A 144,179-nucleotide genomic window follows, 5' to 3' on the forward strand; every position below is an offset into this window, starting at 1 on the left:
GCACATTTCTTGCCACATTTTTTGCAGTTTTACTTTAGTGCCTTGTTGCTAACAGGATGCATGTTTTTGAATTTTTTTATTCTGTACAGGTTTTCTTCTTTTCACGCTGTCAATTAGGTTAGTATTGTGGAGTAACTACAATGTTGTTGATCCATCCTCAGTTTTCTCCTATAACAGACATTTAACTCTGTAATTGTTTTAAAGTCACCTTTGGCCTCGTGAAATCCTTAAGCGTTTTCCTTCCTCTCCGGCAACTGAATTATGTAGGACGCCTGTATCTTTGCAGTGACTGGGTGTATTGATACACCATCAAAAGTGTAATTTAAATTCTTAGTGAGGCATTGGAAAACCTCCCATGTCAAATCAAATCAAATCAAATGTATTTGTCACATACACGTGTTTAGCAGATGTCATTGCAGGTGTAGCAACATTTTTGTGTTTCTAGCTCCAACAGTCCAATAATATCTAACAAGTAATATCTAACAATTTCACAACAATACACACAAATCTAAAGTAAAGAAATGGAATGAAGAATATATAAATAAATATTGTGGTTGAATCTGATAATTTTATGTGTGGGGTAGTCATTATAAATCATGTTAAACACTATTATTCCACACAGAGTGAGTCCATGCAACTTATTATGTGACTTGTTGAGCACATTTTTACTCCTGAACTTATTTAGGCTTACCATAACAGAGGGGTTGAATTGACTCAAGACATTTCAGCTTTTTATTTTTTATTAACTTGTAAAAAAATTATTATAAACAGAGTTCCACTTTGACATTATAGGGTATTGTATGTAGGCCAGTGACACAAAATCTACATTTAATCAATTTTAAATTCAGGCTTTAACACAGCAAAATGTGTAAAAAGTCAAGGGGTGTGAATACTGTATGTTATTTACTGCAGGGCTGTAGACTGCAGTTTTTAAATAATTAGTTGGTTATAATATAGAGAGAACTCTGAACCTTATAGGATAAACTTGTTGATGCTTTTAAACGGACCATACAGCGAGGGTTCAAAATAAATTGTCATACAGCTTATAAGGACACAAACAATCACAGGAAAGTCACTATAGATGATATTTACATTGATGTACAGTAATTTATGACATCACCCTTATGTCAATTTGTAGTTATGGGTTATTTTGTATTTGTTTTATGATTGTTTATTTTCATTGTTGTTGATATTGCCCCTTTTGTTTATTAACATTCTGAAACTCTTTAAAGTAAGCTATATTCCACCTTTGTTGAAGTGACTCACTATAGGGGAAGAAACACTTACATTCAGCATCACTCCGTCAAGGGAAATACAGTATTCTTTCTAACAAGATATCTACATATACTGTATTTCAGGATGCTGTGTATCCATGGAAATAATCACAATTGATTGAAACATTTGAGTTTGGAAAACATTGGGGTAAGTTGAGCTGCAGAACAGGACAGGGAAAGCCGGGAAACACAATTGAACACAATCACAATCGCTTTTTTGTCTTTTAATCATTTTAAGCATATTTTAACTCAGGCTTAACACCTAACAAACACTTTGCAGTTTTTTAAACACATTTAACATAGGCCAGGCATCATTACATCATGTCCTAGGGATAATACCTTGCATTACACCGTGGAAGAAAACGCTTCAATTTGCTCAACTTGCAATTGGCTCAACCATTGGCTCAACTTACCCCAAGGCGAACCTTTGTACTATATTAGCCCACACAGCTACAAGGATGCACTTTCATACTAGGTTTATGACCTCCTATTTAAGCTTATAGAGACCCCAACTCATGTACAGTATAGAAAAATCTTAAAATGATCTACTTTGGTTTAGATATAAGCATTACAAAACTAACGCAATAAATTCGACTTGCTTACCACTTTTTCTATGTGATTTCTTCCTTCAAAGACGCCATGAAAAGGCCTCTTCCTAAATATTTGGTCAAATGATACATTTTGTATATGGTTTCCTAGAAACAAGGTTGGCTCAACTTACCTTGGCCAACTTACCTTACCTACGCCATAATGGTAAATTAAACTATGTTTTTAGAAATGTTTGCTAATTAATTAAAAATGAAAAGCTGAAATGTCTTGAGTCAGTCTTTGTTATGGTAAGCCTAAATAAGTTCAGGAGTAAAGATTTGCTTAACAAGTCACATAATAAGTTGCATGATTACCAAATTTCAAGGCAACCAAAAAGAAGGCACTGGCTGTCATTGGCGACCCCTCCCACCCTCTACACCCTCAGTTTGAGAGGCTTCCCTCTGGCCGGTGTTTCAGAATGCCCATGGCCAAGAAGAACGTGTTCAAACATTAATTCGTTCCTTGTGCTGTTGGACTACTAAATGCAAAGTAAATTGTATATGTACTGATCTATCTAGCGCAGTTACGACAGTGGTCGTTTGTGAGTGAATGTATTAATGTCCTCTATGTTGTTAGTGTATGCAACATGATGGACTGACTGGTTTACATGTGTTTGATGTGAGAATGTATGTGTATGTGATTTGTTTAAGGAAGGTGATGCCAAAGAAAAATGTCTATCCTGGATGGACAATAAAGTTCTATTCTATTCTATTCTATTATATTCTATTCTATGGACTTACTCTGTGTGCAATAATAGTGTTTAAAACACTATATTTGAATGAATACCTCATCTCTGTACCCCACATATACAATGATCTGTAAGGTCCCTCAGTCGAGCAGGGAATTTCAAACAGATTCAACCACAAAGACCAGGGAGGTTTTCCAATCCCTCACAAAGAAGGGCACCTATTGGTAGATGGGTAAAATTTAAAAAGCAGACATTGAATATCCCTTTGAGGATGGTGAAGTTAATAATTACACTTTGGATGGTGTATCAATACACCCAGTCACTACAAAGATACCGTCGTTTTTCCTAACTAAGTTGCAAGAGAGGAAGGAAACCACTCAGGGATATAACCATGAGGCCAATTGTGACTAAAAACATGTAGAGGCTAGGGGGTGCTGTTGTCACTATTTATGTAAATCGTGTAATTTTTTTAACGGCTTCCTACTAAATTCTTGATCGTACAATATGCATATTATTACTATTATTGGATAGAAAACAGTCTATAGTTTCTATAGGCGTTGGAATTTTGTCTCTGAGTGGAACAGAACTCATTCTACAGCAATTTCCCTGACATGGAGTCAGATTTCACACATTTTGGCCCCTGATCTGGTGTCAGTTTAAAGGCCACTGTTATAGCTATGAGCATACAGACACTGCTTACGTCTTCCCCTGGATGCCTTTACGTGATGACGATTTGAATGGTGTCGATTACCCAATCACAGCCACTATAAATAAAAAAAACCTGTAGGTAGGAACTCTTTTCCAGCTGCGTCAGGCGCGCGGTGGCCACCGACCCGCACTTGTTCCAAGCATTAGTGTAGGGAGTAATATTTCTCCGGTCATGTTTCTACTCGTTATAGGAGTTAAAAACATCATAAGGTAGTTAATTTAAACCGTTTTATAGCAATTTATACCCGTTTAGTGCGATTTTGGGACATTTATTTCTGAGACACTTTGAAGCGCCGGGCAGGTTTCCAGTTCATGCCGAACGCAGTGGGCATTTCCACATGGCAAGAGGACAGCTTTCGACCAAAGGACGATTAGACCCAAGAAAGGATTCTTTGACCAAGATTCTGATGGAAGAACAGCTCAAAGTAGGAACAATTTATTATGATAAATCGTGTTTCTGTCGAAAAATGTTAATGGCTTAGGACGCCATCTTGTTTGACGTAGCTTCGCCTGGCGCAAACTGTATTGAAAAGTAAGGATAATTTAAAAAATTTAATTCCGCGATTGTATTAAGAATTAAATTGTCTATCAATCGCTGTCCACCCTGTATTTTTTAGTCAAGTTTATGAGTATTTATGTATAAGACTAGATCACTGTCTAATATGGTGCAGGACATTTTCTGACCAGCTGAGCTACTTTTGTCATTGTCTAACCATGATTTTGGTGGCTAAATATGCACATTTTCGAACAAACTGTATATGGATTGTGTAATATGATGTTACAGGAGTGTCATCGGAAGAATTCTGAGAAGGTTAGTGAAAAAATTAATATATTTTGGCGATGTTTACGTTATCGCTCTCTTTGGCTAGAATCAATGCTCTGGTAACGTTTGCATATGTGGTATGCTAATATAACGATTTATTGTGTTTTCGCTGTAAGACACTTAGAAAATCTGAAACATTGTCTGTATTCACAGGATCTGTGTCTTTCGATTAGTGTATGCTGTGTATTTTTACGAAATGTTTGATGATTAGTAATTAGGTAAACACGTTGCTCTATGTAATTATTCTAGTCCATTTGTGACGGTGGGTGCAATTGTAAACTATGACATCTACCTGAAATATGCACATTTTTCTAACAAAACCTATCCTATACCATAAATATGTTATCAGACTGTCATCTGATGAGTTTTTTTCTTGGTTAGTGACTATCAATATCTTAGTTTAGCCGAATTGGTGATAGCTACTGGTGTTGGTGGACAAAGAAAAGATGGTGGATTATGCTAATGTGTTTAGCTAATAGATTTACATCTTTACATATTGTGTCTTCCCTGTAAAACATTTTAAAAATCGGACATGTTGGCTGGATTCACAAGATCTGTGTCTTTCATTAGCTGTATTGGACTTTAATGTGTGAAAGTTAAATATTTAAAAAATATTTTTTTTTTCAATTTCGCGGCTCTGCCTTTTCAGTGGGGGTGGGGGGGGGGGGGGTGCCGCTAGCGGCACCCCAGTCCTAGACAGCTGTGAGAGCAGAACATTTTGGTTGGATCACCAACATCATAGTTACTCCACAATACTAACTTAAATTACAGAGTAAAAGAAGGAAGCCTGTACAGAATAATAATATTCCAAAACATGCATCCTGTTTGCAATAGGGCACTAAAGTAATACTGATAACAAATGTGGCAAAATAAATACTTTATGTCTTGAGTACAAAGTGTAACGTTTTGGGCAAATCCAACACAACACAACACTCAGTACCACTCTTCATAATTTCAAGCATGGTGGTGGCTGCATCATCTTATAGGTATGCTTGTCATCGGCAAGGACTAGGGAGTTGTTTTAGAAAAAAGAAAAATGGAATAGAGCGGAAAACTGGGTTCAGTTTGCTTTCTAACAGACACCGGGACACAAATTCACCTTTTTAGCAGGACAACCTAAATACACTGGAGTGTGACATTGAATGTTCCTGAGTGGTCTAGTTACAGTTTTGACTTAAATCGGTTTGATAATCTATGGCAAGACTTGAAAATGGCTGTGTAGAAATGATCAACAACCAACTTGACAGAGCTTGAAGAATTTTAAGAAGAATAATGTGTAAATATTGTACAATCCAGGTGTGCAAAGCTCTTAGAGACTTACCCAGAAAGACTCACAGCTGTAGTCGCTGCAAAAGGTGATTTTAACATGTATTGACTCAGGGGTGTGAATACTTACCGTATGTAAATTAGATATTTTTGCATTTCCTTTTAAAGAAATGGGCAAGAATGTCTAAAACATGTTTTCATTATGTCATTATGCGGTATAGATGGATGCGGAAAAAAATCGATTCAATCCATTTTGAATTCCGGCTGTAAAACAACAAAATGTTGAATAAGTCAAGGGGTATGAATACTTTCTGAAGGCACTGTACCGTATGTCTTCAACAGGCATAGCTAAATTGTGTTTCTCTAACAATTGCATTATGAAAGCTTAATAACATGTCACCTCCAGAAGACGCCAAAGACACTAAATATTCCTAGTCAACCCTGTCAATGAACTGAAAGGTACAAATATAAACAGTTGCTAGGACTAAATTCTTAGAAGGGTCTCTTTCTCTCTCTGCAGTTCTCAGTCCTTCAACAAGGTACTTATCCAGGTAAATATCCAGCTGTGTCTAAGAAAACTAAGTCATATTAAAAATAATCAATGCAAGTTGCACAGGGCTCAGTTATTTTGAAATTGTGTTGCTCTGAGATGCCAGCTTGATATAAATAATTCCATTGAAACTCAACAGAAAGATACAAATGAACTGCTTTCAAGTTCTAAGAATTGTATCTGTAACCCAGAGTTAATCCCTGTTGATGCCTTAGCCAATCAGAGGGATAGTAGGGGAAGGGAAAGGAACAAATGACAATAGCCGGGGGCGGGAGTTTTTAAAATGTTATTTCTGGTTAATAGCGGACAGCTTTGGCCGTTTTCTGTAATGTATACTGAACAGAAATATAAACGCAACATGCAACAATGTCTAAAATTTTACTGTTACAGTTCATATAAGGAAATCAGTCAATTGAAATAAATAAATTAGGCCCTAATCTATTGATTTCCAACAATATCCAACAACATTGCACAGCCATTGAAGAGGAGTGAAGCATTCCACAGGCCACAATCAACAGCCTGATCAACTCTTTGTGAAGTAGATGTGTCGTGTTTCATGAGGCAAATGGTGGTCACACCAGATACTGACTGGTTTTCTGATCCACGCCCCAACCTTTTTTTAAGGTCAACCCAGAGAATCGCAAACTTGCTCAATGGGTGACATGTGTTGAGTATGCAGGATATGGAAGAACTGGGACATTTTTCAGCTTCCCGGAATTGTGTACAGATCCTTGCAACATGGTGCCGTGCATTATCATGCTGAAACATGAGGTGATGGCAACGGATTAATGGCACGACTATGGGTCTAAGGATCTCGTCACCGTATCTCTGTGTATTCAAATTGCCATTGATAAAATGCAATTGTGTTTGTTGTCCTAGCTTATCCCTGCCCATACCATAACCCCACCGCCACCATGGGGCACTCTGTTCACAACGTTGACATCAGCAAACCACAGCAAACTGCTAGCCCACATGACGCCATACACATGTTGTGCTGTTGTGTGGCCAGTTGGACATACTGCGAAATTCTTTAAAACAACGTTGGAGGCGGTTTATGGTAGAGAAATAAACATAAAATTCTGTGGAAACAGCTCTGGTGGTGTAACGGTTGCTCTCCTCCTCTTCGTCTGAAGAGGAGGAGTAGGGATCAGACCAAAACGCAGCGTTGTATGAAGACATAATGAAGATTTATTAAAGCAAAGACGAACACGAAAAACACTTGGAAAATTACAAAACAACAAAACGACGTAGACAGACCTGAACATGTGAACTTACAATATAACACGAAGAACGCACGAACAGGAACAGACTAACCAAAGGAACGAAAACGAAACAGTCCCGTGTGGTGCGACAGACAGACACAGGAACAATCACCCACAAACAAACAGTGAGAACAGCCTACCTTAATATGGTTCTCAATCAGAGGAAACGTAAAACACCTGTCCCTGATTGAGAACCATATCAGGCCAATAGACAATGAACCTAAACATAGAAACACATAACATAGAATGCCCACCCCAACTCACGCCCTGACCAACTAAACACATACAGAAACAAGGAAAACAGGTAAGGAACGTGACAGGTGGACATTCCTGGAGTCAGCATGCCAATTGCACGCTCCGTCAAAACTTGAGATCTGTGACATTGTGTTGTGTGACAAAACTGCACATTTTAGAGTGGCCTTTTATTGTCCCTAGCACAAGGTGCACCTGTGTAATGATAATGCTGTTTAATCAGCTTCTTGATATGCCACCCCTGTCAGGTGGATGGATTAATTTGGCAAAGGAGAAATGCTCAGTAACAGGGATGTAAACACATTTGTGGACAACATTTGAGAGAAATAAGCTTTTTGTGCATATGGAACATTTCTGGAATCTTTTATTTCAGTTCATGAAAAATGGGACCAACACTTGACATGTTGCGCTTATATTTTTGTTCAGTGTAAATATCTGTTGTGTATAGTATATGAATTGTATAAATTGCTAAAAAGAGTTGATGATCGAGTGACGAGACCAGGTAGCGACTCTAGATACCAGGACATTCTAGGATTTCCTCTGAGTCTCGTGAAGAAACTAAGTTTGCCCTCCGCTTCCCACCACTTCACTGAATATGACCACTTTCGCCTGCATTGAAACTCCCCCTCTAGAAGCCACACACACACACACTGCCCACCTAGCAAAATGTTGTTGAAAAGACATTGAGATGACTATACCAAACATCCAATCTACGCTCGGTTTTGGTTGAAAACGACTTGAAAAAAATGTAATTTCAACGTACTTGCATACACATGGACCAAGTATCAAAGAAAATTTGATGAACAATTTTATTAACAATCATACATCACTCCAGTATTTACAACATTCAAATGCTAATTGTCTTTATCCACTGAAGAAGCATGACTCAAATCACCTACTCATATTTCAAACATCCAGTGTGACAGTTTTAATTTTTATGCCTCACCATTAAGTGAATTATTGCCAATACATATTAACAAAGGGGTTTCCATTCCGTTTTTTATATTTAAAATGTATATTTCATGTAACATTTAGTCATCATAATTATTTATGCAACCAACTGAGAATGTGTTTGTACAATTATATTGTTTAGAAACAATGGAGTAAAACAAGCTTATATTTTGGGTTGGACATTGCATCCTATTCTTAGTCTTTTAAAAGTCTTTTTTTTCCCAATTTTTGCCTAAATGACATACCCAAATCTAACTACCTGTAGCTCAGTCCCTGAAGCAAGGATATGCATATTCTTGGTACCATTTGAAAGGAAACACTTTGAAGTTTGTGGAAATGTGAATTGAATGTAGGAGAATATAATACAATAGATCTGGTAGAAGAAAATACAAAGATAAAACAAACCGATCTTTTTCTACCACCATCTTTGAAATGCAAGAGAAAGGTCATAATTCTAGCCATCACTCTGGTTGTAATTCCGATAGTGTCCAGCAGTGTATGTGCAAAGTTTCAGATGGATAACTTGAAGTATGAGTGAACAACGAGACTTTTAGTGTGAAGTCCCCAGGTACATTTGGACAAATCGTGAAGGAGACATTCGCATTCATATTCCATTTTTATGCAAGAATATTGTCAAATCTGTATACTTGGACTTTGATTTAGCTTCCAAGTATTAGTAGCTATATTATAAGTTCAACATTTGCAAAACAAGCAGTTTTCATAACTTCATAACTCTGAATATCCTTATAATTATTGTCCAAAATGAAAAGGCATGCTGTCGTACAAGGTTAGTAGCTACATTTTACGACATATACATGGTCCCGTACTACCATAAAGAGTATGTAAAGCCCAGTATGGGACTCCCGTAAAGCCCAGCTCATTGGCTATCTAGCTAGCTTTGTTTGACCCCGATTGGTGCTTATTTGACAAAGATACAGTCGTTCAAGTGATGGCCGCCCGCGTCATCAGCGTTCCATGAAGGCGTCACTCTCTGACCAAACATGGTGTCCTATAGGATATACTACACCCCTAATGAAATAGTGAAGTGTTGTTACCTTCTAGGATCTCTGAGGAATAGATACGAACGTGATTTGACTTGTTGAAATAACGTTTAGGGTGCGATTCTCACAGATTCCTTCTTCTGCAAATTGAGTGGAAATACAAAATCGATCATGCATGCTATATGAACCTTTTTAGGATATGAAAAAGGATTTTATCTAACAAAACAACACTTCATGTTATCTCTGGGACCCTTTGCATGATAAATCATAGCAATATATCAGAATGTAAGTACTCATTTCACCTTCAGAGGTGAATTTATCAAACCTATCGCGGTGAAAAAAGTGTTTTGTTGTTAGGAGCTCTCCTCAAACAATAGCATGGATTTTTTCGCAGTAATAGCTACTGTAAATTGAACAGTGCACTTATATTAACAAGACTTTAAGCCTTCAGCCGATATAAGACACTTATATGTACCGGCATCTGTTGTTTCTCTAAAATCTGGGATCTTGACATAACGCGCTGTCCCGTTGACGGAACACTGATCCGTCAACACAATGGCAAACCAACGCACCAACCAATCAACCAACTCTTGCAAAATTGAGACTTGGATTGTGTATGAGTGCCATTCAGAGGGTGAATGGGCAAGACAAAATATTTAAGTGCCTTTGAACGGGGTATGGTAGTAGGTGCCAGGCGCAGCGGTTAGAGTGTGTCAAGAACTGCAACACTACTGGGTTTCTCACACTCAACAGTTTCCCGTGTGTATCAAACATGGTTCACCACCCAAAGGACATCCAGCCACTTGACACAACTGTGGGAAGCGTTGGAGTCAACATGGTTCAGCAGACCCAACAAATTGAGGCTGTTCTGAGGGCAAAAGGGGGGTGCAACTCGATATTAGGAAGGTGATATTAATCCTTTGAACACTCAGTGGTAAGTTTAGTATTTTCAACCAATCCAAATTGAAATCAACAATGCATCAAAGGATTTAACTAGTGAAAACTGAAACAAACAAATGGATCAAACAACGACTAACAGTTCAACCCCACTATTCAAGCCTGCTGAAGGTGTGGTGCTGTGGTAACCCCCCCTTCCCCCCATGGCAATAACCAGGGGCATGCTTGAAGTGGTCGCGCACAGCAATGCGTATGTCATGCTCTGTGGCCTTGCCGCTCCATTTCTTTTCTGCAACACAGAAACAAACATTTAGTTATATTATATAAAACACAAAGTAATGGATATGTAGAACCAATGGCCTCGGTAACATCAGGCACTTAAATGCGACTTTTATTATCCGTTCACTCCAAGCTGCTTTAGGTCTGAACACACAAAAGTCACATGGTGCTCACATTAGGTTTAGATCTGCCAGGATTGGCATTGTGTTTGGAATTTGACATACAGCACAAAAAACAAAGGCTTCCAAAAGGGTTTTGCGGCTGTCCCCATAGGAGAATGCTTTTTGGTTCCAGGTGGAACCATCTTTGGTTCCAGGTAGAGCTATTTTGGTTGCTCAAAGAGTTCTCCTATGAGGACAGCCGAATAACCTTTTTTGGTTGTTGATAGCACCTTTTCTCCAATCGTGTGGTCTGGACGCAATCAGGCCACCAAATATGCATAAGCAATGTAAAGAGATGCGGTGAATGAGTGGGGAATAGTATATTCCACACAAATAACTTTCATAATAACAAAGAACAAATGTGTATGCCTGAGGGGAAATAAACTTTCCCACAGCCAAAAGGGTTGGGAAATGACAAGAATAATCGACGGACAATTTGCACTAATGTAAATTAACATACTGTAGATGATGGAACATACTCCCTTTTGCTTTTGAAATGAACTGCAATGGTGACAAATGCTTAACATTTAAAAACCATGTGTGATCTCTCACCTCACTGGCTGTAGAAGGGTTCTTCCTAACCAGTCCCTCAACAGCTCTCTGACTGAACTCCACCCTCACAGGGTCCTCAGAGGAGAGGAAGGCTGGGGAAAGATAGAGGGATGGAAGGATGAATGGATCAATCATTCAACAAGTCAGTAAAATAAAAATAGCTTGGATAAGCTTAAATGTCCATCTCCCACCCATAGAGACCGATATAATGTATCTTACCCGCCAAACAGTCTCGTAGGTAGTGTGGCGGGGCGGCTTTGCTCATCTCCTGGTCACTAGGGGGTGAGTGAATCATCACTGGTTCATACACACACAGGACAGGGACATAGAGCCTAGTTAATACAACACTACTATAAAGAGAAATAGAAATGGCGTCTTTTTTGTAGGCACTAACTCCGCCTTGGTTCGTTGGACAAATCTTAGTGAAATGAATGGCGTTTTTGGAGGGTTTTTGGATAAACGCCGACAGTAAGGACTGTGGTAAACACAGGCTTAGGAGATCTTATACATTTTGTTCTATGAGATAATCTTCATCATCTTCAACATCACTTTTTGTGATTTTTGAAGCATTTATGTAATGATTAAAAGCACATAAATACGTCATAATTCATAATGGTCATGTTTACTGACTGATGTTATCTCACAGAGCAAAACGTATAAGATCTCCTAAGCCTGTGTTAATAGCAGACCTTATTTTCAGCGTTTATCCCAAAACCCTATTCTTTCACCATAGGAATGGCTGAACGAACCAGAGGTAACTCATTTATTGTTTTCCTTCTTAACTGCCCATGGGAAGATTAAGTTGTAATGATTTGAATTAAATATAAAACTCCTGATTTCTGGGCCCCTGAAGCAGCCTGGGATGGTACTGCCTGAGAGCGTACAGTCTGCCCTTTGACCTCTTGAGGAAGATCCAATCTGTCATCAAGCTGCTCCGTTTCTTCACCAGACAGTGGAGTCATCAGTGAGAGCAGCTCCTTGGTCTCCTCATCCTGAGGGAAAGAAACACAGAACACACACCCTTCCCTGCGTCCTAACACAGGACTCATAACAAGGCAGTCATAGCCTACTGTAGGGGTACACCTCAATAGTCTACATTGGCTTCCTCTATCTCCTTTCTTTCATTTGTACATTCAACAGCAGATAGGTGAAAGCATTATTTGTTTTCACCGATTCATTTAGATCAGTAGGAGCAGGGAACATAATATAGTGAGAGTGAGCCACTTCAGACTATTGACATGCACCCTAAACCTTCGTTTAAGGTGCTATACTGTACTGTACCTCCAATTTAAGCTTGGCTCAGTTGACAGGGGAAAGGACATGAGGGTTGTGATTATTAGACACCAAACAGAAGAAAACGGACTTCAACAAGGCAGGACTACATGGACACTTCCCATAACAAAACACTCATAGTTGTTTTCCATAGGAAAAATGTTTTACATTTCTCAAATGAATACCGGAGGCAGACAGGTCAGAAAGTAGTGTGAAGAGCTCTGATCGTGTGACAGTTCTGTGGCATAGTGTTGGGGGTGTACCTGAGCGTAGCTCCTGTTGCTCTGCATCACTCAGTAGTCTCACACAGCAGCAGAGCCTGGCTTACATAGAGCTGCTGCTCCACAGGGGGTTGGCCGAGGCCTGGCACAGCGACCGCAGCACTTGGACACACAAACAGTCACACACAATCAATAACACCGTCATAAATACACATACAGTATCAGTCAAAAGTTTGGACACACCTACTCATTCAAGGGTTTTTCTTTATTTTTACTATTTTCTACATTGCAAAATAATAGTGAAGACATCAAAACTATGACATAACACACATGGAATCATGTAGTAACCAAAAAAGTGTTCAACAAATCAAAATATATTTTATATTTGAGATTCTTCAAAGTAGCCACCCTTTGCCTTGATGACAGCTTTGCACACTCTTGGCATTCTCTCAACCAGCTTCATGAGGTAGTCACCTGGAATGCATTTCAATTAACAGGTGTGCCTTGTTAAAAGTTCATTTGTGGAATTTCTTTCCTTCTTAATGTGTTTGAGCCAATCAGTTGTGCTGTGACAAGGTAGGGTTGGTATACAGAAGATAGCCCTATTTGATAAAAGACCAAGTCCATATTATGGCAAGAACAGTTCAAATAAGCAAAGAGAAATGACAGTCCGTCATTACTTTAAGACATGAAGGTCAGTCAGCTATGCAAAATCCCAACTGTTACATGACATACCTTGTGTAAATGCTCACCAACATCATGTTGATCTGTGAAAAAAAGCAAAAAGCAAAAATGAGCCATGGAATGGCAACATATTGTAAAAACCATTCTGTTGATATTATCTTACAATGACAGTTAACAGTTATGCCACTGGTATGACAATAATATCACTAGCTACCAATAAAGTGAAGTGCATCACAGGCTAACAAAACTCTGGTAAGGAGAATGCACAACTCTCTTTTTTTGTCAGTGATTGTGTGCACAGACACACATAGAGAGGGGGTGAAAGTTTAAACAACATCTTGACCTGATTCATGATTTTGCACGCTTAAAACATGTTTGACTAACTAACTAATACAAATGGTTAAGTTAGGAAATGTATCATGGCAGAAAGGTTTTTGCTGGAGCATCAACAGTAGGTTGATTCAGCCAACCTCATTCCCCTTTCAGGGTTTGTGCAGACAGTAGCAAGACAAATTCAAGGACTTTCACGTACTATTTCAAGCACTAATATTAATTTCAAGGACCATCAATCTGTAATAGTTCCTATTATGTCATGCATACCAGTCGCCACCAGATGGCAGTATATCGCCACAACCTCATGAAAAAAAACTTCTAACTTACTATAAAAAAAATACAAAAATTAACCTTTATTTAACTAGGCAAGTCAGTTAAGAAAAATTCTTATTTTCAATGACGGCCTAGGAACAGAGGGTTAACTGCTTTGTTCAGGGGCAGAACGGCAGATTTTTACCTTGTCAGCTCAGGGATTCAATCTTGCAACCTTTCGGTTACTAGTCCAATGCTCTAACCACAAGGCTACCTGCCGGTCCCAACTTACTACTAACTTACTATTCATCATTATCTTACAAGTTCTACTCAATAACATGTATTTCACTACTTATTTACTACATACATATTTTCTAAATGTTAAGTCCCACAGGTTGTCCCAACACATAATGACTTGAAAGTGAATTCTGACAGTGTAAAAGGCCCTTAGTTGACTCTAAAATGTGTTCTGTACCCATTTGAAGAGAAACAAGCTATTAATGTGTTTGATAAGATTAAAGATTATCTCAGGGGACCCTATACATTTTTAAATTTGGTCCCACTGTATGTCTCATTACTCTCTGTAAAGAAAAGGTATTTCGTCATGAGAACTTCTATTTGCCCAGCTTCATTTCAGCCAACTGCTCCTGCTGCGGTCAGGCTCCGTTCAGCATTAGCTTCTATCGTCATCCTACTAGCCAGCTAGTTATAGCTAGCTACCTGGCTAAAAGCCAGAGCCCTTGAGCTACCTCGCTAGCAAGACATCTGACTGAAATATCAGCAACTATTTACCAGTTGTACACTCATTCTCCGAGAGTCAGGGGGTTTTTGTTTGGGGATGTCTATTGACACGGCAGGAGTCGAGGGATGAAAAAAAACACTGTCAGTGATGTCTCTCTGACACTTGCCGCTCTAGGTCTGGGCTGAGGTAGTTTGTTTCACATCTCGGTTTATGTCGTGGGTGGAGTTTCCCTAGGGAGCAGGAGAAAATAACGAGCATATATTAATCATTCATGATTCCACTCGTTCACAGAGGTAGGCATGATTAAAACTCAGATAAAGAAGACTTCTGTGCTATGATTGTCACGGCCATCGAATGAAGAGGACCAAAGCACAGTGTGGTGAGCGTACATATTCCTTTTTATTAGGATGACGCCGAAAAAAAACAATAAACAATACAAAAAACGACCGTGAAGCTTAAGACTATAGTGCCACAAACAAAGACAACTTCCCACAAAGAAAGGAGGGAAAAGGGCTACCTAAGTATGGTTCCCAATCAGAGACAACAATAGACAGCAGTCCCTGATTGAGAACCATACCCGGCCAAAACATAGAAATACAAAATCATAGAAAAACAAAACATAGAATGCCCACCCCAAATCACACCCTGACCAAGCCAAATAGAGACATAAAAAGGCTCTCTAAGGTCAGGGCGTGACAATGATTAATGCTGGGAATGTAATAATGATGTGGATAAATGATCATTAACAAAAAAGGTGAGTAAATGCTATTTCACAAATAAAAACGTGTATAAACAGTGTTTACCCTCCACTAGATCCCTGGTTGGGTCTAGCAAAACCAATTAATAAACATCAATATCCTGCCAGGCAGGTTTGAATCTACATTTGCCCGGAATTTTAGCTATCGATGTGACATTTGGCAGTGTCTAATCCTTCAGTTCTGTACCTGCCTTTCTGAATGGCAATGCGGGTGGAATGAGTGTGCGCTCCTGGAAACCAGAGGGCAAAACACATGAGGAAATCAAACTTTGTAGTCTGCCTGGAAATTAATTTGCAAGACCAATACATTCTTCTAATATTTTTCATATTAACATGTTTTATCATTTTCTTTTCAAGTACCAACTTGAGAACATTTCTGATTTACAAGATATTACAGTACTTGAATTTCAGAATGCCACATTAAGCCCACCTTACCAGCAAGCTACATTAGCTAACTATGACTAGCTGCTAGTTTTTTGGTGTGTGAATGACTATCGTTAGCTAATCACCAGAAGTAGCTAGCTAGCTAGGTAGCTACATTTGGTCAACTCATTGTCTTCATCTCCCCTTCATAGTGGCTAAACTACATCTATGCTCGCTTCGAGGCAAACAACACTGAAACATGCATGAGAGCACCAGCTGTACCGGAAGACTGTGTGATCACGCTCTCCGCAGCCAATGTGAGTAAGACCTTTAGACAGGTCAACATTCACAAGGCTGCAGGGCCAGACAGATTACCAGGACGTGTACTGCGAGCATGCGCTGACCAACTAGCAAGCGTCTTCACTGACATTTTCAACCTCTCCCTGTTCGAGTCTGTAATACCAACATGTTTTAACCTCTCTGGGGTAGGTGGGACGCAATCGTCCCACCTGGCCAATAGCCAGGGAAAATACAGAGCGCCATATTCAAAGAAAATGATATAAAAATCAAACTTTCATTACATCACACATGTAAGATACCAAATTAAAGCTACACTCGTTGTGAATCCAGCCAACATGTCAGATTTCAAAAAGGCTTTTCGGCGAAAGCATAAGATGCTATTATCTGATGATAGCACAACAGTAAACAAAGAGAGTAGCATATTTCAACACTGCAGGCACAACACAAAACGCAGAAATAAAAATATAATTCATGCCTTACCTTTGACGAAATTCTTTTGTTGGCACTCCAATATGTCCCATAAACATCACAAATGGTCCTTTTGTCCGATTAATTCCGTCGATATATATCCAAAATGTAAATTTATTTGGCGCGTTTCATCCAGAAAAACCCAGCTTCCAACTTGCGCAACGTCACTACAAAATGTATCAAAAGTTACATGTAAACTTTACCAAAACATTTCAAACTACTTTCGTAATACAACGTTAGGTTTTTTTAAACGTTAATAATTGTTCAATTTGAAGACGGGATGATCTGTGTTCAATATAAAAAGAAAACAAACTGACGCAACTTTTTTGGTAATGTGCCTCAGTCAAACAATTTACTTCAAGTGACCCTCCTTTACGATGGCCGTACTTCTTCATTACACAAAGGAATAATCTCAACCAATTTCCAAAGACTGGTGACATCCAGTGGAAGCGGTAGGAACTGCAAACAAGTCCCTTAGAAATCTGGTGTCCCAATGAAACCTCATTGAAAAGACAGTGACCTCAAAAAAATAAAAATTCGGAATGGTTTGTCCTCGGGGTTTTGCCTGCTACATGAGTTCTGTTATGCTCACAGACATGTTTCAAACAGTTTTAGAAACTTCAGAGTGTTTTCTATCCAAATCTACTAATAATATGCATATCTTATATTCTGGGGATGAGTAGAAGGAAGTTGAAATTGGGTACGCTATTTATCCAAAAGTGAAAATGCTGCCCCCTACCCCAAAGAAGTTACGCATGTGGTGAGGGTAGGCAACAACACCACGGTGATCCTTAACACAGGGGCTCCTCAGGGGTGCGTGCTCAGCCTCCTCCTCTACTCCCTGTTCACTCATGACAGCACGGCCAGGCACGACTCCAACACCATCATTAAACTTGCCGATGACACAACAGTGATCACTGATCACCGACAACAATGAGACAGCCTATAGGGAGGAGGTCAGAGACCTGGACGTGTGGTGCCAGGACAACAACCTCTCCCTCAACATGATCAAGACAAAGGAGATGATTGTGGACTACAGGAAAAAGAGGACCGAGCACGTCCCCATTCTCATCGACGGGGCTGCAGTGGAGCAGGTTGAGATCTTCAAGTTCCTCGGTGTCCACATCACCAACAAACTATCATGGTCCAAACACACCATGGCAGTTGTGAAGTGGGCACGACAAAACCTATTCCCCCTCAGGAGACTGAAAAGATTTGGCATGGCTCCTCAGATCCTCAAAAGGTTCTACAGCTGTACCATCGAGAGCATCCTGACTGGTTGCATCACTTCCTGGTATGGCAACTGCTCGGCCTCCGACCGCAAGGCACTACAGAGGGTAGTACATCACTGGGGCCAAGCTTCCTACCATCCAGGACCTCTATACCAGGCGGTGTCAGAGGAAGGCCCTAAAAATTGTAAAAGACTCCAGCCACCCTAGTCATAGACTGTTCTCTCTGCTACCACATGGAAAGCGGTACCGGAGCGCCAAGTTTAGGTCAAAGACTTTTCTCAACAGCTTCTACTCCCAAGCCATAAGACTCCTGAACATCTAGTCAAATGGCTACCCAGACTATTTGCATTGCACCCCCTCGCTCCCCTCTCCACACCACTGCTACTCTCTGTTGTTACCATCTATGCATTGTCACTTTAATAACTCTACCTACATCTGCATATTACCTCAACTAACCGGTGCCCCCGCACATTGACTCTGTACCAGTACCCCCCTGTATATAGTCTCGCTATTGTTTTTTTACTGCTGCTCTTACATTACTTGTTATTTTTATTTCAAATTCTTATGCATATTTTTTTAAACTGCATTGTTGGTCAGGAGCTTGTAAGTAGGGATTTCACTGTAAGGTCTACACCTGTTCAGCGCATGTGAATAATACAATTTGATTTGATTTTGATTTGACATACTGTACATCTCGTGTTTGAGCCATTGAACTTTGTCTCTATAATGACGCTTTGCCTGTTTGATTGCCTTACGGAGGGAATAACTACACTGTTTGTATTCGGTTTCCAAATGATGGTTTCCAGTCACCTTGACATGATTAAATGCGATGGTACGTGCTTTCAGTTTTGCGCGAATGCTGCCATCAATCCACCGTTTCTGGTTAGGGAAGGTTTTAGTATCTCCTATACACTTCCTTATAAACTCGCTCACCAAGTCAGCATATACGTCAATATTATTGTCTGAGGCTACCTGGAACATATCCTAGTCCACATGATCGAAGCAATCTTGAAGCGTGGAGTCCGATTGGTCAAACCAGCGTTGGAGAGACCTAAGCATGGGCGCTTCCTGTTTTAGTTTCTGCCTATAGGAGGGGAGCAACAAGATGGAGTCATGGTCAGATTTGCCAAAACGAGGGCGGAGAGGGCCTTGTATGCATCGCGGAAGTTAGAGTAGCAGTTGTCAAGTGTGTTACTTGCTTGTGTACTGCAATCGATATGCTGATAGAATTTAAGTAGCCTTGTTCTCAGATCAGCTTTGTTAAAATCCCCAGCTACAATAAATGCAGCCTCAGGATATATGGTTTCCAGTTTGCATAAAGTCCAGTGAAGTTCCTTGATGGCCATCTTGGTATCCACTTGTGGGGGGATATACAGGGCTGTGACGATAACCGAGGAGAGTTCTCTTGAGAGATAATACGGCATTTGATTTTGAGGAATTCTAGGACAGGTGAACAAAAGGACTTAAATTCTTGTATGTTGTTACAATTACACCATGAGTCGTTAATCATGAAATCCCCACCCTTCTTCTTACCAGAGAGATGTTTGTTCCTGTCTGCGCGATGCACTGAAAAACCCATTGGCTTTTCGGCCTCTGACAGCATGTCCCCAGCTTGCCATGTCTCCCGTGAAACAGAGTATGTAGTCCCGGATATCTCTTTGGAAAGCAACTCTTGCCCTAGTTTCGTCGACTTTGTTAACTAGGGAATGGACATTAGCGAGTATTATACTTGGAAGCGTTGGATGGTGTGCGCGCATCCGAAGCCTTTCTAAAAGACAGCTCCGGCACCCTCTCCTCCGACGCCGTTGTTTTGGGTCGGCCTCATGAATCAGTTCAAATGCCTTGGTAGGTGCAGACAAAGGATCCGCTTTGGGAAAGTCATATTCCTGGTCGTAGTGCTGGTTGTGCTGGTAAGTTGACGTCCCTCTGATATCCAATAGTATTTCCCAGCTGTATGTAATAACACTTAAGGTTTTCGGGGCTAACGATGAAAGAAATAATGCATAAAAAAAGAATACTGCAGTTTCCTAAGGAGTTTAAGCGAAGCTGCCATCTCTATCGGCGCTATCTTGTTAATATGTGGATTTTATTGGGTTAAAAAAAGTTACAGTGCCTTCGGAAAGTATTCAGACCCATTGACTTTTTCCACATTTTGTTAGGTTACATTTTTTTTCTTAAATTGATTAAAAAATATATATATTCTCAACAATCTACACACAATACCCCATAATGAAATATCACATTTACATAAGTATTCAGACCCTTTACTCAGTACTTTGTTGAAGCACCTTTGGCAGCGATTACAGCCTTGAGTCTTCTTGGGTATGAAGCTACAAGCTTGGCACACCTGTATTTGGGGAGTTTCTACCATTCTTCTCTGCAGATCCTCTCAAGCTCTGTCAGGTTGAATGGCAAGCCTTGCTGCACAGCTATTTTCATGTCTCTCCAGAGATGTTCGATCAAGTTCAAATCCAGGCTCTGGCTGGGCCACTCAAGGACATTCAGAGACTTGTCCCGAAACCACTCCTGCATTGTCTTGGCTGTGTGCTTAGGGTTGTTGTCCTGTTAGAAGGTGAATCTTCGTCTCAGTCTGAGGTCCTAACCTGCTCCAGAGCTTTTTTCATCAAGGATACTGTATCTCTGTACTTTGCTTCGTTCATCTTTCAATCTTGGTTTCATCAAACCAGAGAATCTTGTTTCTCATAGTCTGAGAGTCCATTAGGTGCCTTTTGGCAAACTCCAAGCGGACTGTCATGTGCCTTTTACTGAGGAGTGGCTTCCGTCTGGCCACTCTACCATAAAGGCCAAATTGGTGAAATGCTGCAGAGATGGTTGTCCTTCTTGAAGGTTCTCCCATCTCCACAGAGGGACTCCAGAGCTCTGTCAAAGTGAGCATCGGGTTCTTGGTCATTTTCCTGACCAAGGCCCTTCTCCCCTGATTGCTCAGTTTGGCCGGGCGGCCAGCTCTAGGAAGATTCTTGGTGGCTCCGAACTTCTTCCATTTAAGAATGATGGAGGCCACTGTGTTCTTGGAGGCTTTCAATTATGCAGACATTTTTTGGTACCCTTCCCCAGATCCGTGCCTCGACACAATCCTGTCTTGGAGCTCTACGGACAATTCCTTCGACCTCATGGCTTGGTTTCTGCTCTGACATGCACTGTCAACTGTGGGACCTTATATAGATAGGTGTGTGCCTTTCCAAATCATGTCCAATCAATAGAATTTACCACAGGTGGACTCCAATCAAGTTGTAGATACATCTTAAGGATGATCAAGGAATACTTATTTAAATAAGGTATTTCTGTTTTTGTTTTTAATACATTTGCTTTGTCATTATTGTGTGTAGATTGATGAGGATTTTTTTTATTTAATCCATTTTACTTTCCGAATGCACTGTATTGCAGCATTAAGTTTATTAATTTACTTGGTGCCATACTGATTGGTTTATGTTTACCTGCAATTAAATACCTTATGAATATGTTTATTTATTGAGACAGGTGTACCTATTACATTTCCTCAAACAATACATTTTGCTGTTTGCCTTTTTTTCTCTGATAGCGGGTCAGGTTATGTTAAGGGTATTTGAGTAGGGAATCCGAACACACCTGGGGTTATTTCATTTTAGTTACACCCCAGACCAGCTCTTTAAACCACTATCAACCAGCCAGCCACCCACCCACCCACCCACCCACCCACCCACCCACCCACCCACCTACTTATCTACCTACCTACTCACCCACCCACCCACCTACCCTCCTACCCTCCTACCTACCTACCTACCGACCTACCTACCTACCTACCACCCCCCCACCCTCCCATATAGTGTATTCTTAGCTATACATGGTTGTTCACCCTGAGGACTGAGACCTGTGTAAGACTAAAGGGGATTTCATGAATCACTTGCCACAAGGAAGTAATTTTATGCACTAGATATTTGTTTTGCCCAAGAGTGCTTTTAGAATAGGCTTTTATTTGATCAGTCCACGCAGGCTAAAGCTGACAACATGACTACACAGAAGTGAAAATAAAGACACAAGCCATTCACTCTGAAGATTAGGCCCAGCCTCCCATGCAGCTCCCTCTCTGGGATTCTGGAGTTGTAATCAAAATCCAGAATGGCAATTCTGAACATATCTGCTTTTAAGATATTCATCTCAGAAATGTTGCTTCTTGTTTGATCTAGGAATTTGTATTTTAGAATTCACAGTGAAATCATGAAAGTAGAAATAGTGTAATCTCAGAATATTTAGAATATAATTCATTTTCATTTAAGATCTTAATGTCTGTGTTCTAGTAATTGAAGCATCATCATTGTTAGGAGCATTATGTAACCGTTGCACACAACATCATTTGTGATGATATAAGACAAATCTACAGTACTGGCCTAATTTTAACCCTCTGACCCCAACATTCATGGATCTGTCTCCACTCTCTTGTTTGATATATTTCACATTTGATGCTAAACTCATATTAAACTATATGATAAAACATATGGTTTTGCAGGTAGAAGCCATCTATCGCTCTCTCTATCTATCTTCGCATGCCTATTTCAAATTACACAGCCAGGCACCTGTTGCCCTGAGCACACAAACACTTCATTAGAGCAACTGACAAGCCAACTGACAAGCCAACGAGCCACTCTTTTGTTTCTGAGAATTTTCTATATGCAAACTTGTAGTGTATTTGAGGTTTGAAAAGGCAACTAAAATGTGTAATTCCCACTTGAAATTTCAGACTTGATTTGTTATAACAAAAAAATGTATCAACCCCTACAAAAACATTTACATTAATTATAATATAATAATTCACATTTCCTGTTGCTGCAGGATTATTTTCCTGCTGTCGCAAATTAAGATCCTAGGTGTGTACAGCTCTGGTTGTGGTGTAGTAGTCTGACCACGGCTGAGCCTATAGCAGTCTGCATGGTCCTGAAGAGCTACTGCCCCCTAGAGTTAATTATGTCTCTGGTCAGTTATCATTTTGTTCTGATGGCCCACAAAGCAATTTTAGGTCCACTTTGATTTTACAAGACCCATTTTAAATACTAGGGGTACTCACTTTTATGGGGCATGGAAATAAGCTTTGAACAAAAGAAGGCTACGACTACAGAGTTTATGTTACTCTAGTTTCTATGGTAGGAAGGTCTTTCCTTCCTAATTAGAATCTTTACACGATCAACTACACACTATCCATACACAGTCCAAAATCAATGTATTGTTCATGGTTAAAAAATGTTGAAGTTGAAGTGATATCCTCCTCAAGAGAAATGTAGGAAGTCTAATCATGTTTGCTCAATGCACAATCTGATCTGATTTGTCTTGACATAACCATACTGAACGTGAACCTAAAATGCGTCACAATGGTCTTAAATATATTTCATGTTTCATGTGTAGACAACAACCAGTCTCAGTGGTTTGTATGTTGGAGCCCTGTGGCTGTGCTTTGCTGTCTATATCAAAGGAAAAAGGCCTTGGTGCAGATGCCAGAGGAGAGAGGTGTCAGGACATGAGCAGGAGGAGAGGAATGGAAGCAGCCGGTCCTTGTTTAATTAGTGGTGGCTCCTTTCAATTGACCAGCGGAGGATTTGCCTTGTTTATAACCCAGATCCTGTTTTTCTAATTCTCCCCCTTTTGTTTCTTGGACAGGCAGCGGATCTGGCTCTTTTTAGACATTAAATAGAGAGCTAATTCAATCGGAGGAGACGCTCTCTCGCTCCCTCTCTCTCTCTGTCTCTCTCCATCTCTCCATCTCTCTCTCTGGGCCACGTCTGCCTTGATGCATAGCCTCTGCCAGACTCACTGAGGCCTTTTGTATGCTAGCCCTCACTGCATGTGTCTTCACTCCCTGGGCTGGTCAGATTTTATTTGTCTTGTGGGGATAATCAGCTTGGAAGAGTGCAGTGTGATGTGGTGGGAACTGGAGCTGCTCGAGGGTCCTCTCTGAAGGTGTTTGTTGTTAAATAGAACAATTCAGCTAGCTCTTTAGAAAGCCTGACAAAAGCAAATACTCCCTGCTGAACATTTTCTTAGCCCGTCACACAAAGGCTCAAGTTTGTTTAAGAAATTGCTGCTAAAGAAAGCGTCAACCCATTAAGGTAATTATATGGAACCTGTGTCGTATAAAGGCTTAATTGATGTTAATGTTTGTCTAATTGGGGATTCAGGGAGAGCAAAGGACTAAAGGTCTTCATAGCACTTTCAGGCGAGCCTCTCACAAGGGTCCTTCTGGTTTTCACACTTTCCACAATGACTGCCCGTCTTTCTCACATTACGGCCTGTTTTCAGCTCCTTCCAGCATTCTGCAGTATTACTTAGAGCACAAAATAAGGGTGAAGAGCCATTGTCTAGTGCAAGCACTTCTCAAAGAGTGTTCCTGACAGGAATTGTTAAGGGACTCATGTAGGAGACAAGGGGGTGTGAGGGTGAAAGCCACAGTCATCCACTCCTGTCATGTCTCCACTGCTGCAGCAATAGGCTCCTAATTGCTGCATCAGTTTTTTTTTTCCATTCCTCTATTCTTTTAAACAAATACTTCACCCAGGCTAGGAACCTCATGTTCTTATACTCTTATTGTACAAGTTTTCTATTGTGACTGTCTATGTATTTGCATGTTTTTGTACAATGTGAATGTATAAGGGAACATTTGTTTAATTAAATGGTACATTTTCCCCCTTAGTTTTTTCTCTCCATATCTTCTAATGAGGAAAGATATTTCTGTAATCTAACACAGCAAGAAACAGAGAAGAACTCTCAAACTCTCTCACACAAAGCAATCATTTTCTCTGGTTCTTTTTATTCAGAGACATTACGTGACATTACGTTTATCTGCCTCTAGTTTGTTGCTGCTACATCATTGAAATACACAGTTATAGAGTGATTAGTGGGGGTCAGTTGTTATTCACAAATGACAATCATCATCAATGTGAAATATGTTCACCGAAAGGAGTAGTGTTAAAACCAAGAATTAGAACCCAGAGTAGTGTTAAAACCAAGAATTAGAACCCAGAGTGGAGTTGAACCCAGAGTTAGAACCCAGAGTATAGTTACAACCCAGAGTTGGAACCCAGAGTGGAGTTAGAACCCAGAGTTAGAACCTAGAGTATAGTTAGACCCCAGAATTAGCACCCAGAGTATAGTTAGAACCCAGAATTAGAACCCAGAGTGGATTTAGAACCTGGAGTTAGAACCCAGAGTATAGTTAGAATCCAGAATTAGAACCCAGAGTGGAGTTAGAACCCAGAGTTAGAACCCAGAGTATAGTTAGAACCCAGAAATAGAATCCAGAGTGGAGTTAGAACCCAGAGTTAGAATTCACAGTGGAGTTACAACCCAGAGTTAGAATTCACAGTGGAGTTTGAACCCAGAGTTAGAATTCACAGTGGAGTTAGAACCCAGAGTTAGAATTCCCTGTGGAGTTACAACCCAGAGTTAGAATTCACAGTGGAGTTAGAACCCAGAGTTAGAATTCCCAGTGGAGTTAGAACCCAGAGTTAGAATTCCCAGTGGAGTTAGAACCCAGAGTTATAATTCACAGTGGAGTTAGAACCCAGAGTTAGAATTCAGAGTGGAGTTAGAACCCAGAGTTAGAATTCAGAGTGGAGTTATAACCCAGAGTTAGAATTCAGAGTGGAATTAAAACCCAGAGTTAGAATTCAGAGTGGAGTTATAACCCAGAGTTAGAATTCAGAGTGGAGTTACAACCCAGAGTTAGAATTCAGAGTGGAGTTACAACCCGGAATTAGAACCCAAAGTGGGGGTAGAATCCAGATTACACCATACTCTTGTCTAATTCAACAGTTCTATAGTCTGTTTTGATCGACAGAGCAGGAAACAAAACAAATAAATGTTTCCCACATTTTACCCATCTGATTCTGAAACATCTGTAAGGCTAAATCCAAGACGCTAGCTTTGCCTCTTTCAAATATTTCCTGTCCGTCTAATTGCTATAACCATGTGTTAAAACCAACGCATGCTTTTCTATGTTAAGCTAAAATAGGAGCAGTGGTGAATGGAGAGGTGATTGTGCGGCTGTCAGACTCCCGCAGGAGTCTCTCTTTGCAGACAGGGAGGAAGTGTGTGTGGAGGAAAATGAAAGGCACTTCATTTAACTTCCACCAAGCTGATTGGAGTGGAGAAGGCAATTCAGATCTTAAGTGGAGTTCATATCACAAAACTGACCCCCTTACCTAACCCCACCCCCTCTCACCCATCCCACACTCACCCTGTCAGTCAAAGCTCACAAGGGAACCTTGGCCATATTCAACTGTCTCCACCACCACCAACAGTGAGTAATGAATGGCCACTGAAGAACACCCTGTGTTGATCCCAAATGGCACCCTATTCCCTGTATAGTGCACTACTTTTGACCAGGGCCCATATGTAGGGCCCATATGTAGGGAATAGGGTGCCATTTGGGACGTAGCACCTGCCATGGAGGTAACCCTGGGCCCAGGCATGATGTCGCTGTTCCCCTTCTTGATTAATTTCACCCATCAGATGGAGAGAAGGAGGTTGACAAGCAGTTTCCTCTACCCTCTCTTCTGCCGTCCTTTCTCCTTCATGACCTGGAAACCAATACGTTGTTGAGTGGTCAAGGGGATGTGAATTCATTAGTAGGCGAATAGAAGAGTCCCCTCCCTCCTCAATAGCCAGCTTACATCGAGGATAGCCGTGTATCCTACCTGAGTCCTTCGTGGAAGTTTGCCACCTCCCCTTTGAATCAGCTTTTGTTTTGTCAGAGTAGAAAAGCATGCACACATTTCAAAATGATATGCTACTTATTGTTTTTTCGATGTCTTGCACAACAAACTTAATTTGTTTTGTTAACTTCATACATTTATCTTGGGATCCACCCATGCAACCGTCATTTTCATGATGATGTGTGAGTGGAGTGAGTGTGTGATGTGTGAGTGGAGTCTCATTTTATACATTCACATTTTCGTCAACATTCCCTCTCTTCAATTACCTTTGAGCTTTTTCAAAAGGAGGCGAGAGAGGATGGAGGAGAGAGGACGGAGGAGAGAGGACGGAGGAAAGAGGACGCAAGAGTTGAGAAAATCCAATTGAGAAAAGGCCTGTGTGTCTGCTTGGGCCCTTCCACCTCCCTGGCTTGGCTGCTTGTCACAGCATGAAGCACAGACCTTACTGCTGCTGGGCTGGCTGGCAAACCTCCATCTCCAGGCGAGAAGGGATTTTGAGACTCTCTTTACATTGACTGGCTGCCACACCTGCGCCACCTACCCCTGTATTAGAAATATGTCAAATGCCTGTCACCAACACAATTACCAAATAACCAGGTACATTCACTATGCCTGGAAGAAAAATACACTCAACTAAAAATGATTTTTTTCCATCAATTTTTTTTATTTGGTTCTTGCAAGTTTAGGTTTATAATGACCTACTGACTAAGTGACTGTTATTCATGCCAAACTGTTAAATTTGTCAACAAGCCATGAGGCACTCCATGAAATGAATTAAAAACATGGAACGTTATTACAAGCAGTTTGCACAATTCTGTGACCACAATGAGCCTTCTGATAGATGCAGGCACTGGTTTTATACCCATGACATATCATTCATATTTCTTGATTGATTTGAAAAGCATATGGACTACTTAATACAAGTTGTTCACTTCCACACCGAAAGTGTTTCTATCAAAATGTAATCCCTGGCAACAAGGAGTAACATAATCACAGTATTTCGTTCGGAGCAATTATCTGCAAACCCTTACCTACAAAGTGTCATGTTACTCATCAAAGTACTCTGCGGGTGAATAATGACCACAGGTCGCAACCCTTGACCTGTCTGGATGACCTCTGAGAATCTGAGAGTCAATATGCCCTGTCCATGCTGCTGCCTCCTCTTCTCCCCGAGCCCTGCCTCACTCCAGCAGAAAGAAAGTTGACTCCACATCAGCCCTGTAATCACGTTAGTACTGTTTTTGTTCATTTGGATGATCTAAAACAACTAGCAGGTGTTTGGAATCTCCAGCTTGTCTCAACATAATGAAGCATTCTGTAAACAAGAGCAGAGTTGTTATGTTGCTTCCAGCATGCTGGGGATATGCTCAAATGAAACAACAAATTCTCTTGATAACATACTGTAATCATGCTGTTCCTCTACCATGCACTATGCTGCTCTGGCTGACTGGAGAAAAAGCGTATTAATTCATTCTCCAGCAGTTCTCATGTAAAGAAAAAGAGGGCCCTCCTTCCAGGGCTAAGCTGCTATTAATCATTATACACATAGAGGAAAGAAGTGAACAATCATCAGGCTCGCCTGGGAAGAATGAAATTATTGTGATTATTTATTTATTATGCTCACGCCTCTGCATGTTTTTGTGTGGGGGATGCAGTCCACTTTTGACTGGTGCAGTGCTCCCTGATCAAATTCTATTTAGTAATGATCAACGTTGCGGAGCAGTAAACACCATTTTACTTAATTCAAGGTTGGTCCAAAAATAATATTGTGGCTATTTATTTGCGATGTAATTACCATCCGTATAATAGCATTTATAAAACTAAGTGTGGGCTAGTACACACTCTTAGTTTCAGAACACTTAGAAATAATTTAATCAACATTTTTACGTTTAGCCTTTTTGTATTACTGCTTTTTAGCTAAGTGAAAATGTAATTATCTGAATAGGACAAATATAATGCACCATAACATCAATGATTTATTTAATTACTAAGAAAAAGTTTGATTTTCTATAATTATAAGTTACCAGCACTTTCCACTGATGTAAGCTATGCAACTGATAATCATCTTCAATAGATTGATGGAGTAGAGAGAGTTGGTTATCTCACCCTTCCATTTATCTCTCTGTCCCCTAGTCTGTCCCCCAGTCTGTCCCGCAGCCTGTCCCCCAGCCTGTCCCCCAGTCTGTACCCTAGTCCCTTTCATGCCCAGTCTTCTGTTCCCCAGTACTACTGATGTCCAAGGGAAGTTCACAGGGCATCAGCACAAACCATCCCAGTCTCAAGAGCTTCATGTCTGCCTCTTCACCTCATTTAGGGTGTAGTTTAGAGAGAGAACAATAAATCGGTGGCCACTTAGTATCTCCCTTGTCTTGCTCTTTGTCCTGCACCTGTGGAGAATGGCCCTTGTGAACCAGTGGTGGAACAAGAGTCAGGTCAAAGGTCATAGGTCAGGGCACAGTCAAGAGGACGTTGTCTCTCAGAATAGAGAGTCACATATCATTCATCTAAAGTGACAGCCATCTGTCAATCAAGGAATTAGTTGTCCACTTAATGCAGCTTTGTCACAGTAAGATACACTTCTACGTGCCTGAAATATGCAACATGAGCTCGACCATGGTTCATGTAACATGGAAAACAGCAATTGTCTTGTAACTGGATTTCATTATTTATTACAGTTTTTTACAATCACTTTGGCACTAATTTCAGAACCTTGTGGTCATTTTTCAAAACTCTGGACACAAAACTCAAAACGATCATCACTTGTAACACAGGCTGTCCAATGTTCAAAACATTGCATTGTGCATTCATATCTTTAAAGAAACCTTGCACTTGCAGAATCATTGTTTCAAATATCTAATTTATCATGAAATACCATAGGAACATTCATTTAGATCACCCACACACAAGATACCGATAGTTTCACTGTGTAGTTGTTTGTACAATCATTAAATATTGTAGTACAAAATATGTTATGCATGTTTCGTTATACTACTACACGTAAATACATCACTGTAAAAGGACTAGAAGAGAGAATACTACAGCCACAGTGAAATCATTGAACAAAATATGAAATTTATTGATGAAATACAATAAAATCACAACATAGGTTTCTTTGAATCAAAGCAAAAATAATTAGCTACAAAAAAAGAAAAAAACTACAGTAAAACGTCAGCTGCAGTGTTCCTCACCTGGCTTACTGTAAAAAGCAAAACAAAGGATTGATTACTGTACTTCTATATTTCCATCAAACCTGTCTTGTGGATTTGGCAATAGGTTCTCATCCACATCACAATGGATGTTTTCATTAGCCAAACATCTTGGGAAGAATCTTCGGGCAAGGCGAATCCAGGCCTGACACTGGTCTGCCGTGATGTCATTGCATGCGTCATCCATGGCCTGGAGAAGGGTGGCTTGTTCATGAGGACGCCTATCATATACCTTCCACCTCCAAGTGGAGAAAAATTTGTCAATCGGGTTAAGGAAAGGAGAGTATGGGGGTAAGTACAGGGTGGTAAATTGTGGTTGGGCCTGAAACCATGCTTGCACCATTTGAGCATGGTGGAACCTGACATTATCCCACACAATGACATAGGTCATGCCATCAGCTCTACAGACCTGATTTAGCTCATCAAGGAAGGTTATATTCGAACAGCGAATCATGTGGCTGCCTGCAACTCAATATATAGAGTATATAGAGTAGAGAGCTTTAGATGTTGTTCGACCGAACATTAGAACAGGCAAGAGGAGTAATCTAAGCAACTTTGACCGTGGTATGATTGTTGATGCCACACATGGTTATTTCAGCATCCCAGAAACAGCTGCCCTCCTGGGATTTTTACGCACTACAGTCGCTAGAGTTTACAGAGAATGGTGCGATAAACAAAACACATTCAGTGAGCGGCAGTTCTGTGGACAAAACACCTTGTTAATGAGAGAGGTCAGAAGAGAATGTCCAGACTCCTTCAAGCTAAGAGAAAGGCCACAGATGCTCAAATGATAGCTGTTTAAAACAGTGGTGTGCAGAATGACATCTCTTAACGTACAACACCATGAATAATTCAGGCTGTACTGGACGCAAAAGGGGGTCCTACCCAGTACTAGATAGGTGTACCTAATAAAGTGGCCGGTGAGTGTACAGTAATGTCAAATCTGAAAACATGGTCTGGAAAAGTGGAACATGGGACCATAGAAACAGTGTCTGATAAAGAATGATGATGAAATATTACATCCATAGATAATGTAGTCCAATTGGTTCATGTTCCAGGGTAATTGATGTCAATGGATCTTGTTATCCTGAAACTTTCATGATCTAAACATGGAATGTTGTTTGTCAGTTTCCATAAAACTATGCATTAAAACTATGCAACAGTTACTTATCATTTTGAGCAGTTGTATCAATTGACAGTTAGATCATTGTAATGAAATGAATAGACAGTCATTTCAGATGTAATGTTTGAATTGCGTTTTGAAATGGTAATACTTTGATGTTATGTTGTGTCATTTTGAACAGGTGATTTTAGTTCAATGAACAAATGATCTTAGCTTTATGTGTATTGTATCCAATCAATTGGAAAAAGTGTTAGAGTTTTGAAAAATTTGCATTTTGATCATTGGTTGTGAGTTTTGTGTCTAGAGTTTTGAAAAATGACATCAAGGTTCCGAAATTAGTGCCAAAGTGATTGTAGAAAACTGTATTCCCAGGACAGCATGCCCTCAGACCTCGGTTCAGACAGTATTGGACATCAGGCAAATGGAGGAGATTGAGGTTCAACCCGAGGTCCTGAATGACTCTGGGTAGTGGTCAATAAAGACTCCATGGAGATTGTCAGAAGAGTAAGGGTGCTAAAAGGGTGCTAACTCCGAAATTAGCCTGCCAGGTGCTGCTAACCTGAAGTGTCACACTATCATGGTAACCTAATCATCCCCCAGCTGGCTGGTTCAGCCCCCATCTCCCCACTGGCACATACACACCAGGTTGTTGTTTTAAAAGAGTATGTGTTACATTTTTTACATGTACATTTTAGTAATTTAGTAGACACTCTTATTCAGAGCCATTTACAGTTAGTGCATTCATCTTAAAACTTCTTAAGGCTAAGAACCCCTCGACAACATCCACTGAAATGGCAGAGCGCGAAATTCAATTTTTTTATTTTTTATATTTAACTTTCATACATTCACAAGTGCAATATACCAAATTAAAGCTTAACTTCTTGTTCATCTAGCCATCATGTCCGATTTCAAAAAGGCTTTACAGCAAAAGCACACCAAACGATTATGTTAGGTCAGCGCCTAGTCACAGAAAAACATTCAGCCATTTTTCCAGCCAAAGAGAGGAGTCACAAAAAGCAGAAATAGAGATAAAATTAACCACTAACCTTTGATGATCTTCATCAGATGGCACTCATAGGACTTCATGTTACACAATACATATATGTTTTGTTCGATAAAGTTCATATTTATATCCAAAAATCTCAGTTTACATTGGCGCGTTATGTTCAGTAATGTGTGCCTCGAAAACATCCGGCCATTTGCAGAGAGCCACATCACTTTACAGAAACTCTCATTAAACTTTGATAAAAGATATGTGTTATGCATAGAATTAAAGATATACTTCTCCTTAACTTCTCTGCGCTACGGATCCCTTTTACGGGATCACTTTCCTAAACAACCGCTAGAATTGCAGGGCGCCAAATGCATAAATATTACTAAAAATATTTATAATAATGCAATCACAAGTGAAATATACCAAAACACAGCTTAGCTTGTTGTTAATCCACCTATCGTGTCAGATTTTGAAAATATACTTTACAGCGAAAGAAATCCAAGCTTTTGTGAGTGTAGCAATCAATGCTACAACAGCTAGCCCCAAATTAGCATGGTCACGAAAGTCAGAAAAGCAATAAAATTAATCGCTTACCTTTGATAATCTTCGGATGTTTCCACTCACGAGACACCCAGTTACACAACAAATGTTATTTTTGTTCGATAAATATTACTTTTATCACAAAAAAAACGCCATTTGGGTTGCGCGTTATGCTGAGAAAACTACAGCCTCGTTCCGGTCCTGAAAGGAAGATGAAAATTCCCAAACGTATCAGATTAAAAAATATTACATAAAATATTTATAATCATGCAATCACAAGTGAAATATACCAAAACACAGCTTAGCTTGTTGTTAATCCAACTATCGTGTCAGATTTTGAAAATATACTTTACAGCGAAAGAAATCCAAGCTTTTGTGAGTGTATCAATCAAATGCTACAACAGCTAGCCTTATATTAGCTTGGTTAGCTTGGTCACGAAAGTCAGAAAAGCAATAAAAGGAATCGCTTACCTTTGATAATATTCGGATGTTTCCACTCACGAGACTCCCAGTTACACAACAAATGTTATTTTTGTTCGATAAATATTACTTTTATCACAAAAAAACGCCATTTGGGTTGCGCATTATGTTGAGAAAACCAAAGCCTTGTTCCGTTCGACAAACTCCAAAAAGTATCCGTAATGGTCGTAGAAACATGTCAAATGTTTCTTTATAATCAATCCTCAGGTTGCTTTTAACAAACATAATCGATAATATTTCAACCGTACCATACCCTATTCAATAAGAGAGAAAAGGAAAATGGGGAGCCCCTCTCTCGCGCGCAAGAACTATTCAGAGGACTCCTGACCTCTTTTGAAACATCTCGCTCATTTTTCAAAATAAAAGCCTGAAACTATGTCTAAAGCCTGGTCACAGCCTGAGAAAGCCATTGGAAAAGGAATCTGGTTGATACCCCTTTAAATAGAGGATAGACGGTCCAGGAAACGCAGATTTTCTTTTTTAAATATCACTTCCGGGTTAGATTTTCTCAGGTTTTCGCCTAAAGAATAAGTATTGTTATTCTTACAGACAATATTTTGACAGTTTTGGAAACTTTGGAGTGTTTTCTATCCTAATCTGTAAATGATATGCATATTCTACGATCTGGACCAGAGAAAATGTCCGTTTACGTTGGGAACGTTTTTTTTTTTTATAAAAAAATTCTGACCCCTAGCGCTAAGAGGTTTTAATGTAACCGCTGTGTCAGATTTCAAAAAAGCTTTACGGAAAAAGCACACCATGCAATCTGAGTACAGCGCTAAGCCACAAAAACAAGCTATACAGATACCCACAATGTTGTGGAGTCAGTAAAAGTCAGAAATAGCGTTATAAATATTCACTTACCTTTGATGATATTCATCAGAATGCACTCCCAGGAATCCCAGTTCCACAATAACTGTTCGTTTTGTTCGATAAAGTTAATCTTTATGTCCAAATACCTCCTTTTTGTTAGTGCGTTTAGTTCACCAATCGAAATTCACAAGGCGCGGGCAAGTCCAGACGAAAAGTCAAAAAAGTTATATTACAGTACGTAGAAACATGTCAAACGATGTAAAGAATCAATCTTTAGGATGTTTTTATCATAAATCTTCAATTATGTTTCAACCGGACAATTCCTTTGTCTTTAGAAATGAAAAGGAACGCAGCTCGCGCTCACGGCTGCGCACGAGACTTAGCTCATGGCATTCTGCTAGACCCCTTAGTCAAACAGCTCTTATTCGCTCCACCTTCATAGTAGAAGCCTGAAACAAGGCTCTAAAGACTGTTGACATCTAGTGGAAGCCATAGGAAGTGCAATATGACCCCATTTACACTGTATTTCGAAAGGCAATGACTTGAAAAACTACAAACCTCAGATTTCCCACTTCCTGGTTGGATTTTTCACAGGTTTTCGCCTGCCATGTGAGTTCTGTTATACTCACAGACATCATTCAAACAGTTTTAGACACTTCAGAGTGTTTTCTATCCAAATCTACTAATAATATGCATATATTAGCTTCTGGGCCTGAGTAGCAGGCCCAGAAAAGTCATATTGAATAAAATGTTATTCATCACATGCTTTGTAAACAACAAATGTAGACTAACAGTGAAATGCTTACTTACCAACAATGCAGAGGGAGAAAAAGAGAAAATATAAAAAAATAATAACAACTCATGGAATAAATGCACAATGAGTAACGATGACTTTATATACACGGGGTACCAGTACCAAGTTGATGTGCAGGGTACGAGGTAATTGAGGTAGACATGTACATAGGTAGGGATAAAGTGACTAGGCAACAGGATAGATAATAAACAGTAGCAGTATGCGATGAGTCAAAAGTGCAAAAACTATTTAGTAGTCTTATGGCTTGGGGGTAAAAGCTTTTCGGGGTCCTGTTGGTTCCACTTAGGCTACCTAGTGAGATAAAGGTCAAATAACCTACAGTTTGGGTATTTAGATGAGCACTGGGCCACATTGGTAATTTCCTTTCATTAAAACACCAAGAGAGGCCTTCCGTTGGACACCCATTCTAAATAAAAACCTTTGGATGAAAGACTGGTTATTCTTTATATATTGATGAAGATATATTATTTATTTTCAAATGTTTTATTTGACACCTCTAACTAAAATAATATATTAAAGGTATTTGAGAAGAGGATATTTAAAAAAATGTTACTACAGTTTTTTACAATCACTTTGGCACTAATTTCGGAACCTTGAAGTCATTTTTCAAAACTCTAGACACAAAACTCACAACCAATGATCAAAGTGCACATTTTTCAAAACTCTAACACTTTTTACACAACATAACATCAAAGTATTACCATTTCAAAATGCAATTCACACATTACATCTGAAATGACTGTCTATTAATTTCATTACAATGATCTAACTATCAATTGATACAACTGCTCAAAATGATAAGTAACTGTTGCATTACTCTTAATGCATAGTTTTACAATCATACCACGGTCAAAGTTGCTAGGATGACGCATCTTGCCTGTTCTAATGTTTGGTCGAACAACATCTAAAGCTCTCTACTCTATATACTCTATATATTGAGTTGCAGGCAGCCACATGATTCGCTGTTCGAATATAACCTTCCTTGATGAGCTAAATCAGGTCTGTAGAGCTGATGGCATGACCTATGTCATTGTGTGGGATAATGTCATGTTCCACCATGCTCAAATGGTGCAAGCATGGTTTCAGGCCCAACCACAATTTACCACCCTGTACTTACCCCCATACTCTCCTTTCCTTAACCTGATTGAGGAATATTTTTCTCCACATGGAGATGGAAGGTATATTGTAGGCGCCCTCATGAACAAGCCACCCTTCTCCAGGCCATGGATGACGCATGCAATGACATCACAGCAGACCAGTGTCAGGCCTGGATTCGCCATGCCCGAAGATTCTTCCCAAGATGTTTGGCTAATGAAAACATCCATTGTGATGTGGATGAGAACCTGTGGCCAAATCCACAAGACAGGTTTGATGGAAATATAGAAGTACAGTAATCAATCCTTTGTTTTGCGTTTTACAGTAAGCCAGGTGAGGAACACTGCAGCTGACGTTTTACTGTAGTTTTTTTCTTTTTTTTGTAGCTAATTATTTTTGCTTTGATTCAAAGAAACCTATGTTGTGATTTTATTGCATTTCATCAATAAATGTCATATTTTGTTCAATGATCCCACTGTGTCTGTAGTATTCTCCCTACTAGTCCTTTTACAGTGATGTATTTACGTGTAGCATAACGAAACATGTATCACATTTTGTACTACAATATTTAATGATTGTACGAACAGCTACACAGTGAAACTATCGGTATCTTGTGTGTGGGTGATCTAAATGAATGCTCCTATGGTATTTCATGATAAATTTGTTATTTGAACCAATGATTCTGCAAGTGCAAGGTTTCTTTAAAGATATGAATGCACAATGCAATGTTTTGAACATTGGACAGCCTGTGTTACAAGTGATGACCGTTTTGAGTTTTGTGTCCAGAGTTTTGAAAAATGACCACAAGGTTCTGAAATTAGTGCCAAAGTGATTGTAAAAAACGGTAAAATCCCATGTTGGATGGAGTGCAGGCCAGTGGCAGCACGGCAGAGCGTCAGGGGGACCGTGGGAAAGCATCTGACTTGTCCCCACCCATCAGGCAGGCAGTGTGACAGACAGAGGTTGAGGCTCACTGAGGGGTGTGTGTGTGTGTGTGTGTGTGTGTGTGTGTGTGTGTGTGTGTGTGTGTGTGTGTGTGTGTGTGTGTGTGTGTGTGTGTGTGTGTGTGTGTGTGTGTGTGTGTGTGTGTGTGTGTGTGTGTGTGTGTGTGTGTGCGAGCGAGTGAGACAAGTCAGGTAAACAGGAGAAGACAGATCAGCAGCTGGGCGGGCCTCCCTCCCTCTCCTCCTGTATTTGCTCAGGTGGCATACTGGTGTCAGGTATAACCTTCACAATGCACCATGTTTGGAAACAAACATGCCTCTCCAGCTTCTCAAATGAACGCTCATTCAAAACTACCTCTACCTTCAGAACTACCTCTGGCTGGGTGAGACATTACGTTGAAGTGAAATGAATGGGCTAACATAAGCATCTGGGCATGATTGTCTTGTGCTTGTGATGTAGATTATAATCAATAAGGTCTCAGAGCATTTTGTCTAATTCTGTAAGGGTAAGGGTTAGCTAAAATGCTAAGTAACGCAAAGTAGCAAGTAGTTGAAAAGTGGCTAATTAGCTAAAATGCTAAAGTTACACTCCCACCCCTCCTTAAGTAGCCACCTGTCTAATGTCACCATACCAAAAATAACATATCATACTCATTTGTATGTCCTGGACTTACAGTTGAAGTCGGAAGTTTACATACACCTAAGCCAAATACATTTAAACTCAGTTTTTCACTATTCCTGACATTTAATCCAAGTAAGATTCCCTGTCTTAGTTCAGTTAGGATCACCGCGTTATCTTAAGAATGTGAAATGTCAGAATAATAGTAGAGAGAATAATTTATTTCAGCTTTTTTTATTTCATCACATTCCCAGTGTGTCAGAAGTTTACATACACTCAATTAGTAATTGGTAGCATTGCCTTTAAATTGTTTAACTTGGGTCAAACGTTTCGGGTAGCCTTCCACAACAAGTTGGGTGAATTTTGGCCCATTCCTCCTGACAGAGCTGGTGTAACTGAGTCAGGTTTGTAGGCCTTCTTCCTCGCACATGCTTTTTCAGTTCTGCCCACAAATGTTCTATAGGATTAAGGGATTTGTGATGACCACTTGACTTGGTTGTCCTTAAGCCATTTTGCCACAACTTTGGAATTATGCTTGGGGTCATTGTCCATTTGGAAGACCCAAGACCCCTTTTTCCTCCAAACATAATAATGGTCATTATGGACAAACAGTTCTATTTTTGTTTCATCAGACCAGAGGACATTTCTCCAAAAAGTATGATCTTTGTCCCCATGTGCAGTTGCAAACCGTAGTCTGGTCTTTTTTATGGAGGTTTTGGAGCAGTGGCTTCTTCTTTGCTGAGCGGCCTTTCAGGTTATGTCAATATAGGACTCGTTTTACTGTGGATATAGATACTTTTGTACCGGTTTCTTCCAGCATCTTCACTGGGTTCTTTTCTGTTGTTCTGGGATTGATTTATACTTTTCGCACCAAAGTACGTTCATCTCTAGGAGACAGAACGCGTCTCCTTCCTGAGCGGTATGATGGCTGCATGGTCCCGTGTTGTTCAGAGTTGCGTACTATTGTTTGTACAGATGAACGTGGTACCTTCAGGCGCTTGGAAATTGCCTCCAAGGATGAACCAGACTTGTGGAGGTCTACAATTTTTTTCCTGAGGTCTTGGCTGATTTCTTTTGATTTTCCCTTGATGTCAAGCAAAGAGGCATTGAGTTTGAAGGTAGGCCTTGAAATACATCCACAGGTACACCTCCAATTGACTTAAATGATGTCAATTGGACTATCAGAAGCTTCTAAAGCCATGACATCATTTTCTGGAATATTCCAAGCTGTTAAAAGCACAGTCAACTTAGTGTATGTAAACTTCTGACCCACTGGAATTGTGATACAGTGAATGAGAAGTGAAACAATCTGTCTGTAAACAATTGTTGGTAAATGTACTTTTGTCATGCACAAAGTAGATGTCCTAACTGACTTGCCAAAACTATAGTTTGTTGACAAGAAATTTGTGGAGTGGTTGAAAAACGAGTTTTAATGACTCCAATCTAAGTGTATGTAAACTTCCGACTTCAACTGCACGTTTACTATGTTACGTCTTGTCTTTGAGACCAGGCTGATATAATACATAACTAGGAATGATAGAATAGTGACTGTTTAGTATTTTCCAGACTTTCCATCTTACATTGGATTGAGAATCTAAATAATTAAATGATTCATCTTCCTTTGCTGACGTGTGTGTGTTTTTTCAATTGCTCCTCAATTAAGAACTATTTCTGATCTCATCTCAATACGAATAGGTGATCAAAACAGGCACCTGTGTAATTATTATTGACGGCACCCATCGGCTGAATTAACATTTGCTGTGTCTGGAAATCAGAGAGGGAATTACTGTGATGTGTGATAATAACATGCAGATGTGTTTTCCTTCCATGTAGTCAGTAATCAGAGCATAGAGAACACGGCTCGATGGTGCACACACACACGTACACACACATATACATACACATACATTCACACACACAATCAAAACAAGCAAATAAAAAACTAAAAGGAAACAGGTAATACTGAACGTTCATGACTGAAACCATCAATATATGAGGAGAGTGATGATGTGTTCCATCATGTCACACTGAAACCGTCAACACACGAGGAGAGTGGTAAAGTATTCCATCATACGAGGAGAGTGATCATGTATTCCATTATACGAGGAGATTGATGATGTGTTCCATCATGTCACACTGAAACCGTCAACATATGAGGAGAGTGATAATGTATTCCATCATTCGAGAAGAGTGATACTGTGTTCCATCAGGTCACACTGAAACCGTCAACATACGAGGAGAGAGATAATGTATTCCATCATACGAGGAGAGTGATAATGTGTTCCATCATACGATGAGAGTGATAATGTGTTCCATCATATGAGGAGAGTGATAATGTGTTCCATCATATGAGGAGAGTGATAATGTGTTCCATCATACGAGGAGAGTGATAATGTGTTCCATCATACGAGGAGAGAGATAATGTGTTTCATCATACGAGGAGAGTGATAATGTGTTCCATCATACGAGGAGAGTGATGATGTGTTCCATCATATGAGGAGAGGGATAATGTGTCCATCATATGAGTAGAGTGATAATGTGTTCCATCATATGAGGAGAGTGATAATGTGTTTCATCATACGAGGAGAGAGATAATGGGGATCATCATACAATGAGAGTGATAATGTGTTCCAGCATATGAGGAGAGTGATAATGTGTTCCATCATACAATGAGAGTGATGATGTGTTCCATCATACGAGGAGAGTGATGATGTGTTCCATCAGGTCACACTGAAACCGTCAACATACGAGGAGAGAGATAATGTGTTTCATCATATGAGGAGAGTGATAATGTGTTCCATCATACGAGGAGAGTGATAATGTGCTCCATCATACGATGAGAGTGATAACGTGTTCCATCATATGAGGAGAGTGATAATGTGTTTCATCATACGAGGAGAGTGATAATGTGTTCCAACATACAAGGAGAGAGATAATGTGTTCCATCATATGAGGAGAGAGATAATGTGTTCCATCATACGAGGAGAGTGATGATGTGTTCCATCATACGAGGAGAGTGATAATGTGTTCCATCATACGAGGAGAGAGATAATGTGTTTCATCATACGAGGAGAGTGATAATGTGTTCCATCATACGAGGAGAGTGATGATGTGTTCCATCATATGAGGAGAGTGATAATGTGTTCCATCATACGAGGAGAGAGATAATGTGTTTCATCATACGAGGAGAGTGATAATGTGTTTCATCATACGAGGAGAGTGAGTATGTGTTCCATCATACAATGAGAGTGATAATGTGTTCCATCATATGAGGAGAGTGATAGTGTTTCATCATACGAAGAGAGTGATAATGTGTTTCATCATACGAGGAGAGAGATAATGTGTTCCATCATACGAGGAGAGTGATAATGTGTTCCATCATATGAGGAGAGTGATGATGTGTTCCATCATACGAGGAGAGTGATAATGTGTTCCATCATATGAGGAGAGTGATAATGTGTTCAATCATACAATGAGAGTGATCATGTGTTCCATCATATGAGGAGAGTGATAATGTGTTCCATCATTTGAGGAGAGTGATAATGTGTTTCATCATACGAGGAGAGTGATAATGTGTTCCATCATACGAGGAGAGTGATAATGTGTTCCATCATACGAGGAGAGAGATAATGTGTTTCATCATACGAGGAGAGTGATAATGTGTTCCATCATACGAGGAGAGTGATGATGTGTTCCATCATATGAGGAGAGGGATAATGTGTCCATCATATGAGTAGAGTGATAATGTGTTCCATCATATGAGGAGAGTGATAATGTGTTCCATCATAGGAGGAGAGTGATAATGTGTTCCATCATATGAGGAGAGTGATAATGTATTCCATCATTCGAGAAGAGTGATACTGTGTTCCATCAGGTCACACTGAAACCGTCAACATACGAGGAGAGTGATAATGTGTCCATCATTCGAGGAGAGTGATGATGTGTTCCATCATATGAGGAGAGTGATAATGTGTTCCATCATATGAGGAGAGAGATAATGTGTTTCATCATACGAGGAGAGAGATAATGGGGATCATCATACAATGAGAGTGATAATGTGTTCCAGCATATGAGGAGAGTGATAATGTGTTCCATCATACAATGAGAGTGATGATGTGTTCCATCATACGAGGAGAGTGATGATGTGTTCCATCAGGTCACACTGAAACCGTCAACATACGAGGAGAGAGATAATGTGTTTCATCATATGAGGAGAGTGATAATGTGTTCCATCATACGAGGAGAGTGATAATGTGCTCCATCATACGATGAGAGTGATAACGTGTTCCATCATATGAGGAGAGTGATAATGTGTTTCATCATACGAGGAGAGTGATAATGTGTTCCAACATACAAGGAGAGAGATAATGTGTTCCATCATATGAGGAGAGAGATAATGTGTTCCATCATACGAGGAGAGTGATAGTGTTCAATCATACGAGGAGAGTGATGATGTGTTCCATCATACGAGGAGAGTGATAATGTGTTCCATCATACGAGGAGAGAGATAATGTGTTTCATCATACGAGGAGAGTGATAATGTGTTCCATCATACGAGGAGAGTGATGATGTGTTCCATCATATGAGGAGAGTGATAATGTGTTCCATCATACGAGGAGAGAGATAATGTGTTTCATCATACGAGGAGAGTGATAATGTGTTTCATCATACGAGGAGAGTGAGTATGTGTTCCATCATACAATGAGAGTGATAATGTGTTCCATCATATGAGGAGAGTGATAATGTGTTCCATCATATGAGGAGAGTGATGATGTGTTCCATCATACGAGGAGAGTGATAATGTGTTCCATCATATGAGGAGAGTGATAATGTGTTCAATCATACAATGAGATTGATAATGTGTTCCATCATATGAGGAGAGTGATAATGTGTTCCATCATTTGAGGAGAGTGATAATGTGTTTCATCATACGAGGAGAGTGATAATGTGTTCCATCATACGAGGAGAGTGATAATGTGTTCCATCATACGAGGAGAGAGATAATGTGTTTCATCATACGAGGAGAGTGATAATGTGTTCCATCATACGAGGAGAGTGATGATGTGTTCCATCATATGAGGAGAGGGATAATGTGTCCATCATATGAGTAGAGTGATAATGTGTTCCATCATAGGAGGAGAGTGATAATGTGTTCCATCATATGAGGAGAGTGATAATGTATTCCATCATTCGAGAAGAGTGATACTGTGTTCCATCAGGTCACACTGAAACCGTCAACATACGAGGAGAGAGATAATGTATTCCATCATACGAGGAGAGTGATGATGTGTTCCATCATACGAGGAGAGTGATGAAGTGTTCCATCATATGAGGAGAGTGATAATGTGTTCCATCATATGAGGAGAGTGATAATGTGTTCCATCATACGAGGAGAGTGACGATGTGTTCCATCATACAATGAGAGTGATAATGTGTTCCATCATATGAGGAGAGTGATAGTGTTTCATCATACGAAGAGAGTGATAATGTGTTTCATCATACGAGGAGAGAGATAATGTGTTCCATCATACGAGGAGAGTGATGATGTGTTCCATCATATGAGGAGAGTGATGATGTGTTCCATCATACGAGGAGAGTGATAATGTGTTCCATCATATGAGGAGAGTGATAATGTGTTCAATCATACAATGAGTGATAATGTGTTCCATCATATGAGGAGAGTGATCATGTGTTCCATCATATGAGGAGAGTGATAATGTGTTCCATCATATGAGGAGAGTGATAATGTGTTCCATCATACGAGGAGAGTGATAATGTGTTCCATCATACGAGGAGAGAGATAATGTGTTTCATCATACGAGGAGAGTGATAATGTGTTCCATCATACGAGGAGAGTGATGATGTGTTCCATCATATGAGGAGAGTGATAATGTGTCCATCATATGAGGAGAGTGATAATGTGTTCCATCATATGAGGAGAGTGATCATGTGTTCCATCATAGGATGAGAGTGATAATGTGTTCCATCATATGAGGAGAGTGATAATGTATTCCATCATTCGAGAAGAGTGATACTGTGTTCCATCAGGTCACACTGAAATCGTCAAAATACGAGGAGAGAGATAATGTATTCCATCATACGAGGAGAGTGATAATGTGTTCCATCATACGAGGAGAGTGATGAAGTGTTCCATCATATGAGGAGAGTGATAATGTGTTCCATCATATGAGGAGAGTGATAATGTGTTCCATCATACGAGGAGAGTGACGATGTGTTCCATCATACAATGAGAGTGATAATGTGTTCCATCATATGAGGAGAGTGATAGTGTTTCATCATACGAAGAGAGTGATAATGGGTTTCATCATACGAGGAGAGAGATAATGTGTTCCATCATACGAGGAGAGTGATGATGTGTTCCATCATATGAGGAGAGTGATGATGTGTTCCATCATATGAGGAGAGTGATAATGTGTTCAATCATACAATGAGAGTAATAAGTGTTCCATCATATGAGGAGAGTGATAATGTGTTCCATCATACAAGGAGAGTGATCATGTGTTCCATCATACGAGGAGAGTGATAATGTGTTCCATCATTCGAGGAGAGTGATGATGTGTTCCATCATATGAGGAGAGTGATAATGTGTTCCATCATATGAGGAGAGAGATAATGTGTTTCATCATACGAGGAGAGAGATAATGTGGATCATCATACAATGAGAGTGATAATGTGTTCCAGCATATGAGGAGAGTGATAATGTGTTCCATCATACAATGAGAGTGATGATGTGTTCCATCATACGAGGAGAGTGATGATGTGTTCCATCAGGTCACACTGAAACCGTCAACATACGAGGAGAGAGATAATGTGTTTCATCATATGAGGAGAGTGATAATGTGTTCCATCATACGAGGAGAGTGATAATGTGTTCCATCATACGATGAGAGTGATAACGTGTTCCATCATATGAGGAGAGTGATAATGTGTTTCATCATACGAGGAGAGTGATAATGTGTTCCAACATACAAGGAGAGAGATAATGTGTTCCATCATATGAGGAGAGAGATAATGTGTTCCATCATACGAGGAGAGTGATAGTGTTCAATCATACGAGGAGAGTGATAATGTGTTCCATCATACGAGGAGAGTGATAATGTGTTCCATCATACGAGGAGAGAGATAATGTGTTTCATCATACGAGGAGAGTGATAATGTGTTTCATCATACGAGGAGAGAGATAATGTGTTCCATCATACAATGAGAGTGATAATGTGTTCCATCATATGAGGAGAGTGATAGTGTTTCATCATACGAAGAGAGTGATAATGTGTTTCATCATACGAGGAGAGAGATAATGTGTTCCATCATACGAGGAGAGTGATAATGTGTTCCATCATATGAGGAGAGTGATGATGTGTTCCATCATACGAGGAGAGTGATAATGTGTTCCATCATATGAGGAGAGTGATAATGTGTTCAATCATACAATGAGAGTGATAATGTGTTCCATCATATGAGGAGAGTGATAATGTGTTCCATCATTTGAGGAGAGTGATAATGTGTTTCATCATACGAGGAGAGTGATAATGTGTTCCATCATACGAGGAGAGTGATAATGTGTTCCATCATACGAGGAGAGAGATAATGTGTTTCATCATACGAGGAGAGTGATAATGTGTTCCATCATACGAGGAGAGTGATCATGTGTTCCATCATATGAGGAGAGGGATAATGTGTCCATCATATGAGGAGAGTGATAATGTGTTCCATCATATGAGGAGAGTGATCATGTGTTCCATCATAGGAGGAGAGTGATAATGTGTTCCATCATATGAGGAGAGTGATAATGTATTCCATCATTCGAGAAGAGTGATACTGTGTTCCATCAGGTCACACTGAAACCGTCAACATACGAGGAGAGAGATAATGTATTCCATCATACGAGGAGAGTGATAATGTGTTCCATCATACGAGGAGAGTGATGAAGTGTTCCATCATATGAGGAGAGTGATAATGTGTTCCATCATATGAGGAGAGTGATAATGTGTTCCATCATACGAGGAGAGTGACGATGTGTTCCATCATACAATGAGAGTGATAATGTGTTCCATCATATGAGGAGAGTGATAGTGTTTCATCATACGAAGAGAGTGATAATGTGTTTCATCATACGAGGAGAGAGATAATGTGTTCCATCGTACGAGGAGAGTGATGATGTGTTCCATCATATGAGGAGAGTGATGATGTGTTCCATCATACGAGGAGAGTGATAATGTGTTCCATCATATGAGGAGAGTGATAATGTGTTCAATCATACAATGAGTGATAATGTGTTCCATCATATGAGGAGAGTGATCATGTGTTCCATCATATGAGGAGAGTGATAATGTGTTCCATCATATGAGGAGAGTGATAATGTGTTCCATCATACGAGGAGAGTGATAATGTGTTCCATCATACGAGGAGAGAGATACTGTGTTTCATCATACGAGGAGAGTGATAATGTGTTCCATCATACGAGGAGAGTGATGATGTGTTCCATCATATGAGGAGAGTGATAATGTGTCCATCATATGAGGAGAGTGATAATGTGTTCCATCATATGAGGAGAGTGATCATGTGTTCCATCATAGGATGAGAGTGATAATGTGTTCCATCATATGAGGAGAGTGATAATGTATTCCATCATTCGAGAAGAGTGATACTGTGTTCCATCAGGTCACACTGAAATCGTCAACATACGAGGAGAGAGATAATGTATTCCATCATACGAGGAGAGTGATAATGTGTTCCATCATACGAGGAGAGTGATGAAGTGTTCCATCATACGAGGAGAGTGATAATGTGTTCCATCATACGAGGAGAGTGACGATGTGTTCCATCATACAATGAGAGTGATAATGTGTTCCATCATATGAGGAGAGTGATAGTGTTTCATCATACGAAGAGAGTGATAATGTGTTTCATCATACGAGGAGAGAGATAATGTGTTCCATCATACGAGGAGAGTGATGATGTGTTCCATCATATGAGGAGAGTGATGATGTGTTCCATCATACGAGGAGAGTGATAATGTGTTCCATCATATGAGGAGAGTGATAATGTGTTCAATCATACAATGAGAGTGATAATGTGTTCCATCATATGAGGAGAGTGATCATGTGTTCCATCATATGAGGAGAGTGATAATGTGTTCCATCATATGAGGAGAGTGATAATGTGTTCCATCATACGAGGAGAGTGATAATGTGTTCCATCATACGAGGAGAGAGATAATGTGTTTCATCATACGAGGAGAGTGATAATGTGTTCCATCATACGAGGAGAGTGATGATGTGTTCCATCATATGAGGAGAGTGATAATGTGTTCCATCATATGAGGAGAGTGATAAGGTCTTCCATCATATGAGGAGAGTGATAATGTGTTCCATCATACGAGGAGAGTGATAATGTGTTCCATCATATGAGGAGAGTGATAATGTATTCCATCATTCGAGAAGAGTGATACTGTGTTCCATCAGGTCACACTGAAACCGTCAACATACGAGGAGAGAGATAATGTATTCCATCATACGAGGAGAGTTATAATGTGTTCCATCATACGAGGAGAGTGATGATGTGTTCCATCATATGAGGAGAGTGATAATGTGTTCCATCATACGAGGAGAGTGACGATGTGTTCCATCATACGAGGAGAGTGATAATGTGTTTCATCATACGAGGAGAGTGATAATGTGTTCCATCATACAATGAGAGTGATAATGTGTTCCATCATACGAGGAGAGAGATAATTTGTTTCATCATATGAGGAGAGTGATAATGTGTTCCATCATACGAGGAGAGTGATAATGTGTTTCCACATACAATGAGAGTGATAATGTGTGCCATCATACGAGGAGAGAGATAATGTGTTTCATCATACGAGGAGAGTGATAATGTGTTCCATCATACGAGGAGAGTGATGATGTGTTCCATCATATGAGGAGAGTGATAATGTGTTCCATCATATGAGGAGAGTGATAATGTGTTCCATCATGTCACATTGCTGTCTGCTTTTAATTGATTTTGCCCCAAATGGTTGTGGCCCAAATGGCACCCTATTCCAGATTTAGTGCACTACTGTTGACCAGGTCCCTCGTCTTCCGAGGAGCACAAAACTAAATTAGCCAGCAGGTGAAGCAGGTCAGAAAGTTTGAAATATTTCCAACCATCACACGAAAAATTCAAGTGTAATACAAGACGTGCATTTTATCTGATACAATATAATTTTTTCTCTGATTCTATTATAGTATTTTGTTTTGTTGCATTGAGTACTGCTAGTCATCTGCAAAAGAGTGGGATCCTAATTGGGAGAGTGTGGTTTGGTACACCGACTCTCCCACCAATATCCGTCACCTCTAATTGCAGTTCATGAGGGAATATGTCGGGGGGAGATCAAGCAAACTTTTGCCTCACCATTATTTCATTTTCCCTCCGCATTTCCACTATGTGATTCCATGTTGCTTGACAGCAAATGGAAGGAAGGGTGGGAGGTGGTGGGGAGCTTGGAGGGCTGTGACACCTGCAGCTCGTCTGAAAGCCATGTTGTTTCAGTGCACTGTGGGGCCTGCTGCAGTACATTGTGTTCAGGGGGAGAAAGGATCAGACCCCCTTTACCTGACCAGCTGAGGCATTTGGGTCGCACAGGGACCCTTCTAACAGATTGGTAATGAGCGCCCTGGTTGTATCTGGGGTTTGCTAAGGCATCGCAGATCGTCGTCGTCTCCCCCCACCCCCCAACCTCCCTCCACTCTCCACACCTCCAGGGAGACTGTGGTCGAGGATAATGAGAGGGCTATGTGTCCATGATTCACAGAGACCATCCGTGCGGATTAGCTTTCTCACCATGTACACAATGTCAATGTGGATTCCCAGGGTTAGGAAGAACACCGCCAGATTGGCCTGGTTCAGCCCTGGGGCTAGAAGGCCCTTCCCAGAGTAGAAAAAACACCTCTCAGTGGGCCCATGTAGTTTGATGGTAAACCATATATACCTGTTGGCCCCCCAAAAATGGATTCGACAGATTCCTTGGAACACAAACACAAATACTACCTGCTAGATTAGCACATGAGACAGAACAATGGCCTCACCTTGCAAGCATTCACTATCAAGTTAATTTAAATGGATGGTGAGATAGAGTCAAGTGGAGTAAGTCAACGACCTGTTAAGACATCGTCCTTGTGTCTTGAAGTATTAGCAACAATGCCAGTGTCACTGTAGTGTTCATCACTCTTTTCTCACTAGCTTCTCCCTCTGATTTTCTCTACAAGGTGCCAGCAAGAAAAAATACAAAGGACCTGAGGGACAAAGGAATGTGTAGGATTCAAAATAAACTCTCTCAATATGCCCCTAAGAACAATATGTTTAGGGTTTGGATTTTGTAAACAGAGACATGTCTTATCGAGAAGAATGGTTGTGCCAGTTATGGCCTTTGTACTCTGGCTATTAGAGTTATTCCTACAGCGGTTTGGCTGTTAATTGTCATTATGTTTGACATGAATTGGACTCTCTCACAATCCATTGCGCTCAATTATGTTCATTTTGTACTTTGATAGATCACATGATTAACTTTACACAGAAGTGAATTAATTTCTACACTCGTCCGTATATCATTATGGAAGCAGTGGAAATAAATAACGCTGTGTACGGCAGCATTTTTAATATATGGTTACAATGACTTTGTATTAACCTTCAAAATCTTCAGGTAATTACAAATATCCAGAGAAAAGCATTGAGACATCTATTTGTATTGTGCGTTGTTGAGAGCGATCCATATCACTACAAAAATCTAAGTGATAGATATTCAGTTGTTAGAAGTCTGAAAATGTCTCAGATTTAGTAAAGGCACTTATGTGTGTGCGCAATATCCCATATCCCTTTTTTAAATATGTTTTAAATCTGTATAGGTATGATATATTATGCATAAATACAATATTTTCACGGCATCATTCCATTCCACCTTTTATTCGAAAATTCATTAAAAGCCCCATTGCAGTTTTTACATACTTCAGATACTGTGCAATGTGATTGCATGGTGGTTTTGTCGCTCGTTGTGACACTCATTTGGTGAATATGTAATAATTTACCAATCTCCCTCAAGTAGGAAATGGACTCTTTGATTAGCACTGATTTGCACAGAAAGCACAGACAAAGGGCCAGTGTAATATTATGATGTTCAGACTACATACTCCAATCATTTAATAGCCCCTTACAAGACTGAGAGATTGTGTTACCACCCTCCTCTCACAGAGCAACTTTGGACCACATACAATACCTGTTGAGATCACAACAATAGAAACAATACAAACCTACCTTGCAAGACTCTGCACTACATCCTTCCAACCTGCTCTGCTCTCTGTGTTTTTGCATAGCTGAACTGGAATAGGCTGGCCTGCCCTAGGCACAATAATAATTATCTGAATACAGCAGCTACTAAGCCGAAATAGAGTAGGGTAGGCCTAGGCTAGTTTCCCACTGCATGGCAAGGAGTTGTGGTATCCCAGAATTACTTGCTAAGCCCCAAGGTCAAGATTATAATCAGGTTATAAGGCAGAGAATCAGTCAGCTTCTAGATAACTCTCTCTCTCTTTCTTTATCTCTCTCTCCCCCCTCTTTCTCTCCCTCTCTCTTTCCCCTTTCTCCCATCTCTCTCTCTCTGCCATCGCTCTCTTTCTCTCTCTACTCCCCCTTTCTCTCCTCTCTCTCACTACCCCCACTCTTTCTCTCCTCTCTCTCTACCCGCCCCTTCTTTCTTTCTTTCTCTCTCTACCCATCCCCCCTTTCTCTCCTTTCTCTCTCCTCTCTCTTTTTCTCTCCTCTCTCTCTCCAGCCTCTCTCCTCAGGCTGAACTCATCGTGAGCCACCAGAGTGTTATTTATCGTCTCTAGCCAGGGAACCAGTCTCTTCAGATACCTCTGCTGGCTGTTGATTAATGCTGTTGGACTGCTGCTATAAACAACCATGACCAAGTCAACATGCCTGGGATGGTAGTATGTGTAAACAGTCGGGCGTATAGATGACATAGCCAGCAGCAGTGTCAGTTCACCTCTAGCTCAGTCAGCTGGGGAGAATATGGCTGCCGATATCTCCAAGGTAAACTAAATAGCTAGAATATTTTTTTAATGTTATGTTCAGGTCAAATATACCCATCGTTCAATGATGCAGATGCAAAACCTGTAATAGCTGCAAAGATTTTATGTTAGGTAATGTTCACGAAGAGGTCAAATACAGAAAACTTGGATTCAAATATGCTGAGGCTAAACCGGCAATCAGGTGAACCATTCCTATTATCAGTACAGTATACAAATCACACTAATGGTGCTGTTGTTCCCACAGAAAGTCTGAAGTTATAAAAGTCTTTATACAGACCATCTCTTGCCACAAGAAAAACGTAACATGGCATAATGAGAATGTCGGAACAAAACTATCACACGAATATTTACAGACTAATAAACGTCCACCACAAACCCATCTGAACAAAACCCAGGTTACTTCGTATCACACTGTCCAGACTACAAGAGGGAGGTTGTCAAAGCAGTAGTTTGAAAAGGTGTTTAATATGTTGAAACATCAGGTAAAACCCTTCAGTCACAGAACCCGACAGTTTTTTCTAAGCCATGTGACACTACTTAAAATGAAGAACACAGAGGCTTTCTTCATGTGACTGTCTAATTACATTCCTCTAAGCAGGAGTAATGTCACAAAGTGAAACTATTTGTGACGCTTGCTTGAAAAAGAATGTGTTTCATGTAAATAATCAGAAGACCATTACTTTGTGGCCAATTACATTGCCTTCAAGTCGTTTTCTTTTTTTAAACTATTCTCCTGTCTGAAAATAAAACACAGAATGTAATCCTGTACACAACAAGAATAGAATGACAAGTACATACTGTAACTCTAGCTTTAGCTCCCACCAGAGTAATGTAATGTAAAACAAACCTATTCTTTGAGGTGCCAATCTCTTTTCAGAAAACACAGTAAGGCCAAATGCATGAAGCTTAACGCAATAGTAGTCAGTAATTTGCAAACAAGTCCACTTTTCATATTTTTATACAAAAACAAGTTCATGTTACCATGGTTTCTGTATACCCACAGGCAACATATAGAAAGATATTGGATTGCATTTCTAACAGTCTTCTTCACTCAACACAGTCTCCATGCTGTAAGGACCTTAGCTGAAGTTAAAAGTAAGTCGAAGTTGAAGTTAAGTTGAAATTGAAGATAACTTGAAGTTTAAGGTAAGTTGAAGGTAACTTGAAGTTGAAAGTAAGTTGAAATTGAAGATAACTTCAAGTTGAAGGCAAGTTAGTCTTACCTCAAGAAAGTACCCTCTACACAGCTTAAGATTCTAGGCAGCACCTTTTTTAAGGGTGTATAAAATGTCATGAGAATGTTCTCTTTCTAATTAAAGTCAAAGTAGCACTCTCTCAGTCAGCCCTACTGTGAGAAAAAATGAATAACATTAAAAAACACCATGTAGAGAACAATTAGGTAACCATTTAGAACTCAATTTAGAACTTGCATGCCCAATGGGTATTTTACCCTGAAACTTTATACAAAGGACACGCTAGAGAAACCAATCAAGGGACTTCATTATTTTTCCTTTAGTTCCTGTTCAAATTGGAGCTTTCCTGGGGTCTCTGTAATGGACAGTTATCCAATCTCCCTCACTCTGATTGAGATGATGATGCTCATATGAAAGTAACTCTTATTTCATGCCTTTAGAACATTGGTTTGTAATAGGGGCCCTTTATTAAAGCTCCGGACTAATGTTCTCTTTCTCACTTACAGTAGGGGCTTTTTTTTTCTGGTTACCAAGGTGACGTTAGACACAGCTTCAGCAAACACGGATGGTGTCACCGAGGTGAATAAGAAAGGTAGCAAGTTGAATTTGACCGGGGGAAATTGCATGCCATTACTGTTAATATTTACTCATTAAAAGATCCAGGGAACTGGAGGGATGCTTGCGCAATTCCTAATTTGTCAAATCAACTGCTGAACATACCCTTCATTATGACCCTGCCACTCATTGTGCTCTCGCTCTCGCTCTCTCTCTCTCTCTCTCTCTCTCTCTTTCTCACTTAATGGACATTAAAAGTGAGATGGAATTGAGTCCATAACATTATAGTAATTTTCCCCCATTGATTTTTATAGTGAAACAACGACTTTGATGGCAGTGTTTTACTTGTCATCGAAATGATACCGTTGAAAGACTTTGGAAGAAGCTGGTTTAATATGTTACATCATTTTAGAAATTGCTATTGTGAGTCTTAATTTTTGAGTCTTTGCTGTACTTGACAGGCTCACTGTAAGATTCATGTACAGTGATAGAAAATAGAGATGAAATGATCTTTTCAATAATTGCTTTATTGTGTCAACGCTGTATAGTGTAAAATAAACAACAGTTAATGACAATCAATGTATTGAATCAAATCAACAATCTAGCATTCATATTGACTACTTTTCTGGTAGAGGTCTTTTTCAGGGTTCCTTGGGGGTCAAAAACATATTTGCACTCCATCTTAAGTGTGAGACTCAACAAAGTTCCTCCATCGAAAGCCAGCCAAACACCTGTCAAACTAGAGGGAAACTACCCTACCACTTAAGACGAAAAACAGCTATTTTATACTTCACAGCATTCTTATATGGAAAATTGCAAATGCTATTTTCATTTAACCTTTGATTTATACAGATTATTCTCATTGAGATCAAATCTATTTTACAAGACAGACCTGTTCTAAGGCTATATTAATGTTCTGTGAAATGTGTATATAGGCTCTACTACTGTATTTGATTAGATGTATGACATGTGTATATAGACTCTACTACTGTATTTGATGAGATGTAAGACATGTGTATATAGACTCTACTACTGTATTTGATGAGATGTATGAGATGTGTATATAGACTCTACTACTGTATTTGATGAGATGTATGACATGTGTATATAGACTCTACTACTGTATTTGATGAGATGTATGAGATGTGTATATAGACTCTACTACTGTATTTGATGAGATGTATGACATGTGTATATAGACTCTACTACTGTATTTGATGAGATGTATGAGATGTGTATATAGACTCTACTACTGTATTTGATGAGATGTATGAAATGTGTATATAGACTCTACTACTGTATTTGATGAGATGTATGACATGTGTATATAGACTCTACTACTGTATTTGATGAGATGTATGAGATGTGTATATAGACTCTACTACTGTATTTGATGAGATGTATGAGATGTGTATATAGACTCTACTACTGTATTTGATGAGATGTATGAAATGTGTATATAGACTCTACTACTGTATTTGATGAGATGTATGACATGTGTATATAGACTCTACTACTGTATTTGATGAGATGTATGAAATGTGTATATAGACTCTACTACTGTATTTGATGAGATGTATGACATGTGTATATAGACTCTACTAGTGTATTTGATGAGATGTATGAAATGTGTATATAGACTCTACTACTGTATTTGATGAGATGTATGAAATGTGTATATAGACTCTACTACTGTATTTGATGAGATGTATGACATGTGTTTATAGACTCTACTACTGTATTTGATGAGATGTATGACATGTGTATATAGACTCTACTACTGTATTTGATGAGATGTATGACATGTGTATATAGACTCTACTACTGTATTTGATGAGATGTATGAAATGTGTATATAGACTCTACTACTGTATTTGATGAGATGTATGAAATGTGTATATAGACTCTACTACTGTATTTGATGAGATGTATGAAATGTGTATATAGACTCTACTACTGTATTTGATGAGATGTATGAAATGTGTATATAGACTCTACTACTGTATTTGATGAGATGTATGAAATGTGTATATAGACTCTACTACTGTATTTGATGAGCCATATATTTCTACAGTTTTTTCCCTCCAGACAGAATCACCCAGGTCCATCAACATTCTACTGTCTGTATCTGACCTACATTCCCACCAACTGGCACACAGACTTGAGAATTCATCTGAATAAAATAGCTCCATGACATAGTCACTGACTGACTGAGAGGGAGAGAGTGGGTGACTGACAGACATAAACGGCACGTCAGTGACATGAAGAAAGCTGCTCAGAGTGTATGTATGCAGCCTAACATGAGCAGGTCCAGCTCAGATAAAGTTGGGAGGACCAACATTTATGTTCCTCTTAATTGCCAATGAGAAGAAGAACATGCTTTGGGGAAGAAGCAGGATCAACAGACAGCACTGAGGGCAGATTCAGACAGACCCGTGCGAAGTAGTGGACCACTAACATTGGCATGCTGTGTCTGTGCAGAGCCAGAAAGGAAGGTTTGTTTAATCCCTAAACCCTCCTCCCTCTGCCAAACCCGTAATCCCACTAATCTCCACCACATTGCCCAAGAACACACAGAGACTCAAAGAATCCCCATACAGCTAGTCATCCAATCCCTGCCTCCCTCAATCCCAGCAGAGTGCAACCACTCGCTTGGTCAGTATGGCATCCCTGGCAGCTAAACACAAACACACAGGGAGGTTGCAGTGTTGGTGGTGTAACTGCACAGTTTGTTGTATTGGTGGTGGACGGTGGTGGTGGGGCCAAATAAGGGAAATGTTACCCTGCTCGACCACTTCCGCTCCTGGCCCATTGCGTGCGAGGCAGGGTGTGCTCATTGATGCCAACTATTGAATTTCAGACACAGAGGGGCTTCTCGCTCGCCGGGTGGCTCTGATCTGGCTGCCGGAGAGAGAGAAGTGGTGACCCAGAATAACTTCATCTAACCACTACTAGGAGAGTATGGTGGAATAATCAGGGCTATTTCCCTCTCTCTCTCTTTTCTAGTGGGACACATTTTGCAACAGAGTGAACGTTGAGCGATCAGCAAGGAAATTCTCTCTGAGCCTCTTAACTACTCTGTTGCCCAAACAGCTAGCACTACCATAACAAACAAAAGTATATGAGCATAAACAGGCCTGGTGTGAAATAATCCCAGGAAAACAGACTTTGAGGGAGAGGGGAGAGAGAGCCTGTGAACCTGAATCTGTCTCTCGATTAATTGACAGACAAATTGCTTATTGACTTTCCAGATTCTCTCTCTCCGACTAGAGGCAACAGCGCTCATTGGATAGAGACAACAGCACATTTGTGTTTGGGCTAAATAAGTTCCCATGATGCTCTCTGGCACAGTGCGGTGCAGTGCACGCACATGAGGTTAATTCCCCACCACTAGCTCCCTGACATTTCCATGAGCCATGCACTTGAAATGTTGCACAGTAATTGATGTTGAGCCTAACATGTGTTCAGACTCCACTACAAATTAAAAGGGAAAAGGTTATCATAATATTTAGCTAGCCCAATTTGTAGAACTTGAACTGTTTCCTGTGGGGGCATCCAGAGGAAAAATATATCTTTTAAAGTTGAACTTTTGACTAAGGGGATGGCAATATTGCTGAAATATTAAACAGAGTGGAGCACTCCAACAATAATTTGGAGGCCTGGCTGTGGGGATGGAAGGCTGTCTTGGATGGGGAAGGAAGGCTTCAGCACTCCAACACCAACATCGGAAGGGCTTCTCAGAGGGAGTGAAGCATAGCGCAAAGTTCAGCCGAAGGAAAAAATATTTTTGTGGATTGTGTGCCGCCCCTCCCCTTACCCAACCCCATTTAACAAACTTCCAACTAATGGAATTAGGTAGTCCATCTGTGTATTCTACTAAATTTGAATAATTATTATTCTACCAACTAATTGTACTTTAAAAATGTTAGTCTTTATTAGATTAAAAGCTATTTGACACTTTTTTTTCAGAGCTAGGGCATAAGTTACACAAGCAGTGAGTGAGAAGTTGTATTCAGGCCTATTGGTGGAGTCCTTTAATCTAGGTGATACTGTTGAATAATTGGAATGAACGGAATGTTTAATTGATGTAATATATTTGGATTGAGAACACCACTGGTGGAGTGTGTGATTTGTAAAGTTATTCATTCAATGTGTCTGCATGTCATGCTCTTTAGATGAGCTAGTCCTGGTTTTAGTTGGAACCCGATGTTTTTATACATTAGATGTGATCTGTCTTTTATTCCTTCCGCTTGTCCTCGTGCACGACCTAGCAACCTCTAGCGCTATATAGCCTATTCATTGGACAAGTAAGTTTCATTTGTGAAACTAATATTACAATATATTTCCTCTTCTGCAGACAGAAAAGGAATATTCCACGCACAATATGGCTGTTGTCATATTGTGATCGAATTCAAACAGACTAAAATGTGCAAAATCATTTTGTCTTCCCAATATGTTGGGAATGTATTATTTATGAATACCCTATCAAAATCGGCATGAGCAGGAAATGAAGTTATATAAGGATGAGGTCTCATAATTACCAAAAGAGAGTGCAAGTTGTAGACAGAATTACAAACGAAAATAAATAATATGAAAATACTTTCATTATGCGAAAATAAATGTAGGCCTATATTTTTCTGTGGGATATTTAAAGATGGGTGTAATTTAAAACTCAGTGTTATGTGTAGGTAATGTGTGTGTTGAAGGCCTGTTTATAAGTTATGCTTGAAAAGTTGTCTCCAGCTGTCGTCGCTCACTGACCGCTGCGACCACGGTTGTTGTAAAGAATGTGTTTGGAGTTGCAGAGTGACGGATGGCAGAGTACAACTGCAGGTGTACATTCTTCAGACAGCGAACTGCCATCCACTCAGCACCACGCTATTTCCGCGCGCTAATGGAGTCGTCTCTGTTCACATGGGCTCAGTGAGCCTCCGCCACTATAGCACGGCGCTCATGGGCAACCAACACTGATCTGTAAATGTACTTGTGATGTTGTGTCAAATAAACACCAACTGACGCATTAATGGTCACCAAACATGGTATATTCAAAGTTGAGAAACTCTTTTCAAATGATCCTTTGGGGGCAACCTGGAAAACAGTCCTGACATAAAATCAATATCAGAGGAGGAATACAAGCCACCACTAAACGGTGCAAGAAGAGAAAGACCACATACTAGTGTAGTGTAGCTTACATGAAGAAGTCTCGTTTGGTATAGGCTATGTTCTCAAAATTGGCATACCCTCCTCAACTTGCAAAGGGACTTTTTTAGTTCTTGTTGTCTAACAGAAGTACTACATAATTTGGCTTTTTTGTTTTCCTTTTGGTGGAATTATTATTTGTGCCAACAATTGGAAAAGAATGAATAAACGAGTTAGGCTACTAATGCCACAATCCCATTCAGCATGTTATCTGGAAACAGAACATACGGTTTATCATCGGTAGAACATGTGATTTCTCATTAGCATATAAACTAGTCTACATATCTTCTACTGCAAAACCCGCTATTAAATAGCCTAAACGTTGTCGACAGCTCTCTTCTATTGTTAATAAAATGCTAATTCATGAAATGATGTGAATTGTATTTATTTAGGCCCATTTATTTTGCAGACATGGGGGGCCACTGCCGATGAGGGCTATTCGAGGTGAGATTTTCATTCACCAGTAAGGCCTAAACATTGGTTCCATCCTTTGTATCGTGTTTCATACACTTTCCTGTTTGATTTGATTATCATTATTGAGATATCTGTTTGGTTCTCTTTGATTGTTCGTGCACGCTGTGTCGGGAAGGCTAGACACAAGATTTGAATTCTCGTTTATTTGTGGAATATCTCCCGCAAAATAAATATTTTTATCATGTTATAATGTTTAATGTATGTTTTATGCATTAGTAAATCTTCTTTGAAAATAATGGTATGAAGATTATGATAGCCTATTAAAATAACAATAATAATGATCTTATAATAACAGCAACAAAAATAAAATTGTTAATAATAAAGTAGGCCTAATAATAATTAATTATAAATTATAATCAATAATACAACCAGTTAAATGTTGAAGTAATAATAACAATATGCTAATGGTAATACAATATTTAATAAAAACAATAATAATTACAATTGTGCTAAGTCAGTTGCTTATTTCAAGCATCAGAATATTGGTAATGACCAGTGTCTCGAATTTCGTCGCTTAATTAATCAAATCCTCGGGAGACTAAACTGTAATTTTGGTTGCATTATTGTTATACCCGAAGATTCGTGTAGGCACACCCGAATTAGAGTATAGATTATAACCAGCCATAACAAGTGAATATCCTGCCTTTCCAAAAATGTATTGCTGACTCTTATCGAATATGGCTACAGTTTGCAATTTGTGATATGTTTGTAATAATGTTTGCCATAAGTCAATAATATTAATGATTAATTATTCATGCTTTCAAAAAGCAATCCTTATAGAGGAGATGGCTTCTCTGCTGCATTTTTCTCTTTCGATATGCCACATACCGGCAGGTAATCTTAATTTGACCAAGCTTTCAAAGAAGGCAAAGTGTACAACCTCGTCCACTATTTTGACAATCATGCCGAGAAGTGCACACTATTGCATACAGCATTCCTTTATGTTCAACAGAAACTATGAGATAAATCAAAATATTTGCGCTGGTTCTAATCCACTCAATAAAATACTTTTAAGAAATGAACTTGGTAATTTAAGTTTATGGTAGTTTTAGCAGGGTAGTATTTATGGAAGGATGCACTTTTAACTTGTTGTTATTCCTAATAGTTAAATGTTCGATGGAAACATACACCTTAGTGTTTGCAAATCATTTTACTTGAAGCAATCACTTCTGCTGTTATTTGTTTGGGTTTCCTATAAGAGTCACAAGGCTGGTAATTCATAATATTCGTATTTTTGTCTTGTATGGAATGCATGTTTTCATTTAACGTCTTTCTTAATTTTGTATGTTTTTCTTGTGGCCCTTGGTGCCCAACTAAACACAGAAGTAGGTATGCGTGGACCCTGATCCATTGACTAACACGGAAAACATGTTGTATTGAGCGCCATCTCATGGTAGAATAGTAATTGTTGTACATTCAACAGTGCGTGTAACTTTCCATTGTGCCAGTATAAACCAGCATAAGTTGTTATTTGCCTTCATATCTCCAAAGTATGAAAACGGATAACTTATCTCTTAAATAATAATAAAAAATAAACCGTATTGCTCTGGAAATCGATTATGAATCAGTCCCCTGAATGAATTACCAAACCTACTGTACCTAGGCTTTCATACCTATAATAAACCATCCGATTCAACCAGCTCTCAATCACATAAATGTAATCTCAACATGAATCTCCAAGTGAATAATAGTGTCTCTCTCTCATCAGTGCCTTTCAGCCAATGTGCATATGGTTTTGTCTCACCTCTGGCTTGACTTTCTTCTCCCAGTATGGGGAATGGCTCTTTTTCTCTCATTTTTCTCCCTGATTCTCCATTCTCATTCTTCATGCAGTCCCCCTAAACTATGGATGAAGATGCAGCATGAGTATGGGTGCCATGTTTAAAATAACTTGCAATTTGTAAACATATGTTCTCAATAACTCCTGTTGCCAGTGTACTCAAATGTAGGTCAAAATATAAGGCATGGGGCATTGGGGTGTATATGTAAAGCAAACTCACAAATCATGTAATAAATGGTATTAAACGCTTACATATCTGCTTTGAAATATATTTATTTAAATGTGTAGCCAGAGAAAATAATGTATTCCCTGTAGGCAAAAATGCATTAAAGGCTGGTTGCAATTGCGCAAAGAGCACAAACATACTGTACAGTAGCCACATACGCAACATTCAGCATCACACCATGAACACATTTCAACACTATAGACTAGAAAAGCAGCTAGCTCTTGATGAGAACAAATGCTTACAGGTATTCTACCTTCACTGTTTCTCTGTATCCAGGCCTCAGGATTTTGTCTCCATACTCTTGAAGCCTACAGAGTCCGCTCTCTATCTCCCTCTCTGTCTTTGTCTTTCCACCATTTCTGGCTATACTAGTTTTCTGTGAATTCTTATCATGTCATCATATAAAGGTACATTCAAGAGTGAAATAAAACTTTAGTAATAATAATATCCTTTCTCACTCTTAATACCACTAAGGTTAGTCCTGAGCTGTCTCGTTGGGGTGCACCCAATCACAGTGAAACACATCTCATTTTGGTTTTGACTAAATTGTTTAGCTGGCTTTTTGGGGGGGATTGTTTGCTGCTGTTGACTTAACATACAGTACACCTGGATGATCCTTCACACCCAGAGTTTTACAGTATAAGAAGTTAGATTGTCTTTCATGAGGCAGCTAGGCAATAGACCTGATTGACTCATATACAGACAATTAGAAATGGGATTATTTGTTAGTTTAAAGGCAGGGTTTGGATATCGAGCCCCTAGCTGCTGGCTGGGAGTGGAGGGCTCAGTCAGTCGGTCGGTCGGTCGGTCGGTCGGTCGGTCGGTCGGTCGGTCGGTCGGTCGGTCAGTCGGTCAGTCGGTCAGTCGGTCAGTCAGTCAGTCAGTCAGTCAGTCAGTTGTGCTGTGGTGTGTTGTGTTGTGTTGTGGAGGGAGTGAGACGGCTCTTAAGGGGGCAGAGGCAGCAGTGTTCAGTACTACAGCACGTTGACTCTTAAGGGATAGTAGCCCTGCATTTACAGTATTCACATCACGCTGACTCTGTCGCTGAGGGCCACCATAGTGTCCACCTCCTCCAACTCCGGGTCAGGCTCCACCCCCTCGCTGACGTCGGCGTGTGGGTTGACCAGGTGGGCGGGGTACGTCAGGCCGTGCTGCTCAGCGTGGCGTTCCCAGCGGGTGTCATCGCTCTCATGCGTGACGTAGCGCTCGTGCATCTTCCATTCTAGGCCACGTAGGTCCAGCCACATTCGGTAGTCCTGAGAAGGACATCATTAGCAGGGACACAGTAGTTAGCATTAGCCTACAGTTTCAATTGTTTTCTTTTGATTGTGTCAAAAAAAATCATTTTGTAGGACTTTTTGCGGCTGTTGGATTACAAACTCATGTCTCTCATCTCTCTTGCTGTAGGGCTTACCTGTATCCAGGAGTGTCTGAGAGACTTAGTGTAGCCATGGATGGCTGACAGACTTGGTGTAGCAAGGGGTGTCTGACAGACTTAGTGGAGCCATAGATGTCTGACAGACTTAGTGGAGCCATAGATGTCTGACAGACTTAGTGGAGCCATAGATGCCTGACAGACTTAGTGGAGCCATAGATGTCTGACAGACTTAGTGTAGCCATAGATGTCTGACAGACTTAGTGGAGCCAGGGGTGTCTGACAGACTTAGTGGAGCCAGGGGTGTCTGACAGACTTAGTGGAGCCAGGGGTGTCTGACAGACTTAGTGGAGCCAGGGGTGTCTGACAGACTTAGTGTAGCCATAGATGTCTGACAGACTTAGTGGAGCCAGGGGTGTCTGACAGACTTAGTGGAGCCAGGGGTGTCTGACAGACTTAGTGGAGCCATAGATGTCTGACAGACTTAGTGGAGCCATAGATGTCTGACAGACTTAGTGGAGCCATAGATGTCTGACAGACTTAGTGGAGCCATAGATGTCTGACAGACTTAGTGGAGCCATAGATGTCTGACAGACTTAGTGGAGCCATAGATGTCTGACAGACTTAGTGGAGCCATAGATGTCTGACAGACTTAGTGGAGCCATAGATGTCTGACAGACTTAGTGGAGCCATAGATGTCTGACAGACTTAGTGTAGCCATGGATGGCTGACAAACTTAGTGTAGCCAGGGGTGTCTGGCAGACTTGGTGTAGCCAGGGGGGTCTGGCAGACTTAGTGTAGCCAGGGGGGTCTGACAAACTTAGTGTAGCCAGGGGGGTCTGACAGACTTAGTGTAGCCAGGGGGGTCTGACAGACTTAGTGTAGCCATGGATGGCTGACAGACTTGGTGTAGCAAGGGGGGTCTGGCAGACTTAGTGTAGCCAGGGGGGTCTGACAAACTTAGTGTAGCCAGGGGGGTCTGACAGACTTGGTGTAGCCAGGGGGGTCTGACAGACTTAGTGTAGCCAGGGGGGTCTGACAGACTTAGTGTAGCCAGGGGGGTCTGACAGACTTAGTGTAGCCAGGGGGGTCTGACAGACTTAGTGTAGCCAGGGGGGTCTGACAGACTTAGTGTAGCCAGGGGGGTCTGACAGACTTAGTGGAGCCAGGGGTGTCTGACAGACTTAGTGTAGCCATAGATGTCTGACAGACTTAGTGGAGCCAGGGGTGTCTGACAGACTTAGTGGAGCCAGGGGTGTCTGACAGACTTAGTGGAGCCATAGATGTCTGACAGACTTAGTGGAGCCATAGATGTCTGACAGACTTAGTGGAGCCATAGATGTCTGACAGACTTAGTGGAGCCAGGGGGGTCTGACAGACTTGGTGTAGCCAGGGGGGTCTGACAGACTTAGTGTAGCCAGGGGGGTCTGACAGACTTAGTGTAGCCATGGATGGCTGACAGACTTAGTGTAGCCAGGGGGGTCTGACAGACTTAGTGTAGCCATGGATGGCTGACAGACTTAGTGCAGCCAGGGGGGTCTGACAGACTTAGTGTAGCTATAGATGACTGAAAGACTTATTGTGGCCGGCCTCCCGAGTGGCGCAGTGGTCTAAGGCACTGCATCGCAGTGCTAGCTGTGCCACTAGAGATTCTGGGTTTGAGTCCAGGCTCTGTCGCGACCGGGAGACCGATGGGGCGGCGCACAATTGGTCCAGCGTCATCCGGGTTAGGGGAGGGTGTGGCCGGCAGGGATGTCCTCGTCCCATCGTACACTAGCGACTCCTGTGGCGGGCTGGGCGCTGTGCACACTGACACGATCGCCAGGAGCACGGTGTTTCCTCCGACACATTGGTGCGGCTGGCCTCTGGGATAAGTGGGCATTGTGTCAAGAAGCAGTGCGGCTTATTGCAGCGAGGAGACAAGACTGTAACTACCAATTGGATACCATGAAATTGGGGAGAAAACGGGGTAAAAAAAATAATATCTTTAAATAATATAAAATACTTACTGTAGCCATGGATGGCTGACAGACTTATCCAAATACAATAAGTCTTCTTACTCCTTTGTGATATGTACAGTACATTTTTCTATCTGTTACATTGTCTGTTAAATCTAATTGAAGAATCTCAAATATACAATATATTTTTATTTGTATAACACTTTTTTGGTTACTACATGATTCCATATGTGGTATTTCATAATTTTGATGTCTTCACTATTATTCTATAACGTAGAAAATAGTAAAAATAAAGAAAAACCCTTGAATGAGTAGTTGTGTCCAAACTTTTGACTGGTACTGCATGTTATCCAGTTTCTTGAAATACTTCGCAAATGCAACTTCTTTCTACGTGAAAACTGAAAAGTTCTATTTCTTCCTTTTCAGTAGTGAGTGGATTCATTTTCATACTGGCTCCCAATGGGAATCGAACCCACAACCCTAGCATTGAAAGCGCCACACTATACCAACTGAGCCACATTCTCACATCACATCATCACAAACCACTTATGTCTCAATGTACTCAATTACTGCATTGTGCATTGTTTTTCATCATGGTGATAGAAAGTCTACAGGTACAAACCTAGATAACCAGCCTATGTACAATACAGTAACGTACCTTTCCATTAAGTGGTTTGTAAGGATGGTCATTTAATATTGCACAAAAAGTGATGTTATTTGATCAAGAAAACGATTTAATTTGATGTGGATGTTTTGTGTCTTTGAAATCTTTGAGGAAAGGGTTTTGTTCTTTCTGGATTACATTAGAGTGACAACAGCAGAGAAAGGGGCATGGCAACTACTCTTACAATATCAACTATTGAATCCTGCAAGACACTGTTCTTATTTATACAACTAAGTGGAGATACAGAACAATTATTTTTGCACGCATTACAGACGTCTATATCAGTGGAGGCTGCTGAGGGGAGGACGGCTCATAATAATAGCTGAAACGGAGGAAATGGAATGGCATCAAACACATGGAAACTGTATGTTTGATGTATTTGATACCATTCCACTCATTCCGCTTCAGTCATTGCCACGAGCCTGTCCTCCCCAATTAAGGTCCACCAACCTCCTGTTGTCTATATCAGTCCGATTATACTACTAGTCACAGTGCACTACTTTTGTGAAAAAATATATATTTTTAATAATATATATTTTCAATAATGCTAGTGGTGTGGGGGCTGTGCTTTGGCAGAGTGGGTGGGGTTATATCCTTCCTGTTTGGCCCTGTCCGGGGGTTTCTTCGGATGGGGCCACAGTGTCTCCTGACCGCTCCTGTCTCAGCCTCCAGTATTTATGCTGCAGTAGTTTATGTGTCGGGGGGCTAGGGTCTGTTGGTTATACCTGGAATACTTCTCCTGTCTTATCCAGTGTCCTGTGTGAATTTAAGTATGCTCTCTCTAATTCTCTCGTTCTCTCTTTCTCTCTGAGAACCTGAGCCCTAGGACCATACGTCAGGACTACCGGGCATGCTGACACCTTGCTGTCCCCAGTCCGCCCGGCCTTGCTGTTATTCCAGTTTCAACTGTTTCTGCCTGCGGTTACGAAACCCCTACCTGTCCCAGACCTGCTGTTTTCAACTCTTAATGATCGGCTATGAAAAGCCAACTGAGATTTATTCCTGATTATTATTTGACCATGCTTGTCATTTATGAACATTTTGAAAATCTTGGCTCTCTCTAATTTTCTCCTTCTCTCTTTCTCTCGGAGGACCTGAGCCCTAGGACCATACGTCGGGACTACCGGCCGTGGTGACTCCTTGCTGCCCCCAGTCCGCCTGGCCTTGCTGCTATTCCAGTTTCAACTCTTCTGCCTGCGGTTATGGAACCCCTACCTGTCCCAGACCTGCTGTTTTCAACTCTTAATGATCGGCTATGAAAAGCCAACTGAGATTTATTCCTGATTATTATTTGACCATGCTTGTCATTTATGAACATTTTGAAAATCTTGGCTCTCTCTAATTTTCTCCTTCTCTCTTTCTTTCTCTCGGAGGACCTGGGCCCTAGGACCATGCATCGGGACTGCCGCCCGTGGTGACTCCTTGCTGTCCCCAGTCCGCCTGGCCTTGCTGCTATTCCAGTTTCAGCTGTTCTGCCTGCGGTTATGGAACCGCCACCTGTCCCAGACCTGTTGTTTTTCAACTCTTAATGATCAGCTATGAAAAGCCAACTGAAAATTATTCATGATTATTATTTGACCATGCTTGTCACTTATGAACATTTTTGAACATCTTGGCATAGTTCTGTTATAATCTCCACCCGGCACAGCCAGAAGAGGACTGGCCACCCCTCATAGCCTGGTTCCTCTCTAGGTTTCTTCCTAGGTTTTGGCCTTTCTAGGGAGTTTTTCCTAGCCACCGTGCTTCTACACCTGCATTCTAGCTGTTTGGGGTTTTAGGCTGGGTTTCTGTACAGCACTTCGAGATATTATCTGATGTACGAAGGGCTATATAAAATAAAATTGATTGATTGAATAATACATTTTTTAAATTGTGATTTTTCAGGGGGTGCTGCAGCACCCTCAGCACCCATACTTTCCGCAGCTATGGAAGGGTAGCTTATCTGTACCCAGGGATGGCTGAAAGACGGGGCGAATATGTCATTATTTTTTAAACTAATTTGTGATATGTGCAGTATGGAGAGTATGCAGTAGGGAGAGCTTACCTGTAGCCAGGCATGGCTGAGCGACTTGTCCACGCTGTAGCGCTTCCTCATCTTGACTTGCAGCAAGTTATTAATGAGGTCAATTGCTGGAACAACAAAGCAGGCCGTCAGAGGATAACTCATGGTGGGAAACCTAGAGGATTTGGTGCAGGCCCCTTTCAGAGCCATGCAAGGGCTAATGAGCAAAGCCAACATCATGTTAAGATTATTTCAGGGGTCATGGTTCTCTGAGTCCCAGTTGGGATTCTTGACCTTTAGGCCACTCCTCTATAGTACCAGGGATCGCTTGGCATTATGCACATGAATAGGCTGCAACAAGAATTGGTTCTCTCTCTCACACACTCTCTCTCTTCCCCCCCCCTCTGTCTATTCCTCCCTCTCTCTCAAACACGCACGCACGCACGCACGCACGCACGCACGCACGCACGCACGCACACACACACACACACACACACACACACACACACACACACACACACACACACACACACACACACACACACACACACACACACACACACACACACACACACACACACTCCTTCTGTTGCTTTCTCTCTCTCTCACACACACAGACATTCTTTCCTTCCTTTTCCATCTCTCGGACAATGACGCACGCCATCCGCTCAATTCAATAGCAGCATAGTTGTTGGGGCCAGGATTTGTGTTGTAGGCTTTGTGAGCCATGGAGCACTAGAGGTGAGAAAAATTGTGATAAGAGAGGTTCCTATGCTAGACAGGCCCTAACACGAATCAATTATAAAAAATCTGCAGACCCCCTCAGATAAACATAAAACTGACTCACTGACTTCGTGTATTCATGCGAAAACATATTTTTTAAATTTATCATTCGTCTCTGTGTTTCATAATTGTTCTTCAACTTGTAAGAGGCTGAATGTATCTCACCGGAGAAAACATCTGAGTGTGCGAAACAGCGTCCCTCTGTTTCTGTATGTGTATGACATCTATCTGATTCTGTCTGGTCATAAAGAGTATGACATTGTTGCCGCCCGTACCATTGAATGCAAGGGAAGCCAGCGAGCTTGACAAAAAAGTATAAAATAATAGCCAATCAGCTTTGAGATAAACTGAGCGAGCACAACAGTGAATTGTCCTGGCACACCAAAAAAGTGTCAAGTGAAGCCAGTTTGGATTTTGCTTCACTCCTATCACATCGCATAAACAGAAATACGTAATTGACAAAACAACTTAAATTGTTGCATCTAGTTGTGTTGGTGTCCTTCGGTGGCTAGCTAAAATTGTCCCTTTCCTAAATTAGCCATGGATGGAGATATGGATTTGGGCTTGTGGTTTTACTTAATTCTCCGTACTGGCCAATGATTATAATGCCGATTCTAATCCAACCATAAATTCATACATTGTGCCACTGGACTGAGAGGAAGGAAGTTCAATATGTAGCTAGATGTTGAAGGCTAATGTTAACTAGAGCAAACAACGCAATTATCACAACACATAGGTTGTAATATGGCTTTTCTTTCTGGCTTCCCCAGTGATTTTACCAACACACCGCTACTAAATCAGATTATCATAAAAGGCATTCTGACCGTGTAGCAAACATTCACTATATGATTACAAAATCCAACAGATACTCAGGAAGGGGCTATTCTAGTCTGATTTTCAGAGTAATGGTGTATCATTCCAACACAACTATATCAAATGTTATTGTACAGTAATGCAGTTGTCCCAGTTATTCCAGTTATCCCAGTTATCGACAGACACCCACCTTCCTGGGACACCTTCTTCCAGGGGTTGGGTGGGTACATGAAGGCAGCGTTCTGGATCTGGTCGTGAATGTCCTCGTCCTCGTTGAAGGGGAAGGTGCCGCTGAGGCTGACGTAGATGATGACCCCCACAGACCACATGTCCAGGGAGCGGTTGTAGCCTTTATTCCTCAGGACCTCAGGGGCCAGGTAGGCCGGAGTGCCCACCACTGACCGACGGAAAGACTTCTCTCCAATGATGCGGGCAAAGCCAAAGTCGCACAGCTTCACCTGAGACACAGATAGGGTGTGTCTCAAATTACACTAGATTCCCCACTATGTTGGGAATATCAGTAACGTTTGAGACACGGTCATGTGTGGTAGTGAATATTACACTGCCACAGTTCCAAGTCTCGTATTCACTTGAACATGAGAAAGTGCGGTGGTAATCAAGGGTTTCATACTAGAGTAACTGGACTAAGACTTTTTAGAGAAGGCTAATACATAACATCCTGTATGTTCGCCATCCAAACAGTTGGTTCCACAGACATAATAATAATCAGCTGGCAAGGATTACCCAAAAGGCCAGTTAACGTTATCACACTGTCTGTTCGACATGGACATGATATGGTCTACAGACGATTTACTGTAGCTACAGAATTCTACCAAAATAGACTTTGGCAAGACTGCAGAGGATGTCAGTTCTCAGCACTATAATGACGCCAGTGATGTTGCCAGAGGATGTCAGTTCTCAGCACTATAATGACGCCAGTGATGTTGCCAGAGGATGTCAGTTCTCAGCACTATAATGACGCCAGTGATGTTGCCAGAGGATGTCAGTTCTCAGCACTATAATGACGCCAGTGATGTTGCCAGAGGATGTCAGTTCTCAGCACTATAATGACGCCAGTGATGTTGCCAGAGGATGTCAGTTCTCAGCACTATAATGACGCCAGTGATGTTGCCAGAGGATGTCAGTTCTCAGCACTATAATGACGCCAGTGATGTTGCCAGAGGATGTCAGTTCTCAGCACTATAATGACGCCAGTGATGTTGCCAGAGGATGTCAGTTCTCAGCACTATAATGACGCCAGTGATGTTGCCAGAGGATGTCAGTTCTCAGCACTATAATGACGCCAGTGATGTTGCCAGAGGATGTCAGTTCTCAGCACTATAATGACGCCAGTGATGTTGCCAGAGGATGTCAGTTCTCAGCACTATAATGACGCCAGTGATGTTGCCAGAGGATGTCAGTTCTCAGCACTATAATGACGCCAGTGATGTTGCCAGAGGATGTCAGTTCTCAGCACTATAATGACGCCAGTGATGTTGCCAGAGGATGTCAGTTCTCAGCACTATAATGACGCCAGTGATGTTGCCAGAGGATGTCAGTTCTCAGCACTATAATGACGCCAGTGATGTTGCCAGAGGATGTCAGTTCTCAGCACTATAATGACGCCAGTGATGTTGCCAGAGGATGTCAGTTCTCAGCACTATAATGACGCCAGTGATGTTGCCAGAGGATGTCAGTTCTCAGCACTATAATGACGCCAGTGATGTTGCCAGAGGATGTCAGTTCTCAGCACTATAATGACGCCAGTGATGTTGCCAGAGGATGTCAGTTCTCAGCACTATAATGACGCCAGTGATGTTGCCAGAGGATGTCAGTTCTCAGCACTATAATGACGCCAGTGATGTTGCCAGAGGATGTCAGTTCTCAGCACTATAATGACGCCAGTGATGTTGCCAGAGGATGTCAGTTCTCAGCACTATAATGACGCCAGTGATGTTGCCAGAGGATGTCAGTTCTCAGCACTATAATGACGCCAGTGATGTTGCCAGAGGATGTCAGTTCTCAGCACTATAATGACGCCAGTGATGTTGCCAGAGGATGTCAGTTCTCAGCACTATAATGACGCCAGTGATGTTGCCAGAGCATATTTGGGGAAATGAAATACAGATATATAAGAACGGACTCTCCTTCTTCCCTTTCAGAAAACATTTGTTGTAAATAACACAAATGCAATTTGTTTAACACCCATCCGATGCCTGGCCATGCCTAAAACAGTGACTCATAGTACAGTACAGAGCAGTACAGGTCTATGGCTATGGAGAGAAGGGCAGCATAATTGGGAGTGTATCATTAAAATCAAGAGACATAGAACATTGTAGAGACACTGAGTGCAGTTTCCATAATCATCCACATTATCTTAGAGTAGACTGATAGATGAATGTCTGTTTATGTCTGTGAAATTGATGTTTCTGTTTTGGCTTGTTTGGAGGCTGAGCTAGAGGTTTGCTTACTTGTGGAAAAGCATCTGCGGACGCCAGTAAGACGTTCTCTGGTTTGAGGTCACAGTGGACGATATTCTTGAAGTGGAGATGACGAAGAGCCTGAAGAATCTGAAAAATATGTGAAATGAATGACTTGTACATGGTGAATGATTACTTTAATTAGGGATGATTAAAACATTTAATATAATCTGGTCATTTGCATTTATATACTGTCAAACATTACTGCAATGAGTTAATCAGGTTCACACTGACTGTTTCTTGGTAGTCTTAAACAAATCTACTTTGAAACAAAAGCATACAACTCAAACACATGGTTATGGGCTTTAAAAAAAGAAGACACCTGTACCATGTCAGATATAGAGGTGAAATGTATTACATTGAGAGTTTGCATCCTAATATTACACTTTATATACATCGCAGAAGTCTGAAATATAACAAAAATGTTTGTTGGACATAGAAACACAGGATTTTCTGCGTTTAAAAACGAATCATGTTTAAAAATATGAATAACATTCCAGCCATGAGGCCACTAGGTCATTTGACTACAGCAAAGAGCTACTTGAAATAAATAAATACATTGCATATCATAGTGAAAAATGCAACAACACATGATTAAACAAATGTTATGATATTACTTTCAGAAAAATACATGAGCATACCTGTAAACCTTTTACTTCACTGACTGTGTTTCTATACAGTATACAGTATGTGAGTGTCACAGTAAAAGCAGGTGTGTGGCACTGCTACAGCACATCCGTCCATTGTCTGCGAGTGACAACGCTTGTCAGCCAGGGTTACCTGTGAGACGAAGAACTTGGTGATGCGTTCAGGCAGCCTCCCCTTCTCACTGGACAGGATCATCTCCAGCATGTCTCCGTGGAGCTTCTCCATGACAACGAAGACGCGCTCCGGCGTCTCAAACATGCACTCCAGGTTCACTACCCCAGGGTGGTGCAGGTTCTATGAAGTAAAAACAGAAACACAGGAGCCTTTTAAAGGAAGCAGGCAGAGAGCTCGACAGGCTCTCCAAACACCCACTGTGTAGTCATGATAATAACTTCATTATTTACCTACCGAGACAATATCTCTATTTTTGTCTTTAGATCTGTTGTTTTCCTCTCATGTGTTCATCATAACGTGTGTCTCGCAACATCTGAGAAAAAGGTTCTAATAGTGTGTGTTTCATATGAGCACACAGGACCACACGTGCTGGTGTGTTTACCTGAAGGATGGCGACCTCATTGCGTAGCTGGCTCTCCTGCTTGGTGGGGAAGCGTAACTTGTCGATGATCTTAATTGCTACGTCCCGGCCAGTTTTTCGGTGCTTTCCTGTGGTTTAACTTCTCAGAATTAATGATTATCTCAAATACTTTTTCAAAAGATTAAAATTGATCTGATGAACCCCTTTTAACAATATACTGCATTATTTCACAATATAATAAACACCTCCTTGGTCATGCAAATATTTTTCTGCCATGAGAACAGGAGAGAATTGTTATAAAAGGCTGTGTCCCTCGTGCAATCAAGTTAACACTTTTTTTGCCAGGTTATCAGTGTGACAAGGAGGTACAAATGCATCACCTCCATAAACAATCCCAAATTGGCCCGATCCAAGGACTTCATCCGGGAATATCTGATACACTGAGCTGATATCCTGTAGGTGTGAAAATCCAGTCAATGGGTTTAAATGTGTATACTGTCACAAATATTTAGTTTTTGGTTTGTCTACAACCATTTTTATCTCTTCTCACATGACAACTTAATACCCACTAATCTCATACACGACTGGAAGAGTTGCCCAGAAATATAATTATAACCAGTGGTACTGTGACTAATTATCGAGAGTAGCTATGGCAACTGCTCGGCTGAGTGGGTAATCAAAATAATCTCCATTTGAGCTACTTAGAAGATGATGTCACCTCAGAAATCTAACCACGCATTCAGCTTTTTTCTTTATGTTGAAGGTTGGACAGTCCCAGCCACTGTCATGTCTAGTTTAGTGGATCCATGTCTGTGGAATGTTAAGTTGTCTACTGTCTTCTGTCTATTATTTTTTTCAACCTACAAAATCTAAAAAATTACCTAACCATGCAAGAGGAGCAATATATTATTACCGCAATATTATATATAATATAGATATATTATGACCAATATTATAGTCATTAAATCTGAAAATAAAAATATACCCAAAGTGGTTCAAATAACGTGAGACCAAATCCTACTTACCACGTTCTCTTGAATCTGGCAGTTGGACACTGAAATACTGATGGAAACATCCTCTGTTGGTGTAAGGGAAATGTTAAGAGTATTCCATAAGAGTTAAGAGCACTCCATAAGAGTTAAGAGTATTCCATAAGAGTTAAGAGTATTCCATAAGAGTTAAGAGTATTCCATAAGAGTTAAGTCTCCATAAGAGTTAAGATACTCTTAACTCTTATGGAATACTCTTAACTGCTTACTTCCATACTATAACTACTATAACCTTGAGAGTGTTCCTTCCGAGTGCTGAGTAGGGTTACAAAATTCTGGTAACTTTCCCCAAATTCCCAGAAATCCTGGTTGGAGGCTTTAGGATCTCCTACCTATTCCCCTCCTGATTCCAGGAATCTTCCAAGCAGGATTTCTGGAAAACCTGGGAATTTTGGGAACGTTACCAGAATTCTGCAACCCTAGTGTTGAGTAAAACAAGGTTGCTTCAATTAAATGACATTAATTTCTATAAGAGTTAATCTATCCCACCATCTATCCAATTAACTCTGCTTATACTTACTGTGGCCACTGTGACGTGACCCGTGTGACAGTCCTTTAGAGATGGCGGGCATGAGGGCATGCTGGATGGCCATCTCCCACATCCTGGCCACATCCGGCCCGACCCCGCTAACCAGCATACTGCTGTGGGCCGACATGCTCCCCGGGCCCTCCGGCCTCGCAAGGTTCTCCCCTACATAGTAGACAAGGCTGCCCGTGGCGATCTCAAAGCAGTGGGCGTTGGAGCCCTCAGACAGCAGGTTGAAGGTCTTGGCTGGGTCCAGAGACAACACCTCTGACAACGGAATTTCCTGCCACATAGCAGAGGTAGTATTGCTCTTTGGTGTTTGGGGACTAGGCCGGGTTACTGTCAAGTGCTTTGTGACGACAGCTGTTGTACAAAGTGCTTTATGAAATACATTTGATTGATTGTTGTAGTAGCAGTCGTTTTACAGTGGTTAGAGCACTTGCATTTCAATATCAACATGATATTTCAATCTGATCAATGTCTGATCAATGTCTTGGTCCAGGCTGCTTACTTCTTGCTACAAATTACATGATATCGTACTAAGTCTTTATAGGAAAAAGTGATTGCAGCCTGCTTATCTGTACAGAGTACAGTGTAAAACTGCGTGTTTACCTCATCTTATTCAAACTCTAAATTACAGTAAATTAGTTTGCATTAACTTTATTTCTTAGATTTAATTCACCCCTCACCCATAATAATCTATATAACATTTCAAATGATTTCTTACCTTGTAGTATTTGCTGCCTGTGTCATTCTGGAAAAGCGTGATGCATTTGCTGTCTAGCCTCCAGTAGTGTCTTTTCCTCTGAAGTGGAAACAGATAGAGAGCTTTGCACAGACTGGGACAACATAACATATTTTCCTGGTGTGTTCCACCTCTTGGCAATGGGGGTTTCCATCTACTCATAAAGCATCTATTATGCCATAGGTCAGTGCCCATAGCAGATTTGACTAAATAAAAACAACATTTAACATTTAAAAGACATGCATTCACAAAATAACTTACACAAAACACACAAAACATTACAAAAAACACAGAAAATATGAAAAAGTCTATAAAATGGCAGAACATTAGTGTTGCAAATTTTCTGTACGTTTTCCAAAATGTGCAGGTTTTCCAGAAATCATGGAATTTTGCCACTCTACAGCAGATTGATTAGTTGGTGTGATAAAAATATATGAATATAATCAGACTTACCAGAGTGTCTTTGCTGCTGAAGTGCACTAGCCAACCTTCCTTCATGATATTGCTACTTTTCCTCTTGGTGTTTTTGACTGACTGGACCACTCGCATCAGCGGGATGTTGTTGCTAGTAGATGGGCTTTGGAATGAAGGGAGTCAAACATAAAAACTCTGTCAGTGTGAATGCTTTTCTTCTCAACTTCAGGACTCAGTTAGGGTTATGGATTGGGTCAGGGTTGAGCTGAGGTGTGGACATGAAGTTAGGGTTAGGTTAGAACTGGGATGTGGATATGAAGCTATGGTTAGGGTTAGGGTTGGAGTTGAGGCTAAGGTTAGAGTTGAACCAGAATGTGGACATGAAGCTAGGGCTAAGGTTGTGGTTAAGGCTAAGGATTGAACCGGAATGTGGACATGAAGCTAGGGTTAGTGTTGTGGTTAAGGATGGAACCGGAATGTGGACATGAAGCTAGTGCTAGGGTTGTGGTTAAGGCTAAGGGTTGAACTGGAATGTGGACATGAAGCTAGGGTTAGGGTTGTGGTTAAGGCTAAGGGTTGAACCGGAATGTGGACATGAAGCTAGGGTTAGGGTTGTGGTTAAGGGTTGAACTGGAATGTGGACATGAAGCTAGGGTTAGGGTTGTGGTTAAGGCTAAGGGTTGAACCGGAATGTGGACATGAAGCTAGGGTTAGGGTTGTGGTTAAGGATGGAACTGGAATGAGGACATGAAGCTAGGGTTAGGGTTGTGGTTAAGGGTTGAACTGGAATGTGGACATGAAGCTAGGGTTAGGGTTGTGGTTAAGGATGGAACCGAAATGTGGACATGAAGATAGGGTTAGCGTTGTGGTTAAGAGTTGAACCGGAATGTGGACATGAAGCTAGGGTTAGGGTTGTGGTTAAGGATGGAACTGGAATGAGGACATGAAGCTAGGGTTAGGGTTGTGGTTAAGGATGGAACTGGAATGAGGACATGAAGCTAGGGTTAGGGTTGTGGTTAAGGGTTGAACCGGAATGTGGACATGAAGCTAGGGTTAGGGTTATGGTTAAGGCTAAGGGTTGAACTGGAATGTGGACATGAAGCTAGGGTTAGTGTTGTGGTTAAGGCTAAGGGTTGAACTGGAATGTGGACATGAAGCTAGGGTTAGTGTTGTGGTTAAGGATGGAACTGGAATGAGGACATGAAGCTAGGGTTAGGGTTGTGGTTAAGGGTTGAACCGGAATGTGGACATGAAGCTAGGGTTAGGGTTATGGTTAAGGCTAAGGGTTGAACTGGAATGTGGACATGAAGCTAGGGTTAGGGTTGTGGTTAAGAGTTGAACTGGAATGTGGACATGAAGCTAGGGTTATGGGTAGGATAAGGGTTGAACTGGAATGTGGACATGAAGCTAGGGTTAGGGTTGTGGTTAAGGGTTGAACTGGAATGTGGACATGAAGCTAGGGTTAGGGTTGTGGTTACGGATGGAACTGGAATGAGGACATGAAGCTAGGGTTAGGGTTGTGGTTAAGGCTAAGAGTTGAACTGGAATGTGGACATGAAGCTAGGGTTATGGGTAGGATAAGGGTTGAACTGGAATGTGGACATGAAGCTAGGGTTAGGGTTGTGGTTAAGGGTTGAACTGGAATGTGGACATGAAGCTAGGGTTAGGGTTGTGGTTACGGATGGAACTGGAATGAGGACATGAAGCTAGGGTTAGGGTTGTGGTTAAGGCTAAGGGTTGAACTGGAATGTGGACATGAAGCTAGGGTTAGGGTTGTGGTTAAGGCTAAGGGTTGAACTGGAATGTGGACATGAAGCTAGGGTTAGTGTTGTGGTTAAGGCTAAAGGTTGAACCGGAATGTGGACATGAAGCTAGGGCTAGGGTTATGGGTAGGGTAAGGGTTGAGCCGGGGTACATTGCTTCACTCTAAGCAGTATGCTAGAATGGATATTTTAACAGGACCTATGACTACTGTACATATTGACAGCCATAGCCATTGGGGGTCCCCCTGTCCTAGTCCGGGGCCCAGTCAATCACCTTATAGCCCTGTTGCAGTCATCCTCTGGGTCATGGAGGTCTCCCATTTCCCCATGGCCAGCCTCCAGCAGGCCTGAGTCAAGCACTATGGCCTCCTCCATGTCATCCATCAGACCACTGTTCATGTCACTGTCGTGGTCGTCACAACCCTCCCCCATCCCCACATCAGACTCCGCCCCTGAGCTCAGCAGATCTGGAGGAGGAGCAACAAGTGCAAAGACAATAGTAGAAAATTAAGTACGCCAGAGAAACCCTGTTTTTTTAAAGAAGAAAGAAGGAACGAAAAGCGGAAAATACAAATAATATCAGAGTGGTAGTGTGGGAGAGATTTTAAAATAAAACAGTGACATCATTTCACTGTCATAATTCTGTTGATATTTCAAGGAATATTCTGGTACTTCCAAGAATTCAGCTGGTGTCCTATATATGATTATCTTCATACAGTCTCTCATAACTGAAGTAAATGTTGCAAAATTGAAAGAAAAATATCTCAATCTTGTGACATTTCTTGGAAACTATATGAGATGGACCACCACTTACTAGGAAAAATCTGCCACACTTAAAGCAAATGACTATCTAAAGTGAAACTTGCCTTCATTTTTAGACACTTCTCCAAGGCAGTTGTTTGGCACTTTGGGGGCACATCGTTTATGACAGTTGAATTTGCAATCTGTAACCGTGAGAGAGAAACAGAGAGAGTGAGAGAGAGTGTGTAAGATGGGAGGGAGAAAGATAGAGTAAGGGGAGAAAGAGAGAGAGAGAGAGAGAGAGAGAGAGAGAGAGAGAGAGAGAGAGAGAGAGAGAGAGAGAGAGAGAGAGAGAGAGAGAGAGAGAGAGAGAGAGAGAGAGAGAGAGAGAGAGAGAGAGAGAGAGAGAGAGAGATGGCCTATCCATATGAAACCTGTCTAATAGCACTGTGACTACAAACAGACCCTTATCTGTCTGCTTGAGTACCTAATGAACCCTCTCACACACGATACTATCACACTCTGTTCTGCTGAATATATAAAGTACAACTCTATTGAAGTGATAATGCCCCCGAGACTAAGTCGTTCCAATATATCCTCCAAACACCAGCGTTGAGGGCGTTATCACTTGTATACAATGGGTTACCAACATATTCAAATAATGATTGACATATTCTTGTGTACACTGTAGTAACCATAGAGTTACAGTACATCTGTGAATTATATGATGTCTATGGTAGTCACAACACTGTTTCTGCATTTGCAATTACCATGTAATTATAAAGTTACGGGGCCTCCCGGGTGGCGCAGTGGTCTAGGGCACTGCATCGCAGCGCTAGGTGCGCCAGCAGAGACACTGGGTTCGCGCCCAGGCTCTGTCGCAGCCGGTCGCGACCGGGAGGTCTGTGGGGTGACGCACAATTGGCCTAGCGTCGTCCGGGTTAGGGAGGGTTTGGCCGGTAGGGATATCCTTGTCTCATCGCGCACCAGCGACTCCTGTGGCAGGCCAGGCGCAGTGCGCGCTAACCAAGGTCGCCAGGTGCACGGTGTTTCCTCCGACACATTGGTGCGGCTGGCTTCCGGGTTGGAGGCGCGCTGTGTTAAGAAGCAGTGCGGCTTGGTTGGGTTGTGCCTCGGAGGACGCATGGCTTTCGACCTTCGTCTCTCCCGAGCCCGTACGGGAGTTGTAGCGATGAGACAATTACTAACAATTGGACACCAGGAAATTGGGGAGAAAAGGGGGTAAAAAAAAATAAATCTAAAAAAATAATAATAATAAAGTTACAGGGCTATCTATTAATCAGGCCACAATAGTTATTTAAGATGTCACAAAGAAAGCTTGAGGTAGAAACAACTGCCATCTGTTAGCTTTGCCAACTCTGTGACAACAGAGTCTTGAAATTTCCAAAAATAATACCACCTGAAAATATTGAGCTAGCGAAAGGTGAGTCACACAGTGTTACAGTATGTACTGTGTGACTCACTATCATCCCCATCTCCTCCGCCCACCACTGGTAACCTCTCTCATTATCTCAAGTTTCTCTGAACCACTACGGTACCTTTGCATTGCAGGCCTTGACGGAACAGGCCCTTGAGTAGCTTCTTGCAGTGCTGGCAGACGGTGGGGCGTGTGTAGGAGCGGATGACGAGGGTGTGAGGCACCTTAACTTTAGACAGGAGGATTTTGTCTAACTCTATAGGCCGGCCGATGTAGGAAGAGGACCTTCTCTCTCTGCCAGAAAAGAAGTCTGTCTGTGTCTTCTGCTGTGGAGGGTAAGCAGGGTAGACTGGTCAGAGTGTTGCCCTGATGCCCCACACAGAGCAAGGCACATGGTAGGTAACAGATGACAAGCAACAACAACCTAAGCTAAAATTATATTATTCCATCTCCTTTCTTTGTCTTATTTGGCTTATTTTGGCATATGACACAAAAGAACAGGGAAAGAGCGATGTGCTTCTGGTGATAATAGGCGTATTGATACTGTAATACGTGAGGGCAGGGTATTGGGGTACCTACCTCCATGCCGGGACTGACAGGAGACTGAGCATGCAGCAAAGAGAGAACAGGGACACACACAGGGAGGAGGTGAAGAGAGATCAGAGTTAAACCATAACAATATTCACACACATGACTGACTGCTGCTGGAGTAAAGACCTGTTCCAACAGAATTCATAATGAACACAACCAGCCACAAAGGCCTTCAGAATCACATCAGGTACTTTATATTAGGAACATGCTTCTCATCATAATTCAACAATTTGCCATTGAGAGGTTGGGAATGTGTAGGGCATGTACTGTAGTAATCTATGGTGTGCCTGTGTCTGAGCATGTGTGTGTGTGTGCCTGTGTCTGTGCGTGTGTCTGTGCGTGTGTGTGTGCCTGTGTCTGTGCGTGCGTCCATGCATGTGTGAGCATGCACATGTGTGTGTGTAGCTCTTCATGATGACCCACAGCAACTGGGGTAAACTCACCAGTAACCAGGGTAAACTCACCAGTAACCATGGTAAACTCACCAGTAACCAGGGGTAAACTCACCAGTAACCAGGGGTAAACTCACCAGTAACCAGGGTTAAACTCACCAGTAACCAGGGGTAAACTCACCAGTAACCAGGGGTAAACTCACCAGTAACCAGGGTTAAACTCACCAGTAACCATGGTAAACTCACCAGTAACCAGGGGTAAACTCACCAGTAACCAGGGTTAAACTCACCAGTAACCAGGGGTAAACTCACCAGTAACCAGGGTAAACTCACCAGTAACCAGGGTAAACTCACCAGTAACCAGGGGTAAACTCACCAGTAACCAGGGTAAACTCACCAGTAACCAGGGTTAAACTCACCAGTAACCAGGGGTAAACTCACCAGTAACCAGGGGTAAACTCACCAGTAACCAGGGGTAAACTCACCAGTAACCAGGGGTAAACTCACCAGTAACCAGGGTAAACTCACCAGTAACCAGGGTAAACTCACCAGTAACCAGGGGTAAACTCACCAGTAACCAGGATAAACTCACCAGTAATCAGGGTAAACTCACCAGTAATCAGGGTAAACTCACCAGTAACCAGGGGTAAACTCACCAGTAACCAGGGTAAACTCACCAGTAACCAGGGGTAAACTCACCAGTAACCAGGGGTAAACTCACCAGTAATCAGGGTAAACTCACCAGTAATCAGGGTAAACTCACCAGTAACAAGGGGTAAACTCACCAGTAATCAGGGTAAACTCACCAGTAACCAGGGTAAACTCACCAGTAACCAGGGGTAAACTCACCAGTAATCAGGGTAAACTCACCAGTAATCAGGGTAAACTCACCAGTAATCAGGGTAAACTCACCAGTAACCAGGGGTAAACTCACCAGTAATCAGGGTAAACTCACCAGTAATCAGGGTAAACTCACCAGTAATCAGGGTAAACTCACCAGTAACCAGGGTAAACTCACCAGTAACCAGGGGTAAACTCACCAGTAATCAGGGTAAACTCACCAGTAACCAGGGTAAACTCACCAGTAACCAGGGTAAACTCACCAGTAACCAGGGGTAAACTCACCAGCAACCAGGATAAACTCACCAGTAAGGCCTCGTCGGAGGTGAAAGGCAAAGGCTCATTGGACCGCGTGATGGTCAGTGTGGTCAAGCCGGTCAGAGAGACATTGGACAACCTCCGCTTGCGGATACCACTGCAGTTATTTGGGATTTTAAAGGCACAGCGCTTGTGATAGTTCAGACCACAACCTTCAGAGCAGAGAAACAGACGGTTTCAGAGCAAAGGTGAGTTCATGTGTAACGTGGTCATTTTTATACTTGCATCAAACTGGTGAGAGACTGTCTTTATGGAACTACACTGAACAAAAATATAAATTGAATGTAAAGTGTTGGTCCCATGTTTCATGAACTGAAATAAAAGATCCCATAAATGTTCCATACACACAGAAAGCTTATTTGTCTAAAATGTGGTGCACAAATTTGTTTACATTCCTGTTAGTGAGCATTTCTTATTTGCCAAGGTAATCCATCCATCTGACAAGTGTGGCAAGAAGCTGATTAAACAGCATGATCATTACACAGGTGCACCTTGTGTTGGTGACAATAAAAGACCACTCACAAAACACATTGCCATAGATGTTTCAGGTTTTGAGGGAGCGTGCAATTGGCATGCTGACTTCAGGAATTCCCACCAGAGCTGTTGCCAGATAATTGAATGTTCATTTATCTACTATTAGCCAGCTCCAACATTGTTTTAGAGAATTTGGCAGTACATTCAACCGGCCTCAAAACTGCAGACCACGTGTAACCACACCAGCCGAGGACCCACACATCCGGCTTCTTCACCTGCGGGATCATCTGAGACCAACCACCCAGACAGCTGGTGAATCTGTGGGTTTGCACAACCGAAGAATTTCTGCATAAACTGTCAGAAACCGTCTCAGGGAATCTCATCTGCATTCTCGTCGTCCTTAGGGTCTTGACCTGACTGCAGTTCGGCGTCATAACCGACTTCAGTGGGCAAATGCTCACCTTCAATGGGCACTGGTACGCTGGAGAAGTGTGCTCTTCACGGATGAATCCCGGTTTCAACTGTACCGAGCAGATGGCAGACAGCATGTATGGCGTCATGTGGGCGAGCGGTTTGTTGATGTCAACGTTGTGAACAGAGTGGCGGTGGGGTTACACCAACACCTCATGTTTCAGCATGATAATGCATGGCCCCATGTCGCAAAGATCTCTACACAATTCCTGTAAGCTGAAAATGTCCCAGTTCTTCCACGGCCTGCATACTCACCAGACATGTGATGCATTGAACATGTTTGGGTATGCTCTGGATTGACGTGTATGACAGCTTGTTCCCACCAATATCCAGCAACTTCGCACAGCCATTGAAGAGGAGTGGAACAACATTCCTCAGGCCACAATCAACAGCCTGATCAACTTTACGTGGAAGAGAGGTGCCGCGCTGACAGAAGAAAAATTGTTTTCTTCTTCCCAACACTCTTCAAGCAGGGACTTTGCTGCTCATCGTGGACCCTGAAGAGACCTCTTCAGACCAGAGTACACCTGAGTGGCCTGTATCCAATGTACCCTGATAATATCCTCTCTTAGAAAGTTACGTAATGGTGTCAGAGTGGCTGGAACCTAATTACATTTGTTGAAATAGGGCCAAGGTTGTGTCCAAAATTGTACCCTATTCCCTACAAAGTGCACTACTTCTGACCAGCGCTCTGGTCAAAAGTAGTGCACTATATGGGGAATAGGGTGCCACTTGAGACGCAGGCCAGAGCTCCTTCTATACAGTACCTACCTTCACACTTGAGACCCTGTCTCACCAGGCCCCACAGCATCTCTCCACAGTGGTCACAGAAGGCAGGGGACCGGTAGGAGTGGACAAACAAGCCATGGGGACGGATCTGGAAGTCCTCCACTGTGGCAGATGCTAGAACAGGACAACGACAACAATAGTCAATGGTTCAATTCCAACATTTTCCTCACACTCCTAGATTTAAACAGTACTCAAGAACTGAGTAGTATTCTGTGAATAGTGATATAGTAGTAGTGTAGTGGGACCGTGTTTTCAATGGATGTACAATTAAAAATGAATGGCCGTTCCCTGGTACAGTATTTGTATATGTTGAGGTAACCAAGGCTTTTTGCTGCATATGGAGTTGTGATTTTCTGATTGGCTGGTGCAGTTAGGCTGCATTGGGCCAATGGGATAGAGTGGAGAGCACAGCATGAGAGTAGACTGCCTCATCAAACACACATATCTCCCCACCAACATGCTTGTCTCAGCACGCTCAAGTAGAATACATACTGATTAGCCATTCTGCTGGGTAAACTGCTTCAATTTATTCAAATTATTGTTTTGCCTTTTGTTTAAAGGCCAATATATGTTTGGAAGTTTAACAACATGTAAACTATCATTACATGCTTCAGAAAATGAGTGTGTGTATGTGAATGTGGAGTCTAGGTAGACTTAATCTAAATATGTTTGTGGCCTGCTGGAGGTCATTTTGCAGGGCTCTGGCAGTGCTCCTCCTGCTCAAAGGCGGAGGTAGGGGTCCTGCTGCTGGGTTGTTGCCCTCCTACGGCCTCCTCCACGTCTCCTGATGTACTGGCCTGTCTCCTGGTAGTGCCTCCATGCCCTGGACACTACGCATACAGACACAGCAAACCTTCCTGCCACAGCTTGCATTGATGTGCCATCCTGGATGAGCTGCACTACCTGAGCCACTTGTGTGGGTTGTAGACTCCGTTTCATGCTACCACTAGAGTGAGAGCACCGCCAGCATTCAAAAGTGACCAAAACATCAGCCAGGAAGCATAGGAACTGAAAAGTGGTCTGTCGTCACCACCTGCAGAATCACTCCTTTATTGGGGGTGTCTTGCTAATTGCCTATAATTTCCACCTTTTGTCTATTCCATTTGCACAACAGCATGTGAAATGTATTGTCAATCAGTGTTGCTTCCTAAGTGGACAGTTTGATTTCACAGAAGTGTGATTGACTTGGAGTTACATTGTGTTGTTTAAGTGTTCCCTTTATTTTTTTGAGCAGTGTACATTCCAGTATGGTACAGTATTAATCATTTGACTCTTCCACAATGGCAAAAAGTGTTACAGTGTGTCACATTTCAGTGTACAAACAGGGCAGAAAGCATTTTCAACAGAGTTCAAGTTCAGTTCTTCCTCTCTTCGATATTTATGTTTACTGTATGGTGTACACACCCCTGCTTGCATCCAGTAGCATCCTGTGCCAACGTAACAAATGTACACTGTTCACACCCTCATGCTGAGGACAGAAAAAAGTCTTCTTAGCATCCTATCCACCTTCACACTAGTTAAGTTGCTCTAGAAGTTGAAAAGATCAAACGAGGAAACACAAATTGTGAGATCTTTGACAGTAAGACTGACTGGTGAAAACAACTCTCTGGGATGCAGTGTAACATACCGTAATGTTAATTTACCAACCATAAGCATTTTTATTTCTCCTTGTACGTAGGAGATTTAACCCAAATGATCATCTGTGAAGGGAATTAATGATTTTATTGATGAGTTCAATGGAGCTCAAGTGTACTGGCTCTGTCAAGTTGGGAAGCGTTTATAGCAGCTGCTCTATTTTAGCATGACCATACTCACACTGTCTTCCCTCATATACCTTCTAAGACTTATCAAGATTAAGGAACAGAAGAAGGTTATAAGTTGTTTTGATCTTTTATCTCAAATGTGAGTGCGAGCATAAACTGAGATTAACTGAATAAAGGCAGTAGTACAAAAATAAATACCTGTGCAGTAAGACATACCAATATGAACCTTTACAACACGTGACCCTAACATTACACAATAGCTATACATTAGAATCAATGCAGTTCTCTGTTGTGATTCACTTTGCGCTGCCTGGCTGATGCTGAAACAGACATACAAACAGATGTCAACACACCACAGTCAACAGAGGACACATTTTGATCAGATCAGCCACCTTGGTGGAAATCATCACAATTAATAACCACAGACTGTCTCGTCTTCACTTCTTCTTTCTGACAGTTGTAAGGTTTTCCCTGGGTTTCTTTTACCGCGTGTGCTCACTGATCTCTCAGCTGTTGAGTGTGTCATTAAAAAGTCTCATGACAGATGTCGGGGAGCATGTCTATGAGAATCTGTGCATCTGGGCGTGTAAATCACTAAATCACCTGAGCCGTCTCCTTCCCAGTGAGGGGTGTAGCCAGGGTAACAGAGGTGTCATTCTGCCCCATGTCTCCCCTGTCGCTGTACCACAGACACAACTAAATGACCTGCCATACTGTAACACACAGAGGGTGAAGAGAAAGCCTGCCAAGTGTTTAGAAAAACACTTTATCAGTGTCAAGATTGATACTTGGATCACTTCCTACTCCTGAGCTAAGATAAGCCCACCCCTGATTTCTCACCGGGTGAGGCATTTAAACTTTCTACAACAAGGGGAGCGGGTGGAGAGGGGCAGAACACTGCTTGTGCTTCTAGTTCCAACAGTGCAGTAATATCTAACAAGTAATCTAACAATTCCCCAACAATTACCTAATACACACAAATCTAAAGGGGTGAATGGGAATATGTACATATAAGTATATGGATGTGCGATGGCCAAGTGGCATAGGCAAGTTGAGGTAGATGGTATAAAATACAGTATATACATGTGATATGAGTAATGTAAGATATGTAAACATTATTAAAGTGGCATTATTTAAAGTGATTAGGGATCAATTTATTAAAGTGTCCAGTGATTGGGTCTCAATGTAGGCAGCAGCCTCCACACAAGATATGTAACCATTATTAAAGTGGCATTATTTAGAGTGGCATTGTTTAAAGTGACTAGTGATCAATTTATTAAAGTGGCCAGTGATTGGGTCTCAATGTAGGCAGCAGCCTCTCTGAGTTAGTGATTGCTGTTTAGCAGTCTGGTGGCCTTGAGATAGAAGCTGTTTCTCAATCTCTCGGTCCCAGCTTTGATGCACCTGTACTGACCTCGCCTTCTGGATGATAGCGGTGTGAACAGGCAGTGCCTCGGGTTGTTGTTGTTCTTGATGATCTTTTTGGCCTTCCTGTGACATCGGGTGCTGTAGGTGTTATGGAGGGCAGGTAGTTTGCCCCCGGTGATGCGTTGTGAAGACCGCACCACCCTCTGGAGAGCCTTGAAGTGGAGGGCAGTGCAGTTGCCGTACCAGGCTGTGATACAGCCCGACGGAATGCTCTCGATTGTGCATCTGTAAAAGTTTGTCAGGGTTTTGGGTGACAAGCTAAATTTCTTCAGTCTCCTGAGGTTGAAGAGGCGCTGTTGCGCCTTCTTCACCACGCTGTCTGTGTGGGTGGACCATTTCAGTTTGTCTGTGATGTGTACGCCCAGGAACTTAAAACTTTCCACCTTCTCCACTGCTATCCCATCGATGTGGATAGGGGGGTGCTCCCTCTGCAGTTTCCTGAAGTCCACGATCATCTCCTTTGTTATGTTGACGTTGAGTGTAAGTTTGTTTTCCTGACACCACACTCCGAGTGCCCTCACCTCCTCCCTGTATGCTGTCTCGTCGTTGTTGGTGATCAAGACCACTACTGTTGTGTTGTCTGCAAACTTGATGATTGAGTTGAAGGCGTGCATGGCCGTGCAGTCGTGGGTGAACAGGGAGTACAGGGGAGGGCTGAGCAGACACCCTTGTGGGGCCCCAGTGTTAAGGGTCAGTGAAGTGGAGATGTTGATTCCTACCTTCACTACCTGGGTGCGGCCCGTCAGAAAGTCCAGGATCCAGTTGCACAGGGAGAGGTTGAGACCCAAGGCCTCCAGCCTGATGATGAGCTTGGAGGGTACTATGGTGCTGAGCTGTAGTCAATGAACAGCATTCTTACATACTGTTAAGGCTGTCGCTCTCCTCATCCTCGGATGAGGTGAGGAGAGAAGGATCTTCAGACCAAAATGCGGTTTGCGGGAAATAAGCCATCTTTTATTTATAAACAACAAAACTGATGGCAACACGAAAACAAACACTTTAACAAACTTACAAAATAACAAAACGACGTAGAACGAAACCTGAACATAAACTCACATCACTAAACGTAAACTCACGGACAGGAACGTTACATCAAAACACACGAACAGCCAAACAGTCCCGTATGTGAAAATACATCGACAATGACGAAGACATCACAGGAGACAATCACCCACAAACAAACAGTGAGAACGCCCTACCTAAATATGACTCTTAGAGGAAAACGCAAACCACCTGCCTCTAATCAAGAGCCATACCAGGTAACCCAAAACCAACATAGAAACAGATAACATAGACTGCCCACCCAAAACACATGCCCTGACCATAAACACATAAAAAACAACATAAAACAGGTCAGGACTGTTACAGAACCCCCCCCCTCAAGGTGCGAACGCCGGGCGCACCAGCACAAAGTCCAGGGGAGGGTCTGGGTGGGCAGTTGACCACGGTGGTGGCTCCGGCTCAGGACGCTGTCCCCACACCACCATAGTCACTCCCCTCTTCTGTCTACCCCTTCCACTGACCACCCTAAAACTACCTTCCCCTAAATAAACGGCCAGCACCGGGACAAGGGGCAGCACCGGGACAAGGGGTAGCACCGGGACAAGGGGCAGCACCGGAACAAGGGGCAGCACCAGGATAAGGACCAGCACCGGAATAAGGACCAGCACCGGGACAAGGGGCAGCACCGGGACAAGGGACAGCACCGGGACAAGGGGCAGCACCGGGACAAGGGGCAGCACCGGGACAAGGGGCAGCACCGGGACAAGGGGCAGCACCGGGACAAGGGGCAGATCCCGGCTGAAGGACTCTGGCAGGTCCTGTTTGGACGGCTCTGGCAGGTCCTGGCTGGACGGCTCTGGCAGGTCCTGGCTGGACGGCTCTGGCAGGTCCTGGCTGGACGGCTCTGGCAGGTCCTGGCTGGACGGCTCTGGCAGGTCATAGCAGGACGGCTCTGGCAGGTCCTGGCTGGACGGCTCTGGCAGGTCCTGGCTGGACGGCTCTGGCAGGTCCTGGCTGGACGGCTCTGGCAGGTCCTGGCTGGACGGCTCTGGCAGGTCCTGGCTGGACGGCTCTGGCAGGTCCTGGCTGGACGGCTCTGGCAGGTCCTGGCTGGACGGCTCTGGCTGGTCATGGCAGGACGACTCTGGCTGGTCATGGCAGGACGGCTCTGGCAGATCCTGTCTGGTTGGCGGCTCTGGCAGATCCTGTCTGGTTGGCGGCTCTGGCAGATCCTGTCTGGTTGGCGGCTCTGGCAGATCCTGTCTGGTTGGCGGCTCTGGCAGATCCTGTCTGGCGGGCGGCTCTAGCGGCTCCTGTCTGGCGGGCGGCTCTAGCGGCTCCTGTCTGGCGGACGGCTCTGTAGGCTCATGGCAGACGGGCGGCTTTGCAGGCTCATGACAGACGGGCGGCTTTGCAGGCTCATGGCAGACGGATGGCTCAGATGGCGCTGGGGAGACGGATGGCTCAGATGGCGCTGGGGAGACGGATGGCTCAGATGGCGCTGGGGAGACGGATGGCTCAGATGGCGCTGAGGAGACGGATGGCTCTGTAGGCGCTGGGGAGACGGATGGCTCTGTAGGAAGGAGAAGGAGAGACAGCCTGGTGCGTGGTCTAGGCACTGGCTGCGCTGGAGAGGAGGAAACAGCAGGAGAGAGAACCCGGAGAGACAGCCTGGTACGGGGGGCTGCCACCGGAGGACTGGTACATGGAGGTGGCACCGGGTCTACCGGACCGTGAAGGAGGACACGTGCTCTTGAGCACCGAGCCTCCCCAACCCTACCAGGTTGAATGATCCCCGTAGCCCTGCCAGTGCAGCGAGGTGGAATAGCCCGCACTGGCCTATGCAGGCGAACCGGGGACACCACCTGTAAGGCTGGTGCCATGTACGCCGGCCCGAGGAGACGTACTGGAGGCCAGATACGTTGGGCCGGCTTCATGACATCCGGCTCGATACCCAACCTAGCCCTCCCAGTGCGGCAAGGTGGAATAGCCCGCACTGGGCTAAGCACGCGTACTGGGGACACCGTGCGCTTTACCGCATAACACGGTGTCTTACCAGTACGACGCCTTCTACCTCCACGGTAAGCACGGGGAGTTGGCTCGGGTATCCTACCCGGCTTTGCCACACTCCTCGTGTGCCCCCCCCAAGAAATTTTTTGGTCTGACTCACGGGCTCCCAACCGCGTCGTCGCGCTGCCTCCTCATACCAGCGCCTCTCAGCATTCGCTGCTTCCAACTCCTCCTTTGGACGGCGATATTCCCCTGGTTGAGCCCAAGGTCCTCTACTGTCCAGGATCTCCTCCCAAGTCCAGAAGTCCTTGTTGCTCCGTAGAGCATTCCCATACCGCTTGGTCTTAGCGTGGTGGGTGATTCTGTTAAGGCTGTCGCTCTCCTCATCCTCGGATGAGGTGAGGAGAGAAGGATCTTCAGACCAAAATGCGGTTTGCGGGAAATAAGCCATCTTTTATTTATAAACGACAAAACTGATGGCAACACGAAAACAAACACTTTAACAAACTTACAAAATAACAAAACGACGTAGAACGAAACCTGAACATAAACTCACATCACTAAACGTAAACTCACGGACAGGAACGTTACATCAAAACACACGAACAGCCAAACAGTCCCGTATGTGAAAATACATCGACAACGACGAAGACATCACAGGAGACAATCACCCACAAACAAACAGTGAGAACGCCCTACCTAAATATGACTCTTAATTAGAGGAAAACGCAAACCACCTGCCTCTAATCAAGAGCCATACCAGGTAACCCAAAACCAACATAGAAACAGATAACATAGACTGCCCACCCAAAACACATGCCCTGACCATAAACACATAAAAAACAACATAAAACAGGTCAGGACTGTTACACATACGTATTATTTTTGTCCAGATGGGATAGGGCAGTGTGCAGTGTGATGGCGATTGCGTCATCTGTGGATCTGAAGTGGGTCTAGGGTGGCCGGTAAGGTGGAGGTGATATGACCTGCATTATTGATATGCGTTAATATACTGTGGACAAAGGTTAAATGAATGTAGCCTGTATGCAAAAAGAACACAGGTGAACAGAACTCACCCTCAAACAGGAGCATGCTGCATACTCAAATCCAGAGGAACACTGTCTGCATGTTGAGAAGTTCCACTTTAAATGATGAAGATAAGGTTGTGCCATGCCTGAGCTTCTAAGGAGGGATCATTTTCATTAGGGAAACCGTAACAAAATGTTTTGAAACATTTTGCATCAGAAAACCAAAACAATGTTACGGCTGTCCTCGCTGACAGAAGGTGTGGACCAAAACGCAGAGTGGTTAGTGTTCATTCTTTTAATGAAAGTCAACAAAACAATTCAAAATACAAAGACAACCAACGTGACAAAACCGAAACCGTCCTGTGTGGCAACAAAACCTCCACAGGAACAAACACCCACAAAACACAAGTGAAACCCAGGATGCCTTAGTATGATTCTCAATCAGGGACAACGATAGACACCTGTCTCTGATTGAGAATCATACCAGGCCGAACACCAAAATCCCAACATAGAAATAGAAAACATAGACTGCCCACCCAAAACTCACGCCCTGACCAATAAACACATACAAAACAAGAGAAAACAGGTCAGGAACGTGACAAACAAATGTTTCCTATTGGTCAAGTTTGGGAATTTCCTCCCTATTTCAGTTTATTTTCTTCCGTTTTAGGCTAACGGACACAGCCCTATTCTAGTATGTACTGTAGTCTTATCTGACAGGACCACCTCAACCAGGTAGTGTGTATTGTGTAGTGAACACTGGTCTTACCTGACAGGACCACCTCAACCAGGTAGTGTGTATTGTGTAGTGAACACTGGTCTTACCTGACAGGACCACCTCAACCAGGTAGTGTGTATTGTGTAGTGAACACTGGTCTTACCTGACAGGACCACCTCAACCAGGTAGTGTGTATTGTGTAGTGAACACTGGTCTTACCTGACAGGACCACCTCAACCAGGTAGTGTGTATTGTGTAGTGAACACTGGTCTTACCTGACAGGACCACCTCAACCAGGTAGTGTGTATTGTGTAGTGAACACTGGTCTTACCTGACAGGACCACCTCAACCAGGTAGTGTGTATTGTGTAGTGAACACTGGTCTTACCTGACAGGACCACCTCAACCAGGTAGTGTGTATTGTGTAGTGAACACTGGTCTTACCTGACAGGACCACCTCAACCAGGTAGTGTGTGTTGTGTAGTGAACACTGGTCTTACCTGACAGGACCACCTCAACCAGGTAGTGTGTATTGTGTAGTGAACACTGGTCTTACCTGACAGGACCACCTCAACCAGGTCTCCCTCTGTGATGTCTGTAGCACATTTCACCAGCTGGAGGATGTTCTCTGAGCCTGGGTCGTGGCGAAACAGCAGGATCTTGTCATACATCCCATAGAAGCCACATTCGGGTAACTGTGTGGGAGAGACAAAAAGAGTAGCTGGCATTGGTTAACATTTGATAGGTTTTCTTGTTTGGTTGACTAGAGTTCTGTTCAAACCCGATTTGTTGTTATATTGCTTGTTGACTTAGTGGAGAGAAATGTACAATCATTTCCTTTCAAACTATTATAAAACATTATGTTTAATTGTCAAATTAAAGAGGCCCTTTTCTGCTTTGTTTGTATGCAACCCAAGAAGACACCAGTCTCAATAGAGGCCCTTCTGGAGGCATCTCACACAGCAGACTAGGACAGAGTGTGCGGTATTCTCCACATAGCTCACCCTAATATACATGCTACTGTACATACCATTTTCTTTTCAAGTTATATACTGTCTATACACACCATGTATTTATATTTATATTCTGGATTCTGACACTGCTCACTCTAATATATCTACGTGGAGAGTTAATTGGACTTGTTCTGACATTTCTTAATTCATTGTTTTATTTTGTTTGTGTATTAGTATTGTATTTGCTAGACATTCGACTGAACTGTTGGAACTAGTAACATAAGCATTTCACTGCACCTGCTACAACACCTGCAAATCTGTGTACGTGACCAATAAACTTTGATTTGATTTTGATTACATTAACCTTATAACATTTAGAGGAACAGTGATGTTGTCTCTAAATTCAATTTAGAGAGCCCATAGTTCAAATTTTCACAATTGATGATACTGTACTGTCTGACACCAAACTGACAATTGATGTAATAAATATACTAGCGCATTACTGAGTAGCTCCAATGGTTCTTCAGGGATATTTACAAAGCTGTTCATCACAGCCTCCATTCAGTAGTAACGCAAGTCACAGCTAAGTAATATGCCTCTTCAAATTGGTTTTACTCTGCTGATTATGGAGCCCCATAATGATGCAGACTGTTATAAGCATGTTACGAGCCCTTATGATGTCTTATTATGCAGCTTATAATATGTTATATACAGTCTTTACCAAGTGGCAGAAGCCTATAGCCAACAAACAGACATGGCAATTGTCTTCCTTTGGTAAATGTAGGGTAGGTATTAAACCAAACAGTTTGTTGCCAAGGAGCCCACATTAATTAACAGAGGCCTTACTATATTTTAATGGAGTTAGAAAATTACCTGTGCTTAATACAAATAAATACCCAGGATACTAGAAAACATCCCACAGCAAGGACACTAAACAAACCTGGGGTGTATTCAATTAGGTGAAATGTGCAGAATATTGCAGAGTGAAAAGCATTGGATAGAGCTGCGCATGCTGTAATGTTGCACCCAGCTGAACAGACCCTTGGTATTTAGAAACATAGTAAAAGGAGACTGGTCTGTTTCACCATGTTCTGTAGTAGAACACTGGATTTCTCAAGGTCAGTTTTCACTAATCTATCCAAAGTCAAACTACTTGCACTGTGTTTAAACACTATTTCTGTGGTTAGTTACAAAACAGTTTTAGGAATAACAGCCTGCCAATCAATCCAATGTCAAAGAAAAGAGCAACATATTGACTGACCTGTGTAGTGTGGTGAGGGAACCACTGCTGTGCATAACCCGCTATTGATCTACTCTGATGAGCTAGGTTACAACATGTAGCCAATTCCACTATTTCACCATCTAGCCAAGATCACATCACATCACACACGCACACACACACACGCACACGCACATCAACACGCACACGCACACAGTAATTTGATCAACTGTTACCCTTAGACTAATCCAATTACAACTTGTTAGTAACACCGACAATGGACTGTTGCAATATTATTATTGTAATAACTCTGAGAGATAATTATACGTTTTGCAAAGGGAGCACCTGAGAATAACGATGCAACAGAAACAGTTAGAGGGAAGGAGACCTAGTAGACTTTTTTTTAAATCAATGAGAATGAACAATGATAATATATTGCAAATATTGTGTAAGACAAAAAGAAAGAAGACTTCAAGTGGCATGGAAACGAACATATCTCTATCATTTAAAAAAGTTAAGCATCTCACAATTGTACTATGAGTCTAATATGTTAACTAATCCTATTGTGAATAATGCATCTTAGTAGCAATATCACAAATTTTAGGGTGTTATCACACTTGGTCACATTCAGCCAATTTTTGTAAACCCAAATTTGTTGTGCATAGTGAACACTCCAAAAGGAACTCAGACCACTTAAAAGAGCCCCCGAAGCAAACCGAGCAGAGACCATCTCAAGAGGTGGTCTGAGTTCGGTTCGATTTCATTCCAAGGTCCGGCTCACTTTTTTAAGGTAATATGTACACAAAGTTATCCAGGTTGGCTTGACATTATGCAACACCGTTTCCCCTGCCATAACACCTCACATTGGTTCTGCAAAAGTGAGAAGATTATGATTCAGATTTGCGGAAAAAACGTATGTGTGGCGTTTTGTACTGACAAGATGTTTATTATAAATGTTGATTATTTGTTTGTAATATGTGATCTACAGGTTAAGAGAGCTTCATATGCTGTTTATTTGATTGTGGGGTTTAAATAGTATGAGAAGACAACAATATTTGGTGATAATCACAAAATACAGTACAAAATCAACGTTAGCTCTTAAAGGGGCAGGAGCCTACATTGGGTGTAAAATGTTCAATTACAGCAATGTTTAATCTGCAATTATTATTTATTTTCTGTTACCAAGCATTTACGTGTTAATATTATCTTCTGATTAAATTTGTATGCATTGTCTTTGAACTAAATGCAATCTATTAGCATCCACAATTTAAGTACAGTTGAAGTCGGAAGTTTACATTTAATCCTGGTAAAAGGTCCCTGTCTTAGGTCAGTTAGGATCACCACTTTATTTAAATAATGTGAAATGTCAGAATAATAGTAGAGAAAATGATTTATTTCAGCTCTTATTTCTTTCATCACATTCCCAGTGGGTCAGAAGTTTACATACACTCAATTAGTATTTAGTAACATTGCCTTTACATTGTTTAACTTGGGTCAAACGTTTCTGGTAGCCTTCCACAAGCTTCCCACAATAAGTTGGGTGAATTTCGTCCCATTCCTCCTGACAGAGCTGGTGTAACTGAGTCAGGTTTGTAGACCTCCTAGCTCTGCCCACAGATTTTCTGTAGGATTAAGGTTAGGACATTGTGATGGCCACTCCAATACCTTGACTTTGTTGTCCTTAAGCCATTTTGCCACAACTTTGGAAGTATGCTTGGGGTCATTGTCCATTTGGAAGACCCATTTGCGACCAAGCTTTAACTTCCTGACTGATGTCTTGAGATGTTGCCTCAATATATCCACATAATTTTCCTCCCTCATGATGCCATCTATTTTTTGAAGTGCACCAGTCCCTCCTGCAGCAAAGCACCACCACAACATGTTGCTGCCACCCCCGTGCTTCACGGTTGGGATGGTGTTCTTCGGCTTGCAAGCATCCCCCTTTTTCCTCCAAACATAACGATGATCATTATGGCCAATCAGTTCTATTTTTGTTTCATCAGACCAGAGGACATTTCTCCAAAAAGTGCGATCTTTGTCCCCATGTGCAGCTGCAAACCGTAGTCTGGCTTTTTTATGTCGGTTTTGGAGCAGTGGCTTCTTCCTTGCTGAGCGGCCTTTCAGGTTATGTCGATATAGGACTCGTTTTACTGTGGATACTGATACTTTTGTACCTGTTTCCTCCAGCATCTTCACAAGGTCCTTTGCTGTTGTTCTGGGATTGATTTGCACTTTTCGCTCCAAAGTACATTCATCTCTAGGAGACAGAACGCGTCTCCTTCCTGAGCAGTATGATGGCTGCGTGGCCCCATGGTGTTTATACTTGTGTACTATTGTTTGTACAGATGAATGTGGTACCTTCAGGTGTTTGGAAATTGCTCCAAAGGATCAACCAGACTTGTGGAGGTCTACAATTTCTTTTCTAAGGTCTTGGCTGATTTCTTTTGATTTTCTCATTATGTCAAGCAAAGAGGCACTGAGTTTGAAGGTAGGCCTTGAAATACATCCACAGGTACACCTTCAATTGACTCAAATTATGTCAATTAGCCTATCAGAAGCTTCTAAAGCCATGGCATAATTTTCTAGAATTTTCCAAGCTGTTAAAGGCACAGTCAACTTAGTGTATGTAAACTTCTGACCCACTAGATTTGTGAAACAGTGAATTATAAGTTAAATAATCTGTCTGTAAACAATTGTTGGAGAATTTACTTGTGTCATGCACAAAGTAGATGTCCTAACCGACTTGCCAAAACTATAGTTTGTTAAGAAGGAATTTGTGGAGTGGTTGAAAAGCAAGTTTTAATGACTCCAACCTAAGTGTATGTAAACTTCCAACTTCAACTGTAGGTATATCTAGCTGTCTGATAACATATTCTGATGGAATGGCTTTTCCTGCACTTCGTAAAAACCCAGAGTGCATTGAGTGAATGTTGGTAAAAAATATTGGTTCCTTTCATAGCAATGTGAATGCAAAGATAACTCAGACTACAAAATAGGTGAGGTGAACAAGCAAAAGAGTTGAATCCTCATTAAAAGGCAAGGGCAGTGTGAATACAAAGATAACTGTTATTTTACTCTTTTTTTACCCCAGAGTTCACTTTAAAGAGGACTGAGATCGCTTCTTTTAAGGAGGACTATATGTGAAAATGCCCTAACCTTTTTGTCTGGTTGAAATTCAAACAGCTCCTGCACACCTCAGGAAAGGTTTAGATGAGTTCCTAAAGGGGCACAAACACTTGTCACTGTAGTGGTACCCTCCCTTGCAGCTTTAGTTATAGGTACATAACTGTACCCTGGTAGTTTGCACCTTAATAGAGCCAATAGTGGACATTAGGGGACAAGATAGTACAGGTAGACAAGCTGACTTCAGAAAAGGTACAAATTTGACTTTTTAGGGTGCTACCACTGTGACGAAGCTGTGTGTTCCTTTTAAGTGGCCAAAAAAAATACTTCTAAAAAGGTTTTGGGGTGTTACTTTAACACTGTAGGGTGTAAAGCCTTATTTGCATATTTCCCAGGGTGCCTTTCAAACACATTTTTGAGTTACCAGTACCAACCATATGACTGTGTGCTATTGATAGAGATATGGTTGTAGCATTTAATGGCTTTCAGTCCTGTAGAGTGCCTAAATTAACATTTTATCATTGAAATTAAACTCTTTATGACAACACATTACATATATCATAAGGCGATAATTTGACAGCCTAGGTTTACCGCAACACAGTGGTCTGAAACTCCTGGTTTGCAGGCCACATTAGGCAAGTCACATTATGCTGGCTTGCAAAGTGATATGTATTTCCTATTTGAATCCAGCAAAAGTTAGAATATCCATGAATGTTAACTTTTAATCACCTGCATTCTGCATTTATAATGACTGCCAAGGTAGGGAAAAATGATAACTTAGACTACGTAAACAATCTAAACGGGAACAACCATCTCAGTAACGGGTGCAATAAGTCCAAATACTAACAGATTGGATTAGTTTAGAAAAATGTATGATATTTATCTTTGTGTATTATAAGATCAATCAATCAATGTGCATGAAAAACACATATTGAAAGAAACAAACAAAAATCGACCTGCAATAGAGCATGCTGGGAAATATGATAATGATGGGCGTGGTTTTTGAGAGTGTGTGATGATTGACCCTTTAAATTCAAAATATTGGGTACAAAAATGTACCATTATAGTAGATTATCCACACATGTACGCTAAAAGGTACCGAACAGTAGGCCTACCATGTAAGATTATATCTGTACCTTTGAAGATACATTATGTGATTTTTATGTTTAAAAATGTTTTTATTTAGATTTGTACTGTACCCTAACCATACCCTTATTTCTAAGAGTGTGGAAAATACAAATCTATATCTCAATTTTCTCTACCTAGTTAATGGCAGTAGATATCTCTCCTGTCAGCCTCTAATGAGGTCTGTACAAAAATATACAGAGAGGTAAGGGTGGTACTGAGGTCACCATGAGAGCAACCCCCCTGTAACAGTAGGGTTGTCATGGCAGCGTAACCCAAAGCTCGATTCCTGATTGAAATTATATTCATTTATTTGACACAACGGATTCACATATATTTGCTGAATGTCTGAACCATCAAAAGAAAAGCAGAGAGAGACTGAACCTTGTCATTTACCCCCTATGAGGGAGAAATGCTTATTTGAAAAGCACAGGAAATTCACAGGTAACAGTACTAGCTATATTGCCTCTCTGGGGAGACTGATGTGGCACTTCCAAGATGGCCTTTCAACACTGTTATTTTCCTGCTTTATGTTTTTTTATGGATAAGTGCGATGTACAAAGAACATCAATTTGAAGGCCGTCTTCTCTCTCAAACAATAGGCGCAGTCAGTGCCGTAGCTAGCGGAAGTTCTGTTTTTAACACTGTTAGAAGCAGCTGTGGCTCAGTCCGTCGGCTGAGGGGGAAATAGCCTCTGAAAGCTATTCAGCCTGTGTGAATCACCAATGCAGCTCTAACTGCCGCTCTGCTCTCACACCTACGCCATAGACTAGTCTTATTGAGTTGCCCTTCCTTCTGAGAACATCAACCTATGCTTTTCTTTCACCTTACACCTTGGTAGCAAACTCCACTGTGCAAAGGTTTAAATCTTGTTGTTGAGGTTTTCAAACAAGATATTTGTGACTAAGGTCACATTTCAAAGTCAAACAACATCATTCTTTCAAAAGGTGGATTGAGAGAGGAATAGTCTGGTCCCTTGTTGTTAGTGGAGATGTGTTTTTTGTTTTCATGAATTCATCAACTAAATATAGTGGGGAATGCATGATGAATTCAAAAAAGCTATGAAAAATGCAATATAGTACACAAACTGTGAAGCTCAACAATGTAATTGATTCATGACTGAGTGAACCTGTGCTATAAGTGTCTCAAGCCCCATTTATACCTGGTTCTAACATGTATCCTTTGTCTTGATCTTGTTCTAATTCTGATTGTGCCCACATTTTCAGACAGGTGTAGACAATTAAAAGATGCGTTCTGATCTGATTGTGATCATATATTCATGACCAGCTCTGGAGGTAGTCAGGCGTGCATTGTGTCTGGATATCTTACAAGTGTAGACAGATATGGACAGTGAAACCATTTAATCATTATCATTATGTCTTAAAATAAATAAATATAATGTTTTGAAAGAATAAGCCCAGGAAATCTGGTCACAATGTGGGCACAGTGGACAGATATGAGACACATTTTAATACATTGTGTAGACATATTTCTGAAAATGTGTGCACAATCAAAATCCGGATATGATCAGGACAAAGGACGCACGTTAGCGGCAGGTATAAACAAGGCTTAAGTTAAGTTCCAAGTCCAAGTATAATCATGGCGAAATGATCTGATTTAAAAATTGAATATGAACATCAGCTGCAATTGAACAAAAAGTGTCTAAGTGGTGGGAGAGCAGTCTGTTGCAGCAGTACTGTATACATCTCAGTGGATAGAAGTGTCTAAGTGGTGGGAGAGCAGTCTGTTGCACCAGTACTCTATACATCTCAGTGGATAGAAGTGTCTAAGTGGTGGGAGAGCAGTCTGTTGCACCAGTACTCTATACATCTCAGTGGATATAAGTGTCTAAGTGGTGGGAGAGCAGTCTGTTGCACCAGTACTCTATACATCTCAGTGGATAGAAGTGTCTAAGTGGTGGGAGAGCAGTCTGTTGCACCAGTACTCTATACATCTCAGTGGATATAAGTGTCTAAGTGGTGGGAGAGCAGTCTGTTGCACCAGTACTCTATACATCTCAGTGGATATAAGTGTCTAAGTGATGGGAGAGCAGTCTGTTGCACCAGTACTCTATACATCTCAGTGGATAGAAGTGTCTAAGTGGTGGGAGAGCAGTCTGTTGCACCAGTACTCTATACATCTCAGTGGATATAAGTGTCTAAGTGGTGGGAGAGCAGTCTGTTGCACCAGTACTCTATACATCTCAGTGGATATAAGTGTCTAAGTGATGGGAGAGCAGTCTGTTGCACCAGTACTCTATACATCTCAGTGGATAGAAGTGTCTAAGTGGTGGGAGAGCAGTCTGTTGCACCAGTACTCTATACATCTCAGTGGATAGAAGTGTCTAAGTGGTGGGAGAGCAGTCTGTTGCACCAGTACTGTATACATCTCAGTGGATATAAGTGTCTAAGTGGTGGGAGAGCAGTCTGTTGCACCAGTACTCTATACATCTCAGTGGATAGAAGTGTCTAAGTGGTGGGAGAGCAGTCTGTTGCACCAGTACTCTATACATCTCAGTGGATATAAGTGTCTAAGTGGTGGGAGAGCAGTCTGTTGCACCAGTACTCTATACATCTCAGTGGATAGAAGTGTCTAAGTGGTGGGAGAGCAGTCTGTTGCACCAGTACTGTATACATCTCAGTGGATAGAAGTGTCTAAGTGGTGGGAGAGCAGTCTGTTGCACCAGTACTCTATACATCTCAGTGGATATAAGTGTCTAAGTGGTGAGAGAGCAGTCTGTTGCACCAGTACTGTATACATCTCAGTGGATAGAAGTGTCTAAGTGGTGGGAGAGCAGTCTGTTGCACCAGTACTCTATACATCTCAGTGGATATAAGTGTCTAAGTGGTGGGAGAGCAGTCTGTTGCACCAGTACTCTATACATCTCAGTGGATATAAGTGTCTAAGTGGTGGGAGAGCAGTCTGTTGCACCAGTACTCTATACATCTCAGTGGATATAAGTGTCTAAGTGATGGGAGAGCAGTCTGTTGCACCAGTACTCTATACATCTCAGTGGATAGAAGTGTCTAAGTGGTGGGAGAGCAGTCTGTTGCACCAGTACTCTATACATCTCAGTGGATAGAAGTGTCTAAGTGGTGGGAGAGCAGTCTGTTGCACCAGTACTGTATACATCTCAGTGGATATAAGTGTCTAAGTGGTGAGAGAGCAGTCTGTTGCACCAGTACTCTATACATCTCAGTGGATATAAGTGTCTAAGTGGTGGGAGAGCAGTCTGTTGCACCAGTACTCTATACATCTCAGTGGATATAAGTGTCTAAGTGGTGGGAGAGCAGTCTGTTGCACCAGTACTCTATACATCTCAGTGGATATAAGTGTCTAAGTGGTGGGAGAGCAGTCTGTTGCACCAGTACTCTATACATCTCAGTGGATATAAGTGTCTAAGTGGTGGGAGAGCAGTCTGTTGCACCAGTACTGTATACATCTCAGTGGATAGAAGTGTCTAAGTGGTGGGAGAGCAGTCTGTTGCACCAGTACTGTATACATCTCAGTGGATATAAGTGTCTAAATGCACCGTGGTCATAACGTTTCTAAACTAACGCCCAAGAATAGCAAAACCAAATGCTATACTGCTCTGACAAAGGAAGTACACAATGACTACACAACCTATTTCAAAATCAAAACAAATCCAATTTTCAGTTTAGTGGAAATGAGTGACTAAGCAGAATTGAGTGGGGGGAAAAACTAAGAATAACACGAGCACTCTCAAAATGGACATGGGTCGTTCCACGAAATGAGTGACTTTGATATTTTAACTAGAAGTTGTGCACTAACATTACATTTTCAACAAAGTGCCCTTTAATAAAAAAGTGCCATTTTGCATCTATTCAGTATATGTGACCATAAATAATAATAATAATAATAATAATATATTAACCACATGGAGAATCAATCACATTCACAATTCAATAAGAATTCTTATATGAATAAAGTGCAAAAAATTCTACATTTTCACATGTCCCTCTGTGCACCATCTGTGGACTTCCAGGAAGAGTTTAACCCACTTAACCCCAAAATGTCTCCACGTTTTCACCATCATTGTAAAGCCCTAGTTATTTTGTTGCTTTGAAAAAGTTATTTCTGAAGATTATTAGTTATTTAATGTGATTAGTGATTCATTTGAAGGATTTTTTAAAAACTGTCCCTCATTTTAAGGTTAACCCTGTCACGTGATCTGCACTCGTTTTAATATTGTGAAACTATTCCTTTTTTTTCTCTTAAAAGAAACATTGAACATCTGATGGTCAAATCATAGCGTAAAAGCTGGTTCTATTCTTTTGGGGCATTTCTTGGTGTTTTGTGGTGGAAGACTGAGTGGTTTGAGCATAACACGTCAACCCTGCTACCCATAAAAACACAGGCTACAAATGTTTAACAATCCATTTTTGCCCCTCCTGGTTGCACACAACAAGCTTCCATTCCCCCTGTCACAAGGGGATGGCTGATTTAAGATAAAAAAATGGTAAACCCTGTTACCCTGTAACTTTTTGGGCACTTTATAGGTACACTATAATACTATATAGTATTTTTTATATTTAACCTCTTGATATGGAAAAACTATTTTTTTATGAAGTTGATCATGTGCTCTTTACAACAGGATGGTAAAATGAGCTAAAAGCAAATGTTTTTTTCCCCTCAAAGTTACAGTACACTTCTCAAAAGGAACCAAATTGGTGGAACGACCCACATAACATGCTCATTGCTTTGATATCAATTGCCTCTTCTTTTTGTTAATGTATTTTTGTTTCTTGTTATGGATCAGTTTCCAGTGCCTGTACCTCACGACTGTACTGTGAGCGTATATTGCTAACTATTTCGTTTTAATAATGGAGTTACTGTAAATATAAGCCTTGCATCACATAAAATGGACACCATTTCAATCGAACAGCAACTTACAAATCCTGACAGTCTTATAGGATCTCCTTCCTCTCATGAGAAATGGCATGTATTCCCAAAATACAGTGCATTATGTAAAAAGTTATACACCTTTCCTTGTGTTTACTAACTGACACCTTTACCCCAGAAATAGTGTGGTATTTGTCCCAGAGTCCTGACTGAGTTGTATAAATGGAAAGGAACTCCCTATCAAGAGACAGAGGTGTGGATGTGGCTTGGGTGATACTAAATAGCACACACAGTATAGCACATACAGCTAGAGACGCCTCAAGATTGCCTGACTTGTCCAAGCTCTTGTCACCCCCGAAGGTGAGATATTGTCAAACTCGACTGTACAAAGCATTACATTTCAAAGGATTCCAAAAGGGTTCTGTGCAGAGGGATAGGGTTATGACGTTTTCATCTGAAGAATCCTTTTTAGAAGACGAGGGTTATTTGTAAGTCAAAGGGTTCTTTCTACCTTAAACAACATAAGAACCATTTTGGAAGAAAGAGTTCGTTGATTATTATTTTTAACCCTTCTGAATTTGAAAAAGCTTTTTTATTGTAATGTTTTTCTCTTTCTTTTAAATAGTGCCAGAGCATTAGTGTTTACATCAGTGTTTAAACTTTAACATCAGAAGTTTGAGTAATATGATACATTTAAAAATATAGGTGAGAATGTTTTCAACTGTACCTACATGGGAATATTTGTACATGTATATATTATTCCCATCATCATTTTACATATACAGTACTGATGTACAGTAGGAGTATGACAATGTATGTAAGGCACTCTGGATAAGAGTGTCTACTAAAATGTAAACATCTCCAGCCAGGTTATTATCCCTGTGTGGTATGAGCAGAGGTTTCTCACTGTGAGTTCTGCTGGCTGTGGTGTGAGAACCACTGGTCAATACTGTTACACTTCTGGGCTTTTGTTTCTCTGCCTCCCTCTGTACACACACACACACACACACACACACACACACACACACACACACACACACACACACACAGACACACACACAGACACACACACACACACACACACACACACACACACACACACACACACACACACACACACACACACACACACACACACACACACACACACACACACACAAACCCTATGACTGGCGTACATAGAAGAGCTGTTGCTGCAGCTATTGCTATTATTTTAGCCCTCAGAGTGATAATTGCAATTCGAAGGCAAACTCTCTAGTCTAGACTAACCCCGACACAGTTATTTTTTTTATTATGTGATTTATGTAACTCTTCGGGGATACTAGTGTATTTAAATAGAGTTGCAAAATTCCAGTAACTATCTCCAAATTCCCAGGTTTTTCAGAAATATGAGTTGGAAAATTCCCGGAATCAGAAGGGAATAAACAGGAAATCTGGAACCCTTTAACCGGTATTAATTTGGGGAAAGTTAATATTTTATAACATGAGTATTGAACGCATGCATTAAGAGAGAATGTCTGATATGAAAGCTAGAGAGATAGCTACTAAAGAGCTGAGAAATAATTGGTACCATGGGGTGGGTGTCCATAACCAGTAGAGAAAAGAAAATCATTGTTTATTATAAAGACTAATTACCGGAACAAGATCAATTAACATGTCTCACTGTAAATGAAATTCCTACTTGTTATTATACTGTACTTTCATTTTACAGTGATTAACCAAGGGTCTGGAGTGCTCACACACTTAGTTAAATAGGTACGCATACTGTATATACACTGTATGTATACTGTATGTACACTGTATGTATATTGTATGTATATAAAACTGATCTTATGCAGTATGCACTGTACTAATTAACAAACACTTGAAATATGTAACACCTGAATCTAACATGGACTACTCTAATGTACTGTACCCTCTACTAATCTCTTACTCTCTTTCTCCCAGACACAACTATAGTTGACAAAGAGAATATGTTCTTGGTTAATAATTTGACACCATATTTAATCATAGTTCTCTTTTAAGACTGTTTCTCATTGTCACCATAACAGAAATAATTTTTAGGAGATGGGAAACTCCATTGGAATCGTATTAACGGCCATTGTGTATGTTGGCCACACATCATCAACGGGCCGCGCGTTGCATGCTGGTTGATTCTGGGACAAGGAGTGCACTCCGCAAGGAGTGAATGGGAGTCAATTGGGCATTAGCTCAAAAACCCAACATTAGCATGAATTACGTCAACAGGAAGTACAGCTTTAAAAATATTAGTTAATCCAGTTTGCTACAGCAGGAAAATAAGCCTGCAACAACAGGAAATGTGAATTATTATGTGGATTATAATTCAGGGACATTTTTGTAGAGGTTTATACATTTTTTGAAAGGGAAAATCACATCTGAAATTTCAAAGTGGAAATGACAAACTTCATAAGCCTTTTAAAACCTCAAAAAAGTTGTAAATTTCTGCATTTCAGGAATGTTCTCCTGCAACATGGTGATCAAATTAAGACCCCACATCTGTAAGTATCTCTGACCTTAAAAGCTGTATGTTCACACTTTATTAGAGACTATTTTACAGCTCTGAGGTGCTGCTGGCATACCAAACCAACCCAGTGCATTCTCTTAGTAGGTCTTCACTGTACTGGCTCTGCTAGAGTCTAGTCTATAGTGTACTCATTAATAATGGCAGGCTCAGAGGGGGGTTCAGCCAACTTAAGGCTTCAGGGTAGAAGCTGTTAAGGAGCCTTTTGGACCTAGACTTGGCGCTCCGGTACCGCTTGTCATGTGGTAGCAGAAAGAATAGTCTATAACTTGGGTGGCTAGAGTCTTTGAAAAATGTTTGGGCCTTCTTCTGACACCGCCTGGTATAGAGGTCGTGGATGTCAGGAAGCTTGGCCCCAGTGATGTACTGGGCCTTACGCACTACCCTCTGTAGCGTCTTACGGTCGGAGGCCGAACAGTTGCCATACCAGGCGGTGATGCAACCGGTCAGGATGCTCTCGATGGTGCAGCTGTAGAAATTTTGGAGGATCTGGGGACCCATGCAAATCTTTTCAGTCTCTTGGGGGATAATAGGCGTTGTCGTGCCCTCTTCACAACTTTATTGCCAGCAGCATACCACCCTGCATACCACTACTGGCTTGCTTCTGAAGCTAAGCAGGGTTGTTCCTGGTCAGGCCCTGGATGGGAGACCAGATGCTGCTGGAAGTGGTGTTGGAGGGCCAGTAGGAGGCACTCTTTCCTCTGGTCTAAAAAATATCCCAATGCCCCAGGGCAGTGATTGGGGACACTGCCCTGTGTAGGGTGCCGTCTTTCGGATGGGACGTTAAACGGGTGTCCTGACTCTCTGAGGTCATTAAAGATCCCATGGCACTTATCGTAAGAGTAGGGGTGTTAACCCCGGTGTCCTGGCTAAATTCCCAATCTGGCCCTCAAACCATCATGGTCACCTAATAATCCCCAGTTTACAATTGGCTCATTCATCCCCCTCCTCTCCCCTGTAACTATTCCCCAGGTCGTTGCTGCAAATGAGAACGTGTTCTCAGTCAACTTACCTGGTAAAATAACGGTTAAAAAATAAAAAAATTTTTAAAAAAAATAAACAATTGGTGTGTTTGGACCATGATAGTTTGTTGGTGATGTGGACATCAAGGAACTTGAAGCTCTCAAACCACTCTCCTACATCCCCATCGATGTGAATGGGGACATGTTCAGCCCTCCTTCTCCGGTAGTCCACGATCAGCTCCTTTGTCTTGCTCACATTGAGGAAGAGGTTGTTGTCCTGGCACCACACTGCCAGGTCTCTGACCTCTTCCCTATAGGCTGTCTCATCATGGTCGGTGATCAGGCCTACCACCGTTGTGTAGTCAGCAAACTTAATGATGGTGTTGGCGTCGTGATTGGCGATGCAGTCGTGGGTGAACAGGGAGTAGAGGAGGAGACTAAGCACGCACCCCTGAGGGGCCCCAGTGTTTAGGATCAGCGAGGCAGATGTGTCGTTGCCTACCCTTACCACCTGGGGGTGGCCCATCAGGAAGTCCAGGATCCAGTTGCAGAGGGAGGTGTTTAGTTCCAGAGTCCTTAGCTTAGTGATGAGCTTTGTGGGCACTATGGTGTTAAATGCTGAGCTGTAGTCAATGAACAGCATTCTCACATAGGCGTTCTTTTTGTCCAGGTGGTAAAGGGCAGTGTGGAGTGCAATTGAGATTGCGTCATCTGTGGATCTGTTGGGGCGGTATGCGAATTGGAGTGGGTCTAGTGTTTCCGGGATGATGGCGTTATTGTGAGCCATGACCAGCCTTTCAACGCACTTCATGGCTACAGACGTGAGTGCTATGAGGCCCTAGTATCGATTTGTATTTTTCCCAACACTGACAGAAACCACAGCTTATTTTTTGTAATTTCAATTATTGAGAGTGCAGTGTTTACTTAATTACTAAAGTAATTAACAGTCAGGCATAGGTATATCATTTTGTTGCCTTTCTCTACCTGTTCTCAGTGGTGAGGATCAGTACAATGCTCATTAATGGGGGGGTCTCTAGCATCACTAGCATAAATATTTTAAAGGGGCAATCCAGAATTGGTATAAATAATGTATTTTTACTTTTAAATGTATGTTATATAGCTATTAATCTTATTCATATGTCATGACACCCCATCAGAACCCAAAAGATAATATTATTTTACTCCATTGTTTGCAAGTGTAAACAAACACGTTATTGCATCTCATGGACGGTCAATCCTTGCACCCATAGCGGCATCTATGTAATTTTAGTACAGTTCCATTCCTCCAGCCCCATCCCTCAGTTGTTTACAAGTGTTTTGTTGTTGTTTAAGTTACGGACTGCAACTTTAAAGGGTGCAACCAGAGAAGATGAATATTAGTCTGTAAGAACACACTAGATAACACAAAGTCGACACTACAGATTTATACTGTACATCCTAGTTAATTAGCAGATGAGACCAAAGAAGGCTTTTATGGTGCCGACACTAAGGGGAGAGCACTCATGAGAGTGCAGGGGCAGAAAAGAGCCATGATCCTCAAAGGGAATGGTGACCCTCTACAGCATCTATTTTATGCTAATGAAGATGCATGGTGCTTAGAATGCTTTCCAAAACAGCTGCTCCACAATGGCCTATGCACATCGCACAACCTTCATCGTCTGTCTGTCTGTCTGTCTGTCTGTCTGTCTGTCTGTCTGTCTGTCTGTCTGTCTGTCTGCCTGCCTGCCTGCCTGCCTGCCTGCCTGCCTGCCTGCCTGCCTGCGTGCGTGCGTGCGTGCGTGCGTGCGTGTGTGTGTGTGTCTGCTAGTACGTGACCGTACTGCACATGGCTCTCATCAGGATAATGGCACTCATATGGATACTTCACAGGCAATCAAAATCAGTTGCCAAGCAACTGGGGGACCATTCTCTAACTAGGAGACAAACCTTGGGGAGCTGACCACAGAATGTAATAATTTTGCTAATTAATTTCTTCTTGGGGACACGTACAGTAAACTATAACTTGATAATGTTTGTTTAATGTTTCTCATTTGTATAACACCAGGGATGAAAGTTCAAAACTACCAGATGTATACCATACAGTCGTAGCGAAAAGGGGAAATAGAACTGGCTATCATCATGATATAAAAATCACCATCTTTATCTCCAAATACATAACATATATTACTTCTGTTTCTCAAACCATATTCACAACATTATGAATTTATGAGAGCATCCCAGTGTTGAATATGAGTGGTTATTATAGTGGGTGAAGAAATAAAGAAAGCTTAGTGTGAAGAAGAAGTAGAAGAATTGTGATGGAAGGTTGAGGTTGGTTGAAGGACTTGTGGGATGGATGCTGAGTCTATGTAGTCATCACAGCTCCCATCACAGCTCTACTTATGGACTGACACAGACTGAACAAGGAAGTTAGCACTTCCTGTGAGGAACTAACATGGTGCCAACTGATTAATAAGGACACTTGAATGAAAAGTGCTGTAAAGAGCGGTAATGTAAAAAGGTGGTAAAACTTCAAACAAAGGCACCATCCTTTTAATTAGTCCTGATAACGCTTGGCTCTGGTGGATTCCAATGTGATGGCCTGTTAAAGGTCTTTTAGACAGCCTTTTGATGGGAACCAGGACCCTGGTTGAAGAAGTAATGAAGAGGTCAAGGCGGTGACTGCCCGTCCTCGTTTCTCTGTCCAACATCAGGTGAATTTATTAAAGGACTGTTCAACACTAATACATGTCATGTCAATAGTAATGGTTATGCTGGTTCATGGTTGCAAGATCTTATTTGGATCAGGACTTGCATGTTAGGTGGAGGATGACACGACAATCCGATATACATCATGGACACCTACATCTGTATACTATACAGATCTTAATTTGATCAAACTGTTGCAGGATAACTTTCCTGGTTAAAAAGGCTTCTGAAGTTTATAATTTCCACTTTGAAATTTCAGATTTAATTTTCCCTTACGAAAAATATATCAACCCCCACAAAAATGTCCATTAATTATAATAATAATTAACATTTCCTTTTGCTGCGGGATTATTTTCCTGCTGTAAGAAACTGCCTCAAATTAAGATTCTACATCTGTATCTCTGTTTGTTTAACTACAGATTACTACTGTAAATCTTCGTTCCGCATGTCATTTTATAACTGTAATAAAAACCACACAACATAATTGAAAAGCAGCGCTTTACAGTGGGTATGTTTACATGCACACTAATAATTCAAAATTAAACTCATTATGGCAGGAGGCAGATTATACAATAGTCATATAAACACCTTACTCTGCTTATCTTAATTGGCGTAAGGTCAAAATCGAAGTAAGCACACGCCGATTAAAACACCTAGTTTTCAGAGCAATCTTTTGAATTATTAAGACATGTAAACACCTTAATCATCATTCCAGCGGTGTATTTGATCTGCACATGTGCTAGCACCAGCCGAGAGCCTCCCTCTTTAGCGCAAGTGCAGTTCAGAACAACAATGTACGCATCTTACAAGTAGTTTTCACATACAAACTTTGTCTGAACTCAGAATCACATACAAACTTTGTGTCTGAACTCAGAATCACATACAAACTTTGTGTCTGAACTCAGAATCAAATATAAACTTTATATGTCTGAACTCAGAATCAAATATAAACTTTATATGTCTGAACTCAGAATCAAATACAAACTTTATATGTCTGAACTCAGAATCAAATATAAACTTTATATGTCTGAACTCAGAATCAAATATAAACGTTATATGTCTGAACTCAGAATCAAATATAAACTTTATATGTCTGAACTCAGAATCAAATACAAACTTTATATGTCTGAACTCAGAATCAAATATAAACTTTATATGTCTGAACTCAGAATCAAATATAGACTTTATATGTCTGAACTCAGAATCAAATATAAACTTTATATGTCTGAACTCAGAATCAAATATAAACTTTATATGTCTGAACTCAGAATCAAATATAAACTTTATATGTCTGAACTCAGAATCAAATATAAACTTTATATGTCTGAACTCAGAATCAAATATAAACTTTATATGTCTGAACTCAGAATCAAATATAAACTTTATATGTCTGAACTCAGAATCAAATATAAACTTTATATGTCTGAACTCAGAATCAAATACAAACTTTATATGTCTGAACTCAGAATCAAATATAAACTTTATATGTCTGAACTCAGAATCAAATATAAACTTTATATGTCTGAACTCAGAATCAAATATGCTTCCCAAAAATAACATGTTCACTGTGGTATAATGTTTATTTTGATTGGCAGTATCATCAGGTAGCCTGATTTCCAATGTGTCCATGTAAACAGGATTATTAGGGAAATCGTTATTCTTGCAAAGCATGCAATTGTTTTAATGAACTATTATATTAATCTGACTACACACAATAATCACATTATTCTGTGCATGTAACTGCACTCACTGTCTGAATCCGTATCAGTATCAGTTTCAGACAGACAGTCATTGAAGGTTATTGACATGTCCATCTAAGCTATAACAAGACCATTTCAAGAAACCTATCTTTGGACATGACTATCAATGTCCTCATTGCCCTTAAATGATCTAACTCTCTCTTTGCCACAGTAAGATTATCTCTATACTTTGATCTATAAATAGACATTCTAATCGGCACACCAGACTTCTTTAAGTTGGCAAAGAAGACCCAGAGAGCTGCCAGAGTAGTGCTGTAAACATTTATTGGACCTTGAATTTGTCAAACATTCGATGCAACCAATTTATCCTGGAGAGACCAATCATCGTGCCAAACTAGCTTTTAGTTAAGTTGCAATTTGATTACTAATTCTAGGTATTTAGGGCCAAATCTTAACTTCTATAACGTCAACTTGATCCATCCCAGGACATGTTAATGTGAAATCAAACTTACTTTCTCATAATCCACACTCTCTAGGCCCTGTTGCATACTGTTAGGTTTGTCACTTTATACATCACACACACACACACACACACACACACACACACACACACACACACACACACACACACACACACACACACACACACACACACACACACACACACACATATTTAAGATCTCACCTCACTTCGTACTATTTAAATTAATGTTAAGTGTTTCTGAGCATCTATACACGAAAGGGAACCTCTCTCTGTGATACAACGTGTCTACAACAAGGTGTTGAGGTACAACCTCCTGTAGTTCATATATATTTTAGGCCTTACTTAATTAAGAATTTAGTGTCATTTTCCCACACACACTAATAACCCTGGGACAGAAGGTGTTTCTGCTTTCTAGTGTCATGTTAGTATTACTACTGTAACCCTTAGACAACAACAAAAGCCTACATTTTAACACCCATGCTTCAGAGGATGACAGAGGTGAAACCCAGGAACTTTATATGTGTTACAAATAACTTCTCATATGACCAATTACAATAACTTTGGCCTGTAGAAACGTTATCATGTTGGAATGGAAATAAATTAATGAAGGGAGACTATACCCACTGGGCACACAATGGATGAATCAACGTTGCTGCCACGTCATTTCAAATAAATGACGTTGAACCAAGGTAGAATAGACGTTGAATTGACGTCTGTGCCCAGTGGGTAAAGACGACATCACCAAATGAAACTATCAAGTTACAACATATGTAGGCCTACATAAAATTGTCTTTGAGAGAGTTTTCAGGTGGGTTTTAACAAACTGTGTTTTTTAGCCCATACCCTTTTCAGATATAAACAAAATACGGTAGCCTATAAAGAAGATGCTATGATAAAGAATAGGTGTTTTTCTTCTAGATATGAAAGGGGTTTATTTGACCTCAGATCTTGGAGTAATAGATGGTCATACATACACCATGTCGGCTACAACATGCCTAATGATTATGGAGGAAGGAGGTGATCACCACATGCTCAAATGGTAGATAATTGTCTTGTTATTCAAAACTGTTCTACAATGTCAGTGATCTCTGTGCATGGAATGTACTATAACTCCTCACAACACACATAGTTCACATCCCAAATGGCCCCCTATTCCCTATGAGCACAGATCAAAAGTAGTACACTATATTGGGAATAGGGTTAGCGACGCATCCATAGGCTACAGTACAGTACATTATAATATAAACCTTCACAGTCAAAACTTAAACATCCTCCCCCTCTGAGCCTGTCATTATTAATGAGCACACTATAGACTAGACTCTAGCAGAGCCAGAAGTGTAGGCCTACTGAGAGTCTGCACTGGGGTGATGTTGGCATGCCAGCAGTACAGCAAAGAGCTGTAAAATAGTCTCTAATAAAGTGTGAACATACAGCAATTAAGAGATACTTACAGATGTGGTATCTTAATTTTATCACTGTGTTGCAGGAGAACATTCCTGAAATGCAGGAAATGTAAAACTTGTAGAGTATTTGAGGTTTTAAAAGGCTTCTGAAGTTTGTCATTTCCACTTTGACATTTCAGACTTGATTTTCCCTTACAGTTACCATGTTGTTAATCAGTGATCAATTACAACTTTATTAAACATCTGGATTCTTAATGTCCTTAGCTTGTTTAACGTTTCCTTTCTTATGTTGAACTTTTCCTATCTCTTAATGATAAACCCTCTTTGTAAGTATATATTTCCATGACCAATACATTTATGGGGTAGCTGCCCACCCCCCTGTAATTCTAGCAGAAACCACTTCATGTCACCAATTTCTTTCCCTTGCTGCCACTACTCTTTCTCAACTGGGGGGTCTAAAAATTGTAAACTGTAGCCACTTATTTCCTTCATAGTTATTTTGCCTAAGCATGACCATGGACTTTTCTGAGTTGTTCATCGCATGCTATCAGAATGGAACCACAAAAAATGTCATGTTTAGGCAAACATGACCTACTGTATGGCTCTGGGTCAGATCCCACTGGGCATTCACTGGTTGAATTAACTTTGTTTCTACGTAATTGCAATAAAATATATGTTGAACCAACGTGAAATAAACGTTGAATTGACGTCTGTGACCAGTGGTATGGATTATGTCACGCCATATAATGGAATGAAATCTGTATACCCGAATGTAAACATTTAGGAAAAAGTTAATAGATCACTAATACCTAGCCTATATCTGTGCATTACATGTTTTCCAACTAAATCCATATTAAGAATGACGCTACAGAAGTGGTAGGATATTACCTTCTGGTCCACGATGGAGCATGCCATCTCCCGGACCTGCGCGAGGCTGAAGTCGACAGAGTCCAAAAGAACAGGCTCGCGGCTCAGCCCGATCTGTATCTGGAAAGATATGCCATTGGACCCCGGGGACAGGGGACTTGGCGGTCGGATCACTGGCGGAGCGCTCATATGAATCTCCCGGGAGTCAAAACAATACCGACTTGACATAGGTGAGTAAATCTACGTACTTGTCTAACCGCTAAACAACCGCCTGCTTTGAATATCAAACTAAAATGTCAAATCTCCGACCGTGTCATGAATACAAAATATGACGAGATTATAAAGATAATAAAACGAATGATAGAAATCAGAGAGATTATGAAAAATCTCTTAAATAATTTGAGAGGTGAAAGACGATGAAGTATAGCCTACGTCAGTTATGTTTGAATGTTCGGATGTGATCAGAGCCCGCCTCCTGCCTGGCTGACTGATGATAGATCTCATCAGTGAGACAGGGTGATGCGAGAGGAAAGAAGAGCTGAGCGGTGACGAGGAGCGAAATGGATGGTAGACTACCCCTCATCCTTTCTTTTTAAAAAGTTAAATTATAGGTTTGGGTACCAATGTGGCTGAACAAGAGCTGTCCTCTCAAACGTCCGAAATGTTGACTCAATGGAAATATTACCACCGACTAGACTTCCATTCTGTTACAGCCAAGAGCCAAATCTAGAAGTACATTTTATGGATAAGGCAATGGGACAATCATATGTAGAAATTCAACAAAAAACGTGTCTAATTATGGCTAATTGATTACAATTTTAAAAGTTGAATAAAGTATATTTTGTACAAGTGCTGCTAGGAGCTATTCAACACCTGTAGTTGGGATATGCAAAAAAAAAAAAAACATTTCCAATTCACACATGCGTATTAATATACACTTGCACATTTGTGAAATAGAACAGGTATAAGCAACCACCAAATTATTATTATTATTATTATTATTATTATTACCTGGTCCTTGTGAGTGATTCTAGAGGGGGAACTGATCTCAAACCTGCTCCCAGGGATAACTTCCTAGTTGTCCATAACAGCATTGCAGTAAAACAGTAAAATTAATAAAGTTGAAGTTGGAAGTTCACATACATCTTAGCCAAATACATTTCAACTCAGTTTTTCACAATTCCTGACATTTAATCCTAGTACAAAATCCCTGTCTTATGTCAGTTAGGATCACCACTTTATTTTAAGAATTTGAAATGTCAGAATAATAGTAGAGAGAATGATTTACTTCAGCTGTTATTTCTTTCACCACATTCCCAATGGGTCAGACGTTTACATACACTCAATTAGTATTTGGTAGCATTGCCTTTACATTGTTCAACTTGCGTCAAACGTTTCGGGTAGCCTTCCACAAGCTTCCCACAATAAATTGGGTGAATTTTGGCCCATTCCTCCTGACAGAGCTGATATAACTGAGTCAGGTTTGTAGGCCTCCTTGCTCGCACACTCTTTTTCAGTTCTGCCCAAAATTTTTCTAGAGGATTGAGGTCAGGGCTTTGTTATGGCCGCTCCAATACCTTGACTTTGTTGTCCTGTCCATTTGGAAGACCCATTTGCGACCAAGGTTTAACTTCCTGACTGATGTCTTGAGATGTTGCTTCAATATATCCACATAATTTTCCTCCTCATGATGCCATCTATTTTGTGAAGTGCACCAGTCCCTCCTGCAGCAAAGCACCGCCACAACATGACGCTGCAACCCCCTTGATTCACGGTTGGGATGATGTTCTTCCGCTTGCAAGCATCACCCTTTTTCCTCCAAACATAACGATGGTCATTATGGCAAAACAGTTCTATTTTTGTTTCATCAGACCAGAGGACATTTCTCTAAAAAGTACGATCTTTGTCCCCATGTGCAGTTGCAAACCGTTGTCTGGCTTTTCTTATGGCAGTTTTGGAGCAGTGGCTTCTTCCTTGCTAAGCAGCCTTTCAGGTTATGTCGATATAGGACTCGTTTTACTGTGGATATAGATACTTTTGTACCTGTTTCCTGCAGCATCTTCACAAGGTTCTTTGCTGTTGTTCTGGGATTGATTTGCACTTTTCGCACCAAAGTACATTCATCTCTAGGATGAACCCAAAGTACATTCATCTCTATTCATCTCTAGGCGTCTCCTTCCTGAGCGGTATGACGGCTGCGTGGTCCCATGGTGTTTATACTTGTGTACTATTGTTTGTACAGATGAATGTGGTACCTTCAGGCATTTGTAAATTGCTCCCAAGGATGAACCAGACTTGTGGAGGTGTACAATTATTTTTCCTGAGGTCTTGGCTGATTTCTTTTGATTTTCCCATGATCTCAAGCAAAGAGGCACTGAGTTTGAAGGTAGGCCTTGAAATACATCCACAGGTGTTATGCACAAAGTACATGTCCTAACCAACTTGCCAAAACTATAGTTTGTTAACAAGAATTTGTGTGGAGTGGTTGAAAAACGAGTTTTAATGACTTCAACTCTATATAGGGCAGGTAATCAAGGAGGTGATTGAGTCCAGGTGAGTGTCATAATGCGCTGATGCGCGTAACGATGTTGACAGGTGTGCGACATAACGAGCAGCCTGGTGACCTAGAGGCCGGAGAGGGAGCACACGTGACAGACATACTGTGGATTTGCTAAACAGTATTTTTTGAACAGTAAGGAATACTGTGAATTTGCTAAACAGTATTCTTAGAACAGTAAGAAATACTGTGGATTTGCTAAACAGTATTCTTAGAATAGTAAGAAACACTGTGGATTTGCTAAACAGTGTTCCTAGAACAGCATGTGTGCTGGCATGTTGGTAACAGGCTGGGAGAGCTCAAGACTAGTGGTTGCTAGGAGAGAGAGAGGACAGCTGATGCTTCTCCTCCTACGCTTCAACCTTGTACACATTAATGCTTCAGCTCAGCTGTAATACATTTACACCAGCAGATATGCTTTTCCATCATATCAGCTTTGAGTATTTTGCGGGCAGCTTGCAGCTGATTAAAGCATAGAGACATCACAGCAGTACATTTACAGTGCCCCGAGTGATACTGCCATAGAGATCTATCTCTATAAACAATGTATCCACAATCATAGTTTGAACCTCAACCCATTTTCATGGTCAAACTGCATACAAATATATGTAGCATTACGTGATTTAATAGCTAGGATAATGCATCATGATATATTACATAAGGAGATTTAACAAAAGTATCCACCTTACAGTATTACATTTTGACAGAAGACAAAGTCATCTTACAAAGTCCTGTTTCCACCATGATGTCAACTTCAATATGTGACATATGTCATATGAAAGCCCTGCTAGACTCTCATCGAGATGGATGGATGTGTGGATGGATGGATGGTTGGATTCCATCATTTCAGGCCTGCTGACCGTGGCAACAAATTACTCTGATTATTGTAAGCCTCCCAGAAAAAATAGAGGGACAGAACCATTATGAATCTGTAACGGTTGCTCTCCTCCCTCTTCGTCTGAAGAGGAGGAGTAGGGATCGGACCAAGACGCAGAGTGGAAAGTGGTCATTATTTAATGAACGTAAACTGAACACTTACAAAAACAACAAACGTGACCAAACCGAAAACAGTCCCGTGTGGCACGAACACTGACACGAGATACAAACACCCACCAAACACACGTGAAACCCCGGCTGCCTTAGAATGATTCTCAATCAGGGACAACGATTGACAGCTGCCTCTGATTGAGAATCATACCAGGCCGAACACAAAATCCCAACATAGAAAATCACACATAGACAAACCCACCCAACTCACGCCCTGACCAACTAAATAAATACAAGACAAAAGAAAACAGATCAGGAACGTGACAGAATCCTCTTAGAGGATGTTTCTGTGTATTTGTATGGAAGGCTGACAGTGTGAGACTGTCCTCTTTTTGATGGAGATATATTATATTATCTCTGTCAGTATATAGAGTACATCTGCAAAGTTTGTTGTCTGTGAAGCCTATTCTAATATATATAATTTAGCAGACACCTTTTTCCGAAGCAACTTACAATCATGCGGGCATACATTTCTACTGTATGTATATTTTGGGCGGCCCCAGGAATCGAAACCACAATCCTGGCATTGCAAACGCCATGCTCTACAATCATCCAGGACAAGACTATCATCTGTCTTAATCCCAGTATTTATTTATGTTTCATACAAATTGTTCACAAAAAAAATAGGGAACAGTTAGCTAGACATTATGCATACAGTGAATATTTCAATCATAATATCTATCATCAGGTAGCTACACGTGATTCACTGTACAAAGGTCCAAAGAAAATTCCTACCTACCCTGATCAAATGGCAAGATTAGATAATAATTTCTGCAACTTAATGATTACAAATACATCTGGATCATAATTATGGATCCCCTTGTTGAAATAGATTATGCCAAAAGATATCAAAAGAGACTAGAGAGATGTTTTTCAGCCTTTGCAATTGACCTATTTCAAGAGATGGAAGTGTCTAATCTATTTCCAGTTATAGATGTGTTTGTTACTTTAGGTCATAGGTCACCTTAGCGAACTAAACTTCACACTATGGTGAAGGAAGTTTCCGATAAACTTCATCAACGGCGTGGAGCCAAAACTAGGCTTTGTGGAGTACAAACCTTAAAAAATATGAAACGTCCATCTTGTACCTATGTTTGTCCCAGGGGAGGCTGCTGAGGGGAGGACAGTTTATAATAATGGCTGGAATAGAGTAAGAGGAAACCATGTGTTTGATGTATTTGATACCATTCTACTCATTCCACTTCAGCCATTACCGAATCATCAAATCAAATTACATTTTATTGGTCACATACACATGGTTAGCAGATGGTATTGCGAGTGTAGCGAAAGGCTTGTGCTTCTAGTTCCGACAGTGCAGCAATATCTAACAAGTAATATCTAACAATTCCACAAACAATACCAAATACACACAAATCTAAGTAAAGGAATGGAATAAGAAAATATAAATATATGGATGAGCAATGTCAGAGCAGCATAGGCTAAGGTGCAATAGATAGTATAGAATACAGTATATACATATGAAAAGAGCAATGCAAGATATGCTATTGTTATATGTTATTAAAGTGGCATTATTAAAGTGACTAGTGTTCCATTTATTAGTGGCCAATGATTTCAAGTCTGTATGTAGGCAGCAACCTCTATGTGCTAGTGATGGCTGTTTAACATTCTGATGGCATTGAGATAGAAACTGTTTTTCAGTCTCTCGGTCCCAGGATGTTTAATATTCTGATGGCCTTGAGATAGAAGCTGTTTTTCAGTCTCTCGGTCCCAGCATTGATGCACCTGTACTGACCTCGCCTTCTGGATGGTGAACAGGCAGTGGCTCGGGTGGTTGTTGTCCTTGATGATTTTTTCGGCCTTACTGTGACATCAGGTGCTGTAGGTGTCCTGGAGGGCAGATAGTTTGCCCCCGGTGATGCGTTGTGCAAACCGCACCACCCTTTGGAGAGCCCTGCAGTTGTGGGCGGTGCAGTTGCCATACCAGGCTGTGATACAGCCCAACAGGATGCTCTTAATTGTGCATCTGTAAAAGCTTGTGAGGGTTTTAGGTGACAAGCCAAATTTCTTCAGCCTCCTGAGGTTGAAGAGGCGCTGTTGCGCCTTCTTCACCACACTGTCTGTGTGGGTGGACCATTTCAGTTTGTCAGTGATATGTATGCAGAGGAACTTTCCACCTTCTCCACTGCTGTTCCGTCGATGTGGATAGGGGGGTGCTCCCTCTGCTGTTTCCTGAAGTCCACGATTATCTCCTTTGTTTTGTTGATGTTGAGTCAGTGGTTATTTTCCTGACACCACACTCCGAGAGCCCTCACCTCCTCCCTGTAGGCTGTCTCGTCGTTGTTGTTTCCTACCTTCACCACCTGGGGGTGGCCCGTCAGGAAGACCAGGACCCAGTTGCACAGGGTGGGTTCGAGACCCAGGGCCTCAAGCTTAATGATGAGCTTGGAGGGTACTATAGTGTTGAATGCTAAGCTAGTCAATGAACAGCATTCTTACATAGGTATTCCTCTTATCCAGATGGGATAGGTCAGTGTGCAGTGTGATGGCGATTGCATCGTCTGTGGACCTTTTGAGGCGGTAAGCAAATTGAAATGGGTCTAGGGCAAGGGGGGGGGGGGGGAGTAGAGGCGAAGATCGAAGAGAGGCGAAGGTCGAGAGCCGTGCATCCTCTGAAACACAACCCAGCCAAGCCACACTGCTCTTCTTAACACAATGCCCGCTTAACCCGGAAGCCAGCCGCACCAATGTGTCGGAAGAAAGACTGTACACCTGGTGACCGTGTCAGTGTGCATGCGCCTGGCCCACCACAGAAGTCACTAGAGTGCGATGGGACAAGGAAATCTCGGCCTGCCAAACCCTCTCCTAACCCAGACGACGCTGGACCAATTGTGCGCCGCCTCATGGGTCTCCCAGTCACTGCCAACTGTGACACAGCCTGGGATCGAACCCAGGTCTGTATCAATCAATCAATCAATTTTATTTTATATAGCCCTTCGTACATCAGATAATATCTCGAAGTGCTGTACAGAAACCCAGCCTAAAACCCCAAACAGCTAGAATGCAGGTGTAGAAGCACGGTGGCTAGGAAAAACTCCCTAGAAAGGCCAAAACCTAGGAAGAAACCTAGAGAGGAACCAGGCTATGAGGGGTGGCCAGTCCTCTTCTGGCTGTGCCGGGTGGAGATTATAACAGAACTATGCCAAGATGTTCAAAAATGTTCATAAGTGACAAGCATGGTCAAATAATAATCATGAATAATTTTCAGTTGGCTTTTCATAGCTGATCATTAAGAGTTGAAAAACAACAGGTCTGGGACAGGTGGCGGTTCCATAACCGCAGGCAGAACAGCTGAAACTGGAATAGCAGCAAGGCCAGGCGGACTGGGGACAGCAAGGAGTCACCACGGGCGGCAGTCCCGATGCATGGTCCTAGGGCCCAGGTCCTCCGAGAGAAAGAAAGAGAGAAGGAGAAAATTAGAGAGAGACAAGATTTTCAAAATGTTCATAAATGACAAGCATGGTCAAATAATAATCAGGAATAAATCTCAGTTGGCTTTTCATAGCCGATCATTAAGAGTTGAAAACAGCAGGTCTGGGACAGGTAGGGGTTCCATAACCGCAGGCAGAAGAGTTGAAACTGGAATAGCAGCAAGGCCAGGCGGACTGGGGGCAGCAAGGAGTCACCACGGCCGGTAGTCCCGACGTATGGTCCTAGGGCTCAGGTCCTCCGAGAGAAAGAGAGAAGGAGAAAATTAGAGAGAGCCAAGATTTTCAAAATGTTCATAAATGACAAGCATGGTCAAATAATAATCAGGAATAAATCTCAGTTGGCTTTTCATAGCCGATCATTAAGAGTTGAAAACAGCAGGTCTGGGACAGGTAGGGGTTTCGTAACCGCAGGCAGAAACAGTTGAAACTGGAATAACAGCAAGGCCGGGCGGACTGGGGACAGCAAGGTGTCAGCATGCCCGGTAGTCCTGACGTATGGTCCTAGGGCTCAGGTTCTCAGAGAGAAAGAGAGAACGAGAGAATTAGAGAGAGCATACTTAAATTCACACAGGACACTGGATAAGACAGGAGAAGTATTCCAGGTATAACCAACTGACCCTAGCCCCCCGACACATAAACTACTGCAGCATAAATACTGGAGGCTGAGACAGGAGCGGTCAGGAGACACTGTGGCCCCATCCGAAGAAACCCCCGGACAGGGCCAAACAGGAAGGATATAACCCCACCCACTCTGCCAAAGCACAGCCCCCACACCACTAGAGGGATATCCTCAACCACCAACTTACAATCCTGAGACAAGGCCGAGTATAGCCCACAAAGGTCTCCATCACAGCACAACCAAGGGGGGGCGCCAACCCAGACAGGAAGTTCACGTCAGTAACTCAACCCACTCAAGTGACGCACCCCTCCTAGGGACGGCATGAAAGAGCACCAGCAAGCCAGTGACTCAGCCCCAGTAACAGGGTTAGAGGCAGAGAATCCCAGTGGAGAGAGGGGAACCGGCCCTGGAGAGACAGCAAGGGCGGTTCGTTGCTCCAGAGCCTTTCCGTTCACCTTCACACTCCTGGGCCAGACTACACTCAATCATATGACCTACTGAAGAGATAAGTCTTCAGTAAAGACTTAAAGGTTGAGACTGAGTCTGCGTCTCTCACATGGGTAGGCAGACTGTTCCATAAAAATGGAGATCTATAGGAGAAAGCCCTGCCTCCAGCTGTTTGCTTAGAAATTTTAGGGACAATTAGGAGGCCTGCGTCTTGTGACCGTAGCGTACGTGTAGGTATGTACGGCAGGACCAACTCGGAAAGATAGGTAGGAGCAAGCCCATGTAACGCTTTAAAGGTTAACAGTAAAACCTTGAAATCAGCCCTTGCCTTAACGGGAAGCCAGTGTAGGGAAGCTAGCACTGGAGTAATATGATCAAATTTCTTGGTTCTAGTCAGGATTCTAGCAGCCGTATTTAGCACTAACTGAAGTTTATTTAGTGCTTTATCCGGGTAGCCGGAAAGTAGAGCATTGCAGTAGTCTAACCTAGAAGTAACAAATGCATGGATTAATTTTTCTGCATCATTTTTGGACAGAAAATTTCTGATTTTTGCAATGTTACGTAGATGGAAAAAAGCTGTCCTTGAAACAGTCTTGATATGTTCGTCAAAAGAGAGATCAGGGTCAAGAGTAACGCCGAGGTTCTTCACAGTTTTATTTGAGACGACTTTACAACCATCAAGATGAATTGTCAGATTTAACAGAAGATCTCTTTGTTTCTTGGGACCTAGAACAAGCATCTCTGTTTTGTCCGAGTTTAAAAGTAGAAAGTTTTCAGCCATCCACTTCCTTATGTCTGAAACACAGGCTTCTAGCGAGGGCAATTTTGGGGCTTCACCATGTTTCATTGAAATGTACAGCTGTGTGTCATCCGCATAGCAGTGAAAGTTAACATTATGTTTTCGAATAACATCCCCAAGAGGTAAAATATATAGTGAAAACAATAGTGGTCCTAAAACGGAACCTTGAGGAACACCGAAATGTACAGTTGATTTGTCAGAGGACAGACCATTCACAGAGACAAACTGATATCTTTCCGACAGGTAAGATCTAAACCAGGCCAGAACTTGTCCGTGTAGACCAATTTGGGTTTCCAGTCTCTCCAAAAGAATGTGGTGATCGATGGTGTCAAAGGCAGCACTAAGGTCTAGTAGCACGAGGACAGATGCAGAGCCTCGGTCTGACGCCATTAAAAGGTCATTTACCACCTTCACAAGTGCAGTCTCAGTGCTATGATGGGGTCTAAAACCAGACTGAAGCATTTCGTATACATTGTTTGTCTTCAGAAAGGCAGTGAGTTGCTGCGCAACAGCTTTTTCTAAAATTTTTGAGAGGAATGGAAGATTCGATATAGGCCGATAGTTTTTTATATTTTCCGGGTCAAGGTTTGGCTTTTTCAAGAGAGGCTTTATCACTGCCACTTTTAGTGAGTTTGGTACACATCCGGTGGATAGAGAGCTGTTTATTATGTTCAACATAGGAGGGCCAAGCACAGGAAGCAGCTCCTTCAGCAGTTTAGTAGGAATAGGATCCAGTATGCAGCTTGAAGGTTTAGAGGCCATGATTATTTTCATCATTGTGTCAAGAGATATAGTACTAAAACACTTAAGTGTCTCTCCCGATCCCAGGCCCTCGCAGAGCTGTGCAGATCCAGGACAGCTAAGCCCTGGAGGAATACGCAGATTCAAAGAGGAGTCCGTAATTTGCTTTCTAATGGTCATGATCTTTTCCTCAAAGAAGTTCATGAATTTATTACTGCTGAAGTGAAAGCCATCCTCTCTTGGGGAATGCTGCTTTTTAGTTAGCTTTGCAACAGTATCAAAAATAAATTTTGGATTGTTCTTATTTTCCTCGATTAAGTTGGAAAAGTAGGATGATCGAGCAGCAGTGAGGGCTCTTCGGTACTGCACGGTACTGTCTTTCCAAGCTAGTCGGAAGACTTCCAGTTTTGTGTGGCGCCATTTCCGTTCCAATTTCCTGGAAGCTTGCTTCAAAGCTCGGGTATTTTCTGTATACCAGGGAGCTAGTTTCTTATGACAAATGTTTTTCGTTTTTAGGGGTGCAACTGCATCTAGGGTATTGCGCAAGGTTAAATTGAGTTCCTCAGTTAAGTGGTTAACTGATTTTTGTCCTCTGACGTCCTTGGGTAGGCAGAAGGAGTCTGGAAGGGCATCAAGGAATTTTTGTGTTGTCTGAGAATTTATAGCACGACTTTTGATGCTCCTTGGTTGGGGTCTGAGCAGATTATTTGTTGCGATTGCAAACGTAATAAAATGGTGGTCCGATAGTCCAGGATTATGTGGAAAAACATTAAGATCTACAACATTTATTCCATGGGACAAAACTAGGTCCAGAGTATGACTGTGGCAGTGAGTAGGTCCAGAGACATGTTGGACAAAACCCACTGAGTCGATGATGGCTCCGAAAGACTTTTGGAGTGGGTCTGTGGACTTCTCCATGTGAATATTAAAATCACCAAAAATTAGAATATGATCTGCTATGACTACAAGGTCTGATAGGAATTCAGGAAACTCAGAGAGGAACGCTGTATATGGCCCAGGAGGCCTGTAAACAGTAGCTATAAAAAGTGATTGAGTAGGCTGCATAGATTTCATGACTAGAAGCTCAAAAGACGAAAACGCCATTTTTTTTTTTGTAAATTGAAATTTGCTATTGTAGATGTTAGCAACACCTCCGCCTTTGCGGGATGCACGGGGGATATGGTCACTAGTGTAACCAGGAGGTGAGGCCTCATTTAACACAGTAAATTCATCAGGCTTAAGCCATGTTTCAGTCAGGCCAATCACATCAAGATTATGATCAGTGATTAGTTCATTGACTATGACTGCCTTTGAAGTGAGGGATCTAACATTAAGTAACCCTATTTTGAGATGTGAGGTATCACGATCTCTTTCAATAATGGCAGGAATGGAGGAGGTCTTTATCCTAATAAGATTGCTAAGGCGAACACCGCCATGTTTAGTTTTGCCCAACCTAGGTCGAGGCACAGACACAGTCTCAATGGGTATGGCTGAGCTGACTACACTGACTGTGCTATTGGCAGACTCCACTAAGCTGGCAGGTTGGCTAACAGCCTGCTGCCTGGCCTGCACCCTATTTCATTGTGGGGCTAAAGGAGTTAGAGCCCTATCTATGTTGGTAGATAAGATGAGAGCACCCCTCCAGGTAGGATGGAGTCCGTCACTCCTTAGCAGGTCAGGCTTGGTCCTGTTTGTGGGTGAGTCCCAGAAAGAGGGCCAATTATCTACAAATTCTATCTTTTGGGAGGGGCAGAAAACAGTTTTCAACCAGCGATTGAGTGCTGAGACTCTGCTGTAGAGCTCGTCACTCCCCCTAACTGGGAGGGGGCCAGAGACAATTACTCGATGCCGACACATCTTTCTAGCTGATTTACACGCTGAAGCTATGTTGCACTTGGTGACCTCTGACTGTTTCATCCTAACATCGTTGGTGCCGACGTGGATAACAATATCTCTATACTCTCTACACTCGCCAGATTTAGCTTTAGCCAGCACCATCTTAAGATTAGCCTTAACGTCGGTAGCCCTGCCCCCTGGTAAACAGTGTATGATCGCTGGGTGATTCGTTTTAAGTCTAATACTGCGGGTAATGGAGTCGCCAATGACTAGGGTTTTCAATTTGTCAGAGCTAACGGTGGGAGCCTTCGGCGTCTCAGACCCCGTAACCGGAGGAGTAGAGACAAGAGAAGACTCAGACTCAGACTCCGACTCGCTACATAATGGGGAAAACCGGTTGAAAGTTTCTGTCGGCTGAATGAGCGACACCGGTTGAGCATTCCAACAGCATTTCCCTCCAGAAGCCATGAGAAAGTTGTCCGGCTGCGGGGACTGTGCGGGGGGATTTATACTAACGTTACTATCTGTACTTACTGGTGGCACAGACGCTGTTTCTTCCTTTCCTACACTGAAAATACCCTTGCCTAACGATTGCGTCTGAAGCTGGGCTTGCAGCACAGCTATTTTCGTCGTAAGGCGATCGTTCTCCTGTATATTATGAGTACAGCGACTGCAATTAGAAGACATCATGTTAATGTTACTACTTAGCTTCGGTTGTTGAAGGTGTTGACGAACCATGTCCAGATAAAGCGTCCGGAGTGAAAAGGTTGAATGAGGGAAAAAAGTTGCGATGGAAAAACTAAAAATCTGTAGTGTCTGTAGTGATGTAGTCTGTAGTGATGTAGTCTGTACATAGTAGTCTGTAGTCTGTAGTGATGCCTCAAGCACTGTGATGCAGTGCCCACAGTCCTTGGTAGCGGGCTGCGGGCTGCGTCGGTGGCACTGTATTATCCTCAAAGCGGGCAGAGAAGGTGTTTAGTTTGTCTGGAAGCAAGACGTCGGTGTCCGCGATGTGGCTGGTTTCCTTTTGTAGTCCGTAATTGTCTGTAGACCCTGCCACATATGTCTCATGTCTGAGCCGCTGAATTGCGACTCCACTTTGTCTCTGACGTTGTGATGTTGTGACTGACGTTGTGCCTGTTTGATTGCCTTGCGGAGAGAATGACTACTCTGTTTGTATTCTGTAAAATTCCCAGTCGCCTTGCCATGGTTAAATGCGGTGGTATGCGCTTTCAGTTTTACGCGAATGCTGCCATCTATCCATGGTTTCTGGTTAGGGTAGGTTTTAATAGTCACAGTGGGTACAACATCTCCGATACACTTCCTTAGAAACTCACTCACCGAATCAGCGTATACGTCAATATTATTTTCTGAGGCTACCCGGGACATATTCTAGTCTTGGAGCGTGGATTCCGATTGGTCAGACCAGCATTGAATAGTCCTTAGCACGGGTACTTCCTGTTGAGTTGAGTTTTTGCCTATAGGATGGGAGGAGCATAATGGAGTCGTGGTCAGAATTGCCAAAAATAGGGCGGGGGAGGGCCTTGTATGCATCGCGGAAGTTAGAGTAACAATGGTCCAGTGTTTTTCCAGTGCGAGTCCTACAGTCGATATGCTGATAGAATTTAAGTAGCCTTTTTCTCAAATTTGCTTTGTTAAAATCACCAGCTACAGTAAATGCAGCCTCAGGATATATGGTTTCCAGTTTGCATAAAGTCCAGTGATGTTCCTTGAGGGCCGTTGTTGTATCGGCTTGAGAGGGGATATAAAAGGCTGTGACAATAACAGAAGAGAATTCTCTTGGGAGATAATACGGTCGGCATTTGACTGTGAGGAATTCTAGGTCAGGTGAACAAAAGGACTTGAACTCCTGTATGTTGTTACAATTACACCATGAGTCGTTAATCATGAAACATACACCCTCACCCTTCTTCTTCCCGGAGAGATGTTTTTTTCTGTCTGTGCGATGCACTGAGAATCCAGGTGTCTGTACCGACTCTGACAGCATATCCCAAGAGAGCCATGTTATTTCCGTGAAACAGAGTATGTTACAATCCCTGATGTCTCTCTGGAAAGCAACCCTTGCCCTGATTTTGTCAACTTTGTTATCTTGGGACTGGACATTAGCGAGTAATTTACTCTTAAGCGGTGGGTGGTGTGCGCGCCTCCGAAGTCTGACTCCAACTCCCTCTTCTCCGGCGGCAATGTTTTTGGTCAGCCTCTGGAATCATTTCAAATGCCCTGGGTGGTTCAAACAAAGGATCCGCTTCAGGAAAGTCTTATTCCTGGTCGTACTGCTGGTTGTGCTGGTATGTTGACGCTGCTCTGATATCCAATAGTTCCTCTCGGCTCTATGTAATAACACTTTAGATTTACTGGGCTAACAATGTAAGAAATAATATATTAAAAAACGAAATACTGCAAAGTTTCCTAAGGACTAGAAGCAAGGCAGCCCCCTCTGTCGGCTCCATTTTATCACGTTTATAATAGTCACGAGCCCGTCCTCCCCAATTAATGTGCCGCTTCCAACCTCCTGTGGTTTGTCCCCTGTAGTTGCGTGCCTTTCTTTGTTTGCTGAAATCCAAACTTTTTCTAAAAAACGTTAAACAAATACAACGACCGACTGTTTACTCAGTGCTGTTGCCAATGGCGATTTTAGCATGTACAGTTGAAGTCGGAAGTTTACATACACTTAGGTTGGAGTCATAATTTTTTTTCATTATAGTTTTTCAATCACTCCACAAATTTCTTGTTAACAAACTATAGTTTTGGCAAGTCGTTCAGGACATCTACTTTGTGCATGACAAGTAATTTTTCCAACAATTGTTTACAGATAGATTATTTCACTTATAATTCACTGTATCACAATTCCAGTGGGTCAGAAGTTTACATACACTAAGTTGACTGTGCCTTTAAACAGCTTGGAAAATTCCAGAAAATTATGTAATGGCTTCTGATAGGCTAACTAACATAATTTGAGTCAATTGGAGGTGTACCTGGGGATGTATTTCAATGCCTACCTTCAAACTCAGTGCCTCTGCTTGACATCATGGGGAAATCAAAAGAAATCAGCCAAGACCTCAGAATAAAATCGGAGACCTCCACAAGTCTGGTTCATCCTTGGGAGCAATTTACAAACACCTGAAGGTACCACATTCATCTGTACAAACAATAGTACGCAAGTATAAACACCATGGGACCACGCAGCCATCATACCGCTCAGGAAGGAGACGCGTTCTGTCTCCTAGAGATGAACGTACTTTGGTGCGAAAAGTATAAATCAATTCCAGAACAACAGCAAAGGACCTTGTGAAGATGCTGGAGGAAACAGGTACAAAAGTATCAGTATCCACAGTAAAACGAGTCCTATATTGACATAAACTGAAAGGCCGCTCAGCAAGGAAGAAGCCACTGCTCCAAAACCGCCATAAAAAAGCCACGGTTTGCAACTGCACATGGGGACAAAGATCATACTTTTAGGAGAAGTGTCCTCTATTATGATTAAACAAAAATAGAACTGTTTGTCCATAATGACCATTGTTATGTTTGGAGGAAAAAGGGGGATGCTTGCAGGCCGAAGAAACCATCCCAAACGTGAAACACGGGGGTGGCAGCATCATGTTGTGGGGGTGCTTTGCTGCAGGAGGGACTGGTGCACGTCACAAAATAAATGGCATCATGAGGGAGGAAAATTATGTGGATATATTGAAGCAACATCTCAAGACATCAGTCAGGAAGTTAAAGCTTGGTCGCAAATGGGTCTTCCAAATGGACAATGACCCCAAGCATACTTTCAAAGTTGTGGCAAAATGGCTTAAAGACAACAAAGTCAAGGTATTGGAGTGGCCATCACAAAGCCCTGACCTCAATCCTATAGAACATTTTTGGGCAGAACTGAAAAAGTGTATGCCAGCAAGGAGGCCTACAAACCTGACTCAGTTACACCAGCTCTGTCAGGAGGAATGGGCCAAAATTCACCCAACTTATTGTGGGAAGCTTGTGGAAGGCTACCCAAAACGTTTGACCCAAGTTAAACAATTTAAAGGCAATGCTACCAAATACTAATTGAGCGTACGTAAACTTCTTACCCACTGGGAATGTGATGAAAGAAATAAAAGCTGAAATAAATCATTCTCTCTACTATTATTCTGACATTTCACATTCTTAAAATAAAGTGGTGATCCTAACTGACCTAAGACAGAGTATTTTTACTAGGATTAAATGTCAGGAATTGTGAAAACTGAGTTTAAATGTATTTGGTTAAGGTGTATGTAAACTTCCGACTTCAACTGTAAATCTTGGTGGGCAACCCCCCCCCCCCCCCAAAAAAAAAAACAAGTGCTAACACAACGCTAAACAATACATAAATTGCACTATAACGGTGACAAACGGTGCCCACAAATTGTTACGGCCTACATAAAGATGTGCCAGCAGCAGTCCCAACATCTTACCACTGCTACACCTGCCTATCAGCGGACTCTCGTCTGGCTGCGAAACCGTTAATTCAGCCTCATCTACTGTCTTTAAAAAAAACATAGCTGATATGGCTGACTTGTTTAAACAAATGTGGTTTCGAATAACATTTGAGATGTACAAACGATGGCATAAGGGGATGACAAGCGGATAAGAGGCAATCCGTCATTTCATTGAAGACATTAATGAGCGAGCTAGGACGGACGTAGTCAATTTAACTATTTGTTTAGCACTTTTGAAATGTACAGCGACAGAATTCAAAACATGGGCCATTCTTACAGTACACAAAGTCAGAACCGTAGGATAAATAAAGGGTGCATATAAGCAGACAATGAAAGCTCTAACAAAATTCGATGATTACATTTCTCTGAAAATGGTTATAGGCTACATGTGTACCACCAAGTCAGAAAAGTAGGTGAAATTAAAAGGGGTAAATAGATCAAATTATTAGGGTGAGGCACATGGGCTACTAACAGCTTGAAAAACAACATACACTTAGTATTACTTTCTTAGCTACAGTATACATATCTCCCTGTTATATTACATCATTTATGCAGCAGCATACAATACATTTTTAGCCTCACCTTGTTGTGCTGTGCTCACTTGAACAGGAAGGTGGTGCTGCGGTCCTACGTGGGAAAATTTTGTCATCAAAGTCTGGCATTCTCTGGATTTTTGGTGCTTTCAAGACAACTGGGAACTCGGAAAAAAAACAAGGTCGAATCATGATGATTTCATTGATCTTCAGGTCGTAGCTCTAGAAAGAGGCACGAGTTCCCGACTTACAAAGTCCGAGTTGGATGACCATTCCAAACATATTTCCCAGTCGGGGCTAGTTTTTTTCCGGAATTCCCAGTTGCCTTGAACTAACTGAAGTCAAGTTTTCACAGTTCCAAGTTAACAGTTGTTTTGAGCGCGGCACAAATCATACTTCACTGACAGCATGGCCAATGTTGAATGTTTAGCATTTTACATTTGGAAAAGAGACGCTTAATCCCAGATTTGGGACCACACAGCCACTGCACTGAATAGCAGTCTAGTGATTGCTTTGCAATGCTTGCATTTAACCACTGTCAATGATTCCTTCCAAACCACTCATTGTTGAATTTGTGATTTCCTACTTTTTGTGTTATGTTTATGTCCAATGGCAGATGAACACCAATAGGTTTTATCTATAATTTCTCTTCATTATTTCTCTTCATATGACAAGGATTAAAAAGGATTTGCCAGTAGATTGTCCAGTCAAAGCTACTGTAGATATAATGTGATTTGACGTCATTTTATCTGTGGCCAATGACTTTGAGCCTTCTTGGATGGACACTTTTAATGTAACTCTAAGTCAGCACCGAAGGGGCTTGAATCTTTGAGGTCTACCCTTAGACTTGGCGGTGACATACTCTCCCCACGAGTGACAGAACACTGAGCTAATCATGGCCCCACCACCACAGAAAGCACAGAGCTAGGCTGAAACAGCTGCATTTCGGAGCAGCCTTACTCAAGAAAGCAAAAAAGAGACCATGTTTGTATGCGGCTTTATTAGCTCAATGATTTTTGTTTTTTTACATTGTTTGCAAACTGATATGTGACATGTATTAAGGCCAAAATAAATAAATAAATAAATAACATTTTGCTAAGAATGTGGGGCTGAAAATAGGTCCTGAATAACGGGTTGCCACTGGCTGTTGCTCTTAAGATGACAACTCCATTCCACAAAGCCTGGTCTCAGCTCCACACCGTTGGTGAGGTTCATCAGAAACTTCCGTCACCATGGAGTAGAGTTTAGTCCGCTGTAGTTACCTATATTTTTTTAGTTAACCAGGCAAGTCAGTTAAGAACAAATTCTTATTTACAATGACGGCCTACACCGGCCAAACCCGGGGCAATTGTGTACCGCCCTATGGGACTCCCAATCACTTCCAGTTGTGATACAGCCTGGATGAGAAATTACAGGTCAATACCCCCTGTTCCATGTCGTGATGACTCCTAATTACAATTTATGTAATGAGCAGGAGAGAGTTTTGCAAGCATGCAGAAAAGGAGAAAGAGTTGTTATGGTTGTCAGGTATGACAGTTTTCAGTTAAGAGCCTCCCTTTTTCAGTGTTCTCTAGTGGTAGCACTGCTGTCCTCTCACTTAGCAATTAACTTGGCTCTCTCATTAATCACAAGGTACAAGACAATCTCTACATTTTACATCGGAGTGGAGAAGACATGTAGTCAGTCTGCTGCTGCTGCTGAGAAGTCCCGTGTAGCTAAGTTGGTAGAGCATGGTGCAGGGGTAAGGGGTTCAACAAGGGGTTAGGGGTTCAACAACGGTTCTTCTAAGATCCTCAAAGTTCCTAGAAGAGCCTTAGGGTTCTTGGCACTGAAAATGTTCCCCAAAGGTTTCTTCCAAGAACCCCATAGGAGGTGGGTTAATCAAGGAACCTCTTTAGTTCTTGGGGGTTCTTTCAGGAACCTAACAGCCCAACTGAAATATTTGAATTTGAATTTGAGACAACAGCTGGTGCAGGCACTTAACTGAAAAATGTTAAGATCTCCTCAATTCAGGGTTTCTCTCTTTATGATCTAAATGTATATTGTTTTCATATTTGTGCAAATGGCTGTGTTATTTGACAATTTCTCCCTTTTTTAAAATGTTTTTTTTTGTTAATGGACACAATACAATGGATATGAATCAACAAAGAGGTAAGAATATGTAAGAATATGTTAAAGGCTGTAGCTGCATTGGGTGCAGATGACTGAACTGCTCACTTATTTGTGTGTGTCTGTAGGTATACTTCCGGCGCTGACAGAGATGGCCGCCTCACTTCGCGTTTCTAGGAAACTATGCAGTATTTTGTTTTTTTATGTGTTATTTCTTACATTGTTACCGCAGGAAATAAGAGCAACGTCAACTCACCAACTTTACGACCAAGAATACGACTTTTCCGAAGCGGGTCTTCTTTTTGGTCCACCACCCAGGACAATGGATTGTATCCCAGCCGGCGACTCAAAACAACAGCGCCGCGAAGGGGCAGACGGAACGGTCTTCTGGTCAGGCTCCATAGACAGGCACATCGCGCACCGCTCACGAGCATACTACTCGCCAATGTCGAGTCTCTTGACAACAAGGTTGACAAAATCTGAGCAAGGGTTGCCTTCCAGAGATACATCAGAGATTGCAACGTCTTTGTTTCACGGATACATGGCTCACTCGGGATAAGTCATCAGAGTTGGTACAGCCACCCGGCATCTTCACGCATCGCGCCGACAGAAACAAACATCTCTCTGGTAAGAAGAAGGGCGGGGGTGTATGCCTTATGATTAACGAGACATGGTGGGATCATAACAACATACAAGAACTCAAGTTCTTTTGTTCACCTGACCTAGAATTCCTTACAATCAAATGCCGACCGCACTATCTAACAAGAGAATTCTCTTCGATCATAATCACAGTCGTGTATATCCCACCCCAATTAGACACATTGACGGCCCTGAAAGAACTTCATTTGACTCTATGTAAACTGGAAACCACATATCCTGAGGCTGCATTTATTGTAGCTGGGGATTTTAACAAGGCTAATCTGAAAACAAGGCTCCCTAAATTTTATCAGCATATCGAATGCGCGATCCAGGCTGGCAAAACCCTGGATTATTGTTATTCTAACTTCGGCAATGCATATATAGCCCTCCCCCGCCCTCCTTTCGTAAAATCTGACCATGACTCCATTTTGTTGCTCCCAGCCTATAGACAGAAACTAAAACAGGAAGCTCCCGTGCTCAGGTCTGTTCAACGCTGGTCCGAACAATCTGATTCCACGCTTCAAGATTGCTTCGATCACGTGGACTGGGATATGTTCCGCATAGTGTCGGACAATAACATTGATGAATACGCTGATTCGGTGAGCGAATTTATTAGCATGTGCATCGTGATGTTGTACCCACAGCGTCTATTAAAACATTTCCCAACCAGAAACCGTGGATTGATGGCAGTATTCGCGCAATACTGAAAGCGCGAACCACTGCTTTTAACCAGGGCAAGGTGACTGGACACATGACCGAATACAAACAGTGTAGCTATTCCCTCCGCAAGGCAATTAAAAAAGCTAAGTGTCAGTATAGAGACAAAGTAGAGTCACAATTCAACTGCTCAGACAAGAGACGTATATGGCAGGGTCTACAGTCAATCACGGACTACAAAAGGAAAAGCAGCGGACCACGATGTCTTGCTCCCAGACAAACTAAACAACTTCTTTGCTCGCTTTGAGGACAACACAGTGCCACTGACACGACACGCTAACAAAACCTGCGGGCTCTCCTTCACTGCAGCCAACGTGAGTAAAACATTTAAACGTGTTAACCCTCGCAAGGCTGCCGGCCCAGACGGCATCCCCAGCCGCGTCCTCAGAGCATGCGCAGACCAGCTGGCTGGTGTGTTTACGGACATATTCAATCATACCTTATCCCAGTCTGCTGTTCCCAAATACTTCAAGAGGGCCACCATTGTTCCTGTTCCCAAGAAAGCTAAGGTAACTGAGCTAAATGGCTATCGCCCCGTAGCACTCACTTCCGTCATCATGAAGTGCTTTGAGAGACTAGTCAAAGACAATATCACCTCCACCCTACCTGACACCCTAGACCAGGGGTGTCAAACTCATTCCACGGAGGACCTAGTGTCTGCAGGTTTTTGGTTTTTCCTTTCAATAAAGCCCTAGACAACCAGGTGTGGGGAGTTCCTAACTAATTAGTGATGTTAATTCATCAATCAAGTATAAGGGAGGAGAGAAAACCCGCAGACACTCGGCCCCCCGTGGAATGAGTTTGACACCTGTGCCCTAGACCCACTCCAATTTGATTACCGCCCCAATAGGTCCACAGACGACGCAATCACACTGCACACTGCCCTAACCCATCTGGACAAGAGGTATACCTATGTAAGAATGCTGTTCATCGACTACAGCTCAGCATTTAACACCATAGTACCCTCCAAACTCGTCATTAGGCTTGAGACCCTGGGTCTCGACCCCGCCCTGTGCAACTGGGTCCTGGACTTCCTGACGGGCCACCCCCAGGTGGAGAGGGTAGGAAACAACATCTCCACCTCGCTGATCCTCAACACTGGGGCCCCACAAGGGTGCATTCTCAGCCCTCTCCTGTACTCCCTGTTCACCCATGACTGCGTGGCCATGCACGCCTCCAACTCAATCATCAAGTTTGCAGACGACACTACATTGGTAGGTTTGATTACCAACAACGACGAGACGGCCTACAGGGAGGAGGTGAGGGCCCTCGGAGTGTGGTGTCAGGAAAATAACCTCACACTCACAATGTCAACAAAACAAAGGAGATGATCGTGGACTTCAGGAAACAACAGAGGGAGCAGCACCCTATCCACATCAACGGGACAGTAGTGGAGAAGGTGGAAAGTTTTAAGTTCCTGGGCACACACATCACAGACAAACTGAAATGGTCCACCCACACAGACAACGTGGTGAAGAAGGCGCAGCACCGCCTCTTCAACCTCAGGAGGCTAAAGAAATTTGGCTTGTCACCAAAAACACTCACAAACTTTTACAGATGCACAATCGCACACAACCGTAAGGCTCTCCAGAGGGTAGGGAGGTCTGCACAACGCATCACCGGGGGCAAACTACCTGCCCTCCAGGACACCTACACCACCCAATGTCACAGGAAGGCCAAAAAGATCATCAAGGACAACAACCACCCGAGCCACTGCCTGTTCACCCCACTATCATCCAGAAGGCGAGGTCAGTACAGGTGCATCAAAGCTTGGACCGAGAGACTGAAAAACAGCTTCTATCTCAAGGCTATGTTTACATACCCTACATTACTCATCTCATATGTATATACTGTACTCTATACCATCTACTGCATCTTGCCTATGCCGTTTGGCCATCGCTCATTCATATATTTATATGTACATATTCTTATTAATTCCTTTACACTTGTGTGTATAAGGTAGTTGTTGTGAAATTGTTAGGTTAGATTACTTGTTAGATATTACTGCATGGTCGGAACTAGAAGCACAAGCATTTCGCTACACTCGTATTAACATCTGCTTACCATGTGTATGTGACAAATAAAAATTTATTTGATACCGAGGATGTATGTACAAATGATATTGGTTTGTCTCATAATGTTATGCAGATCACATGTATAATCTACAATTAATTTGAATTAATGGTTTCTCTGAAACCTTATAGGACTCAGTCACAGCAGCAATCTTCCTCCTCCCTTGCCTTTTCACTGAAGATCCCAGAGGCCTCAACATTATGGACAAGGTGTGTGTATGAAAACTGTTGTCAAAAGTCAACAGTTTTTTCATTCACATAATTGCCACAAAAACCAAGATGTGAATACTGTTGTGTGCACATTCTGTTAATCATCTCTGTATAATTATATATTTTTTGTATTCAGACTTCACCCTCCCTACACCTCTGATGACTATAACAGGAAACCTATTAACCTATCACCATGCAGTGCAAAATCATTGTGGCTATGGATAGCCTACAGAGGACATCAACATTACAACACGCCAGAGGATATACAGTAGCTATTGGACTTGGGGCTGGTAGTGTACCTCATATTTAGATTTTTCAATTCTGCTTTGCCACTGAGATCATAATGAACACTGACAACAAAAATATTTTTGTTATTCTTGTTATTTTTATGCTGATTAATAAAAATAATGGGTGGGGGGGGGGCTTCATGAATGAACCCTAAAAGGGTTCTTCAAAGAACTTATAGGGGTTCCCGCACAGTTTCAATTTGAAGAATCCCTAAAGGTCCATCCAGGAACCTTTACTTTTCAAGGTCACGCATGCAGGGATGGAAACTAATGATTTTGGGCACTGGCCAAATTTCTTATTGTTGTTACTATCATGTTTCAGGTATGACCCAGACACAGACAGTGTTGAAGAAACAAAAGTTTATTTCTACAACAGGGGCAAGCAAACGACAGATCAAAAGCAGGCAGGGATCAATAATCCAGAGAGGGTGCAAAGGATCCAGAACGGAAGGCAGTCTCAGGGTCAGGGCAGGCAGGGGTCAATAATCCAGTAAGGTGGGGTAAGATACAGAAACGGCAGTCAGGGTCAGGGCAGGCAGAATGGTCAAAACCGGGAAGGAATGTGTGTGTGTGTGTGTGTGTGTGTGTGTGTGTGTGTGTGTGTGTGTGTGTGTGTGTGTGTGTGTGTGTGTGTGTGTGTGTGTGTGTGTGTGTGTGTGTGTGTGTGTGTGTGTACATTCCCTGTGCAATCAGGCCCTGTGGACAAATAAAAGAGACGTGGTGTTGGTGTGTGTGTGTATGTGTGTGTATGTGTTGATGGATGTGTGTATGTACAGTGTGTGTGTGTGTGTGTTCTAAGGTGTGGAGAATCAGAGCAGGTGGTCAGTCCAGTTCAAGTATTCAGCAGTCGGAAGCTTTGTGGATAGAAACTGTCTCAGAGCCTGTTGGTCCGAGACCTGATGCTGCGATACCATCTGCCCGTCGGTAAATGAGTGAACAGTCCGTGATTGGAGTGTGTGCGGTCCTTGATGATGCTGCAGGACTTCCTCAGGCACCGTTTTGAGTAGATGTACTGGGCCGTCTTCACCACCCGCTGGAGGGCCTCATGTCCCGGGATGCAGCCGATAACCCCTGGAGAGGAAGCTAGCCAAGATCTGGACGTAGAACTAAAGTATATTACAACTGCAATACCCAATACACCAACTGCCATACAAAGGTTCTGATTACTGTAAGATGACAACATTGGAAAAAGTCAGAGGTTATCAGAGTTTGTCTCCTCTGGCCATACCCTGTTATTGCAAGGCTGACGTTGCAATGAGTTTATCTTGTACTGTACTGTCCCAACAGTGTTGTATCTTCCTTATAAGGGTACATTTTGGCTCTACTTTAAATCCCTATGGTGAAGACACACTATCTGTTATGCCACATTGGTGGTAACAGCGCAAACAGTTCCTGTTTGTAAGTTATCACTGTCTGCCATTGGTATTCTTACCATGGGTGATATTCAGAGCACAATGGGATGCATGCATGTAGGTGTAAAAACGTCATAACACTTGATGCTATGTTGTTTTGGGTGAAGTTTGTTTACTTGTTGTCATCAATGCACACAAGATGTAAAGGGCAGCATAGTAGTAAGAAACACTATGTCTGTGCACTCTCTATCCCAGATCACAGACCCTTAAACACTACTTTTGTAGCAGACTTTAATACTGAACATCAAGCATTTACAAACTAGACAGAGTGTGTGTGCTGGTGACCTGTAGGGACTAGAAGCCTGATGCTTCTGTATGGTGTGTATGCTCCAGCCAAGTCACGTGTGTGTTTGGAACTGTTGGCTGATTTAATTTGCTGCACTGGGAATCCTTCTTTGAGCTAAACCACAACAATGAATTTCTCCTCCATCAATGGCTGATACCATACAGCCCTCCGTAGATCAGTGGTAAAACTGCATCCTCAAACACAGCCATTGTTTATGATTATGGAGCCAACAGGTTTGATCCACACAACTAAGTAGATAAACATGTTATTGCCATGTTATATTGGCGGGGTAAGAATAAAACAAGGGATAATGTCTTAAACTTTAGTCATTTGTACTCTTTGTTTCATTAACCTTGGTATATTGCTCAGCTGCAAAGGGGATATGTGAATCATGTAGCTTTTTCTGATTATGGAAATGTGAAAAATAATACATTTGGGGAGACATTTCCGCCATGCAAAAGAGCACAGATCTGCACAAAATTACTGTAGAAGTCATTATAAGTCATTGCTATTGCATGTGCAGATGTTGGTTGAGAGATTGGCTAGTGAAACACAAAATTAACAATATTTCAAGTTGTCCTGTTATTTTGAGATATGTGAATAGTATACTACAAGAAAACAAATTATGGGAGTACTCTCAACCTTAATTAAGATAAATGTACAGAAGCCCCAAATATATAATCAGTGTATAACCTAACTTGCCGTTTGATGACAGCTCTGTTAAAAACACCACACATAACATCTTGTTTATGAACCTAGCCTTCTCCGTGGGTCTACACACTCATCAATGTTTACTCACTGGCAGTTGTGAAACATAATATTGCCATCCCCTCATAATTCTACATAGATATAAACATATGCCTTGTTTCTCCCCCACCATAAAGACGTGTGTGATTAAATGTGATTGGTGTAGAATGTAAATTCTCCACGTAATTGCACCTCTCCTCTCACATGAGGAATAACAACAAACTCTCCAGCTTTCATAATAGGGGGCAATGAACGCTAGAAGCCTATTTTTGATACTTAAGTGGGAAATTGAATAGCAAACAGAAGAAAACATATTGCAACAGTGCCAGGGGCAGCCCTCACCCAACCCAAATAAAAAACAACAAAGTGCACCTTTAATTATTTTGTGTCTCCCACAAACAACTTTAATTGAGTCGGAGGAAGCAGGGGAGGGACTGCCAACACACTGGCTTGTGTTCATTAGGGATTTTACTGTCCCCTAACAGATCTTTTCTGTGACTACATAGTCACAGGCGGATAATGACCCTGTTGTCACCCCTCTCGTTAGCTGAGGCCAGGCCCCAACAGGCAGGCACACTCTGCCCAGGGCTACTGATAACAGTAATTGGATGTGGTGCTGCCTGGGTGTGGCCACAAGAGGGGTGGTGGTGGCAGTGGTGGTGGGTGGAGTCTTCCATCAGAGCACGGGTCAGTAAACTTGATAATAGACCCCTATGAGACACATTATATCCATCTACAGTTTCAAACCTGCTAATTGAACTGTCCACTGGAGGAAGAGGGTCTCTATAGAGCTTTTATCATTCAATACATTTTAAAAAGGTGGGGGGGTCATTTAGGAATGTAGAGCTCGAAATGTTTCTGATCTTCACTAAATGCACTGTATTGTGTCTGGCATTTTCAGTCAAGAAACAATCGACTAACAGATCCAGACACATTGAACTCAAGCTTGTAGAAATAATATATAAGATGTAGCAGAGAGGATATTCAATGTGGTAAACCAGTCAAATGAATGGGTTGGCAGCAGGACCACAATTCAGGGTCTCCTTGTCCTTTGTTGATTGGATGTTGCCCTTGTGGTTTCTTCTGTTGCCTTGGCAACCTGTAATCGTAACAATTGGTGCAATATCCTGACAGTGATTTTCTAAGGGCTTTGTTGGGCCACTGGTTGCTACAGTGACTACTTTAGCAGCATAAGATCAAGAAGGTGTGTAGTGGAGAGAGAAAGCTGTCTGATCTGACAGTCTCTCACTCATAGCATCTGTCATGTCCACCATGAGAATAATAGAGCCTCCATCACTTTGATATCATATGAGGTATTGTTTATCCTGCACTGAGCAATCCACTTAAGGCCACAATCCTGAGTTTGTGTCTCAGCTAAACGGAAGCCTTGCCAGAGGCAAGTGGCTTGGGAAAATGTAACCGCTCTCAAATTCATAGATGGATGAAAGTACTGACAGTCCATGTGATCTAAAAAGCACTGGACCTAAGATAACAGAAACCTTACCCTTAGTTCAGCACAGGGTTGTATATCATGTTCATTGGCCCACCGCCCTTCAAACAGCTGACACACACACACGCACACGCACACACACATATGATATGTATTTGGTTAATTGCAAATCATCTGTGATGTACACGACTGCTTCACTAATTGCTGCTGGAAGCTGTGCTCATTAGTGGTTCTCATCTGGCTTGGTGCACAAGCTAAACAACCTGCAAACGATCCAGCAATTACTGCTATCTTACCACTCCAGGGCCAGGCAAGCGAGTGTATCAGGAAAATAGCTGTAGTAAATAACAAAGGGGCGTTTGGCCCGCCACAGAGTGAGAAGAGAAGCACCTCATTAAGGAGTATTTGTGTGTGTTTTAAAGGAGCCACACCAGGGTAGTCCTGAAAGTCTTTACCAAGGCTCTCTGCAGTACAGCAACACCCCATCAAATTAGTGGATTCTGCTATTTCAGCCACACCTGTTTCTGACAGGTGTATAAAATCAAGCACACTGCATAGACAGACATTGGCAGTAGAATGGCTTTACAGAAGAGCTAATTGACTTTCAACGTGGCACCGCCATAGGATGCCACCTTTCCAACAAGTCAGGTGTCAAATTTCTGCCCTGCTAGAGCTTCCCCGGTCAACTGTAAGAGCTGTTATTGTGAAGTGGAAACGTCTAGGAGCAACTTCGTCTCAGCCGTGAAGTGGTAGGCCACACAAGCTCACGGAACGGGACCGACGAGTGCTGAAGCGCGGAAAAATAATCTGTCCTTGGTTGCAACACTCACTACCGAGTTCCAAACTGCCTCTGGAAGCAATGTCAGCACAATAACTGTTCGTTGGGAGCTTCATGAAAGGGGTTTCCATGGCCGAGCAGCCGCACACAAGCCTAAGATCACTATGCGCAATGCCAAGTGTTAGGCTGAAGTGTGTAAAGCTCGCAGTCATTGGACTCTGGAGCATTGGAAATGCGTTTTCTGGAGTGGTGAATCACACTTCATCATCTGGCAGTCTGAAGGACGAATCTGGGTTTGGCGGACGCCAGGAGAACACTACCTGCCCGAATGCATAGTGCCAACTGTAAAGTTGGGTGGAGGAGGAATAATGTTCTGGAGCTGTTTTTCATGGTTCGGGCTAAGCCCCTTAGTTCCAGTGAAGGGAAATGTTAACGCTACAGCATACAATGATACTCTAAACGATTCTGTGCTTCCAGCTTTGTGGCAACAGTTTAGGTAAGTCCCTTTCTTGACCCCGTCCCAGTTGCAATGTTCCATCATCTAGCGGAAAGCCTTCCCAGACGGGTGGAGGCTGTTATAGCAGCAAAGAGGCAGACCAACTCCATATTAATGCCAATGATTTTGGAATGAGATGTTCGATGAGCAGGTGTCCACATTCTTTTGGTCATGTAGTGTATCATTTATTGACCAAACTGGGTTTTCTTGTTTACCAATAAAGTGTTGCCACATTGACAATGTGTGGGTATATATCGTAGTGTCATTTGAGTCACAGGCATCAGTCTCGACAAAAACATCTCTAGTCTACACAGCTGGGTAACCACAGATGCTTCCTTTTTGTGTATATTTACACAGTCATTATCGAGTGTATCAGTAATATTTACTGTATGTGTTGGAATAAGTTTTTGGGCAAAAAATAACAGCTTTCAAAACACAACTACTAGGCATGCAGGGTCACGTACTATCAGACACACACACCGGTTAATGCTGCTCCCTCTCTCACTTCCGTCCCCTCTCTCTCCCTCTCTATCTTTCTCTTCCTCCCTGTCTCTCTCCATATCTCTCTTTCAATTCAATTCAATGGGCTATGTTGGCATGGGAAACATATACAGTGGGGAGAACAAGTATTGGATACACTGCCGATTTTGCAGGTTTTCCTACTTACGTAGAGGTCTGTAATTTTTATCATAGGTACACCTCAACTGTGAGAGACGGAATCTAAAACAAAAATCCAGAAAATCACATTGTATGATTTTTAAGTAATTAATTTGCATTTTATTGCATGACATAAGTATTTGATACATCAGAAAAGCAGAACTTAATATTTGGTACAGAAACCTTTGTTTGCAATTACAGAGATCATATGTTTCCTGTAGTTCTTGACCAGGTTTGCACACACTGCAGCAGTGATTTTGGCCCACTCCTCCATACAGACCTTCTCCAGATCTTTCAGGTTTCGTGGCAGCCGCTGGGCAACACGCACTTTCAGCTCCCTCCAAAGATTTTATATTGGGTTCAGGTCTGGAGACTGGCTAGGCCACTCCAGGACCTTGAGATGCTTCTTACGGAGCCACTCCTTAGTTGCCCTGGCTGTGTGTTTCGGGTCGTTGTCATGTTGGAAGACCCAGCCACGACCCATCTTCAATGCTGTTACTGAGGGAAGGAGGTTATTGGCCAAGATCTCGCGATACATGGCCCCATCCATCCTCCCCTCAATACGGTGCAGTCGTCCTGTCCCCTTTTGCAGAAAAGCATCCCCAAAGACTGATTTTTCCACCTCCATGCTTCACGGTTGGGTGGTGTTCTTGGGGTTGTACTCATCCTTCTTCTTCCTCCAAACACGGCGAGTGGAGTTTAGACCAAAAAGCTCTATTTTTGTCTCATCAGACCACATGATCTTCTCCCATTCCTCCTCTGGATCATCCAGATGGTCATTGGCAAACTTCAGATGGGCCTGGACATTGAACAGGGGGACCTTGCGTGCGCTGCAGGATTTTAATCCATGACGGCGTAGTGTGTTACTAATGGTTTTCTTTGAGACTGTGGTCTCAGCTCTCTTCAGGTCATTGACCAGGTCCTGCCGTGTAGTTCTGGGCTGATCCCTCACCTTCCTCATGATCATTGATGCCCCACGAGGTGAGATCTTGCATGGAGCCCCAGACCGAAGGTGATTGACCGTCATCTTGAACGTCTTCCATTTTCGTATAATTGCGCCAACAGTTGTTGCCTTTTTATTTTTTATTTTATTTTATTTTACCGTTATTTTACCAGGTAAGTTGACTGAGAACACGTTCTCATTTGCAGCAACGACCTGGGGAATAGTTACAGGGGAGAGGAGGGGGATGAATGAGCCAATTGTAAACTTCTCACCAAGCTGCTTGCCTATTGTCCTGTAGCCCATCCCAGCCTTGTGCAGGTCTACAATTTTATCCCTGATGTCCTTACACAGCTCTCTGGTCTTGGCCATTGTGGAGAGGTTGGAGTCTGTTTGATTGAGTGTGTGGACAGGTGTCTTTTATACAGGTAACGAGTTCAAACAGGTGCAGTTAATACAGGTAATGAGTGGAGAACAGGAGGGCTTCTTAAAGAAAAACTAACAGGTCTGTGAGAGCCGGAATTCTTACTGGTTGGTAGGTGATCAAATACTTAAGTCATGCAATAAAATGCAAATGAATTACTTAAAAATCATACAATGTGATTTTCTGGATTTTTGTTTTAGATTCCGTCTCTCACAGTTGAAGTTTACCTATGATAGAAATTACAGACCTCTACATGCTTTGTAAGTAGGAAAACCTGCAAAATCGGCAGTGTATCAAATACTTGTTCTCCCCACTGTATTTACATTAAGGAAGTGAAATAGATAATAAACAAAAGTGAAATAAACAATAAAAATGTACAGAAAACATTACACTCACAAAAGTTCCAAAGAATAAAGACATTTCAAATGTCATATTATGTCTGTATACAGTGTTGTAACAATGTGCAAATAGTTCAAGTAAAAAAGGGAAAATAAATCAACATAAATATGGGTTGTATTTACAATGGTGTTTGTTCTTTCCCTCACATACACATGTACACAAACAAAGAGGGAACTCATAGGGTCCATACTCAAGAATCTGTGCCTTTATTTTATTTTGAATTTTAGCTTACCTATTCTTTCTTGTTCCTTTTAAAACATGATTTTACAGAAAAGCCAGCTGTCCGCCCACACAAAATCTATTTTCCCCCCATCACTCTTTACAATGGGAAATAATGGCTCAAAGGTAGGATTTTGAAATGAATTGCTTTACATTTGATAAACACATTACAGTGGGTCCATACTAGCGAACATAAGCAATCATTTTTTATTTAAACAGGTTCTCCGGCGCAAAATCCTTATCAGCCAATTAAAAGTGTTGATTTACTTACACCTGACAGAACCCTAAATTGTAGCTGGCCCCATCAGATAACATGGCACATGTTAGCCCTATGCCAACCTCACCAGGTGTCACTGATTATATCCTGGCACGAGTTCTGCATCAGCCAATTAAAATCATTGACGTGGTTGGACATGTTCCAACTGTTGTTCATGGAAGTGTCTTTAACATACTGTACCTCAGTCCAACAGCACGTTCTGATCATCAAAGCAACAATAGCGTGTATTTTACTGACTGCTCAGATGGCACTTTACACAGAGAGCATAGTCCACGTAATTATCTCAAATTCAAATTTCACATGAGTTCCCTTCCCCACCTTAAAATGTAGATTTATGTGTATTGTGTTAGTGCATAGGCTATATTACATGGACGTGTAGGCCTACAATGTTTTGTATGCATTTTTATAATCATTTGCTTTGTCACAGATGGGTTATTTGACTCGAGGAGGATGAGTATTACAAAATGTACAGTAGGACTGTAGTTTGCACTCTCGATATCGTTATACAGATGGCAGTACTGCAGTTCATTTAAAATAAGTTCTGATTGGCTGAAGGCCATGTTATATCAGACCATATACCACGGGTATGACAAAACATTTAGTTTTAGTGCTCTAATTACATTGGTAACCAGTTCATAATAGCAATAAGGCTCTTCTGGGGTTTGTGGTATATGGCCAATATACCATGGCTAAGGGCTGTGTCCACATTGCGTGGTGCCTAAGAACAGCCCTTAGCCATGGTATATTGGCCATATACCACATCTCCTCTGGATTTATTGCTTAAGTAGGCTACACATACTGTACATGCATGCCTACAAGGTTTTATAGGCTATGCATTATTATAAATATCCACTTCGTCACGTGTTTTGAATCGAGCACCAAGGACCGGCAGTGAACAGTTTTTTACTCATCAAAAAAGCTTGATGCGAGGGTGGCTCGAACACACACATTTAAGTGTACTATCAATTTAGAGTCAACCACTTTAGCAGTGTGTGCCACCTAAAAGTTATGACAATAATAGCCTACATGACTGCTATTTGACAAATCCATAAGGCTCTTCATTTTTTTAACGATGTACGATAAATATACATGTAAGTACATAATTTATATTTTTGTTCCATAAAAGCACATGGTTGTGTATAAATCAGAAACAAAAACATTGTATTTTGTCATATATGCAAAAACGTGAAAATGTCAACTAATGTTAGTAGTAGCTAGTATCCTATTCAAGGATTCATCCATGAAATAACAGCACACAACATTTTGTTACAGACCAACGGAACAATTGGTAGGTTTAAAATATCCCTCTAGTGGCCAGAGTTGACCTATTATAAGAAATGCCATTGGTTGGTGGATATAAAGTCTAAGATATTTGATAGGTTGATGAAGAATTCGTGCCAGAATATAATTAGTGCCACCTGTTGAGGTTAGCATAGGGCTAACGTGTGCCATGTTATCTGATGGGACCAGCTACAATTTAGCATTATGTCATGTGCAAGTAAATCACCGATTTGAATTGGCTGATTCGCATTTTATGCCAGAGTACCTGTTTAAATTTAAATGATTGCTTATGTTCGCTAGTATGGACCCACTGTAATGTGTTTATCAAATGTAAAGCCATTAATTTCGAAATCCTACCTTTGAGCCATTGTAAATTGAAAATAGCCATTGTAAATAGTGATGGGAGAAAATACTGTTTCAAAAAGGGATGAGAAAGAACAGGTAAGCTGACATTTATTTGAAAGAAATGCACAGACTCGAGAATGGGAGTGGTGGAGGCCATAAGTGGGGATAGGATTGGCAGATACAAGGACACTCTGTACCAAAGACCAGGGCAATTATCCCAGGTATCATCAATGCTTTGTGTATGCGTGTGTGTGCCTCTGAGCATGAAATCAAAATGTAGACTGCCTCTCTCTTGACCGTTTCCCTCTTTGGAAAGGTTTGTTATTAGATATATTCACATGTGACTATCCACATGTCCTCACCTTTAGTAATTAGAGAACATTTAATATCATTGCCCAGAGAGCATGAGGTAAAAGTATCAGAATGGGGAGTGTTGGTTGAATCCAATCCTGTTGGTCCTGTTCTGGAGTCCAGACCTGGGTTCAAATATCATTTGAATGTTTCAAATCATGTATATGCTG

At 41.7% G+C, this 144,179-nt stretch overlaps 1 protein-coding gene and 1 long non-coding RNA gene across 5 annotated transcripts; both read right to left on the reverse strand.

Annotated features, from left to right (window-relative positions):
* Window positions 1-8,248: 8,248 nt before the first annotated feature.
* LOC129813106 (uncharacterized) lies at window positions 8,249-11,751 on the reverse strand. Its single transcript, XR_008753114.1, has 3 exons — window positions 11,472-11,751; window positions 11,253-11,344; window positions 8,249-10,549 (listed from the first exon to the last, which is right to left on the reverse strand). It is a non-coding gene; the product is annotated as an uncharacterized LOC129813106 (long non-coding RNA).
* A 199-nt stretch (window positions 11,752-11,950) lies between these two features.
* On the reverse strand, window positions 11,951-111,948 carry LOC129813094 (serine/threonine-protein kinase D1-like). 4 transcript variants are annotated; one of them, XR_008753113.1, is made up of 22 exons: window positions 111,432-111,948; window positions 90,038-90,176; window positions 81,516-81,647; window positions 79,788-79,951; window positions 78,238-78,261; window positions 77,780-77,984; window positions 76,346-76,423; window positions 75,754-75,946; window positions 73,756-73,879; window positions 73,285-73,362; window positions 72,552-72,840; window positions 72,008-72,060; window positions 71,363-71,435; window positions 71,004-71,110; window positions 70,580-70,741; window positions 69,791-69,889; window positions 67,510-67,777; window positions 65,766-65,851; window positions 59,463-59,561; window positions 14,807-14,986; window positions 13,481-13,512; window positions 11,951-12,907 (listed from the first exon to the last, which is right to left on the reverse strand). XR_008753113.1 is itself a non-coding variant. In XM_055865274.1 (19 exons), exons 1-19 carry the CDS (start codon window positions 111,636-111,638, stop codon window positions 60,747-60,749), a joined length of 2,715 nt encoding a protein of 904 aa, XP_055721249.1. In that variant the 5' UTR covers window positions 111,639-111,948; the 3' UTR covers window positions 59,646-60,746. The 4 variants fall into 4 exon arrangements, 2 of the variants coding, with proteins under 2 accessions (XP_055721249.1, XP_055721250.1); XR_008753112.1 differs by lacking the exon at window positions 59,463-59,561; XM_055865274.1 differs by lacking the exons at window positions 11,951-12,907; window positions 13,481-13,512; window positions 14,807-14,986; window positions 59,463-59,561 and adding an exon at window positions 59,646-60,980.
* Between the last annotated feature and the right edge of the window lie 32,231 nt (window positions 111,949-144,179).

The sequence above is a fragment of the Salvelinus fontinalis genome, chromosome 16 (assembly GCF_029448725.1).
Source record: "Salvelinus fontinalis isolate EN_2023a chromosome 16, ASM2944872v1, whole genome shotgun sequence".
Taxonomy (NCBI): Eukaryota; Metazoa; Chordata; class Actinopteri; order Salmoniformes; family Salmonidae; genus Salvelinus; species Salvelinus fontinalis.

Excerpts from the sequence above, each read along its gene's own strand:
- LOC129813094 (XM_055865274.1), bottom strand. The coding sequence starts at position 111,638 with ATGTCAAGTCGGTATTGTTTTGACTCCCGGGAGATTCATATGAGCGCT. Across the intron at positions 79,952-81,515 it reads ACAGGGTCTCAAGTGTGAAG|GTTGTGGTCTGAACTATCAC; the intron begins GTAGGTACTGTA and ends TCTGCTCTGAAG. Across the intron at positions 78,262-79,787 it reads CCTCCGACGAGGCCTTACTG|TCTCCTGTCAGTCCCGGCAT; the intron begins GTGAGTTTATCC and ends CTGCATGCTCAG.